Below are 116,406 nucleotides of genomic sequence, written 5' to 3'. Positions count from 1 at the left end.
AAACTCTGACTTTCTAGGCACATCTCACCTTCTTCAACTAGCATTTTTCTTCTCCCCACACCAAGCAATCAGACTTGCCAATGAATACTGTGAGCAGTTCAGGGCTATCAGTCAGTGCTAAAAATTTTTTTAAGCTCAGGTTTAGAGCTGAGAGCAATCTCTGAAACTCGGATCAGCTCAAGAAGAAACAATATGAAGAGTTATTCAAAATTATACACTAGGAACCTGAGGAAGATAAGCAAGCTCCATGCTGAAAATATCAACCTAAGGAGTGACAGCATACCAGACAGCACTGACCCACACATACATAAACCCCACACCGGGCTTTATGCAACATGTGCAACATTTGCAAAAATTAGAATTATATATAGACAAAGATGAAGCAGTATTTCACCACAATGTGTCATTGAAAGAGCTCGGGTTTTAAAACCAGATGGCTACACTCCAGCTTTATTATTTACCAGTTAGGTAAACTCTGAGGGGTAATTTAACATCTCAATGCCTTAGTTTCCTCATCTGTAAACTGGAGATAATGATATTCACTCTGCATGCTGTCACAATGATTAGATATAATGCATGTGAAGTATCTAACACAAGGACTGGCATGTAATAGGCACCCAGGAAAAAAGGGTAATTATCCTTAATATCATGTGGTGATGAGTGAAGTTTCCAAAGGAAGTCACATTAAATTTCAAAAAATTATATTTTTACGAAAATCATACATGCACATCGTTCAAAAAGGTAAATAATACTGAACTATATAAAGAAAATATGTGGGCCGGCCCTGTGGCTTAGCAGTTAAGTGTGTGCGCATCGCTACTGGCGGCCTGGGTTCAGATCCTGGGTGTGCACCAACGCACCGCTTCTCTGGCCATGCTGAGGCCGTGTCCCACATACAGCAACTAGAAGGATGTGCAGCTATGACATACAACTATCTACTGGGGCTTTGGGGAAAAAAAAAAAGGGGGGGGAGGATTGGCAATAGATGTTAGCTCAGAGCCAGTCTTCCTCAGCAAAAAGAGGAGGATTAGCATGGATGTTAGCTCAGGGCTGATCTTCCTCACACACACAAAAAAAGAAAATATGCAGTACCAGCCCCATCTCTATTCCTCAGTCCCACTCCCCAGAGGCAACAAATTTCTGCTTGATTAGTTGTTTTCTCTAGTATAGATTCACCTTCCAAAAATGCTGCCTAATTTTTGGCTAAAACACTCAAATATTACTACATCGTACATAATATCACAATATTATGACCATAATTATAGTTCATTTCTGTTTTCCTGAGGTACCTCTTTTTAAAATTTCTTAATGTTCTATGTAATTATCACTGATTTTTCTCCACAGTCTCCAGGAGCTTTCTTTTTTTTTTTTTTTTGGTGAAGAAGATTAGCCCTGAGCTAATATCTGATGCCAATCATCCTCTTTTTGCTGAGGAAGATTGGCCCTAGGCTAACATCCATGCCCATCTTCCTCTACTTTATGTGGGACTCTGCCACAGCATGGCTTGACAAGCAGTGCATCAGTCCGCACCTGGGATCCGAATGTGCGAACCCTGGGCCACCAAAGCAGAGCGCATGAACTTAACAGCTATGCCACGGGGTGGCCCCTTCAGGAGCTTTCTAATATAATTTTCCTCATAGGCATCAGCATAGATAACCAGTCCTCCTTTTTTTTTCCTAGAGATGTGCTTCCTGTAACCTCTGTCCTCCTCCCCCCAAATGGACTATTATTCTCTGGGCCTACTGCACAGCTCTGAGAAGCTCCTTTCCCCATCATCCTGGCATTCCTTTTCCTCTCTCTTGTGCTGGTGGAATCTCCCTCTCCTGGATTCCCCCATCTTCCTCAGCCTTGCTTTATTCCCATGTTTTAGTAGGGCATATCCTTCAGCAGCCTCCTGGGAAAGACTCCTTGGAAAATTCATTTTTTGAGACCTATCTTGCAGTGCTTAAAATGACTGTTGATTGGATATAGAATTCTAGTTTGAAAAAACTAAAAACAAAATTTAAGGCATTGTTTCTTTGCCTTGTAGCTTTAGGTGCTATTGAGAAGTTCAATGGTATCCTTACTGCTAATCCTTTGTAGGTGAATTTTCTGAGCAGTAGTATTCTTATTGCCAAAGATTTGTATGTGGATTCTCTTCTCTCTAGAAGCTTTTAGGACTTCTACTTTAAGATATGATGTTCTGAAATCTTGTGATGCTGTATCTAGGGGTGAGTTTGTGTTTTTCTTCATTATGCTGGAGTCTCAGAGGGCCTATCAATCTGGAGACGCATACTCTAGAAAATTCCGTAATTTTTTTCTTTGATAACTAACTTCTCTTTGCTTTTTCTGTTCTTTATTTCTGAAACTTTTATTGGTAAGATGCTGGACTTCTTAGCTTTTTTTTAAAATTCTTCTGGGAGATTCTCTTAAGTTAATTTTCCAATACTTACATTGATTTTTTTTTTTAAATCTGCTGTCATAGTTACATTTCTAAGAGCTCTTTTTTATTCTCTGTTCCTCTTTAATATCATCTTGTTCATCGTGAAATATCTTCTGAATATGTTAATCTCTGAGTGTATTAATTGATTTTTTAAAGTTTATTCAATTCCTTTTATTACTCTGTTTCTTCCAAAGTTATTTTTTCCTTTTTTTTTTTTTTTTGCTGTACTTTTCCATGTTAAGGCTTTCCTCAAATGTCTGGGGATCCTGGGCTGGCCATATTAAAGAGTAAAACACGAGAAAGCTGTTTGGAAGCTCTGTGTACACGGACAGGAAAGATTTTAATAATGTCTTGAAAGTATAAAGAAATAGTACAATACATAGAAAGCAGGGCATTTATGTCCCTAGAAAAAGACTTGGAGATAAGAGCTGAAGAGTTAAATAATATCCTCTGAGAAAAATCTATCTTATGTAAACAGTGAAAGAAACACGATAGGAGCAAACCAAGTAAAGGTGCTTAGGCCAAAGTTGGTGAAGCATTTGAAATGTAATCAAATTGAACTTTGAAGTTGAAAGACTTTACCTCATTAAATTACAGTGAGAAGGTATAATAAGAACCTAAGAATCGGGTGGTGGGATCAAAATGATAGTGAGAGAAAACATTTGGAAGTGAGTTAAGGACAGGCTGTCGTGCTGAGCAATCTATTGACGATACTATGTTAGTTTAAGGAAGAGAATTCAGTAGTCTGGTCATTGTGCTGCTTCTATGGGGGTGAAAATGACATATGGCATGATCTGCCTTTTGTTATAAAGACAAGATCAACACCAAAGTACCAATGAGTAAAAGGAATATGAAAATTTCACATTCTGATTGTCTCTCATTTCTACAATTCAATTATCTCAGCAGGTGACAGGCAAAAAATTCCACTTACAAGTCCCCCCCCACCAATTCAGGTGTATCTTGAATGATTAAATAGCACATAATCTAAAATGTCAGATATTTCTCTGGCAAAGAAATTTGCATTCTCATGATGGTTACAACAGGCTCACATTTCAAAATATGTTTAGAGATTATTCCCTTATCTCATCTGTTGCATGATAAAGCAAGGTTAGGCAAAAACTAGACCTGAATAAAACTGTATTTCTTTAATCACATTACTGACTTTCTTTGTGTTACCCCTTCCCCTGTAATAAACACCCCAGTGAAATATCAAAACTTGCTTCACTTTATGGAAATATTTTGGCAGTCTCTTGTCCTTCTATCCTATTAGACCATTCAGATCTTATAATCTAGTTATTATTCTAAGTTTAGGGTTAACTCATTTGACTATTTTCCAAAATTCTCAGAAAAAAACCCAAAAACGTTAACATATGATTTTGAAACATAACATGTAACGGGACAATTTTTGGCACTCACAAATGATACTACTGTTAGAAGGGAATGTCTGTTTATGTTTTGTTTTGGTTTCCCTAAACATTCCTGGTTTCTTGCCCCAATTCCCTGAAGAGGTGGAGTGAATGGAGAATTGAGGAAAGACCAAGATCTCTGCAGCTCAGCTCCTTCCTCTCTTCTTTTCCTCTTTGGCATTTTGCTGCCTGCCCAGCCCATTTATTCTTGACTATTTTTGGCCATGTTATAAAGACTAAGAGTAAAGACCAGGCCCTGAGGAGTGGAGGGAGAGACCCTATTTATCTAGTCCTAACCAGGCAGATTAGTCTATTAAATTTGGGGGTTCAGTGACAAGCTCATTCAGCTCTTGCACTATGTTATGTCCTCTGGCCAAGCTTTTCTCAGTGAGAAAAGAGTTATTGTGGACATCATCTTTTTTATTTCTTTTCTTATTTCTTAATTATATTCACTACTCAAGAGTGACAGAGGGGTGCCAGGCTTAGGCCCTTTAAGACCTCAAAAGCAGCCAATGAGTGAGATTCTCTTTTTCATCTGGAGAACTGCTATAGGGTATCTTTAGTAGGATGATCTTGCCAATGCTACCTAGGCCAGGCTGGCATCAGAAGGCCAGGGTCAGCTCCTGTGGCTGAATCTGGTAAGTAGGTGACATTGCCAAGGGAGAGCATGTAGAATGAGAGGACAAGGGACCCAAAGATGAAACCTGGAAGGATACCATAATTTGAGGAACTATCCAAGAAAGAAGGTATATCAAGGTAAGTGGAAAGTAACAGAGAGACAGAAGGAAAATCAGAAGAGTATGATGTCTCATAAACCGAAAAAGGAAAGAATTTCAAGAGGGGAGAGGTCACCAAATGTTAATTTCTCAAAAATCTCATTGCATAGGAAAAAAGGATATGATTGTGAGAGTGCAAATTAGGGCACTTTTCTTCAAACTTGAGAAGATACATGCTCTTTTTACAAGGATACAATTATTGAAGACCTCCCCCACAGTGCTGAGTTAAATTATTGTTCTGATGTTGCTTAAATATGTAAAAATAAGAAACTTGTTTTGACCTCATTATGCTTATGGTTCTTACGCAATTAAAAAAATTGAACAAATTTATAAGTTGAATACAAGTAAAATTGTCAAATAGTCATAAAATTAAATCGATTTACTATTATGGATGATTTTTCCCCACCAGAAGCCAAATCACTGATCCCAAAGTAAATATGGTACAAATTGCCACCAGTCAGATAGTTTGGGTTTTGGCCTATGGATACCACTGTGTTCCTCAGGTAACAAGTTTTCCCACCACTCTTTTCTGATTAAATGACTGCAAAACTTTCATTCTACATGCCCTGAAGTTATTTGGTTTTCATAAGGCACAGCCTCATTGTTCACATATTAAGCTGGCATCTGTTCCTTTATCATTAGTCAATGTCATTCAAAGTTGCACTGCTTGTTACCGACTAGATGAATCTCAGGCAGTGAAACAAGGTGGCATGACTCAGATTCCAGGTGGTTACGCAGACGGTCCATTATATGCTTATGTTAGGGCTTTGTAAAAAAAAATAATAATAAAATAATTATTGAAATGAAAATTTCACATTAAAATTTTGTTTTTACAAATTTTATTTTCTTTGTGGAGAATTGGCAAACTGAGTATATCTGTGTATTCCAGGTGTAGAAACACTGATCTAGACTCTCCCACTCCACACTTGTTGCTCCACTGAGAGAAGAGGACAGTTGCAATGAAATGTCAAGTTCAAATATAATTTATTGAACTATACTCTCTGGAGCTGGACCTGTCACTGTGCCAAGCAAGGGGATAAAAATTGGAGCCAAAGTAGAGGTGACCTCTCGGAATGCTCTTCTTTCCATTAGAGTATGAAAGGGAGACGTTTCTTGGTCTGTTACTGCCAGGGGCAAAGCCTCCCAACCACTTTCTTTGCTCTCTCTCTCCCCTTCTCTCTGACACGCTCCTTTACTCTCTGCAATCTCTTACCCAGGGATCTTAAGTTTGGGCGCTGACTGATTTCCAGCAAGACAGACACAATTCATTGAGGGAAGAAATTGTATCTCAGTAAAGAATGCTTTCTGCTGCAGTTATCTAAAAACCCAACAGTGATTTATTCCAAAAATTATCTAGTTTCTCATATAACACAGAAGTCTGGAGATAAACACTTCCAAGACTTGGTTCAGCTGCTCAATAATGTCATTCAGGCTCACCTTCTGACTCCCTTATGGTGTTAGCCTCTTCCTCTGGCTATTTTTAGAGTGTTTGCCTTTAATCTGTGCTTTGCTTCATAGTCGCAAGATGACTGTCACGGCTCCAGAAATCATGCGCGTGTTTAAGGCAGGAACAAAGGGAAGAGGGTAGTGCCAATCATGTTTTTATTTTGTTTTGTTTAAATAGAGACATAAAAACTTTCTCAGAACTACGCCCAGCTCACCCTGTTGTCACCTAAACTAGCCTTGGAGAGTAAGTATTTAGATTTTCTAGTCTCTCTAGTGGAAGTGGGCGAGTAATTGGTAATGGTTGTTGGGTTAGACCAACCAACGTGTCTACCACAGGTGGTGACAGAGAAAATTGCTGAATCACTCCTGTTCCCATCTTCCACCTCAGACGACAGACTTCCAAGCTATGCAGAATAATATATGACATTAATAATAGACGCCTGAGATAAGCAATATGAGGACTCAAGATTAACTGTATGACTGTGATTAATTAGTTTGTGCGAGAGTCTTGAGGTAGGTGAAGGATTGGGCTATAAAGTCTGAAAGTATTTCAGAATAGGGATCATTAGGCCAAATCATGGGCTCTTTATTAGTTTTTTTAAGCTACACTAAAAAGTACCCCAGATTAGGGGTAAAATAGAAATTAGCAAAGCAGAAAAGAAAACATTCTGAGAAACACTTAGTAAAAAATTCCAAAATAAACAAAAAGACATTGAAATATAAGTGTGTGTATATAATTTCAGAGAATACTAGAGGAGTCAAGTTATTTGAAGTCAAAGAGCAGAAACATACATGTAGATACATATACAAATTCAAGAATGGTTATTAAGAAGTGGAGTCTCATTTTGTAATTAAGTCTTTTGTGATACATAGTACACAAAATTTTTGAGGAACTGATGAATAGTTAAAGTTACTTTCAATTCATGTAGAAGAGACTACTCTAAAGTCTCTTGAAACATTATAACTGTCTACTAATCAAACACGTTTGTAAAACGAATTTAAGCCTCATTTTTAATTAAGTCAAATTTATTGTTAAATATTTCTTGGGACATGGAAACCTATCCACATTTTCTAAGAACAGCTGTTAATACTCTGATTTTGTGCAATCCATGTGATTATATACTTCCATTGAGAAGAAAATATGCTGCTCATTATTTTGAGAGTACACAACTTTTACAAAATGTGGTAATTTGATTTATTCATCAGGTATCTATCTAATAACCCCTCCCGCATTCCAGGCAAGCCCAGTATTAGGCGCTGGGGATACAATGGTGAACATGAGGAATAGCCTTCTAGGCTGGTAGGTGAAGAAAGACAATTAAATAACATTATAATAAATGGATGGGAGAAACACCTAAAGGTAGTGTGGCACAGAGCACACAACCCAGGGGTCTGTGGCGGGGGGGGGCGTTGGAGGAGTTCAGGACACAGGCTCCTTGGAGGAAGTGACGTCTAAGGTGAGACCTAACACATAAGCAGGAATTAGCCAAAGAAAGGTGCTGGGGTGGGTGTGGAAACAAAGGAGATTTTTCCACTATGAGGTGGCAGCAAGTTCAAGGTGAAGAAACCAGAGGCGGTAGGGAAGTTTGAAAGCAGCTATGCAGACAAAGCTCTAAACTTGGAGGCAGGGGACTTGAGTTCTAGTTCCAGCTCTGTCACTTCTGAGACATATGTGAAACATGGGGAAAGCCACCGACAGCATGAAATCTGGCAAGATGTATTTTCCCATCTATTCAGTTACCTCTCCTCCCCTTCTTGTGAACCGCAGCCGTAGCTGGCCCTTATTTCTCATGGATCATGTGTCCTAGCATTCTGGTGTTTTGCAGCCAGAATTGAGGTTAAAAACCACTGTTTAGCATATTAAGAGGTATCTCTGAAACCTAAATATCATTTTCTTTCTACTGGTAGGACTACGTTTTCTATTTTTAGGAAGTTAAATCAAATAAGTGTCTCTCCATTCCTTAATCCTAAACACTTCACACTGGCCACTTACCTATGGCTAATGTAACAACTAGCAGAGAATTTTTAACATACCAGACACTATCTTCTGAAATAATTTCCCTTGGTTCAAAATTTACCCCTCCTTGTTTTCTCTTGCATTTCAAGTAATTAACTCTTCTCTTTTTAGTTTGAACTATGCAGTATAAGATTTTTCTGTAGTCATTCCAAGTGAAAGGTAATAAAAAATCTTTATTTATCCTGCATGTACTTGAAAGTGTCATTCGGCCTCCTAACATGTCACACCAGCAGCATTTTGTTTTAGTTGAGAATTAGGTGAACAGTAGTTGGGCCAACTCAGTGAGTCACAAAACCTGCTAATTGGAGCTGGAAAATGCTTTTTGGCTATGCCCCTACTCCTATTTAATGTTTTCATAAATTCTGACCATACTGTTTGGACTCTGTAAGAGGGAAAGAGAAGCCCCTGTTATTACTTCATGCAAACATGCTCATTGGAAAATTAAGGTTTTCCAATATTTAAATCATTCTTTTATTGAGTATCTTATCACACTCAAAAATTCAAGTGCAGGTTATACATTTTTTCAATAAAATATACAGATCTCAAACGCAGTCATTACCTCCCAACAGTTGTTTTAAGTTTCATTCCCTGAATTTGTTCTATTTTTCTTGACAAAAATCCAGACTGACACCTATTTTTCTTGAAAAGGACTTTTTCTTTAATGGCTTAACCTCAGCTTTACGTGGTCAACAATAAAGGGAAAAACATTTTAAAGAATGGATAGTCTTCCAGGGTGACAGTTGGTGTTTTGACACCGGCTTCTACACCTGGGAGACAGAGATCAGAGGTGATTAAATCTCTATTGTTTGCTTAATGGACCAGATTTCATGCTGAATTTTCTCTTGTTGTTGTCTTTCACTTTGCCCAGAAGGTGAAGCCAGCAAGACCTTTTCCATTGTAAGAGAGATAAAATAGAAAAAGTTGGTTACAACTTCACTGCCCGAGAAAAGCAATGTTGCTATTCTCCTTCAAGGAACGATATAAAATGTATTTTTTCAGAATTATAAAAGGTTTATTATTTGTCCAGTATCTTAAGGGAAACAAAGAGATCTATCTGTTAGGTATTTAGATCTGTTCTCATTACTTTTAGGGTCTCAATCTAGTCCCTTTGAGAATTTAATCTGCTTCCTTAGATTGTTTTCTTCTTTTAGTGGGAGAATAGATGTGTTTTTTGTTTTTTTCTTTTTTTTTTGTGCTTTGCTTTATGGTATCATAGCAGAAAAATTCAAGTGTGACCGAAAAAGCTTTTAAAATGCCTAAATGAGATTTCTCTTAATTGAGGGAACATAAAACTATATCTGTTGATTTAGCAAATGGAATCTGGTACTAAAAGTCAAAGTAATTACCCTAAATTCATAGTGACTTATTCCTTTAAATATGCTTTTATAGCCATTATATCAATTGATCTATAGCCTTGTTAGACACAGCATGGGAAGGTAAAAATTTCCATCTGTTGTCTCAACTACCATTTCTACTGAGATTTTTGCTGATGTTTACCCTTTACTTTTAATTAGGTGTGAAAATCAAAGTCTTTCCTCTTACAGAGTGTTTGTCATCCAAACTTTGACCTCATTTTTCTCTGACTTTTAGTCCTTCAACTGAGCCTTAAATATAGGTGTTCCTTAAGATTCAGTTCTTGGTCCTCTTTCTTTTCTTTTTCTTTTTAATTATTATTTTTTACCATGCATGCTCTTCCTTGGAGATCTTATTTACTTGCAGGGTTTCCTTCAATTGTCACTTTTACAAGATGACTTCTAAAAGTGTGTCTGCAGAACTGACCTCTCTCTCTTGAGAACTTGATTTGAATTTCCAACTCTTTGCTGGACACATTTCTAGATAGATTTCCTGGAGAAGGCTATAACTTAGTGTATCTCAAGTCTCAAGGACATTAAAAGAAGTCTAGGTCAGTCTCAGAAGACAGACAAGTTTGTGTGTATGAGTTAATGTTTGCATATATTTCCATGGCAAATCAAATACATTTTGATTTTACTTTATTTTATATTAATTATTTTTTTCTATACATTAAACTTGGCCCTCAACTTTTAGGTCCTACGTGTACAAAGATGGAAGACAGTTTATCATAAATCTGATAAAATGTGCATTACCTTTTTCAGTCTTCCAAACATTTCATAATACATCATCTTGAATTTCGATAGCACATTTCTATAAATGTTAAACAACATATAGAAAATGTGCTTCTTTAAAATTTAATCAGTTTTCTTAATCAATTTGGCATTATTCTTTAAAATCACTCCTGAATGATGAGTTGGCAGATCCAAATGAATTCCACACAGATTCCTAAAGGCTTGTGACAGTGGGTTAAGTTGGTCTTTCAACATACAGCAGTATTTACCAAGTCAAAGGCCATTGATATTTGTCAAAGGCCATTAGACAAGAAAGTCCAAATTAAGAAAAGATCCTAAGAAATTTGGTAAATTCTAGTGGATTCAGGGATTCTGGTCATCTTAAGGAAAATTTAGAGGTAAACTCCGTAGAACTGAAGGGCATGTTCCAAGTTCTCACTTCCCTTCCTACAACTTTACCGAATTCTAGGAGGATAATCAATCCAGGGTCCTAAGGCCCAGAAGCCAGACTCTGGAGGATAGTGATACTCATCTAATGGGGCACTTGGACTCACTTCTTCAATCCAAGCTCCCTTGGCAGGGTTTGGTGCAGAGAGGCTGGAAAGGGGTTGTTTGTTATCCCGTTAAATCAATAGTCGGGTTAGTGAATATAAAATATGAATATAGTTTGTTTGCTGTTCATTAATTGGGAAGCAAACGTAGAGAAAATCACATAGTGGGGAAGGTTAACCCTACTTGAAATAAAGTAGGCCCAGTCCCTCTGACATTCCTCCAAAAGTGACTCCCGGTCCCACCCGCCTTCCGGGTTCCGCGCGCCCCGTGGGGGTGAGGGCCGGAAGGGCGCGGCCGGGGGCGGAGCGGGTGGAGTCGGGGGCGTGTCCTAGAGGAGGCGGAGACAAGATGGCTGCCCAGGGTGCTTGGAGGACCTAAGAGGCGGTGACCGGAGCCACGCCCCGGGCGGGAGGGCCGCTCTGTGCGCGCCCGCTCTATGATGCTTGCGCGCGTCCCCCGCGCGCCGCGCTGCGGGCGGGGCGGGTCTCCGGGATTCCAAGGGCTCGGTTACGGAAGAAGCGCAGCGCCGGCTGGGGAGGGGGCTGGATGCGCGCGCACCCGGGGGGAGGCCGCTGCTGCCCGGAGCAGGAGGAGGGGGAGAGCGCGGCGGGCGGCAGCGGCGCTGGCGGCGACTCCGCCATAGAGCAGGGGGGCCAGGGCAGCGCGCTCGCCCCGTCCCCGGTGAGCAGCGTGCGCAGGGAAGGCGCTCGGGGCGGCGGCCGTGGCCGGGGGCGGTGGAAGCAGGCGGGCCGGGGCGGCGGCGTCTGTGGCCGTGGCCGGGGCCGGGGCCGTGGCCGGGGACGGGGCCGGGGCCGGGGCCGGGGCCGCGGCCGTCCCCCGAGTGGCGGCAGCGGCCTTGGCGGCGACGGCGGCGGCTGCGGCGGCAGCAGCGGTGGCGGCGGCGCCCCCCGGCGGGAGCCGGTCCCTTTCCCGTCGGGGAGCGCGGGGCCGGGGCCCAGGGGACCCCGGGCCACGGAGAGCGGGAAGAGGATGGATTGCCCGGCCCTCCCCCCCGGATGGAAGAAGGAGGAAGTGATCCGAAAATCTGGGCTCAGTGCCGGCAAGAGCGATGTCTACTACTTCAGGTACCGCCCTGGGGGCGGGGAGGGGGCAGCGGGGTCAGGCCCGGGTCAAGGGTCAAGCACTGGCTTGGGCTGGGGATGTCACGATGAGAGCAGGGGCCCAAGGGAAGTGGTAAAGACAGGCTGGTCTGGTAGTAGAAGGTGCCTGAGACCTTGGGTGAGAGTTGACCCCAGTGCAGTGACAGGCACAGGTCTCAATGGTGAGAGCCCAGAGGAGGGAGTTTTATGTTGAAGGGGTTGGGGAAAATGGTTTTCCAAGAAAGGGTTCCTCTGGCAGGGATGATTAGTCCACTGAAGGGTTAAAAGAAGGTGTAATTCATCAAAACTATAAAATCTAGTCACTGTTGGCATCTGTCCCAGCCTGTCCCAGATTCATCATCACAAGAGTGTTTAATCATGCACATGTGGAAGAAGTAGCCATTTACAATATAACGCAGTTTCAGTTACTTTGTGGCATCCAGGAAACTTGCATGTGAAGTAGCCATTTGGAATGCCTGAAGTTTGTTGGAACTCTCCTGGTTGTTGCAGAATTTACTCTCTTGAAAACTGAGACACTAAATATGTTGTTAGAGTTATAGACCATAATTTGTCTCCTAGGGGACATTTGGCAATGTCTGGGGATATTTTTGGTTGTCACACCTTGAAAGAGGTGTGCTTGAAAGAGGGTGCTACTGGCATCTAGTGGGTAGAGGCCAGAGGTGCTGCTAAGTATTCTACAATACACAGGTCAACCCGCACGACAAAGAGTTATCTGGCCCAAAATGTCACCAGTGCCAAGGTTGAGAAATCTTGGTCTAAATGATTCAAGGTTTTCAGCTTGATGTGATCTTGCAATCCTGTGGTTATGTTGTCCATCTCATTAGTTTGGATGACCCAGTAAGCTCAAGAAAGTGTCTGAGGCTATTGATATCAGTGGAATTTTCTTATCAACACATTTACTAACTTTTCTTATAAACCATCCCATTTATAGAAGAGAATATAAATAAATGTTATGTTCAGTGACTAGGAAGGCCGAATCATTTTTCAGGGAGTAGATTTAGGTGTTGGAGCCAGTCGTTGTCAGCTGCCGGAATAATGTTATGAAGGATTTCCTTTCTTCCCACATCAAGTGGATTAATACATTACCTCTGGAAAGTGTGTATGTATATGTATACACACAATACAATGTTTATGAATTGAGAATAGTCTTAAAAAGATTTAAAAGGTTAAAAAAATATACATACATGTGTATATGTGTATGTGTGTATACGTACATACACGCAAGAATATGATCACTAATAGTATAACATGTAAATATGAACATATTTCTGATGGTTGCTTTAATATATGAATGAGTAGTTTCAGTAAATTTATTTCGCCTCTTCAAGTAAGAAAAAAATAAAATGAAAAAATGGTGTTCATTAGAATTTATTTTCTCTCTTGATCTGAGACCATTCATCTTGAAATCTTAAATGATAAAATGGAAAACTTATTTTAAGCATACAAAGGTGATTATCTTGTTTTGTATTTCCCCATGATTAAATATTAAATTTCCTTCAGTAATACTAAGAAAGTTATTGTGGAACAAATGGTTACTCCCCTCAAGTTCGCTTGTTTCATTTAGTGCTATTCACAGTTGTTCATTTTTGCATATTTAATTAACAGCTCTATTTTCGAGGGTAGTATGCATAACCTTTTTTCTGTGAACTATATATTGATGTCTTACAGCGAGTTATATTTGACAAGAATATTCTGTGTCTGGGATTGAACTCCTTGAGGAATAGGTGACTAGTGTATTCTTAGTAGAGCATCTTAAACTTTGAGTTTCACTCCCTATGGCATTTCTCCTGGGATATGGTTTGTTTGGTTTTGGGATGACGTATTTGTTCAAACTAACTTGGTTGTTGCAAAGCTTTTTTGTTGCTTTCTTTGCAGTAGCTGGAATAGTTATTTCAAAAAGGCAGGTTGCTGTGGTGCTCATTCTGATTTATAGTCACTTAATTTTTTTTTGAATGTGTTGTAAATTTTTTGATGTTAACTTTTTTAATGCAAACTCAATAGATATTTTATGGTAGAAAAACTGATAAAAGCAATTTAAAACAAACTTTCTAAACAAATTTTTCTTCAGACGAATCACAAACCAGTGTAGTGATAATTACTCTCTAAAATTAGTCTTTTTATGAGACAGTGCAACATGATTTGGCTTTTACTTGTTTATGTAAAGTGAAAGGACACATTGAATAGATTTGTGCCACATGTCCTTAGTTCAGGGCTAGAAGGAGCGTTGTCTGTTGTTTATTGACTTCCTACAAAGCGTTAGTTGCTATGCAGGATTGTGACATCCAGTCTTGATTTCCTTCTGAGCGGTTACATTCCGAGGCAGGAAGACAGATGTAGCATGATGTGATACTTGTGATACGGCAGTTACTCTGACTTTGATTGTGTTTGCAGGGGTGAATGATGGAGGTCACCTACCCACAGTAAAGGTGAACACATTATTTTCGATCTGCAGTGTCACTGCTTTGCATGTTAGCATCCCCAAATACTCTCCACCCGTTAAAAACCACTAGCTCACAAAACACCGGCCATATCTTTTAATAGGTGGGTTAAGAGTTGACTCTCCTGTTGGTAATGTGAACACCTGCACCCAGTTGTTCACACAGATTCTAATAATGCTAACTCCTGAATTAGCCTGCCCCTGGGGAGATTAATTTAAACAAATCTGTGCCTGTTAACGGAGGGTGTGTCTTACAGTTATTAATTGGACTTAAATTAAGCTCATGGAGAAAACCTCGAATTTTGGTAGAATGGTTTTTGGCTGTTTCCTGAGACTGCCAAGTTCCAATAGGAAGGTGTGCCTCTGGTTGCCAGTTAAGCAGTATAATTATGCCTTCTGTCAGGATTACTGATAGTATTGTGGCAGTTCATATATTATCGTCCAAAGTTTGTTTTTAAAAAGGGTGTCATTTGATAAAGTGTTGGATCCATTGGTATAGTTTCTGAAAAATTTCCTTGCCATCATATGAACCCATTATTTGAAAAATCATTTTCTAACTGGTCTGCTTGACTCCTGTCACTTCCAGTTTTTGGTTCCCTGCACTTGCAGATTGATATTTTTGAAATATTATTTTCCTCTACACAGGAACCTTTAGTAGCCATCTCGTGCCTTTTTTATCAAGTCTAAACTTGTTGGGTTCTAGGCTTTTGGTTATAACTGGGTTAAAGACCTGGGAGTCATACTAAACTGTTTCAGCTGCTACCATAAAATACAATCTGGTTGGATATTGGAAACACAATAGTAAACATTTTTGACTGTTTTGTCAAAATGATGCATTTGCACCTATCATTTCTCTGGAAAAAAAAAAAAAAGATACAGTGGAACCAGAGAACAATTAAAACAGTCAGAGGGAGCAGGTACATGAAAAGAGACTAAAAAGATTTCACCTTGAGCTGGAAAGAAGACTCAGAGGCAATATAATTGAGGTATACAAAATCATGAGTGATATGATAAAAGTAGGAGTCTCTAGGGAAGGCTCAGCAGAGCACAGGAGTTAAGAGATCTGGAGTTGGTATTCTAACTCTGCACTTAACCAGTGGTGCAACCTTGAGCGTGTCGCTTACACTTCCCAGTGCTGTGGTTTCTCTGTTTGTAAAGTGGACATGATTGTACCTGTACCTCATAGTGTTATAAGGATTCAATTCCAGAACAGTAAAATAAATACATAGATCTCTTGAAGCTTTAGATATGTTTAAAGACTAATTAAGGAAAACAATTCGTTAAATAACTCAAGTTGTTATGGGCTGAACATATATAAATAGGTTTTAAAAACATTATCCCATTTGTTACTAAAGGCGGGTGTGGTGCTTTGAGGGCATGAATTCTCAATCATTGAGGATGTCCAAGTTCAACCAGGCCTGTTCCCTTCTTTTTTTTTTTTTTTTGTCTTAAAAAAAAAAGACTCTCACATGTAGTCTTGTTGGAAAAAACCAGCTGAAAGGACCAGGGAGGAGATCCAGTGTCACAGTTCTTAAATATTAAAATCTCTTTGGCTTTCAGTAAACTGTCCTTCCCCTGATGTTTTCTTTCGGGTCATTTCTATATAGTTAAACCTGGTGTCCCCTGTATTACTTTCATGCTCATTTCCGTAGAACCTGTGGCTTTCTCACGTACCTGTCTTCCTTCCCCCTAGGCACAATGCTGAACACTCGGATGCTAAATTAGTGTTTACCAATTGATATGACACTTAAAAATTTGTAAAACAAGTCTTAAATGACTTAGCACTTGCTTTATGTTACCTGTGGTGTTGTGCTGGGATGAAACTGGTTGAGGTATTTTATTAAATCCAAACATTTTCAAGTTTCTAACTTTCATCATTAATATTGAGGGTATTATAAAAGGATAGAAAGCTTTTTGCTTTGTGAATGTTAGAGATATGGTGAAATGGCAAATGAGATGCTCATCAGAGATATGTTAAAAATGGTAAATAAGGTGCTCCTAGTGCACCGACACAAGTAAGAAATCAACATTTGGGTTTCATTGTATAGTATAGGATATAGTATAGGGTCTTCTGTGCCTTAATTCTGTGTGTGTTCTGTGTCACAGCTCTCATAGTTTTGGCAGCTATTAGTATTATTTTGCTAAATGCCTTGCATGTATTATCTTATTGGATCCTCATAATCCTGTAAACCATAGGTACAATTATCTCCATTTAATAAGTGGGGAGTTAGGACAGGGAAGGTAAATAATATGTTAGAATCCTGATGCAGGTGGCTTAACCCCAGAACTCTTAACCACCCTGCTCCGGTGCCTCGAATAGAGATCCCTACTTGTATTTTCAAATATTGCAACATCTCATGCCTAATCTACTTTATTGAACTTGGTGTGCCACTAGGATAATGTAATTATTTACTGTTATACTTGCATCCTGAAATTGACAAAGGGTAAATTTTAAATCTTATTTGATAGTGAAGCCATAGTACCAAAAGACGATCTTCCAGCTCTATGTAATATTAGAGGGGAAAAAAATGGAAAACTTGTGGTAAATTAACGTAATTAAAGCAGTTTTATTGTGGGTAATAGAAATGATCATTTTGTTCAGAAATGTGTACCCCCTTTGCTGTTCCTCCCCCTCTCTTTTGATACGTGTTTAATTTAGGATTGACCTTGTTTTTTCTCAGATATTCAGATAGGCAACACATTCCCTAAGGTGCAAGCTATAGGTCTTCATTTTAAAAGCTTCCATTTAAATTAGAAGAAATCGAATTGTAACTTGCAGGCTAAATGTAGTTTATGAGATAGTTTTATATGGTTCCTGCAGAAAGCTCAGATGCTTCTTTCAGAGTTGAGATACAATTGAAATGTTCCCTACAGACCAATTTTTATTTTTAATCTCTACTTGGAAAAAGGAAAGAAATGCAATATTTTTTAAGCACTTACTGCATAATTGAAGGTTTGACTTGCTTTTGTTTTTTTTTCTTGATTTTGCCTGATTGAAGCCTCGATCCAGAAATAAAAGACCTATAGATGTGGTGAAAATTGTGCTCTCTCTCAGCGGTACCATCACATCTTTTTGTGATGTGCTAGAGGAATTTTTGTTAGTGTGCAACATTACCATCTGTCCTACATCTGATTTTTAGAATCTGACATGCAAAGTCTCACCTGCCAGAACACCCACAATACCTGTAATAGAGGAAATACACAGCTTAAAAGGAACTGATACACATACATTCTAAAAATAATCTCCAACAGAAGTTGAGATGATTTTTTCAAGTTGCGATGATTTTTTCAAGTTGCTTTTAAAATTTCATTTGTTGAGATATAGTCATATTTTAATTTTTTCATAATTTAGTTTCAATTAGTGGAACAAAAGCAGGTGATTTGCAAAGGAGGTGATGCTCTTTTTGTTTTTGTTTTGGATTTTATAGTGGGACTAGTAGAAATTCATAACCTTTTAGCCCATGTTTGAGGTCTTCTTAGACTTGCATGATGAATTAGAAATAAATCATCAACTCTTTATTTCATGGATTTACTATTTGGCTTGTAATATTAATACCCTTTGTAGCTCCTGTTTATTGATCTTTTATTACTGTTTGCCGTTTCCACTAAGAAATGACTAGGCAAATTGTAAAATGAAGTTTTACTTAATTTCATCAGAACTTCTAAAAACTAAGATTTCCCAAGGAAGGAGAATATAAAGTATGGAATAGAATGAAATTTGAGTAATATCTGTGGATCTTATGATTTTGCCTCGTCTTATTAAAATATAAATTCAAACTCATTTGTTTGGGAACTTGACTACATAAGCTGTATGTGAATATAAATAATAGTAAATATAATTTAAAATTAGGTTTTAAAATTGAGTACTTAGCATTTGTCAGGAACAATTATGAGTGATTTACAAATGTAAGGAAGAAGAACATCATCCTCTTTTAAAGATTTTTGAATAATGTATCTTGATATTTCTATTCTTTTTATACTGGAAGAATCCATAGATTAAAGCAAGGATGAATGACCTTAAAATTCTTTTTAACATGTATGCAGTGATGTATGCATCTTTTTAAAAAGGCCTTTCCTAGAGTCCCCTAGCAGAAATGGGGCAACTCCTATGGCATTTTGAGCATAATTCTGTTAACCTTGTCCACATTTGCTGTAATAGATAGTTGGCAAGTCTTGTTGACCACCAGATTCTGAACTCAAGGTCAGGGGCTGAGTCTGATTCATTTTTGAATCTTCAGTGTCCAGCACAGTCCCTGGTATATAGAAGGCTCTTAATAATTACTTGCTGAATGAAGCAAACGGTTAATACTTTTTTTAATAAGCGATCCAGAAAAACTTTTGGTTAATGCTGGCTGTTAATAGGCCTGTACTATAGGGGCAGTCTTGTGTCCCCTGCAATACCCAGCATCCTGCCTTGTACTATATCAAGTATGCCAATATTGAATAGCTGAAGTGAATGTTCTTATTTTTCCTTAAACTTGTATGTGTTTAGTGTTTGTGTATATATTATATATAGATTTTTGGACCTAAAGGGATCTATAGAAGTTCTGATTTCCCTTTTAATATTAAAAAGAAAAATCCTTTTATCCTTTGCTTTAAAAAGGTACCATCAAAATTGCTTTTGTAACATCTTGGGAGGATAATATGTTTCTACCTACTTTTAACAGATGTATTATTTCTTTGTACTATAACCGTGAAGCTGTTTGTTACAGTATCTTGGTCGGAAGTAGTCTACAATAAAAAATAATATAAAAATAATGTGATATCAAAGTGGACATACAAAGTATATGTTGCTACTTTTTACTATTAGATCCTACAGTCATAAACTTACCCTGTCAGATTACCATAGCAGTTTCTAAATGGTTTCTCTCTGCTTCTGTACTTATTTGAAGACCAGTAAGTCAGTTCATAGACCACATATGCATAGCACTGGTTTAGAATGAGAACTGGGACTTTTGAGTCAGAAGATTGAGGGACTTGAATCTTGAACCTTGCTTTACTGTTTTAACTTGGACAGATTTTTAAGCTTCTATAAGCCTCTGATTCCTCAACTATAAATTGAGGGTAAGAATTCTACCTCATGGAATTTTTTTGAGATTAAATAAAAATACATGTAAGGCTTTCGGCACGTAGTAGATTGTCAGTAGATTAATAAAATGTTAGTTTCTTTTTCTTCACTTAACATAAATAGATGCATATGCTTGTTAATTTTGTAAAGAGTCACAATATTTTGTTGTATTTTGAAATGTGATTAGGACAGATCTTAGGTTATACACGTTCATCGAGTTTTTAAAAAATACTCTGTTTTTTCCCCTCGTTATAAAAGTAACCCATGCTCAGTGTGGAAAATTGGGAAAATAGAGAAGAGTATATATAGAGAAATGACAATCATTATTATAGTCCCAAAGAGAATCACTGTTAATATTTTGACATACTTTTATTCTTTTTATATTGGAAGAGTCCATAGATTAAAGCAAGGATGAATGTCCTTAAAATTCTTTTTAACGTGTATGCAGTGATGTATGCATCTCTTTATTTTATTTATTTATTTATTTATTTTCCCCCTTTTTTCTCCCCAAAGCCCCAGTAGATAGTTGTATGTCATAGTTGCACATCCTGCTAGTTGCTGTATGTGGGATGCCACCTCAGCATGGCCCGACAAGCTGTGCTTTGGTGCGCGCCCAGGATCCGAACCTGGGCCGCCAGTAGTGGAGCGTGCGCACTTAACCGCTAAGCCACGGGGCCGGCCCTCTGCATCGTTTTAAAAAGGCCTTTCCTGGAGGGCCTTAGCCTCTTTTTAAAAAATATAGTCCGTTTTTTTGGTATACTTATTTATCTATCTATATATTTTTTTATTATGGAAAAGTTCAATCATATGCAAAAGCAAAAGTGGATAGAAAAGTGTAATGAATCCCCCACATGCTCGTCAACCGGTTAACAATGATCAATTCCTGGCCAGTCTTGTTTCATCAATATCTAGCCCTTTTCCACTCCCCCCTTCATTATATTTTGAGATAATTCCCAGCCATGTTTAATTTCTGACATTTCCATAGCAAGTGTCCAGTCCCCAATTCTACCAAAATAACCAGTGTTTTCCCTTTTTCATTTCTCAGAGAGTGAGTGCCTTAAGGCAGTGGGATGAGATTAAGTAGAATTCTACATTCATTAATTTTTTATTTTTGAGTGGATCATCCTGGCTTTTAATTTTTCCTTAACCACGATATAGAGGTGATAGAATTTGCTACCAGTATTGTACTGTTTTTATGAAATTTTTGTTACATAAATGCTAGTTTATGGAATGAGAATGATTGGTATAGAATTTGAATTATACTTAAGGTCTTTATACCATTTAAAATTGTGTGATGATTCCTTAAACATGTATGTCAAGGGAGAAGGTGGAATGCTGTCACATTTTATTAGTAGCTAAATTGTGAATAATTTTTTTTCCTTTTTGATACTTGAAAAATAATTCTCCATCCCCCAACCCCACCCCAACTGCTAAGGAAATTGTTTAATGCTCAAATTTACTTGCCCACACTATTCATATTTTGAAAAAGTACTTTCCAATTTTCAGGGAAAATATTCAGCTTGCGTACTCTAATGTTTGTGTTTTAAACATTTTATTGTAGAAATTTTCAAATATATATACAAAAGTGGAGAGAATCATATAAAAAACTACCAATTGCCCAGTTCAACAGTTGTCAATCTTATTTCATCCATACCCCAATCCACTACCCCAGACTCAGCCTTCGTTATTTTGAAGCAAATTTGACATATTATTTCATTCATAAATAATTACTTCAGTATGCTGTTTGTGAAGATAAGATTTAAACTTGTGGAAGTTTTATAACTGTATGGAACTCAGTATTTCAAAACTAGAATATAAGAGATGCCAAGAGGCAGTTCATGATTATTTGCCTGATACAGGCAGTAATTGCTGTAGGGTTCAGAGGCAGGAAACATTCCTGTTACTTTGTTTTGTTAAGGCTTTATGGAGGTGTTAGGTGGATTGGTATTTTTGGGCTCTTGGGGGTTGGGGGTGGAGACATGCATTATGACCAGGTAAAAGACATGGTTTGCAAATGGCTGAAGAAGGAAACCATTCAGCCTGTTTAAAATAGAGTGAACAAACCAATATGGTTGGAGCAGAGGTCACTGGATAAGGGGAGTGGAAAGTAGGGTTGAAAGGTTAAGAGAAAGTTAGATGAAAAAGGATCTCAGATGCAGGGCTAAGATGTTTGGCTCCCTTTTGCGGATGAGTTAAAGTCCGTTGAAGGCTTTTAAACTGAACTGTGGTCACAGTGGTGTTTTAGGAAGAGTGGTCTGGATAGTTTAGACTGCAAAGAGACTAGCAAATAGAAAATCAGTTAGCCTATTGTGGTGATTTAGACTTGAGGTGATAAAAAATGATTTGGGCAGTGACAATGGAAGTGGAAAGGAAGGATGGATTCACAGGTGATTATGAAGGAACTGGATTTAGTAATTGATCAGAGGTGGGAGATGTAATTAAGACAGGAGTACGTAGATAAAATCTATCAGGAACAAACTATAGAGGAGGGCTGAGGGTGGTTCGTTTTAGGAAGGGCCTGCATTTACAGGAGGAAAGGAGTTAAAGAAGGGGGAGTGGGGAGCTGACTTTTGGATAGGTTTTTCTGTGTGTATGTCATGTAGCTTTGAAGCAATGGCATACGTTCTTTGAACTAATTGGTTTGGTAGTTTTCTGATTACATGTTTTGTACCTAAGTGCCAAAAGATAATTTTAGTTTCAGATTTTTAGTCTCAGCTAAAATTTTATTTCTGAAGACAATTGTTATGTAAAGTTAGAGAGTCTTTTTCTTTCAGTACTTAACTCTTGTATGTAACAGGTAAGCTTTAACATTTAAAGAGGTGGAAAAAAATAGAAAGTTGATGTTTCTTTATTCTCCAACTTTTCCAGTGCTGTGGCTTATAGAATTTTTAGTGTGGAGGTTATTATTATTCCCCACAGAGTACTGTCTGATGTTGTTGGAGAGTGGTGCACCTCTGAACATGCTCCTTAGCCGTGTAGCTAACCATCTGCCCTCCACAGTGTTCTTGCCACTCACAGCCCAGTTCATCATATTCCATGCTGATTATGCTGCCCGCACAGTTCATCCTATTAGAAACCAGTGTGAAGATATACTTGTGTTTGCTCAGACCTCTAGTCTTCTCATAATGGTTTGACTATCTCATAATGGTTTGACTAAACATCATGATGATCCATATTACCAGAGTAACATGGAAAAATATGTTCTGCTCTATTAGAGGAGTGTTTTCAGAGTGCAGTTTTGCATGCAAGGAGAAGAGTCAATTTTTATAACATAGACTGGCAGGGCGTGTCACAGTTGTCTAGCTCAGGTAGTGATGATTACAGGTGAGTTTGCAGAGTGACAAGATATGAATATCACTAAATTAAGGTGATCATAATTTAAGTATTTCTGGTATATCAATTAAATTTTTTAAGATTTGAAAGTCAGATGCCAAATAAAATTTCTGTCTTTTTGACAATCTATATTAGAAACCTCTAAGATGGAGTTAGGTTTAAGAAGTGCTGTAAACAGTTTAATCATAATGAAAGCAAGCGAAGACATAGTTCAAGTGATGAAATGTTCTTAAATGAAGTGGAAAAATATAACTGATGTTTTTGATTTTCACTTAATTATTACTTTTCTTCAGGGTCTTTAGTGGGTAAGAAAAGTTAAAGGTGCGATCACAAGTTGGTTCAGGGTAGGCATGTCTAGGGGGCAGTTGGTAGGGAATTTTTTTTGTGGTTGAAAGTGAAATATTAGTATTTCATTACTGGGAGTAGAAGTAATCACTTTGGGCGGAGAAAATTGAAAATGACTAATATCCTTCACTAGTCTACTAGAGTTAAAAAAAAAAAAAAAAAAAAGGTAGTTTCCCTAAGTTACAATTTGATGCTTTTAGAGTAAAAGCTTAGTCATGTTAAGTCCTGGTGTGTCTGAGACTGCGACCTACAGCAGCCATCTTAGAGGGCACACAGATGATAGTCACTCTGGGTAAGACCAGAGCTTAAGTGACATACAGTCTTTTTGTTCATCTAGCATTTACTTCCTCAGCCACTTCCAGGGTCATTTTGCCACCATGCAGGTGTTCTATATCTGATGGGCAGAATTCCTGCTTAACCATTCCTTTGGGCCTTGCTCTTCTATATGCTTGCTCTTGTAGATGCTTTCCATCTCCTACAGAGGAAGGTCCCTGGTCTTAAAGTCTCCTGGGGCGGCCAGGTTGATTCTCCTTAAAGCACCAAGCACAAGCTATAGCAAGTACGGAGAAGAAAATGGCTGTACTACTGTTCTGAAGGCAGCAGTGTGTATGACCAGTGCTTGTAGCTGTCCAATATAGATGCTTCATAGAATCCCATCTTTACCACAGGGGGCAGTGATTTGATATGAATAAGATCTGATTGGATACCAGTTGATATTCCAACTGTTTTTTGAATATGCTAGTAGTTAAAACTTATTTCCACCTTCTTCCTTCATTGCTAATTTAGTTATCATTAGAGTATGTCAGGCCTTTCTTAGAATAAATACTTTCCATTTGATTTTTAAAATCACTAAACATAGGAACTATTTTAAGCCATGTTAAATTGCTAATCTAGATCATAAACTATGCAATCGCATTTCGTGAGTATAGCCCTTTAATTGAATTCTTAAGCATTTAGGTTTCCTTAATTTGGGGGAGGAGTGTCTAAAACTGATGGATCTCTGAGTTTTGCTCCATAGAGGAATGTTATGGAGCGGCTCTAGTATGTTTCCAGCTGCAGTAGGTAACTGGCATTTCACCTGTTACATAAGGAGCAACTTATTGCAGGGTTAATTTGTGAAATTAAGTCAATTGATTCTTCAAAAATGACATTCCAGCTATATCCTAAGAATAGTAGTGCTAATCTTTTTGGTAGAAGTTGCTACCTTAATATTTTCGTCTTCCGGAACATTAGTCTGTCGAAACAAACTCCACTCTTGAGCTCAGCTTTTTATTGCACTAATAAGATCTTTTTAGAGGGATATCTGATTGAGAATTGTCATTTTATTTTGTGGACAGATTTTTTTTTTCATTTTTGAGGTATGTCAAATAGTTTATCAAAATCTTGTTTACCAGTAACTGGAATATCTGATTATAAGGACTATATGGCTATTCTAGCTTAATTAAAATTAATTGTAATTATATAAATGACATAATAGCAGAGAAATCTTTACCGGTTTTTCAAATTAATTTGGGTCTTTTAGTAAGACTTCATTTCTTATGTAGTGTAATAATAGATTAATCATGAAAATATTTTCCAGCTCAATTTTTTAAATTTCATGCAATATAACTTTTAAATAAGCATGGCATTTACCATTCCATTGAGGCTGCAAATGAAAGCCATATTCTTTACTATTCAACTGATAAAGGTTTTTGCTATCAGAAAGTTACTTTGTTCAGTGCTAGCCTGTATAAATCATGTTTGAGGGTTTTTTAAAAAGTGGCATTGTAATTTCTGGTCATTTGACTTATCTAGCGAATGTATAGGAATTGTTATAATGAAATAGAATTGCAAGGATAGTAGAATTATTTCTAACTGGGGTTGGAGAATCACAGACAACTTCATAGAGGAAGTGACATTTTAGCTGGGCTTGGAAGATTTGATACGTAGTCTTGTGACAGGCAAGATATTGCTTATGCTCATCATTCCATCTGGAAAGACATGGCTGGAAGTCAAAGTTACATGGCATATTTTGCAGACATTGTTTGGAATGTGGGGTACCAAGGCTGGTGGGGAAAAGAGTTGGGGAAAAATTATATATCTAAATAGATCGAAGGCTTTTGATGTGTTATTAAGGAGGTGAAACTATTTTGTCAGCATTGAGGCATCTCTGAACGTTCAGAACTTGGTACTGGGTGCGTGGCTGAGGGATGGGGCACTGAGCATTGTGACATGGCCTTCTAGCGTGGAGGATTAGGTCCTGGGTGGACAGTGGTGCCACAATAGAGGGCAATACAAGAAGATCAGGTGTGGGGGTGGAAGTTTGCATTCAGCAGAGATGATGCATATTTTGGACTATATTGAGGGTTACATGATATTTTATTTTGTGATACTGAGCATATTTGGATATCTGGGTGAGAATGGGAGTTGAGGTTTGCTTATACATAATCCTGTATTCTTTCCTCTAGTGTGGTCCAGTTGTTGTCTGCTTTGTTTTGTTTGGTTACGTTCTGGGTGTTACTGGTTGTTATCTTCATCTGTGGGCTGAATTCTGTACCTTGAATTGTGTTTCAGGAATACTTACCTCATGAGATTGTGGAAAAAGAATCTTGATATGATCTTCAGTTGTCTTGAAGTCGGTGGTGGCAGAATACTGTAGACTTTGTGACAGTAGGGTGTGTTGGTTTGACCTGACCCAGAGAGAAGTTTTGCTGTTGCAGGGGAATGTTTTATTGCTTGGTTTTCCAGCCTTTTCTCTCTTGTCTTCCTGTTGAAGTATTTTTCTTTTATTATGGTCAGTGGTGCAAGGTTACGTTCTAAATGTGACATGTTGGCTTCTTTGAGAGAGATTCTAGAATTCTCACAATTCTCTTCTGGTGATGTATCCCGCTGACTTAAATAGTTTATTCTGGCACATTTGGCTCAGAAAATTTATTAGATGAGACTTTGGGACATTCTTCCTGTAAAAATTTTCTTAAAGATTAATGCCACACAGCAAACAAGTTTTTAGAACAGATTAGTTTAGCCCTCTGTATAATTTTGGCACTTTTGCTATTTTTCAGCTTTGACAATATTTCTTACACAAAGTAAATTATTCTTGGTATGCTTCTCTAAGGTTGGAGTTTGCCTAACAAAACTCATGACAGCAGCGAACAAATGCATTTGCAAATGTTTACCTTAGTTTTCTCCTTTCAGTAGTTACATTAGGGAGCATTTAAATATTGTCAAAATTCAAGAATTTTTTTTCAGTCGTAAATGTCATGAGTTCAGATCAGTAGCCCAAAGATGATATTGATTCCAAGTGCTTGTGTGTGTATGTGTGTTTTTAACCAGGGTTGTTGACTTCAAAAGAATTTGTTCTGAAGTTCTTTCTGATTACTGGTGGCATTGTGTATATGTAATACTCACAGAAAAAATAGCATTTCAGAAGTCAATTTGGAAAACAGTTTGTAAGATTGAAGACATTTGCAGTATACATATTATGCTGTGTGTGCAGTTGGTGTTGGGTTTCTGTCGGTGGTTGTTGAGTGAGTGACCAGTGGGATAATCTGTAGTAACATCTGCTATGTGCTCCAGTGGTGTATTATATTAGTGGAGTGTTGTATTAGATGACACATTATCTCTTCTTACAGGGAAGTTACAAAGTTTCTTTAAAACTTTAACATTTCTGTGAAGAGAATAAACATATGTAAAATTGTGATGTGATAACAGTTGGGAGCAGAGAGGAGGAAGGCATGCAGAAGAGGTATATGTAGAGATCTAGGAGAAATATTGTTGTCTTTTGTACAATTAACGTTATCTTTCTTCTAGTCCAAGTGGTAAGAAGTTCAGAAGCAAACCTCAGTTGGCAAGGTACCTGGGAAATACTGTTGACCTCAGCAGTTTTGACTTCAGAACTGGAAAGATGATGCCTAGTAAATTACAGAAGAACAAACAGAGACTGCGGAATGATCCTCTCAATCAAAATAAGGTTGGTTAATTTACTTATAGCATATGTATGCTATTTCAAAAGCTCTCCAAAAAGTATCTTACATTGTAATTATGTCACTAGAATTTTGGTTGTTGGAATGTCCCAGTTTTTTTTCTTTTTCTCCCCCTACAAAGCATTTTGACTTCCAAATCTGATTGATTTTCTGATAGTTGGCAGTACTTATAGAGAGAGAGCATAAGTAAATGGTGCACAGTTGAAAACAACATTTCGGTATCTCTAGGCCAACATACATCACACTTTTGGCCTGTTGGGACTATTTACAAAAGATTTCTTTGTTGATGTTAATTCTCTCCTTTTTTTCCCTTAAAATAGTTCCTGTTGCCCAAAAAGAGGCAAAATTTTAATGTGGCAAGTATCCTTACCACATAATTTATATTACGTATTAATTTTCAGGATTAGGATTTGGGAAAGGGCAGTTTTGATTTTTACTTTTGATAATATTGAGGATAATGACCTTTTGGAATAATATTTTCATCCTAATACACTGATTGGAGAATTTTCCATTAGCTCTTTTTTTTATTGAGCTGTTTAGTTGCTGGTTTATTGTATAGGAATTGAAACAAGTAGCATTTGAATTATGATGAATTATAATTTCATTGGATTAAAGCACCAAATATCTTTATAAAGAAAGCTTTTTACCCCCAAGGGCAACTAATCTTATGTAGCCATTTTTTCTCAATTATTCTCCCTCTGAATTTCAGAGATATGTGTGTATGTGTGTTGCCACCACCATTGTCTCACACTGACTGTGTGAAAATAGTGGAAGGAAAAGTAAGGGCTTTTCTTACTTGAGATATGACTGACACAACCCCGCAGGCCCCTTGGGAGTGCTGCGTTCATTTTAGGAACCCTGAGGCAGAGTGGTAGAGTGGGAAGGGCTCTGGCCCTGGGCAGGCACGGTGTGATGTATTGGCTCTGCCACTTATTAGCTCATGCAGTCATAGGCAACTTTCTTAACCTCTGATGGTCTCAGGTTTCTCATTTGTAGAATTAAGGTAGTAAAGTCCTTCCCTGAGCATTACTGTGAGGAGTAAATAGAATTTATGTGAAAACCCCTAGCAAAGTGTTTGAGCCATGTTAGTTCCTTTCCTTTCGCCATTGCACCTTCCTAAGCACCAAGCTAGCTCAGTGAACAGTGTTGCCTGGTAGCCAGTGTAGGAAACTTTCTGACCCAAGCTCTTCTCCTCCTCATCGTTTTACTTTTCCTGAAGGGTATGGGGTCTCTGCTTCATATCTCTCTTTATTCAGAATTCAGGCTAATAGTTTGTTTACAGTAGTTTAATTTCCAAAAATTGGTATGGAGGTCAGAATGCATTGTTTCCTCATACGCTGCATTGGTTTCCACAGAGGCATTGGAGGTCACCTTGTTTAGAGAGGTAGAATGGGATGGGAAGGCTCAAGTTGCCTCTGTATTGCTTAGCTATGATGTCACTTTGGGTTGATAGTTATAAAGGTGTTAAGAAGGATATGAGATAGTGGTAGGAGTAGAGGAGCTCAAGGTAGCAAAAAGTTAGGCTCTTGAGTGTGTATAGGTGAAGCTGTGTAATTTCAGTGTAAGAAAACCTTTATTCTGGGTTTATTTTGCTTCTTAAATGTACAAAGGAAAATTACAATTTATTTGTCTAAAACTGTCTTTTTAAAACTCTAAACACAATGCTGGGTATCTATCGAAGGGGCTCAAGCATTTATGAAATGAAGGGAATGCTTTCAAACTACGCTATTATTACCATAATCACTGTTAAGCTATGCGAAGTGTAATATGAAGATTATATTTCCTGATAGTTATGATTCACTAAAAACCAAAAACTAATTCGTCTCTTTAGTTTGTGTGCACCTTTATGCTCTAGCTACGCTGGACTGCTCATCATTCTGCACCATGGCATATGCTTTCAAGATTCTGCTTGCTCATGTGCTGTTTCCTCTGCTTGGAATGCGCTTCCCCCCTTCCCCTCCATCTGGAGAACTCCTGCTCATCCAAGGCCCAGCTCCATTGTCTCCATCTCTGTGAAGCCTGCCCTGCATTCTCCAGGCAGAACCAGTCCCTTCTTCCATATGCCCCCCGGGTGCTTTGCCATTGTATTCGTGATTGTTTGTCTGCTTCAGTTAGACTGTGAGCTCCTTGAGGGCAGGGCCATGTCTTTTTTTTGTTGTTTTTGTATATGTAGTCAAAAGCCTAGCACATGCATGGTAGGTACTCAATAAATGTTGGCTTCATGTTTATTTGGTTTAATATCCATTTCATTCCAGAAGTTTATAGTGGTCATAAATGTTTGCTGAATAAATTAATATACCATACATTATTTTAGAAATGCCTTTTGTTGTCATTGTTTTCTGAAGGTTTCTTTATGAATTTTTGGGGGCATGGTCTTATTTTTGCATCTGACTTTATTTTAGCTAAGTAGTCAGAAAATGGAGTTTTGCATTTTTTAAAATAAGCTCTCTTTTGGAGTAACACGAACATTAAATATCTCTATAAAGCAGAAAGTATTTGTCGGTAATTAATAACTATAATATGTCTTTTTTATAATACAGTATAGAGGAAGCTGGGAGATTTAAAGTGATAAACAGGAATCTTAGGTAGTGTTTTGTTATATAGTTGTAAACCTGGCTGAAGTGCACTATTAATTGTGTAGTTTTTGAGTTTTAAAAAAAACACTTATCTTGAAAGATTTAGAAATGTAATTAAAATAAACTTTGAAACACGTTAAGTTGTAGTTTATATTGACTGATTATAAACTATGATCTTAATATATCTTCCAAATCAAAGATGAATTTACTGGGTAAATAATATCTTCAGGTATAGTTAGAAAGATATCTTTTAAAGATCTTTGCAAAGTGCTGTTTTATTATTTCAAGATGGGTGGGTACAGTGGAATGGGAATTGTCTTTTGACTAATATTTATTAAGGTTTTTGCAGTACCTATTCCCACTTGTCTCAAATTCAGTCTTAACCTTACCCTGAAAATCTAGCCCATTCTTGATTACATTGTACCTTATTGATTTTCTTGCCACTGCCATAGTGATTTCCAGCCACTACCTCCATCTTTCCAGCTGATAAAGTAGAGTGGATATATCAAGTAGGTTTCTGAAGATATTCCATTAGTTTAATGGAAAAATACTGGCAAAAGATTTGGAAGTCATCAACATCAAGCTGATCTTCGAAGTCATGAGCAGCTTTCTCAGAGCTTACTCAAAAAGAGAAGTTATAGAGCAACACAGTCCATAGTAGCTTCTGTGATTATGGACATGTAACATGTGGCTATTGAGAACTTGAAATGTGGCTAGTGTGACTAAATAAGTGAATTTTTAGTTTTATTCAATTAATTTAAGTTTAACCACATATTCCTAGTGGCTGCCACATTGGACAGCATAGTTCTAGAGCTATGCCTCTCAGTATGTAAATAAGACAACAAAACCTTTGCTTCAAAAGCTAAATGTTAGTTAGGCATTTATGCAGGCTTTGATTTTTTTATTTTTATTTTTACTTTTTTGCTGAGGAAGATTTGCCCTGAGCTAGCATCTGTTGCCGATCTTCCTCTTTTTGTATGTGAGCCGCCACCACAGCATGGCCACTGACGAGTGGTGTAGGTCTGTGCCTGGGAACCAAACCTGGGCTGCTGAAGCGGAGCATGCTAAACTTAACCACTAGGCCAGTGGGGCTGGCCCTGGGCTTCATTTTTTAAAGAGGAGATGTTTCAAGGTTTCAAAGATATGACCCTCAACATTTTAAGAAGCAAGTTAATTTCTTTAAAATTTTAATTGGAGAACCCTCTAGGATTGGATAAAGAAGAGTACAGTGATTCTCAGTGCAACATATGGAACTTACCTAGCTTCATTTAGTTGCTAGAAATTCCTTTTATTTTAATGTTTCAGATGTATAAACATTAAACTGAATTCCTAGTGTTTCCAGCTCTTAACAACAACACTGAAATGTTTATAAATTAAAGCTTGTGACAAAACTAATAAAATTCAAGTTCCCTGACATTAACATGACATGGTATATCTTACAAATTGCTTGTAATATGAATATGGTATGGAATAAGGTATTTTTTAGCTTGGCTTGTCAATGCTACTAATAGTTTGGAAGGACTCAGTTCTTTCATCACATTTCTCTATTCACACAAATTTGATACAGTTGGAAATAAAGAGTATCATATTCTCTTGAATGGAATTAATTATATAAGTCGGCCATTATTTCTCCTGAATTATCTTGGTTTATGGTAGTATGCTATTGTGATTATAAATGCAGTCTTGGATTCTGTATGGCTATGTCCTAGGAACTCAACCAAGTGATCTAGCAGGTGCTTGTTTTAATTATCTTCAACAAAATAATAAAAATGAATTCTTATAGAGAGCTAATATATCTTGGGGGCAATATCTGTGTAGTTTGAGAAACTTAAGTGAGCTGATGGTGATGGTGGGAATCAGATTGGGTATTGGATATAGAATGGATGCGATGGAGTTTGGAAAAAGTGAAACTGAAAGTAGAGCAGTTTGGGCTGTTGTCATCCAGAAAAATTTTGATGGCTTGAATTAATGGTGTAGCAGGAGGTATGGAAAGATGTGAGACTCAATCAAGAGAAATTAATAGCCGTAAGTACCTGATGATTGCAGAGAGGGGATTGTTGAAGCCTGCTACAATTCTTGAGTCACTTGGGGCAGGGGTGGATAGGGAATAGGGGAAGAAGAGCAAATTTGGGATGGGGTGAGATTGAGTTTAACTCAATTTGTTTTGTTTCTTGGACTTCTGAAAGGATCTTGTGGACCCCCAGGAACTTCCAGGTCACACGTTGAGAACTCCTGTCATAGTGGTTTGCCCTAACTGACTGAGTTTGCTCAACATAAGGGCAAATAGAAGAAAAGTATCTTGTGACACTGTAGGCAGTGAATAAATGAACAAATAGTCTTGTGGAGAGTAAGAAAGAACTTCAAGAAAGTTAGGAGAATCAAGAGAATGCTGTTATATAAGCCTAGGAAAGAAAATTTTTGTTAAATGCCATGGAGAGATCAAGGAGGATAAAAACTTTGTACTATCGGTTGGATTTCCAAATTAGAAGGCATCTGGTGACCTTACGTAACCAGCTTTGAGGGATAGAAGGACCAGAAGTCGTATTTAAAATGCCAGAAAGTTTCTGGGAAATGAGAAATTAGAAGCAAAAGTAGCCTGCTCTTTTAAAGTTTTTTAAATTTTGATTTATTATTATTTGATTAGGTAATTTGTACACATAGTGAAAAGAATATTCAATGAAAAACGTCTCCTTCCCTCTTCAGTCTCTCAGGCCCAGTCCTCTTCCCTAGATAAAACTTCTTAACCAGTGTCTTTTTGTATGTCCTTCCAGAGCTACTCTGCATTTACAAACATCTGCATTTTTACCCTATCCCCATAAAAATGGTTAGACTACTCTTATGAAGCTTGAAGGAGAGGTGGCGGAGAGAGGACAATATTCAGAAGAGAATGCATATCAAGGAACGTTATTATTATTGTTATTTTTCCTTTAAAGGTTGAGAGGCCAACGTGAAGGAAATCAATAGAGAGTCAGGGAGATGTCTAACCTGAGAGCCCATGTTTCAGGAGGCCCTCCAGGAACCTTTGAACTGTGTGCAGTATTTTCTGTTGTGCATTTTTCTGAGGAGAGAGTCTATCTTCATCAAATTCTCAAAGGAGACTGTAGCTGAAAATTTAATAACCACTGTTTTAGAAGCAGGGAAGGGAGCAAGGCCTTGGCAGAAGGCGTGAGGGACCAGTTCACTTGCTGTAGCTCAAATTAGGCCTTTGTTTAACTGATAAGGAATTTTTCAGTTATTGAAGTAGTAAATGGGCTGACTTATTTCTGTCCTAGGAACCCCATGGTTAATTAACCACCACTAAAGAGCCCTGTGGTAGGATCATTCTGGTAACCAGCTCCTGGTAGAACATATTGTGGTAAGAACTGTCCCTAGGCTTCTCCCTTCCTAGAATCTTTCCATCCAAACTGAAAACAGAGACCTCATTCCTACCACCAACATTCCTGGCCTATCTGGAAAGTAACTAAAGTCTTTCCCAAAGATGCTGATACTCTTTTTCTAAGAATATTAAGCCCTTGCTGAATGGCATGTCTTCTGGTCTCTCTCTGTTGGATATAGTTAAAGGTGGAGAGGGAGAAGGAATGGATCACAGGTGATAAATCTAGCATTTCTAGGGCTTGAAGTCCTTACAAGGGATTACTGGCATCTCCCTTAAGTGTGGGCCACTGTTGAGTACAGGTTTTTATTAATTTGAAATGAAATTGACAAAAATGGAAGTGAGGAGCAATTAGCTGTTATAATAGTCCAATGTGGAATGATGATGGCCTAGACGTGTTAATGGAGAGACGCGGATAGATTCTAGTTCTGTTTTGAATATAGACTGGGTGGGATTCGCTAATGAATTGGGTGTGGGAGATGACAGAAGACTCAAGTGTGAACCCTTAGTTTTTAGATTGAATAGGTGGATTGGGTTGCCATTTACTGGGATTGCCTTAGGAAGGAATTTATATGAGTGGATAAAATCAATTCAACTTTGAATATGCAAAGTTTGAGAAGCTTATCAAACATCCAAATGGGGGGACCGGCCTGGTGGCGCAAGTGGTTAAGTGCGCGCGCTCCGCTTTGGCGGCCTGGGGTTCACAGCTTCGGATCCCGGGCGCGCACCGACGCACCACCACTTGTTAAGCTGTGCTGTGGTGGCGTCCCATATAAAGTAGAGGAAGATGGGTATGGATGTTAGCTCAGGGCCAGTCTTCCTCAAGAAAAAAAAAAGGGAGGATTAGCATCAGATGTTAGCTCAGGGCTAGTTCTCCTCACACACAAAAAAAACAAAAATCCAAATGGGGATGTTATTGTATGCAGTTGGTATACTAATTGAGAAGCCTGAGCTGGTAAGTCATTAGCACATAGGTAGTGTCCCAAGTAAGGAGACTGGAGGAAATTACCGAGATATAGGAAAGGATCCAGAACCAAGCTCTGAGAAAATCCAATGATTAGAATTTGGTTAGAGTAGAAGGAATCAGCGAAGTAAATTGTGAAAGAATGGGTAGTAAGGTGGGAGAGACATGGGAGAGGAGAATGTTTCAAAAAGGAGAGTGGTCAATTACATTGATTGCTACTGAAAGGTTGAATGCAGAAAGACAGAAATTTCCACTGAGTTTGGCAACATGAAGGTTATTAATAACCTTGATAACAATTGTTTCAGTGGGAACAGAAGCCAGATTGGATTGGGTTGAAAGTGAATGAGAGAGAAAATTGGTCAGTGTGGACAATTATGTCAATAAATTTTCTTGGGTAGGGAAGAGAATCACTGGATAGTAGAGATGAAAGGGATGCTGATTTGGTTAATCTCCCATTTTAAAGACTTTAGAAAGATTAAGAAGAATGGAGTCTATAGCACAAGTGGAAAAACCACTGAGGTCAAGAAAGTTAAGCACGTTTGCAGTGTAATAATGATGATGGACCGTGGAATCTATACTGGGTAGGAAGGAATGGAAAGGGGTTATAAAGAACAGTGAGAAAATAAGACAGTCAATGGATGGGAGATATTGATGAGACAAAGAAGGCAGAGGGCAATCCTAACTATGCTCCAAGGATAGGAAGTAGAAATTGGAGAGTTGATTGCTTGAGCTACAGGAGATGGTATAGTTACTAGTGTTGACAAGCCTGTGACTATAATGTTAGGTGGGTGAGGTTGAGGAGAGGAATAGGTCAGTGGACTCAGGATGCTGGGTGAGTTATCCACATGGGTATTGAGGCCTCTGAGAATGAGGACAAGAGTTGGCATGCAGAGGAAGACATGAAACAGAAACCAAAGTCTAGTGAATGAAGGAGAAAGCAGGGAGGAGTGGCGGAGGGTGGTATAGCCGGATCCTATGAGCTTCAAAGGAGCTGGTGTTTTTGAAGGAGCGAAAAATGGAGCAATGACTTGAGAAAAATGGGGAGAAAGGAGGAAACCTATACTACTTCCTGGCCCTTAGAAATGCAGTTGTAAAAGAGAGAGACAGAAAGAGGGAAAAAGCCTTCATTTGAGAGAACTTTAGAAGAGATATTATCTTCGAGGGACAGCCACGATTCAATAAGTCCAGGAACTGGAGAGAATGTTCAGAGAACATATTGATGTGGGAGAGCCTGCTGATCAGTTATTCAAGAGTGTACAGTGTAAGGATGGGGGATGGGGTGGGATGGGTAAGGTTAGGGGATTGGTTTTTAAACTTCAGATTATTAAATCAATGTAATTGGTCATGACTAGAATTTTTAAAATATGAAATACAATAGGATAGAAAATAGTGCACATCACATTTAGTAAGGGTGAGTATTTTAGGCAACTTTCGTGATACACACTTGTGTGTACTGAGTCATGATGTAAAATGCATTTCTACTCTTAGTTGAGGTCAAGGAAGTTTGAGAGCCACTAGAACTATGGGGTGGGTGTACAGAATTTTATGAGGATGAGTGTTGGGTGATAATGTACGATCTGAGAGACTTGGCTATTTGGTTGTTAACCAAGATAGACAGGGATGTGAGGTGTGATGGGATTCGTTTTGAGAATTGCTAGAGTGGAGTACACAAACAGTTGAAATGTTACAGTCCTGACTTTTTAGAAAGGAGATATGTATACCTTTGCTGGATTAATATTATAAATGAACTTATATGACTTTTCTTAGGCAACTAGGACCTGTCTGGAACTCTGAGCCCCAGAGGAACTGACTTGATTTCTAACCTTAATTCTCACCCTTCTACGTGAGTGATCTGTTACAGGACTACTCAGCAGAGTATGGGCTCCTTAAACTCCTTTGCTTACCTCCCTAAGGGAGAATAGTTTACCACTTGGGGCAAGCTTAATTCTCGTTAAAGTTTATTAGTATCCAAGGTTGAGTAGCTCTGTTTATCTCCAAGTTAATATTGTTCTTACCAGTTAAACTTTCTATGAAACTCAACCAAGAGATAACCATGTCTATAATTTACCATTGATATCCTATTATCCTATTAATTGACCTTGCACTTTGCCCCAAGGTATTGATCTCCATACCAGTCTCCTCTGTCTAGAACCACTGCTGAATTTTAGGTTATTTTCCTTTCTAACTATACAGATGAGAAGTTACTATGGCAAATTAGTTACAGTGACATGATCTAAGTTTTCAGACTGATAATTGAAGAAACTTCTTCCTGAACTGTAGCTCTCTAAGAGCAGCATTGCATGCTTCCTGCCAATGTGCATAGTTTGTTTTGATGTCTTAATCTCATGTTGGCAGTCTGCTGAGTTCTAGATTCTTTGTTCTCTTTATTTCCCATAATTTCATGATATAACAGCACTATGACAGTGACTTTGCCAGAAACACCATCTGTGGACTGAGGATGATTTTCCCGCGGCATACTTGTGTAGGGCTGGCTGTGTGACTCAGAGGAAGACGCTGGCCGTGTGTCTGTAAGCGTGACTTCATGTTAAATAGTAATAGATGGAACAAGTCTAGGGATTATTTCTCATGTTGATAATCTTGAGGCAGATAATACAGATGACTCTATGCTTAATAATTTTGAGATGGGTATTGTAGACTACATTGAATTGTAATATTTTCCACTTACGTAGCACCTGTAAATTTAAGGCAGAAAGTGAGATGAATAGTAAGGGTAAGTAAGGGCTGCAAAACACAAGACCTTACGTGTCATAGACAGTTCATGCATCATTTATTCCACAGATTTTTTTTTTTTTTTTTTTTTTTAGCACATTCTATGTGCTCAGGCATTATTCCAGATTCTGTGGATACAGTAGAGGAAGTTTCTGTGTTCATGGACCTTATAGTCTAGTGGGATGATAAACTAATACATAATTTAAATATTAAATGCTACACAGTGAATTAGAATGATTGAGATTGGGTAGCTATTTTAGGCCGAATGATCAGGAAAGTTTTCTTTGAGGGGGTGATTTTTAGGCTGAGATCTGAATGACAGAGAGTCAGCTATACAAAAACCAGAGAGAAGAGCATTCCATGCAGAGGGAATAGTCAGTACAAAATCCCTAAGGCAGGATATGTTCAGCATATGTGGGCAGAAAGTAGGCCACAGTGGCTGGAGTTTAGTGAGTGGGAGGGGGCACTAGGCGAGGTGAAGGAAGTAGACGGACCTAATCACAGGGCTTGGTAAACCAGCCTAAGGAGTGACATGGAATGCTATTTGTGGACTTGATGTAGGGGGCAATATGATTATTTTGGCTGCTGTGTGGAGAATGTATTGTAGCAGTGCAGAAGTGGAAGTCAGGGGCCAGTTAAGAAGGCTATTGTAAATTTCCAGGAAGGGATGATGGTGACTTGGACAGTGCTTGTTGAATGAATAAAGCAAGAAAGCGTAAGATGTGGCAAAGGACACTAGAACTATTAAGTATTCTCTTGTCCAAATAACTTCTAACTTTCTCATATGCAGAAATATCTTTAATAAATAAATAAAGGGTATTTATCTTTAGCTAATAAGTGAGGATAACTAATAAGCTATTGTGAGCTAACAGCACTGTTCTACTTTTTGGCTAATTTGAGCTAAGTATTTAGATACTGATTTGATGAAGATTGCTAAAAAGCAAAAAGTGGACAGAAGAACTTTAGCCATGTTAGGAAATAGGCTTGCTGATGAGAATATCTGTTCAGTATGATATTAGGTTTATCATATTACAAGTTAGTGCTTCAAATGTATCCAAGTGTGATACATAGAACCTTTTGAGAGGGCCTGGGCTTGACTTTCGTGCAGATAATGAAGGTAGGTTTGGGAACATAGTTGCTTATGGTATGTATGGCTTTGGCAGGATTTATTTCAGATGCCCAGTTTTCCGTTGTTTCACTAAGTTTTATAGGTCCTGCAGAGTTACCTAACTTTCTAGACTCTAGGTCAGCAAGAAAGTTAAGCCCTATAGAAAACTGTTTGTGCGACTGTTTCCACAGTTCTCCCAAAGATGTGGACGTAGCTAGTGCTAACCTAGATGTGAAGGAGATAATGAATTCCATACACTAGATGTCTTAGTTTTAGTAGAGCTGCTCTATTAGCATATTTTGCCATAATTCCTTTAATGACCTCATGTTACCTAAAGCTCCAAAAAGTTATTTTTCAAGCAGAACTCTTCAAAACTTGTTTTCTATGATTAATTTCAATCCTCCACCTCTTCAATTTACTACCAGTATAAGTCCTTTTATAATGAGTTCAAAGTGTAGTCCACCTATTTGCCTCCTTAAAAAAAGGAAACATCTTGTTCCTCACTTAGGGTATTACACTGTGTGGATTTTGAGTACAAAATCATAGATCCCAGATATATTTTTCTTTGCTTTTTGCCAAAACCTATGAAAGTTGCACAACCTTGTGAATATACTAAAAACCACTGAATTATACATTTTAAAATGGTGAATTTTATGGTGTGTGAATTATATCTCAATAAAAAAACTTGAAGGATTGTAAACTTTGCATTGTTGACTTTCGATTTTGTGGAAAGGCATTAGCTATTGGCTACTGTACATGTTCTGGAGCAAATCTCAAGTTACTTTTTGAGGATAATCTTGGTTTGACCTAAAGATACCACTCAGGCACTTTGTGTGAACCAGAGGATAGCTTTCCTTCTGGGAAAGCTTAATAGGTTAAGTTTCTAAATTTCAGTGGCATGTTCAATAACGTGTTAATGCTAATACTAGAAATCAGCTGCTGTTTATTCAGAATGTATGTGCCGACATGACTATAAACTATAAACCTATTTGTTAATTGCCGTCTTCCCCCTGCCCCTAGAATGTAAGCCCTGAGGCAGGGATTCTGGTGATTTGTTCATGACTGTATACCCGACATGCAGTCAGTGCCTGGCCGATAGTAGGTACTCAGTATTTGCTCAAAGGCTGACTGAATGAAAGCTGCATTAGCAGCAGCAGCATCCTACATGCATTATCTCATGTATAATATGCATATACCTCATGTATATAGCATATTACATGCATATGAGAATCTTATGAGTAGTTACTGTTTTATCCTCATTTATGAGGATGAGGAAACTGACCTTAGAAAAATAAAATCTTTGCTTCTCAAATTGAGGCATGAGTATTTCTTAGGTATGGGGCATTTGCAAAATCACAGAATGAATATGATACTTGGAAGTGTCAGTTTTATTTGAACATTTTCGATAGGTAGAACAACATTTTTACTTAAAAAGACATGGCTAATTTTTAAAATGAAATCCAAACTTTGCATGAATTTTAAAGATAAAATGAGTTCTCTAGGCTTTTGTCATAGAATATGTACAATTCTGAACTGTCTGTCATATAGCTTTATTTCAAAGCCAGGCTGAGAAAAGTGGTATTTAGAAAATATAGTTTAAGTCCCTTCTCTTCTAACTATGCTATGTGAAAGCATAGTATGGTATACCCAGCATGGATGGTTTTAAAGACGACGTTTCAGTATCCTTAACTTCCATGTACTCTTTCCTTTAATTGATCTGAGAATGTACCTGTGATAGAAGTACAGGTTCTTTTTTCCTCAATTCCCCTTTCATAGTCAACTTTCTCCCATTTTACAGAAGAAGAGCACACTTCACTTGTCCCCAATATTACCATGGTACAAAATGTTTAATCTCTAATAAAGGGACTATTTGACATGTTGGTGTTGCTACTAAGAAAATTAATGACTAGATAACAGTTCTTTCCGCTAGTACAATTCTTTACTTGCAACAAAATTTACAGAAGACTTAATATAAATGTCGATTATTAAAATTTTTTGGTGGTTCACTGTGTGATATTTTGACATATAACTCAAAAGAAGTTCAAAGAACTAGTGACAGAATAAAACTCATTTTATTTACTCATTTATGTGAACAAGGTTTCTTGGTGTTATATCTATAAAAAATGAAGAATAGAAGTAGAATTGATGCTAAATCTTATCCTATTCCGGCAATTAGTAAAGCTCATCCAAGGCCGTGTAGTTATTTTTTAAATAAATCATTTTCATTAATATATGTCTATCTAATTTTTATCTCTTTATTAAAATTTATAATTTACCATTTTTGGTCAGTTATATACTAATAATTGTAATAAACCAGAAGGATTTTTTTTTATCACTAAGAGCTTTATGGTCACAGAAAGTTTAAAGCAATAATTTCATACAAATGATCGATTAAAGATTTTCAAGTTTAAAATAGGAAATAACTGTAGGAATGGAATTATTAGTGTAAAGAGAAAAAAGTGAAATAAAATTTATAAGTATTGAAGAGTTTGTTCATGTGTAAGTGGTTGATGGTGGGTATATTTAGATTCTGTTAGATACATTTTAAAGAGATGTAACAGTTTATTGTTAAAGTGTCAGTATTTAAAATACTTTAGTAAGTGCATCCTTTGCAACTATTTACATTAAATAAAAAATGAAATATTCTTGGCGGCAACTTTAAAATGTAGGTGGAGTGTGTATATTTTCAAAAGTCTTTTAGGAGTAAGAATGCAAAAAATGTTTGAAAACCACTGGTTTATGTTACATGCTTTTCATCTTCCTCTTTAGTAATCCTCTTTTCTAGCCTTAATTAAGTCAGGTCACCGAAGACTACACAATAATTAGACCACACTCGTTTAGTCCCTTTCAGACTCACCTTCTCTGAGTTGTCCTTCAAATGTTATGCTCTTGGCTTTTATGGAAGGTCACTGAAAAAAGAAAAAGCAATAGAAATCTGCTTAATATTTGTTGTGATGTTAAGTACCTTTATTAATTTTTTTTTTTTAGATTTGATACCAGTACAGCTTTTGTCTTCGTTAAGTGGTTTGCTTCCTCCTTTCTGACCATAATATCTACATAATTTAATGTTTCTCTTTTCACCCAGGCCCCTAGAAAGTTCAGATCCACATTTGATGCTCAGCGCTAGCATCAATCACTATTAACCTTTTCAAAAGGAAATTTGTTTTCTCCTTGTCCTTGATTTTCTATTTTTAAAAGTTAATTTTTACTGCATATTTGTCCTTTCTGAGTGTACAAAGAGCCATCCCAGATATTTATTGGAAAGAGATGAAGTAAAAGTTTAAAAAATAAAAAAATATTTATTTTTGTGTTCCTCCCAGCACTTAGGGAGATAGAATAGACCCTCGAAAATTATTTATTTGAATACTTCCAGTCTAATATACATATTATTTTAAAATACATTAAATTTTGATTTGAGGGCTAGCTTGTCTACTAAGAAGACTGAGCAAAAGTTGAAAACTTTTCATTCTCATATTAGAATGTGTGGATTTGCTGGTTTAATTTTGTAATATAATGAACTTCTGCTTCACTTTTTCTTATATTGAAAAGGAATATTCAAATATATGAATAGCCTTAATCTTGTCCCATAAAAAAGTGCTTGCTTTATAACGCCTAAGTTTATGGGAGATTGGTAGTTATTTAGAAAAACTCAGACACAACTGGGCATGAGTTAACAGTGACTCTTTCGCAGTCCTTGGGACAGTGGTAATAAAATTTACCACTGTTTTTATGACAGTTTCTGAGAAGACCTGTTAGTCCAGCTTTTCAGATTACACTACATGATACGGTTTTGGAATACAAAATTAATTAGTAAAAAAAAATTCCTCTGTCTTCAGGGCTTTCAGACCAGTTAGAAGGAGAAAAAAAAATAAAAACCGAAATAAGATCAAGAGAAGAGTAAGACAGCACTCTCCTGAATAATCTTATTCCTTGCCACTGGGGAATGAACTGTTTCATTGTCAGAAAACGGCAGTTAATTTTATATTTCCAATATTTTAGCCAGATTTTTCTTTTAATTTTTATTCATTGCACCAAAAACATAACTTAATGAAAAAATATCAGTCTTACCATTGTAGCACCAGTAGTTTTACGTGTTCCATGCTTCCTTCCAGTCTTCGTGGATTCAGGATTCATAGTTTAGAATAGTCTCTGTGGCCTCCAGTCATCCTTTATAACAGTGAGAATCTTACGGACTCGACTGTGCCCGTACAAACAGTTGCAATATACTTCTGTGTCTACTGATGCCATTTTTGTTCTTATACCAGCAGAATATATTGTCCTTTATTAAAGAACAAAAACATTAAAAACTAAACAATGTATTGTTTAGTGATACATACTAATTATAACTAATTTTTGACAGGAAATTCCTCTAAGCATTTATGTGTTCAGCTTCTTTAGGATTGAATATTGACTATTTTATAGTTCGGGTGGCTTCATTTAGGGCCACAGAATGCTCTAGATGTCATAAATCAAGGTGTCCAAACCTTCTGTGCATCAGAATTACCAGGAGAGCTTTTGAAAAATACACTTTTTTTTTTTTTTTTTGGTGAGGAAGATTGGCCCTGAGCTAACATCTGTTGCCAATCCTCCTCTTTTTGCTGAGGAAGATTGGCTCTGTGCTAACATCTGTGCCCATCTTCCTCCATTTTGTATGTGGGAGGCCACCACAGCATGGCTTGATGAGTGGTGCATGCGTCCACTCCCGGAATTCGAACCTGTGAACCCTGGGCCGCCAAAGTGGAGCATGTGAACCTAACCGCTATGCCACTGGGCCGGCCCTGGCCTCACACTTTTTAGAGATGACATCCTAAGTCGTTTCTTTGCAGCCTGTCGGACAAGTTTGCACACTTCCAAATCATATTTTTTTGAAAATACAGAAAAATTAAAAAGCTAAATACATGAGAAATAATATTGTTACAGTTACTTAAGATGAATATATCTTCTTAAAGGTAAGCACATACACTGGGAGAAAATTGAGTGAGATAAAGGAATGACAATCATGCTCACCACATACAGAGAAGAGGGGTGTGTTTATGGGAGGGGGATGGTGGAGGCACATTTAACAGTAGGTCTAAATAATTCTGTAATTGTAATAATTGTGAGATTAATTTATTGTGATGCTTGCCTTTCTAGGCATCGCTAATATTTTTTAAGCAGAGGTCACAAACTCAATGCCTACAGAGCTCAGACTGATAACACAAATGTGAGTTGTTGAGGAATTTTGCAAAAGGAAAACCCTGGACACCTCTAGTGCGCAGCTATTACTAATCAATCATGGCCTGTTGTGGCCAAATCAAGTCCAGTATTTCTAAATGTTGGAGTTTTTAAGAGAAGCTAGAATTCTAGATTTTATGTGAAGTCTCCAGATTTGTAGATGTTGGCTTAATTTATTAAAGACACTGAACAAAACACATCTATGAATTAGACTTGGTCCACCTGCCACCAATTTGCAATCTGTGTTTTAGAGCAGTGGTTCTCCAGGTATGGTCCCTGGATCAGCAGCATCAGCATTACCTGAGACCTTAATGGAAGTGCAAATTCCCAGGCCCCACCTCAGACCTACTGAATCAGAATCTCTGGGAGTGAGACCAGTAATCTGTGTTTTAATAAACCCTCTGGGTGATTCTGATGCATGCCCTAGTTTGAGAACCACTGTTTTGGAGTCTGGAAGTTGATATTACAATTTTTATCTGGAGATAGTTGTAAAGATAAAAGTTAATTGATTGTCCTGTAGATTTTTCAAGTGTATTTCTACATCAAAAATACTAGATGTATATTGTTTTCAGGTATATATGACCTTTTATATTTTTTGCCAGAATCAGAATACACAATGATTAAATCACATTTTGTTCTTTTTCTTTCTCCTCCCCCTCACTGTTTTTAAGAGTATTGCAAATGAACTTAATAGCAATTCTGTGCCACGTTTTGACTTCACTAGAACATATCTTACATTTTATTTACTGGTTGATTAAAAGTAGATGAGTATGTTGCTTGATTTTCTGAAGCTTCCGTTTTAAGTCTCTTCTTTAAAAGTATTGAATGTGATATAAAAATAAGGAATATTTCCTTATTACATTTTTCTAAATTGAGTTCTGTTTGCTGGAATTAGAACTTCCCTTTCTACCTTTTTTTCTATAAAAGGGGAAGGTTAAGTTATGTGGTTTTATGTGAGCCTGGCCTTGTAACAGCTGATCGCTGATCAGCTAGTTTATATTCTAATAGCCAAGTATACCATTATTTTCCTCCATTCTCAGAACGTAGAAATGACTGCTGTCCTGATTGTTGTCCTGAAAGTTCTCCTTCCTTTTGTATGACCCAACCTTAAACAGATTTGTTCATTTAAAAATCCTTAGTACTTTGCTAGTCAAATTAATTTTGAATTTTATATAGATAATTTTATTACATTTAACAGTACACAAAAAGCTTTTTGTGACAAAACTTCATGCATGCCTTACATAATAAAATGCTTAAAATGTGCTTTAGAGTATTTAAAATGCTGAGATAGACTGAGAAGTTTAAAATAATCTGATTTAAAGTAATGAATATTAAATTAATAAAAAAAGAATTCATCTACTTATATTTACACATAATATTTATTAATAAATTATATGCTTACATCCACAGGGTAAACCAGACTTGAATACGACATTGCCAATTAGACAAACAGCATCAATTTTCAAACAACCAGTAACCAAAGTCACAAATCATCCTAGTAATAAAGTGAAATCAGACCCACAACGAATGAATGAACAGCCACGTCAGGTAAGGATCTAATTGATTCTCCAATCTTATTTTTTCAGAAAATTCTGGTATTTTTACCAGACATAGTCCAAGTAAACTCTGGTTAAATGGAATATATTTGGAAAGAAAATTGTTTTATGTCCTAGGCTATTACATGAATGCTGGAGAATAACTTGAATAATACAATATTTAGGTAAAATGTTTTAAGAAAAAAATTAAGAAGTTAATTAAAAATGAATCTAAATCAATTTAATATTATGGACTACATTTTTATGCTTTTGTGTGGTAATGTATATCAGATTTGGTTCTGCTAATCTTAGTTTTTTAAAGATGATCTTTCCAGGGATAATATTTCCTAAGGGGATGAAGCATGCAGTCTGTGTTGCTCAGTTTAAAAATATTTTCTATTATTTGGAAACTACTTTTTGTTCTGATTTCTTGTTACACCAAAACTATCCCTCCCCTTTTGAAAAACAGAATTAAATAAACTTTGTCAATACAGTATATTGTCCTGTGACTTCCATTTTTGTATAAATTGAATTTATTTTTCTCTTTCTTTATTGCTTTATGCTGTATTCCACCAGAATCTTTCTTAGAAAAAAGTATTGTCTGAAAGGCCTCCCTGCTGCTTAATAATGCCACATAGCCAGGGGAGGGAGACTTGACAAAATGCGTAAACTTTCCAAGTAATCTTGCTTATTCACTCCCTAATTGTGGTCAAAAAGTTTAGGTACTTCGTGAATTTTAGTAGCAATTGGGGTGAGGGAGTGGAGGGAGAAACACCTGTGCATAGTTTTTCTCTCCTTTCTCTGCCTCCTCCCACTTATGGATTAGAAACACTGATTTACCTACGACGATTATCTTTTGCTCTCATATTCCCCTTCTAGATATCTCACTCCACCTTTTCATTTGAATTTTGTTGTTCGATAGTCCCTCAAGTGTCTCATCTGCAGACTTCATAAAGGATTGGGCCAAAACTTTCAGACAGTTGCTCTAGAAGAAACTACATAAAGCAATTCAGTTCCCACATCCTCTGTAGTGTTTTTTCCTCTTCAGGTGAGCCAGGAAAACAGAAGATATTTGGAGCCACATTGGATCAGCATCTTGCTATAGATGTCTCAAGATTTGAAGTTCTAGACTTGCTTTACTGTTGGTCCCCAAGAGATTCAACAGGGGCCATGTAAGTGTATCACATCCAATATAAAAGATGCGTACCTGCATGTGCCTTTAGGCTCTTGTCACCACTTAGGTTTTCTTTGGGCCATTCAGCTTTCTGTACCAGGCTTTTTCCTTCTGTTTTACTACCGCACCCAGGGAGAGTCAAACTGTCCGTAGTTTCAGTATATTCATTACAACAGGGAAGGAATTCTGCCATTCTCAACTTTGCCCACCTTGATAAAGCCATTCCCTGATGGTATTCTTTCTTAGGTACTGTCTAAAGTCTTGAACATCTTGTCCTTTGCCTTTCTGGTGATTTTAAAATCGTTTCCTTGTAAAGATGTTTTTATTAATTGAAAATTTTGAAAGTATGTGATTAAGACTGTTTGCTTCAAAAAAGCCCGAAAGATAAAGAAAGTGGAATAACTCATAATATTAATTCCATATTGGAAATCTGAGTTGTCTTATTGGGAACAGATAGTATTTAGTAGATTTAATTCTTATCTTTTCTTTGCCAAATCATTCTCAATATAGTCTGTAAACCCAAATGTTTTGGTTAAAGACCAATCGAGTAGCAAATTATGGTCATTTTAACAGTAATTTAATTGTTTTCTGCACCTAAGTTCAATCACAGATTGTAAAAACTGTAGTAATTATATTTACTGGGTGTTTATCTGGCTATAGAGATATTGGTAACCTAGATTTTTAAAGTTGAAGTAACCAGATTAGTTGCTCCTTATTCTTTGGTATGTTGAATAGTTTTAAGTTTTCCTTTTTTTTATTAAGGTTTATGAGATTGTTCTCAAATGAAAAGAATATGTCAAAATAGCTAAATCTCACCCCCCCCCCAAAAAAAACCCTGTCATTTAAAGCAGATCTTTTGAGGGTTTAATCTTTCTTTTAGCTTGCATAGACAAGAAGTGTTAAAATTATTTAGTAGGTTACTTCTCCAAAAGTTTGGACTGTTTTTCACTTTATCCCCATGTCACCTGACAATTTTTGCTGGATGTTTTTGATTATACTAAGACATTAGTGGTCTTTTCCCCTTCTTGATCTTCAACATAAGAGTTGAGGTAATATTTGACTACTGTCTCACCAATAGGATTTCAAAATATAGGACTGTGCATTGGGAAAATATAGGAAAATAATAGACAACTTTTGTCTTGATGTTTTTTAAAATCATTATCTGTAACGCCTCCTATTGCAGTGTAGATTCAGGCTTTTTAGTAAAGGAAAGATGTTAGTCTTAATTATATTTTGACATACATATGGCAGATGACTGCTAATCAATAAACATTATTATTGAGGAGATAGTTGGCAAAAATGGTCCTTCCAGTTTTGTTAGCTTTTGCATAGCTATATTGAACTGGATTGATAATATAAATGGCCAAATATTCCATTTGGAGAAGTTATTTTGATCATAGAGTAAATAAATTAGACAATGAGGTTTCTATTTTTGAGGTTCCTGTAGATATAAATGTTTTTATTCTTTAACCGTATCACAATCTTTTAGTAAGATATTCAAGCTAGTGGTATTGTAATTCCTTTTAGAGTGCTGAATTTTGAGGCCTAGAGCTAGGATTACATTTTTGGATCTTAATGTAGGTTCTACCTTGAATAGGTTTGAAGTGATTAACTTAGATGTGAAGCAATCATAGAAATTAATAATTCTGTCTTATATAACAAACATCCTATGCCTAGGTCATTGTATGGCAGTCTAATTTGAATTCTCTAAAATATATAAATTATGAATTTCTAATGTATTGACTCCTTGAAAATGCCTTAGCTTTAAAAGTGCAAATTAGGGTATGTAAACAAAAGCGCATTGAACAGAATGCAGCAGTGATTTCTGCCTATAATTAAAATTATAAGGTAGAGATGGAACTTGTAAAACCTGGTTATGATAGGATAAGTAGCTAGCCATTTTTATGTGTACTATCAGTATATTTTATGAGTGCTTGTCTTTTCATTAGATTAAAAAGAAATCTGGAGGGGGTGGAGGGGACTCGACCAACTGAAAGACTGTTATCCCAAACAGTTAGATCATCGAAATGTCCTTATTTGCCCAGATACATAAAACACGTCCAAAATTTTTCTTAATTTAATTGAATTGTGATTTTGCTGTTAAGGGTGTTTTTCCTAGCTTTCTTCTTTCAACATATGAAGAACTCATGTTCCTGTTTCTTTCTTATTTCTTTGATGCTGTCATCTTTGACACTTTCTGATCTCTTGCTGTTTTCTTTCTTTTATCCTCAAATTAAAGAAACTTCATCTTTGAGCCATTACTTCTTCCTTTCAGTTGTAGGTTTATAGAGTGCTGATAGCCTTTAGGTGTTTTTGATAGTCTTTGAATATTAATTACATTTCCTACAGAATAGTTACTTTTTTTACCAAAAAGTAAATATTTAAATCAGTGAAGAAGCAGATTTAAATCTTCCATTCGATCCTAGATCATTTCCTTTTATTTTGTTTGCTAATTCTTCTTTCAAAGGATATGAAACTTTCCTCTACTCCCTTCCAGAAATCAGTCTTGTTTTTTTTTAGAATGATTTTTTTTCCCGGCTTTATTGTGATATAATTGACATATAACATTGTGTAAGTTTAAGGAGTAAAACAAGATTATTTGATGCATGTATACATTGCAAAATGATTACCACAATAAGGTTAGATAATACATCCATCACCTCACGTAATTACTGTGTTTTTTTTGTTGTGGTGGTGGGAGTGAGAACATTTAAGATTTCTCTTAGCAACTTTCAAGTATATAATACGATGTTGTTAACTATAGTCACCATGCTGTACATTAGATTCCCAGAACTTATTCATCTTATAACCAGAAGTTTGTACCCTTTGACCAACATCTGTTCATTTCCCCTCCCTATCCTGTTGCTCCTGGTAATCACCAATCTACTTTCTGTTTCTGAGTTTGGCTTTTTTAGATTCCACATGTAAGTGAGATCATACAGTATTTGTCTTTCTCCGTCTGACTTATTTCACTTAGCATAATGCTCTCAAATTTCGTCCATGTTGTCACAAAGTGACAGGATTTCCTTCTTTTTTATGGCGATAATATTCCATTATAACATATATATATTAATGGAATATTATCCATTATATTATCCAATATATGTATATAGATAATGGAATATACATACACCACATTTTCTTTATCTGTTCATCCATTGATAGACACTTAGGTTGTTGCCATGTCTTGTCTATTGCGAATAATGTTGCAGTGAACCTGGGGGTATAGATATCTCTTCAAGATAGTGATTTAATTTCCTTTGGATATATACTCAGAAGTGGGATTGCTGGATCATATGGTAGTTCTATTTTTAATTTCTTGAGGAACCTTCATACTGTTTTCCATAGTGGCTGTACCAATTTACATTCCCACCACCAGTGCAAAGAGTTCCCCTTTCTCCACATCCTTGCCAGCACTCTCTCATCTTTTTGATAATAACCAAGAATGAACATCTTTAAATATGTTGGAAGAAACTTTCCAGATGAGAGATAAATTTAAAAAATGTGTACTTCAAAGGCATTGTGTGTGAAAAGTTTGTAAAATAACCCAGAGAATTACTGTTCATTCCAGGCATTCTAACAACATATACATCTTCCTAACCTCTGCTAGTTATTTATACTATAGTCTCATTATAATGTTTTTATGATTGAGAAATAGATAAGCTAAAGAACAGAATTCTGTGGAGGATATTATATTCCTTTTCTCTAGACAGAAAAATTGGCTGCCTGGGCAGATGAAATAGATGATGTGTTGTCCTGTACTATTTAAAAGCATTATTCTGGGTGATGTTGGGAAGATGTCATGTACAAAGTGTCAAATAAATAGTACAGACAAATGCTACAGGTATTCGAGAAGGGTGAGGTTACTATGGCTAGGAGGTTTGGGGAAATCTTTAGAAAAGATAAGGGACATATGGTGGACTTTGTAAATTGAGTGGATTTAAAAAAGCAAATGGAAGGGAGAGGACATTCCAGTTAGAGAAAGTAGTATTTGCAAAGCTGTTATATGGGATTGGGCAAGGAATGAGGGGACACGTTTGTTGAAGATCAGGGTTTTCATGGGAAGTAGTGGGAGCTGAGAATGCTGTCAAGGGTTTCCTTAAATGTCAATCTTTACAGGTTTTAAAAATGTTATCATTTGCTTTATTTATAAGAGAAAGATTTGGGATAGGCAAAATAAAAAATTACTCATAATTCCTTTTGTATAATGCAATTACAATAGTATTTTAGCATTTTTTATATTCTTCAAATATTTTTAATGCATCTTTTGAAAACATAATGATCATAGTGTATATACATACTTTAAAAAATTTTACCTAACATTATATTATCCATATTTTATCCATATTTTATATAATTTGTGTGCTATAATTTTATAATTAACTGTATATTGTTCCAACAACTGTGTAGTGTGCTAGCATATGATTTATTTAACCATTTCCATGTTGTTATTTCCAATTTTTCACTATTATAGGTACTCCAGTGAATATTTTTATGTATATAAGGTCCTTCCTATGTTTTACAATGTTTCCTTGGGTTAGAGTCCCAGAAATATAATTAATATGAATATTTATTGTTTTTGATATTTATTGGCAAATTGATTTCCAAAGGGTTGTACCAATTTAAAAGTCTATCAACAAGTTATATGCATTCCAGTTTCAGCTTACCTTCTATGGCATTGAGTATTATCAATACTTCTTTTTTGGTAAAATACTTCTTTATATAAAAATGATATTTCATTTTAAATTTGCATTTACTTAAATACTTGTGAAGTTGGACACACTAAAGCATTTGTGTTTAATTTTGCAAACGAGAAATGTTTAGAGGATTTTGAACAAGGGAGTAGCTTTTCTATTACTCCCCTGAACTGAACTTGAAATTATCTCCTGTGGCTTAAGGCTAATTCCAACATCTATGCTCCCCGGATACGTTCCCTCCTACCTTCTCAGAGTTCTCACTCACTGGATTATGTTAACTACCTTTCATCTTCCTCTTGTCTCTCTAAACTGGCTTCTTCCCAAAAGCATTGATATATATTCAAATCTTCCCTGTCTAAAAAGAATTAATTTTACTCTGTGTCCCCTTTAGGAATTGTTCTCTTTCTTTTCCCTTTACAGTGAAACTTCTTGGAGTTGTGTGTATTTACTGTCTACTTACCACTTAATTTTTTTATCTCAGAAATATAGCTTTTGTTCCCACCAAGCCGCTTGAATTGTTTTCATCAAGATTGCTGATGATGCTTGTTAAATTGGATGGACAAATTTCCGTCCTTAAATTACTTGACCTGCTTTAGCATTAGGCACCGTGACTACCCTGCCTTCTGAAATGCTCTCTTTTGTTCTGTGACACTGTACTCTCCTAGTTTTCCTCCCTCTTTGTTTTTTCTCAATCCCCTTCTTATGATTTTCTTTTTCTCTCTATCTTTTAAAATGGGGTGGGGTTTCCCAGGGAATACTATACATTCATCTCTGAATGTAAACCCTCCATGGATGATTTCATTCATTCTCTTGGCTTCAGTTATTGTCTATATGGTAATAATTCCAAATGTACCTCTTTAGACAGAGCTTCAGTTGTTTGTGTCAATCCATCTACAACCATTGTTCTCTTGGAAGTCTCACCAGCGCCTCTAATTCATCTTACCAAACTCTATCATCATTCTATCAAACTGGCAATTTCTTCTCTGTTTTTATCTCAGTGAAAGTACCACTGTCCATTTGGCTGGCTAAGCCAGAAACCTGAGCATCATCCTTGACTTTTCCCATCTTTTACCCCAAACAACTAATTAGCCAACAAGTCCTATTGAGTCTACCTCCTAAATATTCACGTGCTGCATCTCTATACCAGGTAACTATCATTTTATCTCATCTCCCTGCTTCTTGTCGTATTCTCTTCAATTCATTCTTCATATTGCATCCAGAAGCTCTATCTGATGTGAAGATCTAATAGTGTTATTCTATTGAAAACCTTTTGATGCTTCCTGTTAGTTTTTAAGTCAAAAATCTAAATATAACTTACAAAGTCAAAACACCTAACATGACTTACAAAGTTCTTCGTGATTTGGCTTTTGCTTATCTCTCTGGCCTCACTTTCTGTTGTTCTACACTTGAATCATGTGAAACTTTTTGCAGATTTTTGAATGTGCTATTCATTTCCCCCCTGCACCCTGCCCTTGCATTCCCTGGTCATAATTCTTGATGTTTTCTTTCCCACCCTTAATTAGCTATTTCCCACTCATCCCTCAAGTCTAAACTTAGATACCACTTCATCTGTTCAAAAAAACCTCTGATTTATCAAGTCTGGATTTAGGGACCCTCCTTAGTGTTTTTCTTTTCTCCTTTTCTAATCATAACTGTTATTGTTATTCATTGTTTTATCCACAGTGTCTCCATTATGTCAGTGCTTAATATGTATTTGTTGAATTGATGAATTAATTAATTTTTGAAATTCAAAATTCATTAATTGAGCCCTCAACTAGTGCCAGGCACCTTTCTAAGTAGTGGGGATACTGTAGTGAATAAAAGAAAGTCCCTGCTCTCATGGAACTTACTTTCTAGTGTGATCGGGAGAGAGACAGACAAATAAGTACATATATACTGTATCACGGCATGATAAGTGCAATGAAAAAAAATCAGAGGAGTGAGAGAATGTATAGTCTTCCAAAGTAGTGAAGTATGGGGAGAACATTCTAGGCAGAGGTCTTAATCTGGCTATTGTATGTAATATAAGGACTGATTTAAGGCTAGAAGGAACTGTAGGAAGTTAGGGCATAAATGATAAGATTTGTTTCATGCTGGTCATAAAACAGGTGACAAAATTTATTAACTGATTAGCTGTGCCTGTGAGAAGAGTGTTAGAATTTAGGTAACTGGGAGAATGATGTTATTGACAGGAATACAGAAATATTGAGGGGTAGCTCAATATTTTTTTTTAAATAATAAAATATGAATATGAGTAGTAGAAAATTTCTACTCTTAATGCAGTCATGGTATATTCAGGTAGTAAAAGATGATGGGTTGGAGTCCTGGGGAGAAAACCGGTTTGGCGACTTGTCAGTATTTGTGGAGGTAAAAGTTGCAGCTGAAAGATTCTATGTGAATTTTTAAAATATTAATGAATCTATAGGTTATCTATTCATAGTAATCTCTAATCATCAGTATTTTTCTGGTCCACTTAAAAATATTTCAGCTATCATGTGGGGAGATCCATGACATTTTTTGAAATTTTTATATTTATCAAAGAAACAGGAATATAGATGAAAAAAAATCAAATACTAAAAATCTCATATTTCAAAACGGTGGTTTCCTACTTTTTCTGTCTTCTAATCTCATTTCCAAAAGCATTTATTCTCAATTCTGGTCATTTCCCTTTATAATTACCTCTATATTTCTGAATAATATACTTATTATGCTATTTCTTTATTTGTTACTTTTAGATATTATTTCTTGACTTCCCACAATGGTAGATGAGTACATATTTCTCTCTCTCTGCTTTCATGCTCCCAAAATAGTTGTATCACAATTTTAGTTAAGTAAGTTAAATAATCAGGGATTACATTATTATGACTGAAAATATTCATGGGTAGGGCAAGTAATACTCTATCATCAGCATCAGAATTGCCTTCATAATTCTTGATTGTTGTTGTTAATCTTAAGAATTGTATGCTAGGTTTCCTTTATAATTATAGCTAATCTTTCCTAATGCTTTAACATTTCTGCTACATGCCCATCAACAATATTTTACTTGGGCTGAAATCCATGGGGTTCCTTCTTGTGTTTTTCTTGGAGTTGCCTCTGCTCCCCTTCACTCTGGATTTGGTCTCTGGTCTTGCTCTGTAGCTGTAGCTCTGGGGATTTCCTTCGCTGTGCTGCTGAGTTGGAGTTTGTTTTCTGGATTTCTGTCTTCCTCTGTCTTAGCATATGCCTTCAATTTGTAACAAATCCTCCAGGAGCTTTCTAATAAACTTTAATGGGAGGTAAAGTTTTTGAGAACCCTCCACCTTAGAAATAACTTTATTCCAGCTGGACACAATCAAATTTGCCTGGGTATGAAATCCTAGATTGAAAATCGTTTTCCCTGGAGTTTTGAAGGCATTGCTTCGTTTTTCTCTACCTTCAAGATTTCTGAAGAGAAGTCCAATGCCATGCTGAATCTCTGCTTCCCTTTATTGTCTTCTTTTTTTTTTTTCTCTCTGAGAGTGTTTAGTATATTTATGATTTTAAAAAATTCACTACTATGTGCCTTGTAGGCCTTTGTTCATTCACTGGGCACTCAGTAGGTGATATAGGTGCCTCCTATCCTTCGTGTGGGAAATTTTCTTGTGTCATTTCTTCCCCTCTTCTCCCGAACCCCCCAACTTTCCATTCTCTCTTTGTGTAAGTTGGGTATTAGCCATCTTAGAATTTTCTTATTTCTACTTGTGTATTTTCCATCTTATTGTTGTTGTTGTTTTACTTTCTTGGATATTTTCTTGATTTTAGCTTTTAGTCCTTTTTTGGATTTTTTATATTGGTGATCATATTTTAAATATCCAGCAGCTGTTTCTTGGCTTTTACATATAAAATTTTACATATAAAATTTTGTTGTTCTTGTTTTATGGATACAATCTCTACTCTTACCTCTCTGAATATATTAATTATAAGGGTACTTTTTATTTGTTTGATGTTTGGTTTTTCTCTGTTCCTTGCATTTGCCATTTTGTTGTTGTTTATTTTAGGTTCTGTCTTTTTTTTTTTGATAAGGAAGATTGGCCCTGAGCTAACATCTGTTGCCAATCTTCCTCTCTTTGCTTGAGGAAGATGGTCCCTGAGCTAACATCTGTGCCAGTCTTCCTCCACTTTGTATATGGGACATGGCCAGAGCATGGCTGGATGAGCGGTGTGTAGGTCTGCGCCCAGGATCCGAACCCACAAACCCCAGACCTCCAAAGCAGAGCGTGCAGACCTAACCACTATACCACTGGGCTAGCCCCAGGTTCTGTTTTTCTTGTTGGCTACTATGGATATTGCTTCAATGAATACTCTAGTACATGTTTTTAGTTTTCAGTTTTACCTAGCAAATAGAGTTGCTGGGTCATAGAGTATGCATGTGTTCAGCTTTATTAGATACTACCAAATAGTTTTCCAAAATGGTTGTACAAAGTTACACTTCTACTAGCAGTGTACAGTTGCTTCAAGTCCTTGTCAACACTTGGCATTGTCAGTCTTTTAAAATTTTAAACATTCTGGTATGTATTTAGGGGTATTTTGTTATAGTTTTAACTTGAATTTCTTTGGTAATTAATATTATTGAGCACTGTTTATATGTTTATTGACCATATAGATATCCTTCTCTTGACGTACCTAATCAAGCCTTTTATGTATTGTTCTATTATGTTGTTTGTCTTTTTTTCATTGACTTGTCAGAGTTCTTGATATATTCTTGATATGAGTCCTTTGTCAGATATATTTATATCACAAACACCTTCTCCTAGTTTGTGGCTTACTTTTTTTACTCTCTTAATTGTGTCTTTTGATAAATATAAGTTCATATTTTAAGATAAGGTGGGACACAGACTGGGAGGGCACAGGAGTGGGGGCTTCTGGGATGCTAGTAATATTCTTGATCCGGGTGGTAGTTACACAAGTGTTTACGTTGTGAAACTTTAGTAGGCTGGGTACTTATTTTTTTTACACTTTTCCTGTATGTAATACATCAATAACGACTTACAAAAAGTAAAGAACATACTTTAATATATCAATCTCTTCCTTTGTATTTCAGTGACGTGTTTAAGAAATTTTTGCTTACTCCAGGGTTATCAATATATTCCCCTATGTCATCTTCTAAAAGCTTTGCTTTACTTTTGCATGTAGGTCTACAATCCATTTGGAATTGACTTTTGTGTATGATGGGAGATGGATTTATTTTTTTTCCCATGTGGATATCAGATTGACCCAGCACCATTTACATGTGAATCTGTTTCTACACTCTGTTCTATTTCATTGGTCTCTTTGTCTCTTCTTCCCCAATACTTCACTATCTAAATATTACTATACTTTTATAAAAAGTCTTAATATCTGGTAGTGTAAGTTTTCCAGCTTTGTTATTCTTGGCTCAAGATTATTTTGGTTAATCTTGGCTGTTTGTATTTCACATAAATTTTAGACTCAACCTGTCCAGTATTCTCCAAAATCTCCTAGGATTTAAATCTATAGATCAATTTGGGGGACATTTAATATTTTTACAGTATTAGGTCTTAAAATTCATGAATCTTGTATATCCCTCCATTAAGATTTTATAGTTTTCAGTCGAGAGATCCTACACTTCTTTAATTGATTTCTAGATATTTGAAGTTTTTTGATGTTACTCTCAGTGATATAAAAAATTTTATTTTCTAATTGTCTGTTGCTAATAGGTAGAAATAAGTTGATTTTGAATATTGACTGTGTATTCAGTCATCTTCCTAAATTCACTTATTAAATCATCTGTGAGTCTGTTGGACTTTTTACATGAGCATACAAACATCATCTGCAAATGAGAGTTTTATTTCTTCCTTGCAGATCCTAAACCTTTGATTTTTTTTTTTTTTTTTACTTGTCTTATTTCACTGGCTATGACTTCCAATGCAATCTTGAATAGAAGTGATAACAGATATAGTTGTCTCATTTGTGATACCAGGGAACGTTTTTAATATTTCTCCATTAAATATGATGCTTGCTATAGGTTTCTTTTGTAAATACTCTTTGTCAGATTAAGGAAATTCACTTCTATTCCAAGTTTACTAAGAGTATTTTTCATGAATGGGTATTGAATTTTATCCACTTCTTTTTCTCTATCTAGTTGAATGATGATATGATTTTTATTTTTCACTCTGTTAATATAATGAATTACAGTGATTGGTTTATGTGGTGAATTACCCTGCTTAATTTTTTTGAATGTTAAACAAACTTTGAATTTGTGGATTAAGCCCAATGTGGTCATGATGTATTATCATTGTTATCACTGTTTAGGTTTGCTGTTGTTTTGTTTAGGAATTTTTGCATTTATGTTCACGAGGGAGATTGACTTGCCATTTTTCTTTTCTCGTAATTTTCTTCTCAAGCTTTAGTATCAAGGTTTTGCTGGTCTTGTAAAATAAGCTGGGAGTTGATCCCTCCTTTAATATTTTCTGGAACAGTTTGTAGAAGATTGGTACTTTTCTTTAAATGTTTGGAAGAATTAATTGTGAAGCCATCTCAGCCTAAGTTTTTTTTTTTTTTTTTTTTAAATGGGAAATCTTGAAATAACAGATTCAGTTTATTTAATGAGTACACAGATGAATAGTCATGTTTTCTATTTCTTCTTCTACCAAATTGAGAATTTATTTTTGTAGGGATTTGTGCATTTCATAATTTTCAAATTTAGTGGTATAAGGTGATTCATAATATTTTCTAGTAATATTTTTAATATTTGTAGTATGTGTTGTGATATCTTCTTTTCTCTAATATTGATAGTATATAGATGAAAGGTGAAATGAAGTACTGGGAAGAACCTTCTTAACAAATTTTGAACTCAGTCTATACATGCACTTTTCGCATGGAAATCCAAACTTCAATTTTATCATCAAATCTATTGATAAGATAACATTTATTTTATAGAAGTTAGTTTATTATAATGGGTTATGCTTTGTCTTATTTGATACTTATTGCCTTGAAGTAATCTTATAGTAATATTGAGACCTTTGTTTTCTTTATATCTATATTCACTTGCTATTTTTTCTTTCTTTTTATTTTCAGCTTTCTGAGTCATTATTTTTAGACATGTTTCTTGCATAAAATATATAGTTGAGTTTACTTTTTTCATCTGATCTGAGGGTCTTTTTTTCTTTTATAGATGAGTTTACCAGTACATTTAGAGATATGTTTGGGTCTTAATTCTAACATTGTGTTTATATACTGTTTTTAATATTTTATTGTCATTTTCTAGTATTTCTATTTTTGTTCTGTGGTCTGAGTTTTCCATTTAAATTCATTCTTCTGGTAATATTGAGGATTTGTAACCTGATTTTAGTTCTAGTCATTGCTTAATGTCATATTTTAAATAGTACATAGGTACTTCTATTTATTGATTTATTGATATTAAAAAGGAAATAGTATCTATTAATGTCCCACTATAAAAAATGAGGAATTAATTTACACTATTGAAATTAGTTTCAAGAAATCTTTTCTAAAGGGCATCTTTTCTGATAAACAGCTAATGATAGCTCTCTATCTATTAAAGACCAAAGTTCCTGCAGTTGAGTGGGTTTTGAAATCATTAATTAATTTATTCAACAGCATATATTGCTGATTATATTACAGATGATCTATAAACACAAAAGTCAGATATGCACCCTGTCCTCATAAAAATTTCAATCTAATAAGGAAAACAAACACTGAACAAATAATTCCAAGTGTACTGAAATGTGACAAATAAGCGAAGAGTAGTTAGTGAAGGAGCGTAAGTCCCTAAATGGATTTATGTATAATAAGAAAATTATTATTATAACTTTTCCTGTGGGAGTAGCACATGAAAACTTATAGGCATCATGAATGAGTCCTCTTATTCCACGGCCATCTTAGGATAATTGTGCCTTTTCAGGCATTTGACAGGTGTTACACGCCCCTTTGGCATAAGTTGGAGAGTATTCATGACAAAATCTAGACAAGCAGCTACAGCAGATGGTTACTGCTCCTCCGTCGTCCTCGACTCTAGCTTTTGCCTTTTGCTTCATTTTTCCATCCTCTTTAGCCTAAATTATCTTTTGCCTTAACAAGAGATCTCGCTGTAGTTTACACAGCCACATGAATCAAGCTTTTCCTTGATTTACATAACAATTTTCTTGTCATTATCCAGCTCTTTCTTCCCAGGCCACTCTTGCAAAATAAATGGGTAGCTCATGTTTGACTTTTGATGTTTGCAGGCCATGGTATTTAAGTTAAATTGTTTTTGCTGACCAAAACTAGACCACTCAGATATCATATGGGGTTGATTTGATTTGAAATAGACCAGGGTATAGACTGGACAGCAAATTCCTTCTGGGCAGGAAACCCATTCCTCTTTATAGTTCTAGCCCAGTGTCTTGCATGTTTAGTTTTTCATGAGTCAGTGAATATAAAGTGCGTATTTTCTGGGTTTTGCTTTAGTCTACAAATATGTGACAAGATGCATTGTTCTTTGATTAGATTTAGCAAAAGCTTTAGAAAAGTGAATAAGATATTCATTGAATTTATGAAATCCTAACATTAGAAAATATTCTGAGCAATTCAATAAAAAATTAATACTTCTCATTTTTATCAGTGGTTTGATAACCTCCTGAGATAGACAAGGCAGTTATTAGTATTTCTATTTTACTAGTGAAAATACATCCAGAGAGATTGTGAGTTGCCTAAGACAGCACCTCTATTTAATGGTTGAGTCAGGACTAAAGCATTTAGCTCCCAAACCAGTGTTCTTTCTGTTACCCTGTACTCCTTCTACTTAGCCACAAATTTAACCCACAAACATCTGAGTGCCAACTATGTGTCTAGCATCATGCTCTTGACAGAAATGAAGACTGTGCAGATGAAAACTCTTAAAATGGTGAGATTTTTAAGGTAACTTTTGGTTCTTCTATTTTATGAAGTTTTAACACTTTTGTCCTCATGTACTTTAAAAGATATATCACATATCTTTGTATTTTAAATATTTGTTTTCATTAGAAAAAAATACTTATAGTCTTATTTATTTGACAAGTACTGTTAGAAGTTTTAATTTGTTGCTTAAGAGGAATAGAAAATACAGAAACATACAGAGAACCATCATAAAAGGCAGACTTTCATAAGTCTCCCAACAGCTGGTGATTGCAACAGTGAAGTAGGGCCAAGGAGGCGTGGTCAGGACTTGGATTTGGTAATTAGAAGGTTACTGTGACCTTGGGAAGGTCAGTGTTAATGTAATAGTTGGAGGAGAGTCCAAGTTAGAAGGAAAAGAATGAATGGAAGGTGAGGAAATAAGATGGAGAGTTTCTCTTCTAGTGGAAGGAGGATGATAGAGATGGTTTGAGGGGGAAGTAGTGTGAAGAAGGACATTTTTTAGGTTATCAGTGTTGAGTGTATCTGTCAGTTCAGGGAAAGAAGCCCAAGGCGAGGAAGGGGGAAAATGGAAAACGTGAGAGGAGAAGTTGGGCAAATTGATAGGGCAAGATCAGGAGGAGGCAGGAGAAGATGTGACCAAGAGCCGATTGTAGACATAGTCGTAGGAAGATATCAGGATGCTCAGTCCTCTGAGATGAGAGAGAAGTAAAGGAAGGGTGAAATGGTTCAGAGGAGATCTGAGGTGGAAGGGAGGATATTTTAGAGGCTCAGGGCCTTTAGGCCTGAGGTCCTGGCTTTTCTAGTCAGCTGTAGAGTCAGTCACTACAGGCTTCTTGGTTTAGGAGCTAACATTCAGCTTATGGTATTCAAAATAAACCGTAAGAAAGAGGAGTTCAGATGTATAGAAGTTTTAGAGGAACTTTACTTAGTTTCATTATTGAAATTTCAGTGTGTTTCTATATATTCAGTTTATTTTTTTCTAATGGAGATTATAATTTCTAGAGGTAAGGGAAAATGCATTTTAAGACAATATGTGAGTGCTAAAATAAGTTTTAAAGTTTTTGTGTGGCTCAGTTTGGTGAGATGCTTCTTCCCTGGGCTTTTAGTTTAGAAATGGGCAGGCCCTACTGGTAGCTACATATAAGAATTTATGGACATTAACATGTTCAAGATCAACTTGTTCATTCTATTTTGTTGCTGTACCTGACTTGAACACCTAAAGTTATTCTGAATGGAGCTGTGCCTTTCTCAGTAGTCAGTGGCAGATTTGCAGGTGCATATGGTCTGTGATCCTGTGGTAATAACAGAGAGCTCCTTCCAAAATCTGTACATACAGATGCTTTCTAACTTATGGCTTGGGATATAAAATGTTGTGTTTCAGTCGTTGGAGCTCTACATCTTCCGATAGAAATGATATTATTAATGGTTCTAGCATCCTAGACCAGCTTATAAAAGACCATTTAATCTAACGTGTGTCTGAATTATTAAAAGTAACTACTGTTTATAACCATGTTTCTATCAGGAAGTGTGTTAAATTTCAACTCCCAAGGTAAAAAATGTTTCTCCCACTTCTGCCTTATCTTATTCACCCCCTAGTTGTCTGGCAGTGAGAAAAGAGGCACTCAGCTCCAAGCCCCTTAGGGTGGTCCTTATAGGGCCAAGGAATGAGGAGCTGGGATGGAGACTCTTGAAAGTTGAGAAAGGAGCTGGCTGCAGTGATGGCATATGCCAACGGAGGGCTCCCCTTTCCGTTTCAGCTATGAGATCTTGGCCCCTGCCATTGTGACCCTCCTGTCCTCTTTCTCTTTCTCTGGACCAGTGGTTCTCAACCAGACCTGATTTTGCCCCACTCTCCTCTCCATATACCAGGGGAAATTTGGCCACGTTCAGAGACATTTTTGGTTGTCACAACTGGGGTGGTGCTACTGGTATCTAGTGGGTGTAGGCCAGGGACACTGCTAAACATCCGCAACAAAGAATTATCCAACCCAAAATGTCAATAATGCCAAGACTGAGAAACTCTGCCCTAGGCCATTGCTGCTGATTTGAGTTTTTTCCCCTTCTTGCTTCACTACAGAACAGAAATGTAGTTTATGTTCCTTAATTCTCTCCTACCTTCTATTCTTGAAACAAGCTCAGAGCCCTTTTGAGGTTTTTCTAAGGGCTTTACTATCATCACAACATGGAAAAAGATGGAGTAAAAATAACAAGAAAATCACAGTTTTAGGAAATCATAATTAAAAGGTATCCATGTTACCCACTGGACTTTAAATAGAACAAAATTCTGACCCTTCTCTAGGCTTCAGTCCACTTTTCCCCCTTAGGGTTTCCTCATTCCCTAGGCCTCCTTCCTTCCTTACCCGTGCTGCTCAACTGTGGAGAGCCTGGGCAGTCATACTTTCACTGGTCCTCCAAATGAGGAATGACAGGAGGGATGAAAAATCCTTTGGTTATTTTAGTGAGGAGTGAAGGAAAGCTTCCTTTGTATTGCGTAGATCCAGCCAGAACTATTTTCTGTTGCCCTTCTTCTTTTGAGAAATTCACAGAATGAGATTATATCATTGCATTTCCCTAAGTACTGCTGCCCGGCACAGGGGTCACCTTTCTTTACTCATCTCTTCTCCTTTCCACCCCTGCACTACACTTACCACCACCGCCAGCTTCGTGGGCACACGACCTGTACAGTTGCACAGAGCCCCATGCTTAGAAGGGCCCCATGTCTGGTTGAATGCTCTGCTGCCACCATCATGAAATTCTTAATACTTTTGAAACAAGGGGCCTCATGTTTTCATTTTGTACTAGATCCTGCAAATTATGTAGCTGGTTCTGCTTACCAAAGTTCTCCCAACCAACTTTGGTTCTAGGTGAAAGGAAGTCTGTCTTGGATAAGAAGAAGAAGGAGAAGAGTTTTAAGATACTTGTAGTAGCAAGAAAACCCCAGCTGAAAATCTGGGAGGGAAGGGCAGACTCCTATGCATGTGCTTAGTCTTCATTTGTGAATACTCACATTTCAGAGTTGATTATTTTTTGATTTGTTTATATTTATTAATTTTAATAAGATGACCAACTAATTAAGTGCTGTTATATAATCAGCGGTATCCTAGAAACCATGGGTGAAACTAAGTAATAAGATGATACTTGCTTTCTACTGGCCATGTTTGAGTGTTTATAACACCTCCTCATTTAGTTTCCATAACACTTTGAGATTGTTTTTATTGTCCCATTCCATAGAGTAGAAAACTTATATTCAGACAGATTAAGTTAGTTGTCTAACTTTATAAAGCTAGTAAGTGACAAAGCAAGGATTTGAACATAGGTCAGTCTAATTCTGAAGCCCAGTCCCATTCACTCTGCTACACAGAAGTTCATTCTTCCTACTCTCTGAGTTAACTCTCAAGTTGAGGTCATGGGTATACATAGAAGGTCAATTTCTTTTCATCAGTGAATTATTTTAAACACGACACAGACACATCAATGTTTTTCAAATTAAATATAATGATGGATGAAAATAATACTGATATATTACATGTAGATGCTTTTCAATGTGTTCATGAGAAATAGCTGTTAGTATAATTAACCTAAAACAGTATTCTTATAGAAAAAATTCAAAAGCCTTCAGTTATACTTGCTTAGTAAATCACTCCCTCTCTCCTGTTTTATGAAATATCTGCTACCATTCCATTGTTAGTGTGACTTATCTGAAAATGTTTTCTTGGAGTAGTGGTCTCAGTCTTTAATTTCCATCCATCAAATAAAAACTTGGTGTTTATTGTTGATATTTGCAATTAATTCTAAGAAAGCTAATGTGCAGAGAATATATATTACACCAATTCTTTGTTTTTTATCATGTGAGCTACCCCAAATTATGGTTTGATATCTTCTTAAAACTCTACGCCAGCTTTAGCCTAAATACATTACAGGCCTGGGCCTCTTCATTCTGTATAAGGAGGAGGCAGGCACCTGCCCAGATCATCCACAATTGACGATTTACACAGTATTACTTAGTAGGTAAATGGAATGAGTAACTTGATAATTTTCTGAGTGTTTACTGATCTTTTATCAGCCTTTGATATTATCAGTAGAAGGGTCTGAGGCCTTTTACTATATGATCTAACACAGAGCCAAAAACATGTCAATGCCCTTCCAGAGCTTTTATTGTTAAGATCAGGACTGTTGAATTACACTGACCTGAGTTTTAATTCCAGCTGCACCACTGGCTAGTTGTGCAACCTTTGGTAAGTTACCGTAAATGGCACTAATAATGTCTTCTTCAAAATGCTGGAGGGAAGATGAACTGAGTTTCTGTACATAAAGCACTTAGCACAGTGCCAGGCCTATGGAAAGGGCTTGGTGGGTAAGTGGTAGTTGTCCTCCTCTGCCTCCCCCTCTTCCTCTTATTCCACCAAGAGAATATGACTGGGCATAAACAGAGCTTTGGGTAAGCCCTTCCTCTATTTACACCTAAACAATTTGGTATACTCTTAAATATACTTTGACACATGTCCTCCTGCAGTGAAAAATAGAAAGGCAAATATCTTCCTCCAGTCTTCTGCAAGGAGAGAATAGAATAATATATTTTTTTTCTTCTGGTATAATCAGGAATAAAACTCAGAGCTCTCAGTGACCAGTGTACAACAGCTGTATGTGTGCACTACCATTCTTTCAACACAAACCGAACCAGTCTCTCTCAAGATCCCTGGGCCTGCATCGGAATCACCTAACACATTTGTAAAATAAAATGAAATGAAACCAGCCCTCTCACCCCAGACCTGTGAAGAGAATCTCTGGGGCTGAGGCCTTGGAGTACACATTGAAAATAAGCTACCCTGGTTATTCTTCCATATGAAAACATTTAAAAATATTGGTCTGTGCTCTCTGCCTCACCTCCTTGCCTTTGCTTAAGGTATTTCCTTAGCTTGGAGTAGTCTTTCCTCCTCTAGAGAAGTCGTACACATTTTTCAAGGGCTACCTCTTCCTAAAAGCCTTCCCCGATGTTCCCAAATTGAAGTTAATTTTATATCTTCATTGTTGTAGTTATCACAGTCTACCTTTTGGTGTTTTGCTAGTTTTCCACCAATCAGTAAGCTCCTAGAGGGCAGCGATCGCCAGTTATCCTAAAAACCATCCTAGCAGCATACTTTGCATATAATGGGCACTCAGAGAATATTTCTTGAATTTGGATCGATCCTCTAGTTACTTTTGTCCAGTAAACCATCCTGTTCTGACTTCCCCAAATGAGCACAAATCCCTTCAGAGAATTATAAGCTCAGGATGATGGAGGACAGAGCTAATAAACACGACCAGCCTCAGTTCTCAGCATCAGAATAGGGATGTGTGTTCGTGTGTGGTTGTGAGGAGTTGTTTGTGATCCCTGTTTCTTCCTCATCCTCTTCTTTGGATATACTTTGTAAGGCAAGTTGCACAAATCCCTCAAAGTCCCAGCTAAATCCACAGCAATTAAGAAAAGAAAATGCTGCGCTGTAGTCTGGGTTGGTTTTACTTTGAGGAAGCAGATTTGATCATTCCTCTCACTAAATAAGCACCTTTGGTAACACACCATCTTGTTTGTCCTCTGGGATAGATGCATAGATAAAGCACGTGCAGCTGTGCCTCCACTGTTGCCGCAGATGTGCTTACTACATCCATGGGAGGAGCAAAGGTGTAGAGATGAACTCCAGTTTCTAGTCAGATGGTTTCTGCAAAGCTGTACTGCGCCTGTCACTGTTATTTTAGACACTTTGTGGTTCTGGATGACTTTTAATCCCATCTTATCCTTCTCCATCGCCTGATTTACTGATAGAGCATTGCCTAGACTGTTGACAATATAAAGTGATGCACACAGGGGAGCTATCCAATTTTCTTATATATTGGAGGGTGACAAAGAGAACAAGATATCATGAGGCAACTGGGGGATCTGATTAGTAGGGATTAGAAAGGGATGTAATAACTGAAGGTGATAGCACATTTTGGGAGTTACTCCAAATATTAAATTACTGCCCCTTATAGATAGATATTACATTGATTATTTGGCCTCACACAAGGCAGCAAGATTAAATTGAGAAAATTGTTGGATTTGGCAGATTTTCATTGGTAGGTTAGAATTTATGAAAGCAGTGGTGTTTATGAAAGTGTGGTGGAAGAGACTAGATATCTATTGTAGAGGGGAACTCCTTATAAATATTGGGAGACTCATCTTTTCAATATTATTGTCTTTTGACTCCTAATCGTTGGGGAAGTCATACAGTAAGGAGAACTCCAGATGACCACAATTAATCACCTAGTAAAAACATGGAATTAATAAATGAGTAGATCAGGAAATTTTAAATTTAGGCAGAGAAAGACCTCTCCCTTCCCTGGCTCCCCTCTACAGCATTCAGGCCTATAAAGTGACTAGAGATAGTGAGGAAGGGTCATTGAATTTGGTAAGAGGAGCTGGCTGACTTTTAGAGTAAATGTAGTGAAAATTCATGGAAGTTGAAAGGGGCCCAGGGGAATGGAGATAGTGCATATTGATCATTCCTTGAGGAACTGGCTTGGAAAGAAAGAGAAAATGGTAATTGTATCAAATGGATAAAGTTTTTGTTTACAAAAAACCAGAAAGTACAATTCTAGCACCCCAAAGAATTCTCTTGTGCCAACGCTGTGTAGTCAGACCCCTAACCCCCAGTAACCATCCGATGGTTTTGCCTTTTTCAGAATGTCATATAAACTGAATCATACAGTATGTAAAAGACTGGCTTCTTCACTTAGCATAATGCCTGCTCTATGTACATTTTCAAAATATTTTAAAATGCAAAGAATCTTCCCTCCCCAAAACAAACAATGCAAAACAGGAATCTGAGAAGACGGATGTAGAGAAGGTGAGTTAGGAACATATTGAGATATAAACAGACATTTATCTCACGAAGACTGTTTCAGTTCTCATAAAAATTATGTGAGTTTATTAGCTTTGAATAAATAGTGGAAAGGTTGGAGAGGAAGCAGTGGTGACCTTGACCAGTTAAATGTTTTCTTTCCTCACACTGGCCTCCTTTCCTTCTCTGCCCTTTCTCACTACCCACCCCCTCCTCTGGGAGCAATACACACACACACACACATGCACGCACACACACACACACACAAACATATAGAGATGTATTTGTCTCTATTTTCATGGCATAAGCATTTCATTTATAAAGAGGTCATCAGTGCGTATCACATTCAACTTGAGATTTAGTGAGGGCTATCAGATGTCATGTGGTGGTACGAGGACTTGATGTAATCTAGAGCCCAACCTCTATTTCTCAAGCCAAGATATCTTTTGCAAAATTCTCCTTTTAAATTTTTGTATCATTTTCCTTCTTATTAACAGGAATTTAAAAATTAAGAACTAAAAATGATAGAATGTAAAAAATTTGACTTTTGCTATCTGGAATTGGAATTTTTAGGTGTAAAATGTTAGCAATTCTATCTGTACATAATTCCCATGCTTTGTGTTTTGGTAGTGTTGATTTATTTTTTCAAATTAAATTATGTATATATATGTATATAATTTTATTATAAAAGTGCTTAGTAATCTCATACTCACTGATTCCTCTGAATACTTTTTCATTAGGAATTAACTAGCTTTTATTTTCCTTGTTTTTTCCTATAGTTGTGATATTCAAAGCATAGATGATATTATTCTCCCAAAGAGAAAACAGAAAGCTGGCAAAGTTTCTTGGGACATTTATCACATTCATGAATTATTACCTTCACCTAACTATTTTTACCCATGATGATTATTCATGTCCTCCTGTTGGTGACTTGTTCACATTGACCGCATATTCTGTTGATGATGTAATTTGTAGGGAGATGTAAGGAGATGTTACCATGTACCGAAGGTCTTCAGAGGAGAGTGAAACATTCTGTTGCAGGTTACTCTTGGTGCTAGCATTAAGGTTATTATAAATCCAACATATTACTATTCTGCCATAAATAGAAGTATTTTACTGTATCTTCTCATTTGTCTGGAGGGCAGTTATCTGACACTTTACATATACCCAGAAGTCAGAATGTAAGCCCGAAAACCCTTAGAGTGGCCAAAATTTGCTAAAAGTAAATACAATAAACCGTATGCCTACTATGTGACAGGTGCTTTCTGTACATTGCCATATTTAATCCCAATAATAATCTTATGTGATAGTCATTGCTGCCACATTTTACAGAAGAGGAAGTTGAAGCTTCTGAGGTTATAGAACTTGGCCAAGGTCATACATCTAGAGCTGGGGTTCTGCCTTGGGTTTGTGTGTCCCTTAAGATCCTAATTCTGAGTCCAGTTACTCCCATTTTCAGTCACTCACTCACACAAATATTTTTTCAGTACCTAGTATGTGACAGGTCCTGGGTATCAGGATTAAAGACAGATACATGGAGTCCTAAGGAATTCTTTTATCTGTTTTTTTTGGCTGCAGTAGATACAAAACAGACTAGAAAAGAGATGAGGCTTGAGGACCAAGATACTATCTATCTTATCCTCAGTTGCATCCACAGGGCAAGCACAGCACATAGTAGGAACTCAGTAAATATATGTTGAATGGATGAAAGACATTAATGAGAAGTAATAGCTAACTGGGAGAGAAAATAAAGTATACAAAGGAGATAAAATCAAATAGCAGAACTGTCTTGGACCATTTAGTGTTTGAATAAGCAATTGCATACCTCAGAATCCTCACAGGGCATGAAGAGCCTTCAGTGTGCTCACTGATGCCCGGAATAATCCTGGGGCCACTGAGTGATTAAGGCAGCCCAGGCTCTGTGCAACAGAGAGAAAGTCACGCATGAACTTGACATCCTGTTTAAAAAGCAAGGAAGTGTGTAAGACATTTTAGAAAAGTTTCTGTAAAAAATGGCCCCTTTTCCCCTTAAAGTATACTAAAAGGCTAAACTTGAGTGTCATGGAAAAGTCACATACATGGAGGAGCTCTTTCCCTAATGATATTGGATAAAGGGGTATTATGTAATATAATTTGTTTTCTTTTCCCTGATAAATTACAACACTAAATTTTCATGCCAAATGAATCTTTAAAAAATTCAAGTTATATTTTTTGGAAGATACCTTATGAAGAACTATATATAGTATACAGCATATAACAATCTCTAGTACTGTAACAAGTGAATAGGTTGTATAAAATAACGAAACATTTTTTGAGTAATATCATTTGAAAGAATTACGATATGTTGAAGTAATTCATGTTTGGAGTATCATTTAGCTTTTTATAAGGAAAAAAATGAGGACATTAGGAAACTATTGAAATGATTTCAATTTCATTATTCAGCAGCATCGATGCGCTACTTTCTTGTTCCAAGAATGTATCTATTAACAGTGATGTTTTGCCTTACAGCTTTTCTGGGAGAAGAGGCTACAAGGACTTAGTGCATCAGATGTAACAGAACAAATTATAAAAACCATGGAACTACCTAAAGGTCTTCAAGGTATTATGCAAGTTCAACTGAGCTGTACCTACTGTGTGCCAGGCTCTGTGTTAGATGCTGTGGAGTCAGAAATGACTGAGACAAGGTCTTTACTCTGGGGGATTGCCTTGCTGGATGGCATACCTCTTGTGTTTTAGTAAACCCAGAGAAAATGTCATGATAAGTTGTATGTTGCAGCGATGCTTCAGTGCAGTGTATTACCTAAGATTTTTTTTTTCTGTGTAAAAATTTTGGCTTTAGGTTAGGCTCATCATGTAAATTAACCCATGTGCTGCTTTTAGAACGAAATGCAGCTGAGTGGCAGAATTTCCCAAGCTTCCTGCTCAAACCAGCATCTGGCCCCAGCACTTGCTCTTTCTCTGCTCCTCTTATCAAAAGAACAGCTAACAGCTCTCCTTCTGCTTCTCCCTCCACAAACTGGTGCTGCAGGTGGCAGCGGGAACAGATGCACCTTGGTCCAGGAACAGCAGCAAGTTGGATCTGGGGTGGAGAACTCAGTTGCTAGTGTGCCTGTCATATCATATGTTAATTGCAAGTTCTAGAGAAGCATTATTTTTCAAGTATTAGAACTTCGGCTTCTGAATCTTGATATATTGTGGATTGCTCAAAATCCTCATAATTCATGATTATTATGAATAATATTATTCATATTATAATAATGTTATTATATTATGTCATTCATGATTATTATGAATTTTTTTCATAATGAATATTATTTAATATTATTGAATATGAGTATGAATATTATTATTATATATTCTATCATTCATGATTATCATGAATAATATTATTCATATTATAATATTGTCTCATCCCTCTTGTGTTCTTGGAAGTTATTGCTTTAACTAGTTTAACAAGGTTAGGACTTGAAGTGTTTAAATATGGCCATGGTGTCAGTCTCCCACAAGTAGTCAAGGTGTGCAATTATTAAATCTATTAATTTGGATATTTTGTTAGGTTTTTGAAAAAGCTGTTAAAGCTGCAGGTACAGCATACTTGCATTGGCTTTTCCTTTGAAGTCCCAAAACAAGGAAGGTACTTGTTGAGATATTGCTAGAAATTAGCGTTAAAAGCTACAGGACTCTAGGGATACATTAATAGGGATACTTGAGTATAATGTGACTTTAGAAGGGACTTAGATCATTAAAATAATTGACCTTGCTTGAGGAAATGTAGCCAACTTTTTAAAAGTTTAGTACCTTGGAAAATGTTTTTTAAAGTTTTATTAAAATGCTCAGCTATTTTATTAGTATTTCTTTAATATTAACTTTTTGGTGTATAATAACTATTAAGTAGATATAATCTTATCCTTTGCTGCTTTGGCTTGTGTTTTAAATATGTTACCCCAACTGAACATAAAAATATCTGTTGTTTTAGATTACATAAGGTTTTAGATGTTTTAGCACATCTAGAAGTTTCCTTTAACTAGTACATATTTCTAATTGCAGGAGTTGGTCCGGGTAGTAATGATGAGACCCTTTTGTCTGCTGTTGCCAGTGCTCTGCACACAAGCTCTGCACCCATCACAGGGCAAGTCTCCGCTGCTGTGGAAAAGAACCCCGCTGTTTGGCTTAACACATCTCAACCCCTCTGCAAGGCTTTCATTGTCACAGATGAAGACATTAGGTGAGGCCGTTTAACATAACTTCAAAAAGACGTTTTTTACATTTGTTAAATTTTATACTGCCTATTAGGTTCAATGGCACATCTAGTAAGAGATGAATCAATCAGAAAGTTATACATTTTTTTTTTTACAAAGCTTTTGTGAAACTAATGGAAGGTGATATAGGACATTTAAAACAAATCCATGTGTGCAAAGGTAGAAGTGCTGTGTATAAGGGGTATCATCACCATCACGTCCAAAGGACAGGTTGGTCGTACTCTCTATGCATCGATTTTGCAGCGTCTTCTGCAATTTGGGGTTCTGCCTTTCTGTTCTGAAGAACTCCTTTCACTCAGTTATGCCTTTTCTGATTGCTTACATTGGTTTGTCTGCAAACCAGTCTCTAAAGCAGATCCGAGCCATGCTCTTTAAGCTCAGTTGTGTTTTCACAGTTCAATTACGTGTCTTGATTATGTTTACCTCACTTCAGCTCAATTTAGAGATTTATTTATCTCTACTTCACGTTGTTTCCAGTAAAGATTTCAGGTGGCTCCAAAGACACACACACAATAAAGCTAGATGAGAAGTAAAAGGGAAAGATCAAGCAAAGGGTGAAGGGATGAGGAAGGCCATACCTGCATCTAGTAATATTTTCTACTCTTTCCAAGGCTGGGCCACAAATGAGGTTTTTAGCAGCAAACAGTGAAAGGAAAACATACAATTCAGATTGATAGGGCCCAGAAATTATAAGCAAACCCTTGCTCAGGAGACTTAAAACTATTCCAGATATTAAGACCACAAACAAATTCTTATATGGGATTTATGAACTTCAGTATCATTACTTTATAAGGATAGTGTAGTATACTGTATTTTCTTTAAAAATCAGACAGCGTGTATAGTTCACTATTTCTATCCTCTGAATGTAAATCATAAAGCGTTACTGGAATATTATTCCTAGACAAAACCAGCAGATGGCACTTTCGAATCATATAATTAATAAATGTTTTATGTTTGTATTTTTTTTCCCAAGTACGTAAAAGCTGGCATGAGAATGTTTTTAAATGCATGAGTCTAGCTAGGTTTATAATTGGAAAGCCCTTCCTGGGTTTTAAAGTAGTTCCTCTTGCAGAGATGTAGAATGGTTCAGTGTTGCATTCAGATGCCTTGATATGTAGAATTTATGATCAGTTATTTTTTAAGAGAAACAGAATGTAAAATCAAGGAGAGGAATCAACTTGCTCTTTGGATTATTCTTACCCTTGAGGAAGGAAATTACTCAGGAGACAAGTTCTTATCTGTCTTGGAATGAGAACCCAGTTAATCAGCAGAGATTTTACCGGGTCATTATGGGTGTTGACTGAGGTTCTTTGAGTGATAGCATAGGAATGTGGATGGCCCCAACAACAGATCTTTTGAAAGTAGAGGAAACTATCTCAAAGCCAGATCTGCATGATTTCCTCTTAGAATAAACTTGTCTAACAAATTACCCACTTGATTTAATTGTCGAGTAACAAATTCTCACAAATTTAGCAGCTTAAAACAGCACCCATTTACAGCTCACAGTTCTGTGGATTAAGAAGTCTGAGCCTGGCATGACTGGATTCTCTGCCCAGGGTCTTACAAGGCTGAATCAGTGTTTGTTGGACTGCATTCTCTTCTGGAGCTCGGGGTCCTCTTTCAACTCCTATGGTTGTTGCACAATTCATTTCCTTGCAGCTGTAGGACTGAGGCCCTTCTTCTCTTGTTGGCTGTGGAATGGGGGCTGTTCTCAGCGGTTAGAGGCTGTCAGCAGTTCCTTGCCCCATGGCTCCCTCCATATTCCCACTTCTTTCAGGAAGGGCTCAGCCCCTTTTAGGGGCTCTTCTTATTAGGTCAGACCCTCTAAGATCATCTGTCTTTTGATGAACTCAACATCAATTGATTAGTAACCTAATCATGGAGTGATATCCCATCACATTCACAAGTTCTGCTTGCCCTTAAAGGGAGGGAATTATACGAGTGTATACGGGGTCAGGGACGGACCTCTTGGGGACTGTGTTAGAACTCTGCCTACCACAATGGGGACATTATTTAATTTCCACTTTCATAAATATGGGAAATGATGCTCAAGACAAAAGAGAATTGACAGTAAACGTTAGAGTTTAGGATATACTTCTCCAGCCAAAAGCACTGTTCACTCCATTTTCTTTGTCTTCCCAATGGGATTACTCTAGGGCAGTTGTGCAGATTCTCATACTCTGTTATTAGGAGTGAGAGACTGCCAGAGAGACTGATATGCTATTTGTCATAAACCTTGAGCCGCTGAGCCAGAGGCAAGACTAACTATATAAGAAATAAACAACTTGTCCTTGACCGTGCCACACTACATGAAAATCTGTCCAACTCCAGTTTATTTTAATATAACAGAGGCTATAGAGCTCAGACTAACTCAGTGACAGCCTATCTCTTTCTGAAAATTCATTTAAAAAGTAGAAATCTATACCTTTTAACTCTTTGTGCTGTTTTTAGAGTTTAATAAAGATGACATCTAAAGTTTTTGTGGCTACGCAATATGTGTTAACTTGACCACCTTGGACATAGTTTCATGAGATAAAGAGACATGTACGCTGGAATATATAAATGTAGCTTTACAACTGGTTGAGCACCCAAGGAGTGAATAACTCAGTGAATCTTAGTGGCATCTTCCAGAACATCGCTACTCTACCCTTCTGCTTTCCTAGGTTTGGGGCAGTGCTGCAATTTGTCGTCCTCGATATTGCTGGAGAAAATCACTTATTTTTCAGTAGTGCACTCAGTATTCCTTGTTGCGTCTCTTCCTTGTCACTGGGCTGCTCCATCTCCCGCTCTGCATCCTTCCTAACCACATTTCCTCTGGTCTCAGGAGACAATTCGTCCTTGGTCCAAGCTAACTCTCCCACCTGTGCCTTTGCCTCTCTCTCTTTCTTGTTATTTCTAAGACTTTTACTTACCAGTCTTCTCCCTTCTCTTGTGTTCCTTCAACCTTTGCTTCTCCACTTGGTTCTCGATGTGAAATTCTATTCACCATCTTTGCTTGCGAGAACTGTATTAGGCATCCCTCTCTTGCTCTGTCAGGGTGCTCCTCTCAAATTTTTTCTGCTTTTTTAAGATTAAGTGCATACCAATAGCCTTTCTTTCTGTGCTTTGCTTTCCATCTAATGGTTCAGAACGTTTTTTTATGACTTGGCATTATTAACTCTCACTTTTGAGGTCCCATTGCAATCCCCAAGACACAGAGGAACTTGTGGCATGTTCTTAACCTACTCAGCTTATCTCAGTTGATGAGATGCCTTTCAGTTTCTGTTCTTGGTTTGTAGCATCCTGTGGTCTTAGCTCCTTCATGATGGTCTGTTGCCAGCAGGCCTGGGAACCCAGGAGAGACTGGCTTTCCCCTAACATAGCCATAGAATGCCAGACTAAATTCCAGCTTATTATGCCCCCACTTCCTCCATCTTTCTCAATGCTTCATTGAACAAATCCCTTTTCTTTATTTTCCATATTACTTCTCTCTTCTATCTCTGCTTCCAAGTTATTTCTAATTTTCCTTTATAGGAATAACCCCAAATCTTCACATACTTGAAATTCTTGAAGTGGGAAAGGTCACTGAAATAAATCTACTCCTATGAGAATTCTCTTTGAGATGAGGGATACCCACCTGTCTGAATATCCTTCTTTCTGGCAAGGCTTGTCCCTTGCGTGATTTGGTTTTGTGAGTGTAGAAGCAACTTTTGCAAAGTCTGAGCAGAAGGAAATGTATTTTTCTCAGGAATTTTTATGATTTTGAAGTAAAGATAAACTTTTAGTAGCAGCTTCATATTTCCATTATTTGCCAAATTATCAGTGTCTTTTTATTCTATTTTTATAAAGGAAACAGGAAGAGCGAGTACAACAAGTGCGGAAGAAACTGGAAGAAGCACTGATGGCTGACATCTTGTCACGAGCTGCTGATGCAGAAGAGATGGATATTGAAATGGACAGTGGAGATGACGCCTGAGAATAGGATCAGGTAAGCTGACACAGGAGAGAGACTTGGCACTTAAGATCTTTCCTTTTCTAGCTTTTGCCCTTTGTAGCCAGCCTCAGCAGTGAATAAAGAGGCTTCTCCTCTGCATAGCATGTCCACGCGCTCTTCTTTGGCCCCCTCTGTATTTAAGGACCATAAAAGTTATTGCATCCTTTTGTCCTCGTGATGTGAAGATATTCACAGCCCTGAAGCCACTTGCTAGAGATCTTTATTTGTTGCTTTTTTTTTTTTTTTTGGTGAGGAAAATTGGCTCTGAGCTAACATCTGTGCCAATCTGCTTCAGTTTTGTATATGGGACGCTGCCACAGCATGGCTAGATGAGCAGTGCGTAGGACTGTGCCCAAGATCTGAACCAGAGAACCCTGGGCTGCCGAAGTGGAGTACATGAACTTAACCACTATGCCACCAAGCTGGTGCCTTGTCCCCTCTTTAAAATTGTGGCCACAAAGTAGCAAAATCCTTCCCTTTTTCTAGGTTCTCTCTAGCACAGACTTGATGCAGGGAGAATGAGAAGGACATTTCAAATTATTTTGATCCTATCCTAAACTCACATGTGAGTGTCGTGGGCTCTCTTCCATTGGGTATTTATTCTCTTTAGATGATTACACTCAAATCTCCAAGGGTTTATGTGGCATCTTCCTTCCCAACTCCTGTCCAGCTTTGTTTTGGCAGGCCTTGTCTCACTTTCTGCCACCCATGGCTGATTATTTATTTGTGTTCTTTGAAGCCAACATTGAGAGGGTGGGGGTGGTGGAGGGGGGAAGAGAGAGAGACTGAGAAAGAGAAGGAGCAGAGTGAGTTAGAGTTCTACGTCTGTAGTTGTCTTTGAACCTCCCTCCCCATCATCCCTTTCAGTCTGGTGACTCACACCTTGTCCTGGTAGTCATTCTTGCATTCGGTGGTGGACACGATCATACAGTCCCTTTGCTTCCAAAACTAAGTATAGTCGTATTAAACAAACACTCACGTAACTTTATAATTACCAACTGTGGTAAGTGCTATAAAGGAAAAATAAAGGTGCTGTGAGAGCTGGTGGCAGGGGAGCTAATCTGATGTGAAGGGCCAACTTCCTTTCTGAGGAAGTGACTTTTACTTTGAGCCTGAAAGATGAGTAGGAGTGAGCCGGGGAAGTTTGGGTAAGAAGTGTACCCATCAGAAGAAACAGCAAGGAGACCTTGTTTCCTTTGTGGAACAAAGAAAAGATCACTGTGGTTGGAGTGCAGTAAGTCTGGGGAGGTTGGGAGAACATGTTGAGATGAATCTAATCATGCTGAGTCTGTGGACTGTTGTTAAGGATTTTCAGCTTTAACATTAAAACCATTGAGAATCCATTGAAGACTGAGCGACTGATCAGATTTCCTTATTTACAAGATCTCTGTGACTGCTATGTGAAAAAAAGGATGGGAGTGGGGAAAGCTTGGAAGCAGGGTGACCAGTTAGGAGGCTGATGTGGTCCAGCAAAAGATAATGGTGGCTTCATGAAGGTGTTGGCTGTGGGTGTGGGGAAGAAGAGGAAAAGGGAGATTTGAGATGTATGTGGAGATAGAATTGACTTGACCAAGTGGTTGATAGACCAGGTGGAAGCGAGGGTGAGAGAGTGGCGAGGGTGACTCCAGGTCTTTCACTTGAGCTGCTGGTGGATGGGAAGGGGTCCCATTTGGTAGAGGAACAGACTGTGGGTATTGACCGCAGGGAGGATGAGGAAATTGTTCACACGACCTTCCCTTCCCATCAGTGCCTTTGTCTTAATTCAGGGAGTGGCTCATGCCACAGTGATGCAGAAAGCAGGTAATAAGTATGATGTCCACATTTACATATTCAGGGACAGCAGCACCACTTGGTCACACAGTTCCCTGACCACACAGAACCATTTGAATCCAGTTCAGTGCTATTTTAAGTCTTTTTTTCCCCTCATTGAGGACAGGACGATGCCGTGTTGACTCTGAAGCTTGTTTTCCACTCTGGCAAGGATGTGTTTTATGGGCTTGATGAGTGTACTTAGTATGTGTCAAGTCTTTCAGAGGGAAGTCTGAAGCGTGTTTCTTTGGTCCGAAGGCTTCAGCCACGCTGTCTCCACAGCGCAGTGTGGGAATCTGGATTGTTGCGCCTGCGCCACATCAGAACTGGCTCTCGGAAAACCCTCCTCTTTTTCAGAGCTTTTTAGGTTTTTGTTGTTTCTCAGCTTTTTCTCCTGGAAACAATTTTGGATCATCAAGGGTCATCTAATTGAGGCTTTCCTAGACGCCAGCTTGCTTTGCAGATCACTTTACAGCTCGATGTGAAGGCAGCCCTCTAATTTGTGTAAGCAAGCGTGGGTTTTAGGCACTAAGCGCTTTGCTCATGTAAAAGCTGGCATTGCTCATGGCCTGGTCAAATGTAGCTAATGGTGGTAATGCACTAATTAGTGTGTGTGTGATTAGAATTTTAATATATACTTAAAAAGTAGCCATTATTTTGGCATGTTTAGTAGGGAGAGATTCATATTATATATATCCTATTTTAAACTTGAGAATGGCGTTATTAGACCAGGCCATTAGACTTGTAGATTGTGGAAGATTTAGAAGTACTTCTTAGTTATCAAAATTAAATTTATCTAACTCACTAATTTAGCCACAAATACACCTAAAGTGTTTAATAAACCAGAGCTCTCACACATGACTTAATTAGATGTTTATAATAACCTGTGGAATAAGTAGGACTTAGCTTGACCAAAGGTGGGACATGGCCAAGTTCACATGGCTGTAAGAGATGGAACCTGTAACATGCAATTTCATTTAGGTCTATCAACCTCTTCATGCCACGGCTCTCTCCGATGCTCCTTATTATTAGCAAGGTGGACATTTATTTTTTTATATATATTTGTTATATATTATATATATATATAAAGCTCAATAACAGGTTGAGATTTATTGTGTTACTTAAGATTTTACGGTCATGGAGAAGTGCCCAGGTTATCAAACATTTTAGGAGTGATTGCAAGAAGAAGATAACTGTAAAAACAAAGGTGTTAAAATATTTAGCTATGAAGGAGAGAGAGTATCAAATACATAAATAGTTCAATTTGCAATGGCACAGTACCATTTCACCCAGGTTAAACAATAGTAAGACTTTGGTGCATGTCTATCGTCTGTAAGTGCTCTGAAGTAAAATAAATCATTGTGGAGTAAAATAAATCATTATTAGTAGAAATTTTCCTAAATTCTCTCAAAATATGTTTGGATTTGGCTGTATCTATTATGCTTTTTCATTTGTATGCCCTCTGGTTTCTCTTTTTATGCTGATTTACTTACTTATAGATAGAAAATATTTGCATAAGCATACAAAGGGGTGCCTAGGAGTTCTTGAATGAAATGAGGATTAAAGATTATTAGCAAAATAAAACACTTGAAACAGTGAGAGGATATGTTGAGCACTTTTTATGTGCAAAGTGCTGTAACTGAATGCTAATCAAGGCTTTAAAAATCCAATTCTAAGTGAAATGTAGCCCCTAACCCCTTTTTCAAGTTTTGCTGACCTCTCACCTGAGAAATCATTGAATTACTTAAGCTGTTTGTTTTTCCTTACAGGTAACTTTCGTCGGACTTCCCCCAAGAGCAAATTCCTAGAATTGAACAAAAACGTTTCCACTGGGTTTTGCCTGTAAGAAAAAAATGTACCCGAGCACATAGAGCTTTTTAATAGCACTAACCAATGCCTTTTTAGATGTATTTTTGATGTATATATCTATTATTCAAAAAATGATGTTTATTTTGAGTCCTAGGACTTAAAAAGAGTCTTTTGTAATATCAAGAAGGACCCTTAAGAGGAAGCTGAGCTTTTGATGCCAGGTGCAATCTACTGGAAATGTAGCACTTACATGAAATATTTGTTTCCCCCACAGTTTTCATACGAACAGATCAGGAGTACCAAATAAATTTCCCAATTAAAGATTATTGTGACTTCACTGTATATAAACAGATTTTTATACTTTATTGAAAGAGGACACCTGTACATTCTTCCATCATCACTGTAAAGACAAATAAATGATTATATTCACAGACTCATTGGAATTTTTTCTGTTAAAGAGCACACAGGATAAATAGCCCCTCCTTAGGATTCCTGATTACATTCAACTGTGGTCCCTGGGCCTTAGGTTTGCAATGGAGTGGTAGGAGATAGTTCATACATTTGCAGTATGCCTCTGGCTATCGTGAGAGTTGTGCTGCTTTCACCAGAATTCTAAGTTGTCATCTAGCATATATAATTTTTTTCCTTGCCTGTGACTAGTGCTTTTGTTATTTCTATAAAAATAAGGCATTTTCTTCCCTTGGGCATGAATTAAGTACACAAATACCCTTTGGATGTTACTAGAAGTCCGTATTTGTGGTTTTTTCTAGATCATTTTGCAGTTTATAATGTCAACTAGCTTACTAGGTTAACAGGTGCAGGTCAGACCCTTTGCCACAGAGAGAGGCAGCTTTCTAGGCAGAGTTCCTTAATGAGCTTCACTAGTCAGTACCCAGCCTCCAAAGTATTAATATTTTTTTCTGTTAAAACTCATAAGCTCATTACTTCATGACCACTTAAATTCTTTGATATTTAATTTACTAAAACTGGCATAGCATTATTAAATGAGTTTTAAAAATCAAAACATACTTAAGTTAATCTGATGCCGAGGAAAGAAGCGAGTGGTTATAAGCAAATTTAAGCACATTTTGAGGAATAGAGCAAAAATAATATCTTTGTATAGGAAGGGTTTCTGTGCTTCTTCTTAACTCTGAGTTCTTTTAAAATGAGACCCTGAAATGATGTGGTCAAGGTTGTAGCCAATTCCAGAGAAGTGTCAGCTGTACATTGGATTACCACTCCCTCCAGCACCCTTCCAGCTCCCCAGGAAGGGAAAGAAGATAAAATAGTCAAAGCGATATACAGCTGGCTGGGTTTGGGCTGATCTCTCTCTGAACCTTATGCCAAATTACTTACATAACTCCTTGGAATTCCTGACTTACATTCATCTTTGATTTCTGGGTCTTAGGCCACCAATTTTCTCAGAGCAGACCTGCTGGCAAATAAGCAGGGGTACTTGCAGACTCTGGGAAGACTATCAGCAGAGTTTGGGTCCATCACACTGTCCCACCTGGGGTGGTAGTGGGAAATTAATAATGATTTCTTTTTAAGAACTGGTATGACTAGTTAGAATGGATGTCCAAAGGCTTTTCTTAGACTCCCCTAAGTCCATGATTCTTCATTTGTAATCAAGCTTGGGGTAACTTCATCTTGGTGATCCGTGTTCTATTTACAAAGCAATCCAACCAAGACATACAAGCTTTTATAAACGGCTCTTGTAAAAGCAAAAACACAATGTACACACGTACAAAACTTTGATTTTTGTTCTTATATACTTTGCTCAGGTAGAGAACAAGGTATGAAAGCCATTACATGGTGTCCAACTGGGGACCATCCCATAAGTCCAGGTGTTCCCAATATACCCACAGGATGACATGTCCAAAATTAAATTCATCGTCTTATCCCGAAAACCTACCATCATCTTACATTCCCTAATTTGGGTAAAAGCAAATCATCTGATCCAGTTGCCCAAGGCAGAAGCCCAGGAGCGATCCCAGATGCCACTCTTTCCCTTCCCTCCAACATCCCATCAATCCTGTCAGAACTATTAACCACACTTCTCACATCTCTATCTCTTCTCCATTCCCGCAAGGTTGCCTTCATGCAACCTCCTCCTTCCCTCTCCTCTGGACTTTCAGTGGCTTCCTTTTATTTTTTCACCTGTCCCCTTTCCCTTCTTCCCTCTCCATCCCTCCTTTTTCTCCTCCGTATAGTCATCAGAATGGTCCTCAAAGCAAATGTGACTGTATTATTTCCCTGCTCAAAATTCCTCACTTCTTTGTGTATGCAGTTTAGCGTAATTTTTAAGAGCGAGCACTTTGAAATGAAGAGAACCTGTGTTTGAACCCTAGTTTTGCCATTTGTGTGACTTGTCAGGTTACATAATCTCTTTGAGCCTGTTCCTCCTCAGTGAAATAGGAATAATAATACCTACCTCATGGAGTCGTTGTGAGGACTAAATGAGAGACTGTTTATAAAGTGTTTAGCACAGTGCCTGGCGCAGAGTGAGTGTGCTGTTGTTATTATCCCTGCAGGTGTCACTTTAACGTCACTTCCAAGAGGCATTTGCTGATAACCCTAACCACCCTCCACCCCTGTAATACTTTATTTTCTGCCTCAGCACCCTGTTTTATTTCCTTTGTAGAAATCTTCTAAATCTGTATTTTATTTATTTGTGGACTTTTTGTCTATCTCTCTGCTAGAATGTAAGCTCCATGAGAGCAAGGATGTGTCTGTCTGTGTTCCTGTTATAACGCCTAGTGCCTGGCACATAGGAAGCACTCAATAAATGTCTGTTGAGTAAATGGAAGAATGATGAGAAGGCTCTTCATGATCTGATTCCTGCCTCTTTGTCTAGCTCATCCTGCCACTCTCCCATTGCACCTTTGGCTCCAGAAAAACCGTGTTACCTGCTCCTTCAAAGTGCCCCTTGGGCCTCTATGTCTTTGCACCTGTTGTTCCCTTTGCCAGCCTGTCTCCATGGCAAATTCCCCACAGTTGGTCAAGTCTCAGCTCAATGGCTACCTCCTCTGTGAAGCTGTCCCTGATTTCTCCAGGCTGATGTTCTTTTTCCGTCTTCCAAGTTCCCACTGCACTTTGTAAATACCTCCATGGAAGCACTTTACTGTATTGTATTGTAAGTTTTTTTGCATGTCTGTTTCTACTTTTAGACTGTAAGCACCGTGAAAGCAAAGATTGCATATTTTCATCATGATGTCCCCAGACCGTAGCACAGTGCCTGGCACATAACGGTTTGTCAGTAAATATTTGTTGAATGAATTTGTGGATGAACAAAGAGTCTTGCAGTTGGAAAACTATTGCAAGATGCATGTATTATCAAGGAAAGGAATGCCCCTGGTGGCTTCCAGGGTATTTTTTGTTCTAGAGAGGAGATCTGAAAAGCATTGTATAATCTCTTTGAATATAAGATTACTTGTTTGAATTTTTAAAATAAGTTGAATAATATAGATCTTCATAAATGACGGCAAAAGATATCAAAAAGCTTTGTGATGTCTCAAATGCTACAAAGTCCCAAATAAATATTTGCACTATTAGTATTTCCATAGTCAATGCTATGCGAAAATGTACAGCAATAAATTTTGAAGCTTTAAAAATGTTTGTGTAAGTCATCTTCAATGACTTAATCCATGAAGGACATCTCTGGCCTGTGTTTCCTGGATACAAGGAGCTTCAGACTGGGGTTTAGGGCCCCAAAGCTTTCAGAGCTTATCCAGTGACACTATTTTCATTTGCTACCCAGACAATTGCTGAGTCATTCTGCCTGCATGTCTAGTGAACAGAAAAGGTTGAAAGCGTTCTCCACAGAATCAGGTGGAGGCCACACTAGACCTCGTGAGGCTGTAGCTTCCAAGCCTCTGCCCTGCCCGCCTCACTTCTGGGATGCAGATGTGTCCCTTATACAAAATATACTTCACTGGCCTCTATATGAAGTCCACAGAGGGGGCAGTTCCATCAGTCACTTACAACAGGCTTAGCTAGGAATAGCGGTGGGGTTGGGAATTGGAGCAGTGGGCCAATTTGCATGTCTCAAAGGGCCTGGGGTGGACTTTAAAATTTAAGTTGCACGCTGGTTTCTCTAGAAGGGCACATGTAAGTCACTTTGTCAATTATTTGGCTTTTGTTATTATGACAGGAGGACAAAAGTTTTTATTTCCTCTCATTTATACAGCATTTTATAATTTAGAGAACACTTTGACCTCCATTAATGTCATGTTTGAATTTTAAGCCATTACATGGCTTATATGCTCATGTTATTATTCCCATTTAAGAGTTGAGGAAGATAAGAACCAGACAGGTTAAATGACTTACTGAAGCCAGTAAGGTGTAGAGAGGGACATTTGAATGTAGAGGTCTTCTGTTTCTAGAATGCCATGCAAGCTTCCAAAGCTCTTCCCCACTCAGGCCTCAAGCTGCTTTTCTGTCTGTGATAGAAAACAATACAGTTTGGTTTATCAAGTACAATGTGACTGGCCTGGCAGCTTACACAGGGCAGAGTGATTCTTTATAGGAAACCTGGTTCATTTATGCTTCATGAACTTGATGCTAGCGTGTCCGACAGCAAGATGCAACTGGACCACAGGCCCTGGGGAAGAGGCTTCAAAGTGGGGTGCCTGCATCCAGGGCATGTGTAAAAGCATTCATCAGGGGTAGGAAGATATCTGACCTTCTAATATTTTTTTCATCTCATCCTTTTGAGATTTTAATTTTTGAGTGTTTTATTAAGCATATAATATATTAGTGCAGTAGTGCATGTATATAACCTAGAAGTAAATACTCATAAATTTAGGATATATGCTTTTGCTTTTGAAAGGGTTTATTATTTTAAAAGTTTTGAGACCGCTACTCCAGGGCAAGACTTCTCATCTGGGGTTCATGTACCCCTGGAGTCAAGGAGCTGACCAACTCTTGCCATCGTATGCAGTTTTGTGACTGTGTGTCCTCCTGGGGTAGCATCCAAGCTTCCACAAAATTCTCAATAGGGAAAATATATCACAGTGCCCAGTATATGGTAACCTATTCATAAATGGTAGCAACCCCTTTCCTCAAAAAAAACCCTGGTGACTTTTTGGGGATTGGCATCTGCTTTTGGGGGAGTTATCCTGAATTTTGCCAATTGGACAGATACTTCTTGGACTGAGAGAGAACCAGAGCCGGGAGTTGTGTGTGGGGGGAGGCTGATGGCAAGCTGTCAGAGCGCCTTGTTGATAACAGCATGATTTATATTAAAAGGCCTTGGACCGAACAATAGCTAGTTGTGTGAAAATAGAAACATTTGGAAACTTAAGTGGAAAGATAGAAACAGCAACATGGTAGAATGTGCCGTTTATGATGGGAATGAATGCCTTCTTTTAAAACCTTTCTCTTTCCCTCCTCTGTCTCTCCCAAAACATAGAGTCACTTAGTATAATGTTATAAATGAGAAAACCACAACCTTACAGCTTTGACTGTTATTTTTTAAAACTATTGTAGCTCTTTGGAGCAAATGAGATTTTAGTTTGTCAGAAGCTGCTGTGAGAAGGGGATGAATTAGTCACCTAACAGTAGGAGGAAAAATGCAGTATTACTCAGTGAGTCAAAAACACACTCAACTTTCCTGGAACTTAAAATTCATTCAGGGGATAGTCACTATCCTTGTTCTTCTGGGGGGGAAAAAAAAATTTTTTTTTTTTTTGTGAGGAAGATCAGCCCTGAGCTAACCTCCATGCCAATCCTCCTCTTTTTGCTGAGGAAGACCGGCCCCGGGCTAACATCTGTGCCCATCTTCCTCTACTCTACATGGGACGCCACCACAGCATGGCTTGACAAGCGGTACATTGGTGCGTGCCCAGGATCCGAACCTGCGAATCCTGGGCCGCCCAAGCAGAGTGCGCGCACTTAACTGCTACGCCATTGGGCCAGCCCCCTAAAACAATTCTTTTAAAAATGAAATCCTATAAGCTCTATTGCCATATCCTTAAAGAACAGTAGAGAGGCAAGAGGAAATATGAGTGAGACTTAAAGATGGAGATAATTCAAATCACTCAAGGAGATTTCCACCTGATATGGAGATAGGTATCTCAGAGGACCTTTGGGGAAGAAATAAATGTGACATGAAGGAATGTAGACTCTTACAAACATGCCCACTTAGAACTCTCTTGTTAATTCAAATGTCCAAAACTAGACTTAGCTCATATCCTCAAATAAAAAGGGAAACTTCTTATCTTTTCCATTTCTTTATTTAACCATCTGGTGTGTGTCAGACACAGAAGGTTGGCTAACCCAAGAGCCATTCACAGATGTACTGGTGCTGCTCCTATGCTCCTACTTAAGACCTGATGCTCAGATCTTCAGCAACCATTGTGTGACCTTGAAGAGAGAAACATGAGGGTGAAAAGCCAACAGTGCAAGGACGGTGGATTGGAGAGCCAGCAAGAGTCCAGGTTCTCAATGATGTTCAATTCTTGGACCAGCCCTCATAATACCTCCCCTGGGCTGTTTGTTAAGTCAACAATACATGAATGCATGTCCTTATTTGTTTTAAGCTATTGTTAACTGGTACGTACCCAAACTTTAGACTCAGCTTTGCACACTAATATTCAGTTAGTCACTGGAAGCCCTGTCAAGTTTTCTTTCTCATTGTCGTGGTTTCATATGCTACTACTCAAGGGCAGGCTTCTCTTAACCCCGCCTGGATTACTACAGTGACTTCTGGCTGCTCTCCCCGCCTCTAGTTTTTCCAGCTCCCTTTCATTTTGCATATTGCCACCAGATCTTTCTTATGTACTTCTTAGATTATCTGATCTTCTGGGTCACCTTTACAGTGGGCTTCTATCCTTTTGGACCAGGTCTGAATTCCTCAGATGACATTCTGGCCCTTGGTCAACACCCCTTACTGTGGATACTCCCAACTAAAACGCTTAACCAATTCAGACTGTGTATTAGTTTTCTATTGCTGCAATAACGAATTACCACAAATTTAGTAACTTAAAACAGCATCCATTTATTGTCTCACAGTTTCTGTGGGTCAGAAATCCTGGCACAGTGTGACCAGATGGTTCTCTTCTTCGAGTCTTACTGATACCGAACCAAGTGGGCTTGCCTCCTGGTGAGTTAAATAAGACTCTACACCAGTGGAAGTTGTCTCACAAAGTAAAGTGTATTTGCAGCAAATAGGAGGCCATGAGGAATCATTTCCAAAGTCATGGCGTCCCCAAACAAAGGAAAGCAGGAACTCTTATTTGGTTGGGGCATGAATATTCAAAAGGGAGAGGCAGGTATTCGCTTGCACCGGCTCAGTTGGAGAACACGCTTCCACATAACGAGGCCTAAGATTCTCTCGGAGAGATCTTTGTATTGAAAATAGCCTTATTTTTAGGTCACAGGCATAGCTCTTGTGGCGAGGTCTGGTCAGTTTCAGGATGGCTGGTGGTTACATCTCCTTAACACACAGAAGGAAAAGAAACAACCTGGAAAAACAGTTGATTGCTTCCAAACCCACCTTTGAGTTTCTTGAGGCACCTAGTCGGTGACATTACCGGATTGAAATGAAGGTGTTGGTTGGCCTGAGATTTTATCTGGAGGCTCTGAGGGACAGTCTGCTTCCAACTGCATTCAGGTTGTCAGCAGAATTCAGGATCGTGCAGTTGTAGGACTGAGGTACCCATTTTCTTAATGACTGTTAGCCAGGGACATTCTCAGCCTCTGTAGGCTGCCCACATTCCCTGGCTCATGGCTCCCTTCATCTTTAAAGCCAGCAAAAGCAAGTCAAATCCTTGCTGTGCTTCGTATCTCTCTGATCTCCCCTTCTGCCTCATGTCTCCTATTCCAGTCAGAGAAAGTTCTTTGCTTTTAAGAGTTCATTTGATTAGTCTGAGTCCACCCAGATAATCCAGGATAATTTTCCTCTTTTAAAATCCACAGCCTTAACTGCATCTGCAAAGTCCCTTTTGCCGTGTAAGCTAATATATGTATAGTTTTTGGGAATTAGAACATGGACATTTTTGAGGGGCCATTCTGTCTGCCACACACTGCTAGCTACAAGTAACAGAAAAATCGGTCTCGAATGGTTTAAATGATACGGAAATTTATATTAAGTGTATATAAAAAACAATTCTAGTGTAGGACACATCCCCAATGCAGACCATCAGGGCCCCAGCTTTGCTTCTGTGTAGTCCTCTGGCTCTGGCCTCCCCTCCATGTATAAGCCTTATCCTCATCTCAGTAGCAAGATGGTTCCAGATGACATGTTTAGATATGACAATGACTAGAGGAAGAAGATAAACTATTTCTTCTAATGCCTGCTTTTTAGAAGCCCCCAACCACTTTCCCTCATACTTCATTGGCTAGAATTGGGTAAAATTCCCATTCTTAAACCAGTCACTGAGAAAGGAGTGGAAATACCCCAAACGGTGTAGATTAATCATATGGGAGTGAGATGGCTGCTGGGAGTCAGTCACCAGACCTGCTTCAAATGGCTTACTATTCTTTTGTGTCATGCTTTCCCACCTTTGTGCTTTCATTTTTACTGGTTTCTTTGTAGAATTAGCTTCTTTTCCTCACAATAAGTCCAAGTCCTACATTTTCTTTAAGCCCAAGAGCATCACATTTCTTTCCTGGAGGCTTGTCCAATGCATCCCTCCCTCCAATCTATCCCTTCTTGGTAGCATGACTCTACCCGACATATTGTATATGACTCCATATTGCCTGTTCCTCAAATGTTTCTGCTCTCAACTAGGTTATAAGTTCCTCCCGGACTTTTAAAAAGACTGAATTTGAGGATGAGTTCATCAATTTAGCACCTGGCATTAACTGAAAAGTTTGAGGGCACAGTCCTCACAAGACCACCCTCACTTCTGACACCAATTGCAATTTAGGAGATTCCCAAAACCACCCTCAGTTTTGATAATTTGCTAGAAGGATCCACAGAACTCACTAAAAGCTATCATGTTCATGGTTATGGTTTATTGCAGGGAAAGGATACAGATTAGCTTCAGCAAAAGGAAGAAACACATAGAGCAGAGTCTGGGAGGGTTCCAAATGCAAAGTCTCCATTGTCTTCTCCCTGTTGAGTTAGGACGCACTACCTTCCCAGCATCAGTGTGTGGTAATATGCACAGGGTGTAGCCAACCAGGAAAGCTCACCCGAGCTTCAGTGTCCAGAGTTTTTACTGGGGCTTCACTATGTAGGCGTGATTGATTGATTGATTGCCCACATGGTTGAACTCAGTCTCCTGGATGACTGATACTGTGTGACCCAACATCCCCACCCTAAGTCACATGGTTAGTCTTATTCTGGTGTGGCTGGCCCCTCTTTCCCCGACATTGTGGGGTGTAGTCAGCCCCACCCTAAAATCGACTGTGGACAGGCCCCGCCCTAAAAAAGATACTCCTATCAGATATGACACAGATTACCGTCCAGAAGCTGAGGGCAATGGCCAGTCCTCTCTTTAGGCAAGGCCAAATTCTTTTCTTTTTTTTTTTTTGTGAGGAAGATTTGCCCTGAGCTAACATCTGTGCCAATCTTGCTCTATTTTTTGTATGTGGGCTGCCGCCACAGCACGACTTGATGAGCAGTGTGTAGGTCCGCATGCGGGATCTGAACCTGTGAACACCGGGCCACCAAAGCAGAGCGTGTTAACACAACCCCGATGCCACTGAGCCAGCCCCAAGGCCAAATTCTTTACAACACACTTCATGGTGACTACTTTGGTAGCAGATACTAACTTGATTATTACCAGGGCCTTCAGCAAAGTTCTGTTAATAATCAAATTAATATTTAGATATTCTAGAATGATCATACTTAAATAGCAATTAGCATTTACTGTCATTCTACTAAAGCCTTATTTTTCACCTTTACTCTTACTACATGGGAATGCTTCCTTGCACTCATCACATAAAATAAGCAAGAGAATCTCTCTGTTGCTCTTTCTTCACAAATTATATAAGATAATTAAGACATAATTGCTTTCTTTTTTATTAATCTGGAGTAAATAAATGGTGTAAGAATAAGCAACAAGGCCACAGACTGAGCAATTTTGCAAACACTTTACCTCCTGGAAAGAAAAAGCAATGATCTCCATCAATAACACATACATATTACAGCAATTACAAAGTCGTAGGTCTTCCTTACCTTTAATTTAATATTTTTTAGGCCTTTTTAAAAATCCATCCTTTTATCTATGTCACATTAGAACTTCCCTGGTTCTAATCTTATGACTCTAGTAAAAGGGATAAAGCAACTCAGTGAGGACAGAGAACAAATCTTGACACATATTTCCACAATAGAGTCATCGTATCTGGGGGGTCTTGAGTTAGCACTTAAAGTGAAAATATATATACTCAAAATATGGAGATATCTGAGCATTTTATTTTGCCTTTCAAGTAAAATGTCACTCTCCAGTGCTGAATGGGGGTGGATGGGTGAGTAAAGAAATCTAAAGTGCTCCTGCATGCCTGAAGGGTTACATACCATTCTGGTTTTTTTAAAAAATTTACTTTTAGAATTGTATACGCTAAAATTCAGTCTTTTTGATGTGGAGGCCTATGACAAATGAATGGAGTCATATGTCCACCACTGTAACTGATACAGAGAAGTTCGATCATCACCACCCTCCCAAATTCCCTTGTGCTACCCCTTTGTCATCAACCCCTTCCCTACCCTAAACCCTTGTCAACCACTGATGTGTTCTCCATCCCTATAGTCTTTTACCTTTTCCAGAATGTCATATGAATGGAATCATGAAGTATGTAGCCTTATGTGTCTGGCTTCTTTCACTTAGCATAATGCATTTGAGAATGTCATGTATCAGAAGTTCATTCTTTTATTGTTATAGATGTTTCTTTATCCATTGCTATCCATTCATCTGTTGAAGGACATTACTCTACTCTTTCTTAATATCAAAATTTGATAATCCTAACATACCTTTAAAAATGTGTTTATTGTTGAGAGGATCAAATAAAAGAGTAGCCTTGTATATTCTATACATAGTGAAGTTCCAAATTTAATGTAAGTCAAATATACATAGGAGACTATTGCTCTGTTTTTAATCATTCTATATTTTGCTTCAGAGAGTTGCCTTCATTCACCTTAATATATGCTCAGGGTTGTGCTGGATATAATGATGAAAATACAAAATACCCTCCAAATGCAACACATGAGTTACACATCATCTTTGTTCTCTGGCCTAACTCAACATAACGTGGGAATGCTGTTTGCTTGGTAATCACAATCTTTGTGGGACTAAAAAGGAAAAGAAAACACTATCATATAATCTTAATGATATGCTTATGCAATCATAACTTAATCCTGATATTCATTTTAAAATTTCCTCATCAAGTATTTTGAGTGACCTTTTTCTTGTCTTAGCTCCTTTCATCCTTAGCAATCAGAATTTCTTTGTCTATTCCAGTATTAAACAAATGTGGATAGGAGGGCTTTCTGCCTGCAATATCTGCCTACTGCTGATCCATAGGATAGATCCAGCTGATCTATCTGGAAAAGGTATGTTGCCTTTCTCATTTGTCTCTTTGAAGCTCTGTGAAGAGGCAGACATTCCAGACAGATCTTGGTCAGTGGCAGTCAAATGTGGAACTTATGTTACAGTAGCATCTACCTTAATGCAGAAATATCAGTTTTAATGTCTTTCCTTGGCTGACTGGTTTCTTTGTTTTGTTGGATGGTTTTGGTGACCTTTTTTGGTTAATATCTTTAGAAAAAACGCTGACATCTGACTTCATCTTCTATGATGATGTTGAATAATAGAAAATCATCGTGCTGGACTGGTGAACATAGTCAATAACTACCAGTTTGACCCAGTGATGTGCTTTCAGAAGATCCAGCTACTTTCAGAACTGTATGTGAAGACACAAATGGGAAGGGGAAAGGATACATATGGGACATAAGCCCAGGGGCACCCTTGTCATCACATTAGGGTGCCACATGAGAAAAGAGAGATGATCTCTGCCATGGCTGGGCCTTTCTGGTGTATTTTTCTGCCAGTGCAGAGGAAAGTGACACAGATCAGACACTTCCAGGGTAAGCATTACTTTGTTCCTGTTACAATCAATTTTTATTCCCATGGAAAAGGCCTATCAGTTCTTACTGAATTGGAGAACTTTCAGAGGACAACTCACGGTATAATAAATAATAATGCCAGACATAATGCATTATCTCATTTGAGACTCACAATAATCCCACAAGAGAGATACGACTGTCCTCATTTTGCAGATGAGGAAACTGAGTCCTAGTGGACCTTCACCAAGGCCACTCAGCTGGTGGCCATCAGAGCCAGGGCTTGAACCTGGGCAGCCTGGTGCCAGAGTCCACGCAAGGCCCCCTCTTCACCTCTCCCTTCTGTCTGTGTGGAGCAGGTGAGTATATTCACAGAAAGAACAGCATGGGGACCACCACACTTCTAGAGAGAAATTGACGGTGTTAAAGTGAGACAACAACCTTTCTGGCAACATTCCAGTAAAAACTCCAGAACTGAGAGAAGTAACACGACCTCTAAAAAATGGAAAGTGGGGAGTTTGAGGGCAGTATGCCAGGAATAAGAAACAAATGAGAAAGATGAGAAAATATGACCTGGGATAGAAATATATATATATTTAAACAGGGAATGATAAAGAAAAATGTAAAGAAAAAGCTTGTGTCAAAGTTTGAAAGAAAATAGAGGCAACGGTTCTGTGTTGAAAGAAGCCACATTTAGATATTTTAGAAAATATTGCTTCTTCAGCATTTTGCATCTTCACTTAAATGGCATGCTTTATTTCTTGAATGCTTCACTTTTCCTAGCCTTTGGTTCGAGAGGCAGCCTCATTACCTTCATTTTTCACTGGCTGTCGAGACAGCTCATGTTCAGCTGGGCCAACCCGAGATAGTGACCCAGGCAGGGTAAATGGGAAGTTTCCATACTCCTGGGAATGTCATCAATTTCACATATTTCCTGAATGCTACATTCTTTCTAAAAATAATATTAAAAAAGTGTGCAAGTTAGTTTCTGAACTGTTCTTGGTCAAGAAAATTTAGGCTGAGCACTGCCAGCTCATTCATCAACGTCAATGAAATACTTAAAACGAAATGTGCTCGAGAAGCAAGCATTGAAAAGTCAGTGCTGAGTATCTAAAATAACTCTTCTGAGGTTCTATTTACCGTATTCTTTTAGAATGTTGTCCTGATTCTTTTCCAGAGCCAGTATGTAATGTGTAACATGTAACAGCCTTTCCCAGGCTAGATCAAAGGGAACCATTTACCCGATGGGGCTTCTCTTCCTTTTCCTTTCCTTTCCTCTTCTCCTTTCTCCTCCTCCTCTCTCTCTTCTCTCATCAGCCAGTACCACAGAATGCAGAGCTTCCTTTCAGGACCTGTTCTAAGAAAGGAAAAAACAATCATGTTTGGGTCACAGAATTGGGCTATTACTTTCCTAGTACCAACATTTTGTGTTAACATCCGTGTCCTATCTGGCCGCAGGAGCAGCCCCACCGTTACCCTCAATTAGGTATGGCAATAGCGTAAGCATCTACGGGGAGATAACATCTCTGCTCTCTGGCTAAGCCTGACTAGCGTTTTCGGTGAAGGACAGCCACAGCTTTACCCCTAACAGAAATACCTGCATTGACATCATTCATGCTTGTACGCACTTGCCTATGAAGGCTTTTCCTCTTACCACATAGTTAAATTCATCAGGATATGAAAAGCTTTGTATTTATTGCTGGCTCATTTGGACACTTTCACATAGTCTCACATCGTAATAATTTAAGAATTTCAAAGGATGAAGTATTTCGAAACAAGGTCTCAGTAGAATTCATAATAGCAACAGTTTTTCTTCACCTCTTTTCAATATCCACATACCAAAGTGCAAAGGAATACGTGTTCTTCCTCTTTTTTGCAACACTTCCAAATCTGGCGTGCAGCGTACCCCATTGCTCTCGCTGTTTCTATTACCCTGTGTTAGTTTGCCAGGGCTGCCATAAGAAAGTACCACAGACTGGGTGGCTTAAACAACAGACATTTATATTCCCACAGTTCTGGAGGCTAGAAGTCCAAGATCAAGGTGTTGGCAGTTTTGATCTCTCCTGAGGCCTCTCCCCTTGACTTGTAGTTGGCTGTCTTTTCCCTGTGTCTTCATACCATCTTCTCTCTCTAAGTCTGAGTCCAAATTTCTTCCTGGACTCCAGTCATATTGGATTAGGGCCCACCCTAATGACCTCATTTTAACTCAATTACCTCTTTAAAGACCATATCTCTAAATAAGTCACATTCTGAGGTACTGGGGGTTAGGACTCAAAATACGAATTTTTGGAGAACACAACTCAGTCTATAACACTCCATATACTTGATGCCACATCTTAGACGTTAACATTTGTTGTAATTTATAGTAATAATCATTGTGCCAACATATTTTCACTGTAAACCTGATTTCAGTTTAACACAAGCCTTCTTATCTAGAGCCCATGGACTACTTGGGATTCATAAACATGCTGAAATTGTATGCCAAAACTTATGTCATACATTATGAGTTTGCCTCCATCAGACTCTTAAGGGGTTTGTAGTGCAAAAAAATGTTAGGGTCTAATGGCTGATGTACATGGTGGTGTAGTTGTTCATCTTAGAATACCTTTCCCATTAGTAACAAGCACTCTAACTTCTGCCCCTGTATTCAACATACACATATACAGCTTTGCACAGCCCTTATACCATACTAGACACTGTTTTAAGTGCTCCACAAATATGAACTAGTTAATCCTCACAGGGACACTGTGAGGAAGGTTATATTTATAGATGAGGAAACTGAGGAATGCAAAAGTTAAGTAACTTAGGTCATCAAGTTAGCAAATGGCAGAGCCAAAATTCAAATCCAGGTAGTCTGCTTAAGAGTGCTAACTACTACCCTCCACCAACTCTCCTTTCTCCTCTTGTTATGCATGAGGATCCCAAGCCATGGTATTTACACCTGTAGAATCGGTGATCTTCTTAATCCTTGACATAACTTACATTTCTACCCAAAACTTGCACTGCGAAGGAATTTGAAACCAATATAATAGCCTCTGCAGTGTATGCATGTTACCCTCAGCAACCTTCAGTATTAACACCCTCTACCTCCGTTTATCAATAGTTTTGTGTGTTTCTACAATCACACATTCAAGCAACTCCCATATCTCTTTTAATTTAAATCCTTTTTTTTTGACTAGGATGTGTGGACAGTAATAATTGCTTCTAAATTTAATAACACTCAATAATTACTTTAATAATACAAATAACAATCTTTAAAACTCTACCAGGCTTTCTACCACATCATCATAATTTTATATTGACCCAACATTTTAAGGGAAAAGAAAGACATTCTCAATAGAATTTTTACTTTCCCGTAGGCTTTGGAAGAACAATGGTATTGTCATTGGGCTTCTTGAAATACAATTGGAGGAGGTCATAGAGAGGAGGTGGTCTCCAGTTGACCTGTGCGTGAGAGAGCAAGGTGTTGCTGAGACCACCTGGACCGTATACACGTGACTGAACCCAGTTAAGGCCTCTATATAAGCTTTGAGATTCTGGTGGGTAGGAGCATAGATCTACTCACCTTGCAGCCGCCAAGACAAGCCTCGTATGCAAGTTCCCTTGCTTATTAAACCTGCCACCTACCAATCTGGAGTGGTCTGCCTCTTTCTTTGGTCTCTCCTTGGCCTCCTTGTGTGGGGGCCAGTTTTGAATTTCACCAGGGGAACTCCCAAGGTTGTGAACCAACAACGACATTCTATCATTTCCAGGCCAAAAGATTAAATCAAAGGAACAGTTGCATCCTTGGGCTGGGGTGGGAACAGGAGTTAGCCAGTCAGCACTTGCTCTCATGCCCCTACTTGGCTGCTTGCTTTCTTTCTTCTACCTTCCAACCCCAGAGGACAACAAGAAATGCTTCGTTCTCTTGGACAAAAGGTGCTCAACTAACAAGACAAAACTGAAAAGGAAAGTAAGTATAAAGTACATTTTTTTTGTAATTGGGAAAGATTTGTATTCTCCCAGAAATTACAGGTGTAACTATGAAGCCTCACAATTTGGCAGCAAGTTCTTGTTCTGATACTTTTTTGAAACTCAAAATACAGGTGGGGAAAAGGGATCAATTTGAAGGCACAAGCAGTCCTCTTCACCTTGGGACTGACTATATCAGGATTCTTTGTAAGTGAAAGTGGGGGCTCCTCAGATGGAAGGTAGCCAACAGTAAGCTGGGTGCATTGATAAGTGCTTACATATTTTTGTATTTCTTTTGCTTAGCTTCTTGGCATACTTTCTGAGTGACAACTGCAATGGGAAACCGGAAAATTTTGTGAATATTTATGATGCTCTATGAATTTGTAGAAGGAAGGAAATGCATGAGATCCTAATGGGCGAAAGATGGTGTGTAAGCTCCTCAGCTGGGGAAATTGTCAATCCAATTATTTCAGCTAAGTCACCTATCAAATCAGATTACTGCCCAATCAATTACTAGATCATCAGTAGTAAAGACAGCCTGAAATTCCAAGTGGGTAGTCTGGGACAGCGTCGAAGGCCCAATTGTAATTTTCATGAAATGGGCAACTGGTTTAGCCACAGGACATGAGCTGTTTAATTACATTCCATGTTTTTATTTTTGGTGTCAAATCAAGTGTCTAGATTAGAAATCATTCCCCCCATGCTCTGTAGGTGTTCGTTTTTAAAAAGAAAAATTTCACCCATGTACATACAGGCTTAGAAATCCTTCTTCCACAGTTCATAGGGGTAAAGAGATTTATCTGAGTTTACATTTCTCAGGCTCACCATTTTTCAATAACTTCTGCCTCTTGCCATGTGCGTGCTCTGGAAAGGCTGGCTTTGTCTGAGATGTTAAGGATTACCACTGCTGAGGAAAGGAGCTTTAGGGTAGCTGTCTTGTAGGTGAGACCATTACTGTCCAGAGGAAAATCGATTAGGGGCCTCATGTGAGCTCTTGTTTGCTCAGACCAAGACAATCAGGGAAGGAGGAGCCAGACACCGTGCTGCTTCTCCTGCTGACCCAAAGACCCCTTCCGGGAAGTTGGCATCCCCTCTGGGGGCATCCTCCAGTTCCCATCAAGTAGCCCTTAGCCCCATGTATGGCCAGGTACAAACGAAGTCATTTTAAAACCAGAGATGTCCTGGAAAGGGAGGGCCCCTTTAGGTAGGTCTGGGCTGCTTCAAGGATGAAAAGATTTTCCATGGTGTTTAGAAAGTCATAAATCTGTTGCTTCAGAGCTAGTGTTTTCAAAGGCCCTGATATTTTTTGTTTGTTCCTATTTGTGACACTATGTAGATTCCCTGACTATAACTGTGGATCATTTGAATTTTAGAGCACATATCCCAGCCCCTTTTGGACCTATCCGCTTGGACTATCTGCCTTTAGAGGGGCTAATTTCTGACTGCAACCCTGGAATGCACCCTCAAAATCACCTGTCCCCCAAAGTCAGACTTGCAGACTTGGCCTCTCAGATCCCCAATGCTGTGTGTACTTGATTTCCTTCCTTCCACCTCTATATGGGGACAGATCCCTGGGTGGCCTGTGCATTAAAAATCTAAATTTCAGTTGCCACAGTGTGTCATTAAGATTCTTGCAAGAGCTTGATGTGCCACAATTGTTCCCCCACCCTGTGGCAACGACGCAACTTGCGTCCCCAGGGCAGCGTTGGTGTTTCAACTTAGCGTGACTCAACTTTCTCTTCAAGATGAGAAACGAACCAAGGCTATGAGTGACGCCAGTAATAGGCAATCTGGGCAGCCCGGGGCCTCCACGCAGGGACACAACTTCCCACGGCCTCCCCTGTCTTGGGAGGGACCGGACCGTTGGCAGCTGGCCTGGGGTCTCAGCTGCCACATGGGGCAGGAAATCAAAGATGCACATTTAAAACGCAAGCGCTTGTTTCCAATCTGTCTGACTAATATTGTAGCAAGCTCCACTGCGGGCGCTCGGGTCATGAGAAATACACGGGCAAAATTTGCTTCTATTAAGGTGGTTTTAATTGATAACACTTGGCAGTGAGATCCCGCTTTCCTCTTTTTCCCTACCCTTCACACCTCTTTTGATTTTAAGAAAGCAAAAGAACCTTTTTCCTTATTTTATTTATTTCTTTTCCACTGGGCCAAATGCCTAGCACATTCTGAATGAAAGGGAGAACCTCTAGGGGTCAGTGCAGCGCAAAAAATGGTCAACGTTCAGCCTCTGAGCAGAATGGCAGAGGTTTCAATCACAGCTTTGTCCCTCCCTCTTCCATTCTAACAAGGGAACAGTCCCATTACTTCATGCTGAGCCTGGATCCGGGAGCAATCCCCTCGATGCCCATTTTCCTTTAATATAAGTTTAAACATTTGCAATCAAAGGCAGCTCTAATTTGAAATTTAGGACCAGTAGCGCTGTTTTCCAATATGTTGCTTGTCACCTGTTCTATTTGACGGTAGGGGGTTGCCCCCTCCCACTGACCTTGCAAAGCTTCATCCCAGGGTGGGCAGAGCCCTGCTGCCTATCCACCTCACTTCGACTCCCTTTTATTTTTTTTCTTTTAGTGAAAGAACCCGTGTGTGTGTGTGTGTGTGTCCTTTTGTATACATATATTATTTTGGCCTTTGTCTTTCAAATTCGAAAAGTCCTAATTTCTTTCCTTCTGTTATCAAGGGAGAGTTAACTTTTGGGGCCTGGTGGGGGTAGTGTGGGGTCTGTGGGGGAGAATGATAAAAAGGCACAGGACACACTAAAATGGTAGGTCGGGAGGGAGAACGTCTGTTGAGATCCCTGGGCAGACATTGTGGAGTGTGAAGAAGGACCCTGGGAATTTGAGGCACAGTCTCTCCTCATTGAGGTAATTTCAACTCCTCCCCTTTACTCCTCAATCCTCCTCAGTTCTGTCCCCACTACATCTCTGAGACGGTTTTCAATTAAATCACCGATGTCCAAATTCCAGCATCCTTTTTTCAGCCCTGAATTCTGTATGTTCTCCCTGAGGCACCGCCCTGCTGAACATTTCTTTCTGTTGTGCTCTCTTGCTATTCTATCGCACTGTTGCGTCTCTCAGCCTCCTAAATCTGGGAGGGTAGATGCACGGCACCAGTTCCAGCCCCCTCTCCCCACTACAAACCTTGTGAATCCATCCTGGCACCCTGAATGTGGCCCTAGAACCCTCCTTGGGGGCTCCAGGCAGACACTGCCAGTCAATGAAAGTTGACATGATGGATGATACTTCCTGTCCAGCCTATCTTAATTGTGCCTCTCCTACAGTCCTTGATGCCATTTCATTTTGATATCCGTCCTTTCCCTGGATGATGTTATCCCTTCGCACAGTTCTAATTCATACTCATATGCTGAAAACACCCCGATCTCTATCTCTAGAACAAATCTTCTTCCGATCTCTAACACTGATAGTTCTATAACCTATTAGATTTCTCCATCTGGAACTCCTACAAATGCTTCTAATTTAGCATCTCCAAAACCAAGCTCATCATCATACCTCCCCAAATCTGGGTCTCCTATATTCTCCAGCTTTGTTAATGGCATCATAATCCATCCAGTAGCTCAAGCTAAATGCTTCTCTTCCTTTCTTTCAATCTCCCCTCATTCCTACCCCCCACATCACCACTGCTTTCCCCTCAAAATCCAACCAGCAACAAAGACTGCATATGATAGCTGCCACACGAGCAGAATGAGTCTTATTTGGTGGGGAGGGCTTTAGCTTCTTCATAATCTCCATTAAACCACCACTTGCATCCAGCCATACCATGTAAACATACACTCTAAGTATAAATGGTGAACATACTCTGCAAACACAATTTCCCCATCCAACCTCTCCTTATAGGAAAGCAGCCCTTAACCCCTTGAATATGAATTTTGGAGCTTTTTCAAGGACAAGTTTTCTAAAGCATAAATCTAGTCACACTACTCCCCAACTTAATAAACCTTACTTTTTTCTCTCTGCCTATAAGATAAAGCCCAAAACTCTTAGCATGTTATCTGTGGCTCTGTCTGGCTCCAGTCTACACTTCTAGCCATATTTTCTGCCCTTTTCCCCTCCACATCCAGCCCCCACACCTGGCATTTTCGTTACACACTAAATTAATTCACGTTTCCAGGACATTTTTCTTGCAATTATCTGCCAGTGTACCTTTACTTCCTAATTCTCTATTTGGTCTCTCAGCTCAGACGTCACTTCTGTGAAACTTTCTCCAACTCATCCAAGTAGACCAATCAGAATTGGATTTTCTCTGCTCTGTGTTCCCCGAGCATGTGATACATTTCTCATTAGCACGTATTATGCAGAGTCCTGACTGGGTGTCTTTCTCTGCCATCAAATTCTAAGTTCCTACATAGAAGGACTGTCTGCTTATTTTTTGCATCCACAGCACTTTGCACGGTGTCTAGTGCATAGAAGATGCTCATTAATTGCTTTGTGAATGAAGGAGAAAGTGGATGTGCTAAAAGAGGAAATGAGCATCAACAATGACAAATTGTTAGTTATGATTTTGCTTCAGACCAATCCCTAATAAGGACATTTAAAATCTGGCAGTGCAGTTCTGGGTTCTGCAAGGCACAAAGGAGCCCCGCCCCTGGCCCCACCCACCTGGAATGAGGAGCACAATAAACATGGTGTCCCTGGAAGGAGCTTAGACATGTACTCTGGCCAGACTTTGTGTGTGTGTAGAGGAGGGTGGTGGGGAGTAGGGTAGGTAATTCCCCATAGAATTATCTGTTGGGCAGACTGTTTATAGCAAAAATAAGTGCTCCTGGTTTGCCCACCATCAAAGATAATGAGACCAGTTGATTTGCAAGTGCTGTTTGAGCTGCTACTATATGCAAAGCACAGAGCAGCACATGCAGAGGGGTACAGAGGAGAAATTCCATCACTGAGTCATTTACAGCCCGGCCAAGGGAGTGAGATTTTTGCAAAGGTGCGTTTGATAAGTAGGGTGATCACATTTTATCTTCCAGATTGGGACATTTTTGAGTGTGAAAGGTGGCACTATTAAGTATTTCACCAGGAATACAAGTGCAAACCAGGAATGTCACACACAAATTGGGACATATGGTCACGCTAATGAAGACTATCAGATGTGTAAAGTAGACTGTAAATGTCGTAGTTTCAGAGGAGAAAGTAATTGCTATGAGGTTGGGGGTTCACAGAGTCTCTGAAGAGGGGAGCCTTGATATAGCCCTTGAAGGAAGAGGAGGACTTGGTACCATGAGAGGAGGTGGGAGAAAATGTCGAAGTGTGGAAAAGGGAGTGAGCAGGAAAATGCTGGTGAGAATCAGATGGTATATTCAGGATGAAGAGCAGACCCATTTGTTTGGAGCGGAGGGTTCACAGAAGGTAGTGATGAGGGGGGTGGAGTGGGGGTATAGCAGCTAGAGGGGTAGGAGAATGCTGAGCTGGCAGGGAGGACATTGGCTGTCAAGCTAGAACATCTGGATTTCTTACTCAAGGCAATGGGAGACCAATGACAGTTTTGAGTGGAGTGATTTGCTCAAAACAAAGGAAAAAAATACTTTTAACTAGGGTTAACCTTGCAATATTTTCAGGCTATAGCAGGGAGAAGCTAGAGGTGAAATAGGAAGTTGTAACTATCTAGACATAGGTCATAAGGATCTTAAGTGGGGTAGCGGCAGAAGGAATGAGAAAAAAGATGCTTGCAAGAGACCTTGTGAAGGGGGAGAAAATCAAATGAAATCTGGAGACTGTTTGCATATGGGAGGCAAGAAATGGGCAGAAGGAGAATCTGGGAAAACTTGAGGTTTTGACGCTGGGTGACTGGGAGGGTGGTGGCCCTAAGTTAACAGAGAATAAAAAAAATAGATGGAAATGGTTTGGGGAAAGATAATTAAGCTAGGAGAATTTGAAATATCTTTGCTTTTTGATTTTGATGTTAAAAGTAACATATGCTTCTTTTAGAAAACTTGGATAATGCGGGAATTATGGATGAGAATTTTGACATCTTGTGATTCTGATGAGTCCCATTCCTGGATATTTCTGATGTCCTACTAATTCTGAAGCAATAGATGGAAACAGCAGCAGGAGTGAAGGTGAAGCCTGATTTCTATGTGAGTTTTTCAAATGGTTTGCCTTCTGTGCTTTAGAAAATATTTCCCTCATAAAAATAAGTTTATTTAAAACTTATTCGTCCCTTATTCTGTGCCAGGCGCTGTGGAGGAAATGGCATTTAAAAGTGACGTGGAAAGATTCACAGGTGAAAACTTATGGGACAAGTTTCACATGAATAGTGACAAAGAGCTTGGAGAAGGGAGAGATCAGATACCTGAATGAAAAGCCCTATTGAAATATACTCACAAAACGTGAATTCCAGTGGTGGGAATAATTAAATACAGTGAGCTGCTGCTGGGTTCCTTGTATGTTTAAGGTCTAGACAATTGAAGATCCTCTAGGGGTTATTCTCTGTGGAGTCTGGGTTGTTCCATTCTTAACCAAACTGGTTTCTCCCAGCCTTCTTCTGTTTCCTTGGTTCTTGATCTATGTTCATGCATCAGTAGCAATATTTATGTTGACTACTGGTTAGTCATGCCAAGGGTGAATTCTATGACACCGTCTAAAGGTTCCCGATTGTGCACAAGACTGATGTAACTTTCTTTATCAGGTCATATCAACTTGAGCTTAAAAAGATGGTTACGATAACAGTAAATACTACTCTTCTGGCTCTTTCCTGTCCTTCAATTTCAGTATCTCCAACAGCCAGTTATTCTACGGGTCTTCCGGGAGTATCTCATGTTGCTCATGCATACAGTCCTTTCAGCCACTGCAAGGCATTCTCATTTCCCTTCTCTTTAACAACACATCCTGATCTTTTCTGCCAAAGCTTTCGTTGATGCTGTTGGTTCCGCTGCTGCTGCTGGCAGAGCTGTTCTTGGTACCAGCATCTGCTGATGCCCCTGAAGTTGTGCTGTGCCAACCCTGAAGGCCCCACTGCTATTGCCTTGTGCTAAAGCACTGGTATTGCTGAAGCCATTTGATGCCCTGCTCCCTTGGTGTGACAGTGCCATGTTGTGTTGACAGATGAAGTGAGGGGACATCCTTTCCCCAGCTTTGTGTCACACTCTCTTGGTTCCAAGGAAGTGCTACTTTCTGCTCCTAAAATAACACTGAAAGTAGATCTTTCAGTTTTTATAAGCAGCCCTCAGCTTTCTAAAACTCTAACATAGGACTGGAACTCCTGGGGCCAGAGGACAGTCTGAGTGAAGGATACCTACAGTACTCGGAATTATTCCTCCCCTCCCTTGGATTCTACGACATGGTCACATGACCAGTGTATGCTCCCATCGGCTACCCATAGGATGAGCTCTTACCCAGGGCTTCTCCATTTCTCGTGTAACCATATCTTTGCAGAGCTGACTCGACCATTCCGAAAGACATCCCCAGATGTGTCTTTTTAACATCGGGTCAGGATGGAATCATCCTCTTCTGCTAGTTCAATAAAAACGTCCCTCTAGTTGTAGGCAAATTTCTGTTGCAGGAACCAGAACAGCAAGGCCTGAAATGCTAATCCCATCTTTCCACCAGAGGTCAGATCTGTCATACCTATTGAAACACATTCAAGTTATGTTTTACAATAAGGAAGACCACGTTAATAAAACATGTAATATAGAAATTATGTTCTTACATCTTTCTCTGTATACCTTTAATATTTACAAGCATCTACAGAGTACATTAGTATATATAATACTGATATCTATCCTAAGTGGATATGTATATTCTTACAGTGGTTTTACTATACTTTCATTTACAGTGGTTTTATGGACATGAAAAGGGTATTTAGCAATAGAAATGTTTTGTGTTACCCTAGATTTCCTTTGAAGCATAAAACATATATCACACAGGAGATTTTAAGAAGAAATAAGTGTAGAATTAATTGACATGACATGCCATTTTGCAAGAATTTTTGCTGTCATATCCTGCTTTTGACTAATATATCTTTGAAACAATAATTCTGATATATCAATTTATTTCTACTTCAAGATTTTTTTCAGCTTGGAGAAGAGCTATGTGCAATTTCTAAGTGGTACTATTTTGATTTTGAGTATCCTTTCTGCCAATTTACTTCTACTGAACAGGAAGTTGAATCCTGGTGAATGTGATGGCTGATTCGTAGTTTTAGGGAGTTCTCTAAATCATGTAGAAATGGAAACCTTATAATGGCAATGTTGAGGTTCATCTTATTATGGATTTCTGTTTGGCTGTTGAGAGAACCAAGGTGTACAAATTATCCTGAGGCCCAGGTAAAGGAAATTTCTTTACATACCTTTATTTGGGCCATGGCTTTTAAAAAATTGGTGCAATGGTACATCTACAATTTTTCAGTAAATACATGTTTCTAAAAATATAGAACTATAGTCTCATAGTTAGTTTCAAAGTTGATACAGTGCTTAGAGCCCAAAGGTGTTCTGGGGCTTATATGCTCCCTTTGCTTCAGTTCAAAGGAAAAACTTTACATATCTAGTGCTATTGTTCTAGAGACATCTCAAGAGAGGGAAAGAGCCAGAATAAAAGACATTGCATTAATTTTGTTGAAGGAGTGAGCATAGGGTGGCTTAGTGGAATGATACTGCATGAGATCAAAGCTAAAACCTTTGACCGTCCCCAGTATGCCCTACCTTTTCAGTGTTGTTAGGAAATACGAAGACTGCTGAAAATATTATAGCAGCTGACTCCCTGCTCCAAACAGAGCTCTCTGCCCGCCTTGCCAGCAAAAGTGAGGGTGGTGATGGGAGTATAATAGCAGAAAACACGGGGAACAAAAATATTGTCTCAGTGAGTTCCCTCTCTCAGTCTTTTCCCCCCACTGATATAGTTTGGAGATCTCAAAGCATTTTGTCTGGATGTTCAAGTTGCTGATAAACTGCATAGTACAAGAAATGCTTCTAACCATCTGTTTTAGGAACTTAGTTTAGACCCTTGCTACTTAAAGTATGGTCCAAGGACCCGCAGCATTGGCATCACCCAGTAACTTGTTGGAAATGCAGAGCCTGTGTGCCTCACCCCAGACCTCCTGAATCAGAATCTGATTTTTAATAAAATCCAGGTGATTCCCCTGTGCATTAAAGTTTGAGAAGTGCTGGCTTAGATAATTCCTTCCTTTTTTTTTTTTTCGTGAGGAAGTGTCTCCCTGGGCTAACATCTGTTGCCAATCTTCCTCTTTTTGCTTGAGGAAAATTCACCCTGAGCTAACATCTGTGCCACTCTTCCTCTATTTTGTATGTGGGACACCTCCACAGTGTGGCTTAATGAATGGTGTGTAGGTCTGTGCCTGGGATCTGAACCCATGAACCCTAGGCCGCCGAAACGGAGTGCACAAACTTAACCACTACGCCACCAGGCCGGCCCCCTTCCTTCCTTTTTGTTTTTTTTTTATAATTTTATTTATTTATTTTTTTCCCCCAAAGCCCCAGTAGATAGTTGTATGTCATAGCTGCACATCCTTCTAGTTGCTGTATGTGGGACGCAGCCTCAGCATGGCCGGAGAAGCAGTGCCTCGGTGCGCGCCCGGGATCCGAAGCCAGGGCGCCAGCAGCGGAGCGCGCACACTTAACCGCTAAGCCATGGGGCCGGCCCCCTTCCTTCCTTTTTAAATCAGGTTTTCTAGAGCAGAGTTTTCCCCTTCCTAGTCTGCCTATTTTCTAGGATACTGGTCTACCTGGTGCAAGTTATCCAAAACTAGAACAACTGATCTCATGAACCTAATGATTAGAATGCATATGAAGATAAAAGTCTGCGAGTGTGCTGCCATTTTCTCCATACTACTTATTTTTTTAGCATAAAATATAAGGTGCAGTTTGCCTTGTGTTGAGCAAACTTGACAAAACTCCAACTTACAAGACATAAAATGAGGAAGTGATTATTCACATTGTAAAGGAGTTTCTACTTTGCAAGGAAATTTACTGAATTATTTCTTTAAATTGCCCTAGGGCACATTTGAAGTAGAATTTGACTCAAATGTTGATTCACAGTTCAATTTTTGAGATGGCCTATAATACGTAAATGGAGACACGATTGCACAGATAGCAGTTTAGGGCACATTACTAATAAATTTCTGAAAGAGCTCTTGACCATCCTTCTCATTTCTTTTCGCATTTCATTCTAATTTCTCTAAGTCTACAATCTGGAATGACTTCTTTTTATTTATCTACCAACTCATATAACTCTATTGCTTCACAACCCTATGAAGCCAAAGACTTCACTGAGATCGAATTAGCAGAGGAGACACCTAAAGATGAGTCCTTGAAAAATGACCCTTTAGCCTGATGAATAGTAATAGTGGTATTATGCTTGATTTGAGCCTGTAAAATTCTCTCTGGTTGTAAAACCCTGCCAAGGGAAAATGGATACATTCCTGCAAAACACTGAGCAACAGCATAGAAATATTTCTCAGACCCCAAAATATTGTCTGCAACTGGTCAACCATAATGGAACAGCCGTTCTGATCACCAGCTCATCTGGGTTCTCATGGCCTTTGTTCATGTCTCTATGACGGTACTTATGTTTCTATAGTGCAAGCTGTATTTTTGATTGTTTCCCCTAGGAGGTTTTGGAGGGCAGAAACTTTGTTTTTCTCATTTTTGTGCATCTAGCACATAGTAGTATTTCACACAAGCTTGTTGGATGAAAGACTTAGGAATCTACAGCACAATTACTGATACCCTTAGAAGGCGCAGGTATTTGGCATCTGAGCCAAGCATCTACAAAAAGTGGGTGAAACAATGATCAGTTCTCTCTTTTCAGAAAGGCAGCAGTAACATGGTTTATCTAAAATATTGGATGATAAAAATGAGAATTTGGCTTAGAAATTGTGGCTATATTTGAATATTAATAATTATGAAGGTTTGGAAGCACTAAAAGACAAGAAGAAGAAGAAGGAGAAAGAGACGGAAGGAGAGGAGGAAGAGGAGGAGGAAGAGGAATAAAAGGAGGAAGAGGAGGGGAAGGAAGAGGAAGAGGAAGAAGAGGAGGAATTAAAAAGAAGAAGAAGAGGAGGAGGAGAGGGAAGTGGGGGAGGAGAAGGAGGGGAAGGTGGAGGTGGAAAACTATGGTGCTTCATTGAAAAGTGCTGACTATCCAGTTATACCTCAGACTGTTGTTTATCTCTGAGGCTAACCCTGCTCAGTGAGTCACCTCCTAGGTCAGCACCAAGAACTCAACTTTGCTGGAAACCTGGCTTGTTCATATAGGCAGATAAGGTTTTAAAAATAGGACTTCTTTTTTCTAGATCTTGTTTAGAAAGAAGACTCAGAATCACACCTTTGTCATCTAAGTACCAGCTAAATGCTATTCCCAGACAGACTAAAAACTTGCTAAGTTAACATATCAGGAGGTGGGTGACATTCTTGAGTATCATTCTCTATGCAGTTGGTGACTTCTCCAGGTGCTAGCACTGTGACTGCTGTAGTCACTTGGGTACACCATACTCAGGTATCTCCTTCCCATGCTATCTGGAGGTAGTCTTTAACTCAGAAACTTCTGAAGATATATTAGTTCATAATGACTGAACTCATACTTTGGGATGAAAGCTACACAAGCTTTCTATACATTTAAAATAATTAAGTATGACAAATCAAAAGTGATATAGTAGTGTTCTGGTCTAATTCTTCCTCTTAAGGAAAAGATGAGTGAATGTAAAGAGAAGGGGCGCTATTCTTATCCAGTCTGGACATCTCTTCTTCAATTACTCAAATTGTGGTTATCCTCTGAAGTATTTTTTATGCTGTTCTTTTTCCATATTGGTGTATCCAGAGATTTCACTTGCTTCCATGGTGGCCCCAGTTGGCTGAAAATACTAAGTTTTTGTTTTTAAGAAGAGGCAAAAAATTATTTTACTTACAGTATTTATCCATTATATTCCTAATGAAACCTATTACCTCCAGCAAAGCTGTCGGTTGTTGATTATTATAATCCCAAGAACGGGATAATAGCTGTTTGTTCCTGTAGTTTTCTCACCTTCTACTCCAACTGTTCTCAAGGCTCTGGCCATCTGCTCTGGTGTTTTCCATGATCTACCCTTTAGTGCTTGGAGGAAGAGGATTGCACCACAGTTGACAAGAAAAGTAACTTTCTGGTCAGAGTTAGAGCTGAAATGGACCCACTGTTGGATGGGAATATGGGCACCCAGGTGCTTTCATGCAACATTAAATACTCCCTTCTCCCAACCGCAGCAGCCAAGTAGTGATTCTCTTTAAAAATGCCATACCCAATATCCCATAGGGATTCAAAAATGGAGTTGGTGGCGAGAAGAATTTGGAAGCAGAGAATACAGAAGAAAATAAAATATAATGGAGGTAAATCTTTGAAGATAAATGAGCTGGCATAAGCAATGGTCCAGGAGCACCAGATTTCTCACGAATAGGACAGAATAGAAAGTGAAGGCTTCTTCATTAGTGATTCTTAGAATTACACGACAAGCAGTCTTCTTCCTCCCTCTTGGGAAATAGCTGACACCGGAAATGTGACGCTTGCTGGGAACATTTACTCAAGTCTGTTTTAAAATTTTTTTTTTTATTTTAGAACTTATAGCCACATTTAACTGAGCATTTCAAAAGTGAAACTAAATATACACTGATTGACTCCCTGGAAAGTCAATCTCCTTTTTGCTTGGGTCATGCATGGATAGTATATGAGAGTGTGTGCTCTAGCCTAAGCCTGGGAGGGAAGGGGGGCCTCTAAGACAGGGGACCGGGTGCTCAGCATTTTCTCCCTCTGGGGCTTTACAAGCTGCTTGATCCCTGGACTTCTGCATAATGTAGTGCATCTAGGGAACTTTTTCTGTGGCTGTCAGAGATGTGACCAAAATTGTTATGAAATGTAGCTCAAGCAGCTGGCAAGTGATATAACAGCTGATCTCTAATCTTTTATGGGCTGTTTTAATTCTCTCAGCACTCTCTCGAAGCAGGTCAGAAGCAAAGCTATTGATTTTTGCTCCATTTCAGGTGGGTTAGGCTTTAGCTGTATTGACAAATGCTTGTCCCCAGGGAACTTGTTGGGAGGAATAAATACATCTCTGGGTCAGACAGCCCCTTTCTTCAGAGGGTTCTAATGAAGTGTGAACATGGAAGGATTCCTCAGACTCATGTTTTATACTACAAAGAGTTACCACCAGTTAGTTGGGAATGTTGGCTATTATTATTTCTGTTACATAAAAAGATTTAGAAGTTTTGTCATTATCCAGTAACTCAGGGTCATCAATCGCAATTTTCCAAAAATCAGAACCTCTTGCCACTGGCTAGAGTAATTGGAAGAAGCTGTCTAATGATGCCTCCAGGCTCCTCAACATCTGCTAGCCCATCTATAATTATTACAATAGCCTGTAATTGTTAGTCTCAATGTTAAAATTGTTTCCAGCCAGGAAGCTGTTTGCAGTGCATGATGTAGTTTTTGGAAATATGTATAAGAGAAAAATCAAACTTTAGCATATTAGAGGAAGTATATGGCCAGGTCTCATCCATGAGAAAGCAGGGAGGAATGCAAAGCTCAACTTTAACACCTTGGAAATTCTCTCTGGGTGTTATTTTCCCTTTTCTGTATGCCCTACCTGGCCTGAGAATGCCTACTTTTTTTTTTTTAACCATAATAATAAATTATCAACATCTTTCCGTGGCAACAATTTTAATGGCTGCTTACTATTCCATTGTGTGTATGTTTTAACCACACTCTAACTAATGGACATTTATGTTACTTCCAATTTTCTACTCTTCTTTACATTGCTTAGATGGGCATCCTCATACATACAACTTTGTATCATTATCAAAATTTTTTAAAGGCTAATTTCCTTTCAGTGGAATTACTGAGTCAAAGTGTATGTACATTCTAACATTGAGTCATGCTACTAAAGTGCTTTCCAGAAGGTGCCAATTTACATAATCATCAAAAGTACATCAGAGTTCCTTTTCCGCCAAACCTAGCCTGTATGAATCTTTAGAATTTTCCATCAGTTGGAGAGATGAAAAATAGTTTCTAACTATTTAAATTTTTATTTTTTGACTTTTAGTGATTTTAAATATCTTTTCATGATTTCTAAGCGTTCTATAGTTTTAGCTCTTACATTGAAGTCTTTGATCCATTTTGAGTTAATTTTCATGTGTGGTGTGAAGGAGGGGTCCAACTTCCTTCTTTGGGATGTGAATATCCAGTTGTGTCAGCATCATTTGTTGAAAAGACTATTCTTTCTCCAGTGAGTTATCTTAGCACCCTTGTTGACAATCAATTGACTGTAAATGTATAGGTTTATTTCTGGACCCTCAATCCTATTCCATTGATATATGCATTTATTGTATGCCAGTATCACACTGTCTTGATTACTGTAGCTTTGTGGTAAGTTTGGAAATTAGAAAATTTGAGTAGTCTAACTTTGTTCTTTTTCAAGATTTTTTTGACTATTCTTTTTATGATTTGATTATTTCTATTTCTTTTTTGAATTGCCTATTAATGCCTGCAGCTAATTACTTATTCATTTGATTTGTGAAAGGAGAAGTTTCTTAATCTCTCCTGGCTTTGGGGAATGACATAAAATGAGCTTGTGATGTGGGACCCAGCATAGCATTTGGGCACTATCTTGTCTTTTATTTACTTTTGTGTGGAAAAAAATCTGGATAAGGCAAAATTGTGAACAACAAAAAAAGTTATACTTTAGTTGCTACCATGAGTAAAGCTACCTTAAGACAAAGATGGCTTGAATTAAAAAGAAGCAGGCACAATTGTTAAAAACATAGATAGCCTCAGTCAACCCATCAGTGGTTTCCAAACAGGAGAGTGAATATATTCCAGGATGTGCAATGATCCATTGGTGTGTGGGAAAAGAATATTAATGTCTATTTTTAAATTAATTTCATCTCAGTAAGAACATCTATTTTCTGCATATGATTTATAATATATTAATACAGTGATACCTGTAGTAAAAATACCTATATTAGAAGCACATGGGTAAAATACTTTGCTGATAGTGGTGAAAAATAAAGAAAATTGGAGGCCACATGTCTGATTTTGTCTCAGGCCATCTACTCTTGAGCATTCTCATGCATTTCCTATATTTCTGTGCACATATCCTTACTGACTCAATTTCTCTGCAACTTGAACCCAGTTACTTGGCCACCCAATTTCACTTCCTCTTGGTTAGGTGGGTCACTGACAGTTGAACTATTTGGGGTGGTACTAATCTCTGCCTTTGAAAGTTGCCCTTGGCTTCTTACTCGTTGGCTGGGTACCCTCTGGTCCCTGCTTAGGGCAATCAGCTCTTCGATATAAAGCAACATACCTCCCCCACTCCTTCCTGCTCTCCTCATGACCCTAGCCTTTCCCAGGCCTTTGCCCGTGTTTTTGGTACCTCTGTAATCTCAAAACTCTTATTTTTGACTTCTTTGATACCTATCAAAATGTAGATGGGCCCCATTCCCTAGGTCCCTAACCTGTGTACTAATGAATCCTGTACTAATGTGAAGCAACTCAATGGGAAGACCATTGGATCTGGAGTCAGGAGGGTATAATTTCGTGTCCCCCGATATATCAGGACATCTTTCTATTATATCTCATCTTTCCGGTGCTTCTTTTAGGCAAGAGGCTTGAAAAGCACTTCTACATTATTTAAATTTTTTTGTGAGGTTTTCACATTATGAATAATCTTAAGGAAAAAAAGGATCCTACACATGAATAGTGGTTGGGAGACTGAGTCCTGACTACAGGGGAAGGTAGCTTTGCTTGTATAAGATAGGACACATTGCAACATTATATTGTTATATTATTTAATGGTAATATCTTGTCATAACATTGTATCTTATGTGCATTTAGCAAATTATTGGCAACTACACACCTTCTCCATCATCGCTAGGTGCGGCTATCCCTGATTTTTTGTGTAGGCAGAATGCTCTGTCATGTCAATTTCAAGTTCAGAATGCATATTTTTGAGATCATATCCTTTAATTTAGTAATTACATTCATAAAAACTAACCAGAGATTTGAAACAGTCTAAAATGTTAACAGTGGTTATCTTTCAATTAGTGGGATGAATTTTTTATTTTCTATGTTATATCTTCAGAATTTTAAAAATTTTCTATGAAAAGAACTTTTAAGTTAGAAAAGCCCAAACATTATTAAAAATGGGTATTCTGAAAAACACAGCATGTAGAAATAACTGGCAGCAAGTTGCCAGTGAGTAAGGCTGTGAGCCACTAGGCATGCATTGTGGGCTCATTTTATAGCATCTGGGCTTTGCCACTTCCTACCTGTTTGACCTCAGACAAGAGACCTCTCTGTGCCTCACTTTCTTAACTGTATAGTGAGGATTCCCAACAGCAGACATTTTCTGAGCATCTATTATATGCCAGAAACTATTATAAGTGGTGGAGATCGAGCAGAAATTAAGTAAGCAGAAATCCCTGCCTTCTTAATACTTACCTTCATCGACTTTATCAACTTGTGAAAATTAAATGTTAGAACATATAAAACCATTAGGACAATGACGAGCACAAGAAAGTGTTTAATAAATATTAATTATAATCATAAGTATTATTATTGCGATCACTGCTTTTTAATGGGAAAACGAGATGCTAGCAGGAAATAACTGAATTAAAAGGAAACGTGAAAGATGAATATGGGTAAGTCAGGACCTGCCTTTACTGGAGCTGTGTCAGGGCCTAATGAAAGATTTATGCAAGGTTGTTCTGTCATATTAATTAACCCAATTGCTCTGTGGGCCCACAAACCAGCTACAGGATGGACACTGAGGTGGATGGTTCTTCTTCCTCTGGACATAACATAAACCCACAGGAGTGGGGCATTTCGGTGGAAAGTCTTCCCATCACTCCAGCCAGTACCACAGATCCTATAAAATCTACTCTGTCCACGTTCTCCCTTACATATATTTTGAATTGCATCTGTTTTATTTTATTCTTACAGCCTATATGTGGAACACCTCAGGGGAAAGAAATCTTTCAAGAAAAATGATGGCTCACAAAGTTTCCCTGGGGAAAAACAAAACAAAAATAAAAGCTGTCTTTGAAACACCTGTCAGCGCATATTTTGGTATGTGCCAGGTATTGTTTTCTCTTCAGAAACATGAGCATAAATATTTTTTGCAGGTTCACAGTTCAGTTTAATAGTTTGAAGTTCCTTGCGTAATTATTTGTAAAAGATTTAAGGAAGAAGAAAAGGAAACAAAAACAAAGAAAACCCATGTCCCTTTTCCTTCTGTTCTCTACCAACTTTTGCCAGTAAGCAGCTTAATTGAAACTGCTACGTTTTCATTTTTTTTTTCATACTCAAATCCCTTGAGTTAATTCTGTACAATTTAAAGGCTGTTATAAACCTTGAGGATCACACTGTTGTTATTTGTAACAAGCTGTCGTTCACAGGGGGGTAAGGTCACTACTGCAGCTGAAGTAATCTTTTTCTTCTTCTTCGGAAAAAAAAAATCTAAGCTCTGTTGACAAGAAAATTAGATCATCAAGGAGAAAATGAGACAGTATGGTTTATTTTGTAAGCAGTACCTATTTAAGTGATACATTGTTCAATAGGAAATATACTGTGCTCCTGGCTATATTCCCTTCTGTTATATTTAGCGAGGAAGTTTATAAGGCAAAAAATTAAATAACTTCAGGTTTTGCCTCAGGCTCCATGTCTGCCTGGCATAGATCTCAGCAAAGGTCAATATTACTGTTTTGTTTAGAATTTTGTTTAAGGCAATGAACGGAGAGCTATTGAAAATACATCTTTAAACAAGGCTTATAGGCAGGAATGCGCTAGTTTAAAATTTTGTTCAAAAACAAAATTAGTATAGTGTCAAGAACACTGAACAAGGAGTCAGAGTCGCTAGATTCTAAGTGTAGCTTTGCCACTAACAAGTTGTGCCTTTGGGCGAGTTGCTTTACTTCTCTGGGCTGCAGTATACTCATAAATAAAATGAGGGCATCAGGCTGCATCGCTGGCTTTTAAATATTTCTAGTTATAACTCACAGTAAGACATACAATTTACATTATAACCCAGTATACTCATATACATGTATGAATAGATATATAAACATAAATAAAAATTTTGTAAAAAAATAATTACTTTTGCTGTATCTATTTTCTAATCCATTCCATTCCATTCTATCACATTTAGAGAAAAATGCTAGTTGAGACTCGCTGAATCAATTTCTCTCATAGGTGGTTGTGATCAACAGTTTCATAAACGCTGGGGTAGATAGTGTTTAAGGTCTCTTTGAGGTAGAAAAACTCTCAAGTAGAATAACGAGAGATCATGGAATTGCTCTTGTAAGAAAATGGTGTTTGCTTACGTTCCCAGTGAACGAATAACTCTTTCCTTTTATGAGACTGGTCAGCATATTTGAAATAATCAACTAGATTTTTGCCAGATGAGAAAGTGATTTTCTTCCTCTTAGATGAGGATGAGGTGGGAGGTGTGCCACCTCCTGCAATCTTGTGTGTTAGCGGCTGCCTCGTTGGCCACCAGGCCAGCTTTAGGCGAAATCATAAAATAGGTGACATTTGTTTGCAGAATCTTCCCCCTCCTCCTTTGCAAACCTCCTGCTCCAGGTTCCTGCTTCATTCTAGAAGGTCCAAGAGATAAATATGGTCACTCTGTAATGCAGGTGGGCTTGGGTCAAGCATGTCCTTGGGGAGCCAGCCAAACTCGTTTACTTTGGAGGATTTAGTAGAACAGAGACCGAAATTCATTTTTAATGCTTGAGGGCAAACTTGGCTGAAAACAAGTATCAAGTTACCCAGGCAAGCCTCATTTCCGCTACTCAAGCCTTTCTGACTGTTACTGTCTTCACTGTTCTCTTATTTTCCTGAATCCTTGGAGCTATTTAAATCTGTATCACCATTTCTCAGTGTTCCAGAAGAGTTAATGGGTATGCCATGATAAAAGCATTCAACAAAATCCAGACATGATGATAAAAGAGAGTTAACGGGTTTATGTACTCCTAATGAACATTACTAATCTCTGATAAGGAGATCTGGTATGCAATATTTACCGTACTTATCTGACCATGAAACCCTTCACAGTCTCCTCTAGCTTGTCAGCCCAGTGAGCTTACTGGTTTTCCTCAACAATGCCCTTGGCACCTGATACATATTCATAATCATTTGTGGAATGAACATTGCTGAGTGTAAACTATTTGTCTATACTAACGTATCGTTAAAAAGAAAGAGTCAATCTGAAGGCAGTTGTCTGTGGAAATAGGGGAAATGTGGCGTCTTAACAGCACACATTGGCAGTGTCCAGATGCAAGGTGTTTTAGGCTTTGAGTATTTCCGGTCCCAGAAATAGAGCTATCTTCCAACTGGAGTTTCATGGAGAGGACTCGGGATTTTCAGTACTGATGCTTCCACTGTGTAAGATGGGTGTGTTAAGCCAGCCTGGTACATTAAATATGGAATTCATATAATGCCTTTCTTTTTCTAAATTTGGTACTCACTGAACTTCATTTGATTCCCTTGTAGGTCTACATAAAGTGTTAGTGGAATAATCATGGCCACATGTATTTCCTGTCCATATGATGGTGATTTCTTCTTGCAAATGGATTCTTCACCATTTCAGTGTCTACTTGAGGCTTGTGTTTGTTTTTAGCTATTTTGAGTCTTTCTCCAGAGGCCTGGAGAATGCCCCTGGGCACTGATGGAAAGCACTCTTTCCTCAGAAGGGTAGCTCAGATCCTACCGACATTTCCAAGATTGCATCCCTGACGAACCAATTCAAGATCTTCCAGAGTCATTCATGCCAGACTCATTTACATACCTTTAAAGTAGACCAGTGTTTCACAAACTGTGAGCACTGCACCAGCTGCATTGGCGTTGAAACCAAGAACTAAGGAGTTAAAAAATCTTCCCTAGAGCAAAAGAACTTTAAGATAAACTTTGCTAACTGCAGCTGTGCATATTCAGCATAATCAACTGTTGTTCAAAACTAACCAGGTCTTTCTGTCCCTCCTTAGTATATGAGTGAGCTGTCTTGCCCGGAAATTTGAGGTCCAAATGTCAAGATTCAGTCTTCAGGGCCAAATGCAGGCTGATGGGAAGATGCCAACCAGCAAGGCCATATGCTTCCCCTCCACTACCTAAAACCCCAGATAAAAGCCCCTGCTTTTTTCCCTTTGAGGAGGTGGATCTGAGTTCTAACTCCCGTCTCCTTGTCTGGCTGCCTTTCAATAATAATAAACCCTCTTTCCTTGCCACAAGCCTGACGTTTCAGTTATTGGCCCTACTGTGTGGTGGGTAAAAGAACCTGTGTTTGTGTTTGGTAACAGCATCACCTGGGAGCTTCTCAGAGACACCTTGGAAGAGAACTAACTCATGTCACATAACATATGTGATTTTTTCTGCTGCAAAAAAATATCCTAGGGGTTCACATTCTTGCCCATCAGGACTGGATACTGCTCCCTGCAGACTGGTGACCTAAGAACTAAAAGGACATGATATCTGTCCCCACACACCCAGTATGCAATGGTGGAGCATCTGATCTTCTAGAGATATAAACTTCCCTTTCCTGTTTTCCTTCTCCCAAGATCCTGCTTCCCTGGTGAGTGGCTGAAAAGTTAGTAATTTAAGAAGAAGTGTTAATGGCTGAGAATGGTCTACTGGATTCTCTCTTCCAAATAATTGCATTGTGAACAGTATTATCTGCTGTCAATCAAAGGAATAACTCATATTTGAATTTCAGATCAGGGCTTGAGCAAAAGTTCTGGAAGAGTCCGGTGCAAGGGTCTACTAACTCATCCAGGAAAAAGGCTGACCTTGCCAGGGAATTTCATGGACAATGGGATTTCAAGATTCATAGACAGCAGCAAAATTGTGGTATCTGGTTAATTTAATCCTCTTACTATTACACGGATGACGCAAATAGGAATTTTTTTTTTTAAATCAAGATGTTGACTTCTTTCCTCAGGCTCTGTCAGGAAGAACGGTGTACATCATTGTTGAAATTAAGGATTGTGTAATCATTATAATAATAATAGTAATACTGCTGAATTTGCATGGTATGTTACAAGCTGACCAATTGTGTGTATATATATATTATCTATATACATGAACACATATATAAGTAAGTTGTTTATATATACTCGCATTTGATCCATCTATGAAATAGTTATTACTCTTATTTTACAAGTGAGCAAATCAAGGCTCATTGTGCAACTTGCACATCTAAATGTATCTAGGAAGCGGAAGAGTCGAGACAGCATCATCTTTAGTTAAACCTCTGGCTGGTGTTGCTGCCCAATTATGAATTACTCCTTTCTCCCCCTTAATTTTTGGTAAACATTTTGTTGAAGAATAACATATATAAAAAAAAAGTGTACATATGATGAATTTTCACAAGGTGACCACAGCTGTGAAATCAGCATCCAGAACATGTCCAGTCCCTCGGAGGCCCCTCTCATGCCCCATCCCGGGTATTGGGTGTCCTCATCTCTGCCACCAAGGAAAACCATTGCCCTGTCTTCTGACACCATATATTACATTTGTGTGTTTTCAAAAATTATATAATTGAAATCATAAAGTGTATACAACTTTGTATATTTTTAAAAAAAATGAAATATTAGGAGCTTATAAATATTTCTTTAGTGGAATGTACATATTATTTCAGATGATTTTAATTGATTCCCTTTGAGCAGCTGTTTTGTTCTCCCCTGATGAGTTGAGAGACTGGCTTTGAGATGAAGATGAATACACTTCTGTCAACGGGAAGTTATGCCTGATTTGGAACTCTGTTTGAACAGGTCAATTAATCAGATCGTAGTGGTAAAATATTGCCACTTTCAGGAATCATTGCAGGTGGTATTAAATTATAGAGTCTAGTCTTGATGTTTATGAATAACTCATAATAAATAAATAGACTTAGCATTTTTACAGAGTGACTAATAGAATTTGACTTATTCCTGTGGGCTGATTTAATGTGTTCAATCAGCTGCCAGGAATGGGCGCCAGAGATGCGTTGCCAGCGAACAAAGTCAAGAGGAAGCTTTTCTGTTAAGGGAGGATAGAGCCTTGCTCTTGATGGATAAAACTCAGACCTCTTATATAAACCATATGGGTCTCATCAACTTGGAGAATCTCCTCATCTGCTGGACAGTTGGCTCTAGCAACCACACAATTTGATTTTCTAAGGTCTCTAGAGAGCTACCATTACAGTTGAAGAGGAAGCCACAATAGACGGGATCTCAGTGCCTCCATTTCCACATCTGTGAGATGAGGATGATGATTAGACCTGTCTCATAGTATTGTTGTGAGGATTAAATGAGATAATACATGGAAAGAGTTTGGAATAGTACCTGGTGTGTGGTAAGCACTCAATCAGTGTTAGCTACTAGAGATAGGCTAGTGGACAAGTAGAATATATGGCTGCCCACATGGTGTTTTTTGAGGGACTCCAAGAGAGTTCCATCTACAAAAAGAATTTGTGACAAGCCCCTCACCCATAAAAGATTTCCTATTGGTTTTGTTAAATGTCAGGACAACACCTCAGAAGGCAAAAATGTCAGAC

The 116,406-nt window shown here is 38.2% G+C and overlaps 1 protein-coding gene across 2 annotated transcripts; it reads left to right on the top strand.

The window, feature by feature from the left end:
- The first annotated feature begins 11,147 nt into the window (after positions 1-11,147).
- MBD2 (methyl-CpG binding domain protein 2) lies at positions 11,148-78,348 on the top strand. Of its 2 annotated transcripts, XM_058557159.1 has the most exons (7): positions 11,148-11,788; positions 26,797-26,956; positions 44,345-44,482; positions 68,574-68,664; positions 70,113-70,290; positions 74,153-74,291; positions 77,876-78,348. In XM_058557159.1, the coding sequence occupies exons 1-6, from the start codon at positions 11,250-11,252 to the stop codon at positions 74,277-74,279; spliced, it is 1,233 nt and encodes a 410-aa protein (XP_058413142.1). In that variant the 5' UTR covers positions 11,148-11,249; the 3' UTR covers positions 74,280-74,291; positions 77,876-78,348. The 2 variants fall into 2 exon arrangements, with proteins under 2 accessions (XP_058413142.1, XP_058413143.1); XM_058557160.1 differs by lacking the exons at positions 44,345-44,482; positions 68,574-68,664; positions 70,113-70,290; positions 74,153-74,291; positions 77,876-78,348 and adding an exon at positions 28,825-29,685 and having other exon boundaries at positions 11,170-11,788.
- The last annotated feature ends 38,058 nt before the right edge of the window (positions 78,349-116,406 follow it).

The sequence above is a fragment of the Diceros bicornis genome, chromosome 16 (genome assembly GCF_020826845.1).
Source record: "Diceros bicornis minor isolate mBicDic1 chromosome 16, mDicBic1.mat.cur, whole genome shotgun sequence".
NCBI classification, from domain to species: Eukaryota; Metazoa; Chordata; class Mammalia; order Perissodactyla; family Rhinocerotidae; genus Diceros; species Diceros bicornis.
This window is presented reverse-complemented; position numbering and strand designations above follow the sequence as displayed.

Excerpts from the sequence above, each read along its gene's own strand:
- MBD2 (XM_058557159.1), top strand. The coding sequence starts at position 11,250 with ATGCGCGCGCACCCGGGGGGAGGCCGCTGCTGCCCGGAGCAGGAGGAG. Across the intron at positions 26,957-44,344 it reads ATCCTCTCAATCAAAATAAG|GGTAAACCAGACTTGAATAC; the intron begins GTTGGTTAATTT and ends TTACATCCACAG. Across the intron at positions 44,483-68,573 it reads TGAATGAACAGCCACGTCAG|CTTTTCTGGGAGAAGAGGCT; the intron begins GTAAGGATCTAA and ends TTTGCCTTACAG.